At 47.3% G+C, this 144,179-nt stretch overlaps 2 protein-coding genes and 1 non-coding gene across 6 annotated transcripts; 1 reads left to right on the top strand and 2 right to left on the bottom strand.

Moving 5' to 3' along the window:
• Positions 1 to 35,620: 35,620 nt before the first annotated feature.
• Pgls (6-phosphogluconolactonase) lies at positions 35,621 to 94,533 on the bottom strand. 4 transcript variants are annotated; one of them, XM_075699697.1, is made up of 6 exons: positions 94,167 to 94,533; positions 93,878 to 94,078; positions 93,664 to 93,800; positions 92,683 to 92,823; positions 37,130 to 37,251; positions 35,621 to 35,666 (listed from the first exon to the last, which is right to left on the bottom strand). In XM_075699697.1, the coding sequence occupies exons 1-6, from the start codon at positions 94,291 to 94,293 to the stop codon at positions 35,636 to 35,638; spliced, it is 759 nt and encodes a 252-aa protein (XP_075555812.1). In that variant the 5' UTR covers positions 94,294 to 94,533; the 3' UTR covers positions 35,621 to 35,635. The 4 variants fall into 4 exon arrangements, with proteins under 4 accessions (XP_075555812.1, XP_075555828.1, XP_075555835.1 ...); XM_075699713.1 differs by lacking the exons at positions 35,621 to 35,666; positions 37,130 to 37,251 and adding an exon at positions 65,201 to 65,413 and having other exon boundaries at positions 94,167 to 94,502; XM_075699720.1 differs by lacking the exons at positions 35,621 to 35,666; positions 37,130 to 37,251 and adding an exon at positions 84,416 to 84,445 and having other exon boundaries at positions 94,167 to 94,511.
• A 17,318-nt stretch (positions 94,534 to 111,851) lies between these two features.
• TRNAT-CGU (transfer RNA threonine (anticodon CGU)) lies at positions 111,852 to 111,924 on the bottom strand. The gene has a single exon. It is a non-coding gene; the product is annotated as a tRNA-Thr (tRNA).
• A 25,107-nt stretch (positions 111,925 to 137,031) lies between these two features.
• Positions 137,032 to 142,486, top strand: LOC142572480 (uncharacterized). The gene is made up of 3 exons (XM_075681634.1): positions 137,032 to 137,118; positions 137,480 to 138,290; positions 141,823 to 142,486. The coding sequence occupies exons 1-3, from the start codon at positions 137,085 to 137,087 to the stop codon at positions 141,947 to 141,949; spliced, it is 972 nt and encodes a 323-aa protein (XP_075537749.1). The 5' UTR covers positions 137,032 to 137,084; the 3' UTR covers positions 141,950 to 142,486.
• The last annotated feature ends 1,693 nt before the right edge of the window (positions 142,487 to 144,179 follow it).

The following is a 144,179-nucleotide window of genomic DNA, read 5'->3' as shown; positions in this document are numbered from 1 at the left end:
GCCGCGTGTTGGATGTCACGTGATCTGCTGAGTTCTGGAGGTGCGGCACAGTGATGAGACTGTGAAGTGGCAGTATAGGAAACGGTCGCTTTGGGACAGGCTCGTACAGTGATCACGAAATGAAACGCGACAGTCGAAGCGCGCGGCCACCGGTACTTGCTGTCAGGATTGGGGGCTCAATCCCATCGCTCGTGATCCGCTGTCAAGATTGGAGTCCGGCATGAATTCGAAGGTAGCTGGCCCATGCCGTCGTCCAACTTATCCACGCTGAGGACGTTGATAAAGGGAAGGACTGCTTCTCATCGAGAACGAGGAATATGGGTTTATTTACAGTATTTACATGCAGTTCATCAGTCTAGCATGACTGCGAGAGAAAGTACGTCAGTCTAACACGACTGCTTGAGAGAGTGTCTCAGTCTAACATGACTGCTTAAGAAAGTGTGTCGAGCATCCGCACAACAGCAGTTTTTAAACACTCGGTCCTCCCGCGATACAAGGTGACGCGAACGTTCGTTTAGTCCCCGTAACCTAGCCGCCTCTCCGCGGGACGGTTTACACACACACATGCACACACACACGTGTTCACGGTCCGAAACCGACACCACACGAATTTCGTAGAACTCGGAGCCCGCCCGGGTAGCGCGCCCGGGTAGCAGATCAGGTCCGCGTTGTCGTGTTGCGCACAAAGTCTGCTTCGTCGAACTCCTTCAGTCACAACGGCGACGAGGCTAGAGCGTAACGGTGGCGGTTTCAGCACAAAGCCTGCTTCGTCAAACGCATCCTAGCTGAAGCGACGGAGAGTGGAGGACGTGCGTATTGTTCCTGACACAAAGTCGACTTAGTCACGCCGTGGCTAGAGGTTGGCGGCGGCATTCCAAGATGAGGTTGCCACCGCTGGCGTAAATGGCTGGCAAACTTGCACTGCAGCTGGCCGTTCTTAACATTGCATGCACCGCTCGTGGGCGCCCGTGGAAGCAATGCGTTGCTTTGGGGTATACCAGGTATGCCGCGACGGTGTGAGCGTTTTTTGAACAAAATTACTGCTTCTAGTCGCCGGCTAAAGGATCTGTGTTTATCCACCAATCCAACTGTCGCGACTGTCCGACTATCACATTTCTTTCCATGAGTACTCATCAGCCTGGTTACGCCCACTGCAGGGCAAAGGCCTCTCCCATACTTCTCCAACAACCCCGGTCATGTACTAATTGTGGCCATGCCATGCCTGGCCACAATTAGTGGCCAGGCATGGCCACTAATTAGTTGGAGAAGTACTGACACCTCTTTAATACTCCTCTCAAAATATTGCCATCTGTATTAAATACTTTTGCGAGTATTTTAGTATTACACAAATACTTCTTCAAGCCAGTATTTAATACCGCAACGTTAGTCGTGTACACTTTTTGGTGGTAATTTGTGTTCTCTCTTAATATACTTTTCAATCAACAGCCTGTAAACGAGCAAAGTTCAAGGTCACCGCAGTTAGTCGCCGGCTCACAACGGACACTTGAAGGGGCCGGCGGACCGTACGCATGGATGCTTTCGACGGCAAGTAGGCTCCGGTATTCATAGTAACCTGCAATATTCGGCATAACTGAATAAAACTGATGCCAGGTTCTCGAATTGCGCACTTCGATTCGGAATAGAAGTATTTAATTCGTGCTCGGCAATGCGAACATCCGCACTCCCCTATCTTAAGCTCATCTCTATCATTGGACAACCTCAGCGCTGTCATTTCCGTGAACATCTTACTGCCTTCTGTGCAGACCCAGGGCAGAAGCGCAGCTCTTATTTCCAGCTGTGGGATGATTTTTTTTTTTTACATATACAACTAGCTCCTTTTGCAGCGACAGCTGTTATCTGGACTTTAAATCTGTATTCAGCGCGTATAGGTTGTCGCCTAGCCTTTATTGTAGTTGTTACCTTATATTAATTGTCACCAGGAAGCAATTATACTGATGGATTGAAATAAACGAATGAAATAAAGAGGTTACAACAACCGTTGAGGAAAATGGGACACTCGCTTCCGAAAATCAAGCTGGACCAAGCGTTCGTGCTACAGCCTCACAACGCAGTTGTTGCGGTGCGCGCCACGGTGCATGGGGCAATCACAAACCAGCACAGAGGCGGAAAGGGTCACGGTGGTTACGCGATCGAAGCCGGCGTGCTCGCGAAGAAGGGCGCGGGGGAGCGAACATTGGTGGAGAAACACCGCGGTAACCGCCTCACTCGATGGCGGGCAACTCGACTGTGGCCGGAAGCGAGAGGGGTAAAAAAAAAAAGGAAAAGCTGTGGCCCTCCTGATATTACACCTGAGAGAGCTTTGTGCGAAAGCCCCTGTTTCACCGCTGAACCCTGAGACAACGTGCGTGACGCACTGTTCCGACCATCCCGATGATGACTACAGATGTTTTATTGCACAGCCACCTCAGCCTTGCAGCGTCGTTTTTCAGCTACTTCGACATCAGGCACTTCTTTGTTCGGTAGAACCGAAGCTTTAATACTGTTTATCCCTTTTCTTGTTTGGGTTCTACTGGCTATGTTACACACCGATTACAGTGGAGATATTGAAGTAGAAAGTACCTCGGCGACTTCATTTTTTATGTTCTTTAAGAAAATAATAATAAAAATACTTGCTCGTTTAACACTTTCCATAAGCTTTATCACCATCCATCCCTTCACGACGATTTCTTTCAGTCACCCCATGCCATCTTTCAATGACGTGATCATTCTTTCAAACACGTAAAGTGTCATTCATCCTCTCATGCCAACTCATTCATTTTTCGCACGATCATTCAGTGGAACAATTTTCCACAGAAACTGACCCAAAAAAATTCCAAGATTTACTTCGCTGTGATGGAAATGTGTAATATTTTGTTCATCGTTCTTTTGTTCACCCTTTCCTTTCGTATTATGCTTTATGCTTTCATTGCTGTGTTTTATTATTGCTCTATCATAAGAAGCCAACAAACATTGACACCAAGGACAACATAGGGGAAATTACTTGTGCTTAATAAATGAAATAAAGAGACGAAGAATTAATGGAAAATAAAGTGGATGAAAGGACAACTTGCCGCAGGTGGGAACCGAACCCACAACCTTCGCATTTCGCGTGCGATGCTCTACCAATTGAGCTGCCGCGGCGCTGTTTTCCCATCCACTTTCTTGGGTATTTATGTGGGTTCGGTTCCCACCTGCGGCAAGTTGTCCTTTCATCCACTTTATTTTCCATTAATTCTTCGTCTCTTTATTTCATTTATTAAGCACAAGTAATTTCCCCTATGTTGTCCTTGGTGTCAATGTTTGTTGGCTTCTTATATGACTAATAAAATCGGGACCCTCGGTTAACCCCCTTTCTTCTCGTTTATTATCGCTCTATGTATTGTTGTTGCTTTTTCTAATATGTACAGCATTATTAATGATTGTATCGCGCTCCCCCCCCCCCGTTTAATACCTTTCCAGTGAGGGCCTTTAGGAGTAACATGAATAAATAATAATAATAATAATAATAATAATAATAAACATCCTTCATTTATTTTCCGTGCCCAGGAACAACCATGAAGTCTAAGTGCTGACGCACGCATACATTAAAAAACAATATAAAAGAAGAAAGGCAGGGAAATGTAAGGAAAATAAGAAATAAAGAGAACATCCTCGAAAATAACAGTGTACATACCACAAAGCGCAGGACGAATGCAAAAAAACAAGGAGGAGAAGGGCAGTTGAACAATACGTGAAACTATGACACAACAACGCAAAGCCCGGAAAAGAATAATGACAGCGAGTTACGAGAAATATCAAGATCATGAAAATAAGCGTTACAAAGACTATTCTTTGGACGGTTGAGTGTTGGTGATGGCAGGAAGGAACATGGAAAGGTCTATGTTCTCTGGTAATCTTGCGCGGAATAGGAAACATGATCCAACTGAGCAGTTCGGGGAAGGTGAGAATACAGTGAAGGCTTAGGCGCCGACTACTGGGGCGCTGGAGCGCTCGATGCCCCGCGAAAAAATTTTTCCGGGGGGCTGTGCCACCCCCCCCCCCCCCCACGGAAATAAGCGATGGGGTCAGGAGACATCATGTTTTCTTTTCTACGATTTTGCACAAATTGATTTAAGAGCTACAGCTGCCTAAAAGTTGAAAGAACAGCACAGCCTTAAATTGTCATGGCTAGAAGATTTGTCTCGCACCAACAAAGAAGAATGACAACACCAAGATTTTTAGATGCAGTTCACCATCAGGGATTCCAAGTGGCAACTGCTGCTCTCCGAACGTCTACTGTTGTAAGTCTCTGTGCGGAATCAAATGAACGGCCACTTGATAAGTGCTGGGTTTCTTTCGTGCACATTCTCTTCTAAGACATCGAACCCTTCCCGAACACCCAATCCAACTCCTTATTCGAGACATCAACTATGAACTTACCATCAAAAATAAGGCCTTCAGAGAGTACCCATCACCCTTACGAATATAAATAAAATGTTTATAGCAAAATGAATGGGACTCTGAGCTCCATACTAAACTCCACAGCAGTAAACCTATCTTGAGCGAATGGTGGAGTGGCAGACATTGGGAACTGTTCTACGAGGTGGTCTTATGCCGTCCGGAAACTGGCCACACATACTTAACCCACAGTCACTTTTTAAGAAAGGTTGACCCACCGGTCTGTGAATAACGCTCGGACAGTTTATCATCGATACATTCCGGTCAGTTTTTCCCACGGTCTCTACCAGAAGTTCTCATTTCTCGCCTGCTTCTTCTTCGCCACTGTGGCGTGGCAGGCTGTTACGCAGCAGTTCCGGCGCTTATTCCTCTTCCGCTTCGGATTCGGAGAATATATGTCAACAAGAGCAATTGAATTTGAACTGAAACCTGCCGGCAACTGCCGGAATCAAAACCACCGCCGTACAAAAAGACTAGTGCGTCTTCGACATCCGGAATCAACGCGGCCATTAAAATTGCAGACTCGACAAGCGACGGCTGCATATTCCGTGAATGATCGACGTCACTCCTGCTCTGCTCACTGAAAGGTATACCAACGTTGTCACTAGAAGCGACTTGTAAGGCGGCTATGGGTAACGCCGGATGTTTTCGGCGAGGCCACCGGAGAAAGAGAAAGATTAGAATTTTCTCGAACTCGAAAGCCCACGCGCCCGCGAGCGCGTCCCACAGCACGGCCCAGGTCCTCCTCTCCCGGCGACCTTGTCAAAATTTAAGCTTGTCAAAATTGGTTTGGCTATCCCAGTCAGGTCATGCACATCTGAGAGATCGTTTCCATGCCTCCGTCGCGTCAAAACGTACCTGAGGCCAACAATGGGACAAGCGCGGTTAAATCCCATAGCAGTTCTCCATGGGCACAAAGAGCTCGCCCGAAAAATAAATCGCAGTGACATGGGGGCCGAGTTCATTCAGAGATACACTGTGCGTAAAAAACACATTCTCGATTGTGCGGCAGCCTGTCTATAAAAGGACAGTGAACTTCATCACAGTATTATGCGCCAGCTTTATTCAAGCTGCCCCAGCCCTCACCTTGATTCATCCCCTCCCATAATATCTGCCCCCCATTTTGCCGCTTCGTTACTACAACCTCTGCCATTCGAGTATTGTTGTTGTCTTTTTGTTTTGTATAGAGTTTGGTAGTTCGTTTACATTTTTGAAAAACGAAGAGTTTATTATCTGTCTTTAGTCTTTACATTGTTAGCTTATTGTACAAATGTTTGTACTGCCCAGTGTTACTTAGACACGAAGAGTTTAAAATATCGTTTTAGTTTTTAAATTGTCAGCTTATCGTGGAAATTTTTGTATTGTCCAGTGGTTCTTACAAACGAAGGGTTACTAATGAGTGTGTGCGACGTTATCCTGATACGCACTGTGCCCGCCTGCGCCACTGACATGCGCTGAGATAAGCGCTACGCTTTCATTCCCTTTACACAGGTCTCACAAAAGTCATGTGATCATTCTGGCTGTGTAAATATTTCACGCCGGTACATTTAAGAGGATCATTCTTGGTCATGATACGTCGAGCGAATGCATGCCTGTCCGACATGGTGTCAGAAGTAGCTACATCATAGCTGATTCGATGTAGCGCTGCAAGAGCTCCGCCAACGAGTGAACTATCAGCTGCTTTAACACGAGCAAGTCCTCCCGGTGACTCAAGCAACGCTTCAGAATGGCGGGAATGAAGCTTCCTAAGCCCTTCGACTTTCAGAACGCAGCGGATTGGCCCACCTGTATGGATAAATTCAACGACTACAGATTCGCATCCTGACTACACGAGGAACCAGAAGTTCAAACTAAGGACTTTCCTCTATATGTAATGGGCAGAAAGTCACGGGAGATTCTTCGATTCCTAAACGTAAATGGCCAAGAAATCAAGGACTTCAACCTCGTGAAGTCTAAATTTAAAGGAGTACTGACACAAAAATTTGAAGTCGAGATAACTTGTGAGATCGATTTAGTTGGTCACACACACACATCGTCTATAAAATATCAGCGGCGAATATCGCTTAGAACATATTTAAAATCAATTTTAAGGTACGTGCGCGCAGCCAACCGCAAAACAGAGCACCTCGCGACATCGACATCACCCGGGATTTTAAATAGCCAAGAAAACGCTACGTCATGTGGCTACGTCACGAATTTTCGTTGGCTGCCATGCGGGTTACGCGTGCTCTTCTCCTCTGTTGTTGCTTGGTCTAGCTGTTGTAGTGGGACGCTCTCCGTGTCGCTGCAACTGCAGTTTTTGTCGTGTCCGTCGGGATATTTCCCACACTATCAGCTTGACTGCGCTGCACTGACCACGCACCAATTGCGAGTACAGCACCATGCCGCGTACATACTGCTGCGTTGACTTCTGCGGAACATATTCAGGGTTGGGTATAACTATGCATTGTTTTCCCCACGATACCCTTCACTGGCAGAAGTGGACCGAGTTCGCGACTCCCACATGCAGGAAATCGTCGCCGCTGGACGACGAAAACGAGGACGACGACGACGATGATGGCGGGAACATGGCAAACCACGTGCAGGCGTAGCAGACGACTAGCAAAACGAAGCTCGCGTGCCGGCGCGCCGCACGCTGGCTGCGCGTCAGAGCATACGTCATGGCTTTTTGCGAACACGTGACCACTTTGTTTACACTCCCGTTTGGCCGTCTCGTTGCTCTCTGAAACCGAAACTTGGACTGGTCGCTACAAAAAAGACTGCAAATAATTACCTGTCGCGCTCTGAAGTAAATGAGGTCTCGTGCCGTGATTACTGGGTCATTAACTACTTATTAAAGCAGAAAAAACCACGTGGATTTTTTTGTGTCAGTACTCCTTTAAGGGCTATTTCGTCCACGCCAAGAACACTGTATACGAGAGTGCTCGCTTTAATCTACGCCGCCAACAACTGGGAGAAACAGTAGACCAGCTTGCAACCGAGCTTAACAGGCTAGCAGACCGATGCGAGTTCAAAGACATGAAGAAACGCCTAATAAGAGTGCGCTTCGTAGTATGACTACGGGACCAGGTTTTCTCGGAAGAACTACAGGCGGGTGCTAAGCTCACGATGAACACTGCTTTGGCAAAAGCGCGCACAAGCGAAACCGTAAAGAAACAGCAGGCCGAGCTTTAGAGCGTTTAGAGCACGAGGGAGCGATCCCAGAAGCTTGCGTCGCCGCAATAAAGCCCAAGAAAACCACTGGAAAGAGCACCGTCACACGCGGTCAGAAGCCGGCTTATCGTCAAAAGTACTGCAGTTTCTGCGCCGGACCATTTCATCCGAGAAGTAGTTGCCCAGCGCGACAAGAAGGATGCAGGTTTTGCCGAAAGTTGGGCCACTTCGAAAAGGCATGCCATAAAAAGAAGCAAGCAGACGGGAATTTTGAAGGCATTGTCAAACCTGAAAAATTTCTTGGCGCAGTCGGCACGGTCGAGCAAACGGCGAACGCACCATCTGAGCATTTCGTCACGGTACTGATAAACGGCCAGAAGCTCCGCATGAAAGTAGATACGGGAGCCGAAGTGACCAATTGTCGGCGACAATTTTCCTTTCCTTCCGCATTCTATGGACAAAGCAGGCGATCTTAAAGGCCCGAGCAATGCAAGCATCCGTACGATCGGAAAGTTTGACGCTGAAGTAGCTTGGAAAGACAACTGTTCACAGCAAACCATTTACGTCGGCAACAACTTGCGCACGCCCTTGTTGGGACTACCAGCTGTCGAAGCCCTTTAGGAATCGTTCGCTTCCTATAGACGAAGTAGAGGCTGCTGACGACATCGGAAGCAGGTACCCTGAGATGTTAGACAGTTTTATAATAGCGTGTGTCGTCTTACGTACGTTAAACGTAAGCACCTTTGCGGCAGGTTCCGGTGCGAGTCCTTTCAAGTATTTTAGTTTACCGCACGGAAACGCAAGCGTAAAGAAGCCGTTATAAAACAGAGCGCCGTCTGGTGCCTCGCGCTGCACATATCCAAGCCAAGACGATCCATCAGCAGCCATCCTGCTGTTGCTATGAGGACGCGTCTCATTAGGCTAACGGGCGCCAGAATCGCCGAACGATCTCAGAAAATGGACGCGCCATGCGCTCATAACTAACCTTTCAGGTGAGTTTAGAGAAAGCGAAAGCTTATTACAAAAGCTACTGGCCATCAACGCGAGTGAGAGCGTAGACATCACGAGAATTCACGCTGAAACGGGAGCCATAGATGCCGCCATGTTCGACATGGCTATTTCTTAGCGTCCGTAAACATTACGAACGTTAAACACGCAAAATAACGTGCGTTAGCATAGCGCACGTAAACCACAGAAATCCCATAACCTTAGGAGCATGCGCAGTAAGGACGACGTTATTTCTTTACGTACGTAATGCGTTTACGTTTAGTTGCCAACGCTATTCTAACACTGTCTATTCCAAGGCACAGGTTCCATATCTGGGGAACATACCATACGCCTCGTGCCGAATGCAACCCCGCACGCCCTGTCTACACCCCATCTACACGCCGACGAATTCCTATTCCTATGAAGGAAAAAGTCAAGGAAGAACTGGACAGGCTAGAACGAGAAGGAATGATACAAAAGGTCGAAGAACCGACAGAATGACGCGCTCCTATTGTTCCAGTAATAAAACCGTCTGGAGCGGTAAGAATCTGCGTTTACTTAGCTAAACCAGCTTTTCAGACGGTAGCGTCATCAGCTACCAACGGCAGAACAAGTTATGAGAAGCTTCCAGGAAGCCACGGTCTTTTCTAAACTGGACGCCAATTCTGGATTCTGCCAGACAAAGCTTTCCAAGGAGTGTCAAAAGCTCACCACTTTTATTACGCCCTATGGGCGGTACTGCTACCACAAGTTGCCGTTCGGGATAACGTCCGCACTAGAAATTTTTCAAAGGAAGTTCTCGCAGGTCGTGGAATAAGGCCTAGACGGCGCACTGAAATATACGGACGACATTCTGGTGTAAGGAAAGAATAAAGTGGAACACGACATCCGCCTTCGTAACGTGCTCGACCGACTGCATTACACAGGAGTAACCCTTAACAGGGCAAAATTTTGTTTCTCTGTTGAGGAGGTAGCATTCCTGAACATGATCTTCGTCGCCAGTGGTCTGCGCCCAGATCCTGAGAAAATCAGGTCCATCAAGGAGTTGCCCCGACCCCAAAACGTCGCTGAGGTTCGTTCTTTATTAGGCATCATGAACCACCTCGCAAGGTTTCTTTCTGATGCTGCGTCTACATTTGCGCCTCTACGCAGCCTCCTCAACAAAGACAGTGACTGGTCTTTGGGTACCCAACAAGAGGAAGCTTTTGAACAGATCAAGACAACTCTCAGCTCGAACAGATGCCTGGCAAAGTACAGCCCCAGGTACTCGAGAATCGTATCGGCGGACGCATCTTCGCAAGGAATTTGCGCCGTACTACTCCAGGATGAGCCACCTGGCGAAAGACGTCCAGTAGAATATGCCTCCAGATCGCTCACAAAAACAGAGCAGAGGTATTCACAGATCGAAAAGGAAGCGATGGCCTTGACCTGTGCAGCAGAACGCTTCGACGAATTTCTGAGATGCCTCATGTTTCTACATAGAGACAGACCACAAGCCTCCTTCCGCTGCTGGGCCGCGATCCTCTTGATTCTCTTCCACCAACAATCCAAAGGTTCAGAATGCGTCTTATGCGGTACTCGTCCACGCTTACACACGTCCCGGGTAAAACCATCACTACTGCGGACACACTTTCTCGGGCCAGAGTGATGAACATGGGACTGTCTATCGGAGAACTGTCTGAAGCTGACGTCTTGTCTCACGTGGACGGAGTCGTTCGATATGAGCTCTCAGATGGCATGCTTGACTGCATACACTCAGAGCAGGCAACGGACCCCGAATGCACATCGTTGCTCGAAGCTTGCATGCAAGGGTGACCCGCAAAGGACCGGCTACAGCAAGTTCTGAAACCATTCTGGGCGCATCGTGGCAACATCACGGTTTGCAAGCAGTTGCTTCTGAAGGACTCCACACTAGTAATTCCACGAGCGCTGCGGAAATAAATACTTCAGAGAGTCCACGAGGGGCATCAAGCATTGCCCGCTGCCGCGCGAACGCTAAAGAATCAGTCTGGTGGCCCGGAACCAGCCAGGAAATTGCAAGAACCGCAACCAACTGCCAAGCTTGTGCCGCAAAGCGTATCCAATATTCCGAACCGATGATCCTATATGAAACAACGGAGCTCCCATGAGAGAAAACTGGAATTGATTTATTCGAGATGAAAGGAGCTGGCTACTTCTCGTTGTCGATTGCCACTCCAAATACCCTGAGATGGCCCTGCTATATCGGGGAACATCGTCAGAGATGGTCATCCAGCACCTGAAAAGCATATTCGCCAGGCACGGGATCCCGAAAACGGAAATATCGGACAACGGACCACAGTTCATCTCATTTGCTTTCATTAATTTTCCAAGCAACTACGGCTTCAAGCATGCCACAACGAGCCCTCTTTATCCACAAGCTAACGCGGAATCTGAGTGCACGGTAGGGACTCTCAAAAGACTACTGAAAAAAGCGCAGGACCCCCTACATTGCCTTACTGAACTATAGAAACTCAACAGGCTCAACCAGCTATAGCCCAGCGCAACTGCCAATGAGCCGCCGCTTGCACTCACGAGTTCCATGCATGCCATCCGCGCTAAATCCGCGATTGTAAGCCTTTCTTGGAAAAAGCAGGATGAAAAATACAGACAGAAACAAAAGATGTATTTTCACAGACGTCATGCTGCGCGACCTTTTTCCTGTCTATCTACAGGCAACCAAGTATGGCTGAGAGACAGAAGCGCCGAGGGCACAGTCCTTCGTCGTTCCTTGACACCGAGTTCCTACTGGGTCCAGACTGCCGCGAGAACCGTATGCAGAAACAGACGCCATCTGTTCCTGCTCCCGAAACGGAGGAGAAACCAGTCCCCTACAGGCCGAACAGCGTCAACAAAGCAGCCAGCCAACGGACACGACCGACAACGAGGGCATCGTGGCTAAACAATCGTCCGACACCCAAGAGACACTTCCATCAAACGAAACTTCGAGACCAGAGCAAAGAACGACGCGACGTGGAAGCGTCGTGCGAGCTCCGAAAAGACTCGGTATCGATGACTAATTTGTAAAGTGGTTTCCTTTCTTGGCAGGCACACAGCGCTCGTAAAACGGGGAAGGTGTGACGTCATCCTGATGCGCACTGTGCGCGCCTGTGACACTGACACGCTCTGAGATAAGCGCTATGCTTTCATTTCCTTTACACAGGTCTCACAAAAGTCATGTGATCATTGTGGCTGGGTATATATTTCACGACGGTATATTAAGGAGGATCATTCTTGGTCATGATACGTCGAGTGCCTGTCCGACAGTTTGTAATATTTTAATTGTTAGCTTGTTGAGGAAATGTTCGTGTTGTGCAGTGCATTCTCTGACTTTGAGTAAGGCCGTTATAAATGTCTACCAAGAGTTTATACGCGTTTTTTCAAATTTTTTTTTTCAATTTATTTATTTAGCATCTTTAGAATCATCCAGCCTTTCCTTTTAGCATATTCACTCGGCTTTAGAAACAAAGAAAAGTGATGCTTACACATATTGGCTCTCCGCCTGTGTATATCTCTTGCTAAAAAGCATGAGGGGGTGGGTGGAGGGGGAGTTACATTTTTAACAAAACGTCGTGTTAGGCATTGAAGCACAAAAGTAACTGGAACGCCAATGTATTTCACCGCGAAGTTCAGGAATTAATATCTCGAAATTGGTGCCATCCTGAGAATTTGTTCCAAGTGGATCCGCGCCTTGCAAACTCCACGGCTAAAATTTGTAAATTGCAATATAGGCCATAAAGTGATTAGTTAAAAGCATAATTAGTGAGTTTTTGTTAATTACTCGATTATGCATTTCAATCGTTTGTGCAAGTAATTCTGCCTCTTCGAGTAGACCAGCTCATGACCTAGAATTGTACTATCTGCCACAGGCAACCTTTAAAAATTTTTGAAAGTGTTCGCTGAAGCACCGGGTATACCTGCATACTACCGCTCATCACAAGCGCTGACCTAACAGTATGTCCACTAAAATGTATTTTATTAAGAATATGCTCGTGTTCTTTATTTATTTATGTTTATGTAAGTACACACTGTGGACTGGAAGTTCAAGCAGGAAGGGCCCCATAATGGTAACATAAATACAAAAAATATATACGTAATCAATCCATGCCAAAAGAATAAAAAAAGACAAACTGCAAATGTTAATTTGTAGATGTAGTGAGTGCGCTGAGAGGTTCCAGGAAAGAATGAAAACTTAAATGTGTCTGTTCTTGCGAAATATGGAGTAGATGCGCGGCTTTGGTGGTGTCGGGTGCCTCAGGTTGTCAGTGGAGACAAGCAAGAAGAAGTATCACGTGCAAATTTGTTAGTTATAAAAGCATCAAAGCAAAGGAATTCCAGTCAACATTCTCTTCGTCGTACATCAAACGCTTGAATGCCATTAGATTTCACTAGTTCGCTAGGGAAGTCGATGAGAGAAAATTGGTTATGCATAAACGTAACCAGCCTTCTTCTCTTTTTTCTTCTTCGGCTTTTTAATATTGCTGCTTTTAGTTTTAGTGTGCAGATTAGTTGTGTGAAGAGGCTGCCGCTAACACTAGGCTCTGATGGTGCGAGGCATGTCCGGTGGATGACGAATCTGGCCTTGTCGAGCGGCCTCGTTGTTGACGTCATACAGCGTTGCAATGAGCATCGTCAGCCAGTTTGTCAGCAGCCTCGTTGCTACGAGCTCCCATGTGTGCGGGCACCCACTGGATTTCTATCCCACAGCCCCTATAGGCCAGAGCCAGGGCCCATAGCCTGCACAGGAGAGACACGAAAGAAGCCGGCGGAAGGAATCGAGAAAAAAAAAGGGGGGGGTGGGGCAGCAAAAACAAAGAAATGAAAGCTGCGGTTCTCCAAACAAAATTGTTTGCGCGCCACTGCCAATGTATTATGTGACTAATACTGCGCGAAAGAATGCTAACTTCGCCTAATAATGACGTCATGGTTTTCTTCTTCAACTGAGTGTATTTCATTTTCTTTTTGTTACGCGTCGGGGCAGAGGAGCAGGCGCCTCCGAAAGGCGCCTCACATCTCGTTACACGTAATTAATTTTCCTTTAATTGTGATGGCTACCCAAAAAAAAACGCTCGTGGATCCCGATGAACGCACGTTAAAGAACTCCAGGCGGTCAAAATTAATTCGGAGCCTTCCACTACGGCATGCCTCATAACCCCAGCGCTGCTTTGGGGACGTTGAACCCCGTGAATCAATCAAAATTGCGCTGGCTAAAGCTGTCCCAACTTCTCACTTTTAGCGAAACAACTGCGACATTGTTGCTATGACGGTGCAGTCGTTTCTCAATGATAACGCATACACGAGTTATTAACCACCGGCTTAAAACAAAGAGGTAGAGTAAAGATATTCCCAGTTTTGAATTACTTGCAGAATGAAGAAGCAATGTTATATTTGAATTCCCTTAGTACATTCCTTTCATTATTCGTGACCAATCAGTGGTCAATAAGAGATTATTGCCAAGCTTTCACGTCTCCAGCAGGATAATTTATATGGGACAACACTTGGTAAATACTGTAGTGACATGCGAATAGTATACAGACTATTTAACGAAGCTGGTACCAAGCTTCAAAAAGTACTACACTGTAAAGGAAAGAAAACAACAGAGCTCAGTGCTAGCAATATGCCTCAGGAAATCAAGGTGCTACCTGCAATTCCGCAAACGACATAATTATGTTAACTATATGGGCAAAAAAATGGCGCAGATCCAACACAGATGTTCGAATCTATGCGACGCAAACCTTTACTGAACCGGTTAATTAAATGATATACAACTAAATGTGATGCGCACACCATATAGTGCTTATTGTCATCACATGCGGCGCGTAACCTCACGCAATGTTTACTTTTATGCACCGCACAGGTGCATCCTGCCACAGCCTCAAACTGAAGCTAGCGTATGTATCTGCCAATAAATAATAACTTTAAATCTCACACAATGTTTGTGGTCATACATATTCGCCGCATTTCGATGGGTGCGAAATGCGAAAACACCCGTGTACTTAGATTTAGGTGCACGTTAAAGAACCACAGGTGGTCGAAATTTCCGGAGTCCCCCTCTACGGCGTGCCTCATAATCAGAAAGTGGTTTTGGCATGTAAAACCCCATAATTTAATTTTTTCCATACACATTCGCCTTTCGGTGTATTGCACTACACCGTTCACAAGATGCGCCGAAGTGCTGGCACCATTTCAGACGGATGCACATCGCGAGACATCGGCGTAGCGATGTCACGAAAACGAAGGCGATGTAAGATGCTTGTCGATGAAAGAATGGTGAGGAGAGGTGCATGCATGGAGAATTTAAACACACAGTCAAATATATTTAAGCTTTCTATAACGCTCGTCTCACCGTGGCACATGCCCATTGTGGGGGATTGGTCAGAATGGGCACGTACCCAGCAATACATGTCCAGCAGCCGAAGAACGGGTAGTCCAAATATTTTTTAAAAAATTAAATAAACACAAAGAAGCTGTTGAATATCATGCGCTGTGTCATAAAAATATATCTATGCTTTAGCTAAGAGGCGCCATCATATGTATAGTGCTCAACGATTTAGGCGCGATACCCGGAGCGCGTGGTAAGCTTTTGCGCCACCGGTGGGCGCTGGGGACAGCGAGCTCAGGCATGTTTGCATCACATAAAAGCGAGAGTCCTTTTTATACATTGCGAATGCATTCGGCCCCTCAGCGATCACCGAGCGCACACCGGGGGCCCTAAAAGCGCCAACCGCCATGGGCTCCGAGTATGGCGTTTCAATCGCTGAGCATGGTACATGTTTTATCTGGTTATTTATAGTTCCATGGGGCAGAACACAAGTGCGCTTCCTGGCACTACATTGTCGGTCAAGATTCTGTGGTATGCAGGCCACTTTGCTGTGTCTTATACTCGGCAGGACAGCCACGCGATAGGACGCATAACTCAGGATAATAGGCAGAAGGAAGCTTCCTTAAAAAAAATATTACAACATCGACAAACACTTCATGCAGCTGTTTGTAGTAAGCTAGAAGGAAGTCCAAGAAATGAGAAAATAAGATTACGTCATTAGGCGCTTGTGCGCATGGCCTGAAGCGCTCTCAAAGCAAGTCTTCAGGAAGCCCAGCCCGAATTTCTTTGATTATCGCTTGTTGCGCCGACCGCCTGACGCAACGCTGGGAATTGGTTTTAATCCAGGTACGCAAGCACGAGCGAAGCAGCTGCACCACGTGGTCACGTGTTTCTAAATGCGCTTTTCAAATATGAAAAAGAAAATTCTTTAGAATGAATACGTACAATTTTGAACAATAACCTCAAATAACTGGCTATAGCTATGCGCTTTGCAAAATTACATAGCACAAACTTAGTCGAGACGACTGCTAACAATTTGCTGTTCAGCATGTACGTATACGACGTGCCACTTTATTATTATTTTAAAGATTCGCACAGGTTAGGCAAGACACCCCTCTATAATAACGCACTTATGTAACAAAACAATGATGTCCAGGGTGCAAGAAACATCGTGGTGCTCACATATGATTCATGTGTGCAGGGTTTTCTGACATGATTAATTCCAAGCGCAACCACGCGCTTGGGCGCGCGCTTTAATGTCGTTTGAATCCAATCGCCAAGAGCGAAAGCCGCAGTTGCAGTGAATGTGATTAAATTCGGCAACTTGGGGCAAACCTCCACGGGAATGAGCTATTCCGTTGTCTCGAGATTAGCAATTGAAATTCGGAAGCGAGTATCCTTCCAAGAGAGGACACAAACTTTACGGAGAACAGCTCCAAAGCGTACACGTTTGCCTCGGGGGAATGGATATGCTAAATCTGAAGAGTCGGAAGCTCTGACCCTGAGTGAACTAAACCACACGTTATGTGGAAGAAGAAAAAAAAAGAGTTACGAATCTAACATCATCCTTGCATTTTGGCGCCATGCTTTAAGGCACTTGGAGCGGAAGACCTGCCTTTTCGCGATGGTGACACCTCGAGGGCTACGGAAGAATGAGAACGGGCAGAACATCCAGAACATGAGCGCCCATTGTAGGCAGCGCATATACTGCGAGGAGTAAAGAAGGCCGAACAAGCGTGCGTATGTGCGCGCTCGCTCGCACAGTAGACGGAATCGGCGCCAACAGCGCAAACCCTGTGCTGTTCGCAGACAAGGTCTTGTGTTTCACTGACTCTCGGCAGAACGCCGGGCGCGCGCAGCGACCAGCAGAATCGCTCGAGTCAGGATGGCCCGCTTTGCTGCTTCTCGCGAGTATCGCGAGCGCGTTCAACCGAGCCGGCAGCGAGGCGCCCCTGCGCCGCGCGGAAAGGCAGCCGAGGCGGCCGCCTTTTGTCGGGGAGCGCTCGTGCCCGAAAGAGCGACGCTTGGCTGCGGCGGCAGAGCCTTTTGTCCCGCGCCGCTGGGCCCGCCCGTCTTGTTTGCCGGCCGTCCTCTTTGTCTTGTGACGTCAGCAGTGGCCGCGCGCGGGGCTGCACCTGCAGCTGCATCCTGCTGAGTCGCCGCCTCTGCTCGCCGACAGTCTTCCGCTAGGCTGGGCTCCAACTCGGCCCTCTTCCCGGCGAAAAATGCGAGGACCAGAAAGCGGGATTCCGGCGACACTATGGAGATTGGGGTACCCGCATTTTTTGGACTCCCCCTAACGGATGACTTGGCATAGCGGCTTAGCCCTGCTCAGCAGGACCAAGCTAAACGCACGAGATGCACAAAAGTTTGACGATGAATTCCAGCGCACACCTTCGTTGGTAGTTGGTATTTGCCGAAGGACATGTTTACCGCTCAGACGACAAGCACAAGAACGTATGAACATGCGTAGGGCTTAGGCTGATATAGCCATGCAGAAGAGTCAGCAGTGACACTATTATTGTTACAGCACGACGACTCTAAAAACTCCGCAAGATAAAAACCATCACACCAGGAACAGCGCTGTCAGTAGTAGCATAGCGTTCAGCAAGCTCTCTTTTCCAGCTCTTCTAGCGGTAGTAGCAAGTTGATGGAAAGGATGATTCTCACGCGCCTGAAATGGTTTCTTGAGCATTACAATGTTTATCAAGACGCGATGACAGGCTTTCGACGCGGTCGTTCGTCGGTCAACAACGTCATTGATCCTGTGTCTTCCATTCAACAACAGAAATCATCTAAACGCCTCTGCGTAGGCGCTATTTTTAGATGTGATGGGGCGCTTACGACATTGTTTCTCACGAAGCCATCCTTGACGCGCTGCGGTCGTGGCTGCTGAAATCGAAGGCCGTACTTTTCGGTGGATTCAGACCTAATTGACCCAAAGGAGTTTCCTTGTATTCACCGAGATTGATAAAAAAAACTGTCCACTACACCAGCCATGGATTTCTACAAGGTGGCATTTCGAGCCCAGTTTTGTTAAACCTAGCTCTGATTGGGCTCGAGGAATCCCTGCCACAGTGGGTCACTCTGTCAATTTACGCAGATGACATTTGTATCTGAACTCGCCCGGAGTTTCCCGCAAGGTTACAAAAAGCTGCGACGCTAACGCATGCTTATCTTCAGAGACAAGGCATATCCGTCTCAACAGCAAAATGCGCAGTAGTCGCCTTCACGAGAAAAACGATGACTGGACACCCGGTGTCTATTAATGACCAGCCTGTGTTGTAAAATACAACCCATCGATTTTCAGGGACCATTCTCAACCGCGGCCTCTCCTGGAGCCCCCATGCGTCCTACCTAAGGAAGAGAGTCCTCTCGACGAGTCAATTTTTCAAAGCCTGGAAAAACATGTGGACGTCGGTGTGTTCTATGCTTCAACTGTGCAAAGCGCTCTTCGTGGGTTTCTTGCGGTACGGCACTCCGGTGCTGTCAAGCACCCGGAGGACAAATCTCAAACTGCTTGAGAGTATGAAAGCTAAAGCGCTTAGAACCTGTCTTGGGCTACCGCGATGCGCTTCAACAGCCGCAACCATTGTAACCGCCAGAGAACACTACATGAGTATGTATGTCGCCACAGACACGCTTATAAATCATATTCGACACCTTTAATTCCCGACTCCAGTCTCAACGCCTTGCTTCTCTCTCGGAAAATAGACCAGAGCCAACTTTGTCCGGAATTCTAGCCTCCAACAGATTTTCTCCTCCACCTGATTTCACACCTGAAGCACGATCACCTGATCCTTTGTGGTGTCTTCGGCAGCCACCAGTGCGGCTTTCCATTCCAGGAGTTGGAAAGAAGTCAGACTTGCCAATTTGTGCCCTGAATCAAGCCGCTCTACATCTACTGCATGATTCCTACTCCAATGAAGTTGACGTCAATCTGCAAGAAGTTCAAGATCAGACACGTCACAACATCGACAGGATGTGAACTTGCCGCCCACCGTAGCGCAGTGATATACGCGCAGCAACAGTCACCAAATTACTGGGCTATATTCTGTGGCTCAAATACAGCCCTGCAATCACTCTTACCTGCTCTGCGATGCAGCCTCCATGAACAAGTGGTAGCAGAGATACGATTACGCTACCATCAAGCGGTGGACAGAAGCCACGACATTGTTTTTCAGTGGCTACCTGGGGCGTGATCGTAAGCAGCGCCCGGCGGCTGACGACTCGGCGCGGCCTAGGCCAATCGCGTGAGGCGAAACTGAACGCAAACTGAACGCGCGATTCGAACAACGATTTCCGATCGCGGCCCTCGGCACTGCAACATTACTGACAATGGAAGTGCCGACAAAGTTGCCCGTACCCACCGTGGTTGCTCAGTGGCTAAGGTGTTGGGTTGCTGGTCGCGGGATCGAATTCCGGCCACGGCGGCCGCATTTCGATGGGGGCGAAAACACCCGTGTACTTAGATTTAGGTGCATGTTAAAGAACCCCAGGTGGTCGAAATTTCCGGAGTCCTTCACTACGGCGTGTGCCTCATAATCAGAAAGTAGTTTCGGCACGTAAAATGCCATAATTTTTTTTAAAGTAGCCCGTGAGGCACATGGTGAATATGGAAGCACCTCGATACCATTGTCAAGAATGGATGAAGCGCGGCACCTCAGCGGCCTTGCCCATATTATTTCTCGAAGAAAATGGAATAAACCGGAGTTCATCAACCAGCGCCTATATGTCATGGACCCACGTATGAGATTACAACTTTTATCCGGTTTTAACGGACGGAAAGAAAAGTTACTGTGCCGCCTGCGATTAGGAGCGTCTTTCACAAACGCCTACTCATTCTCAATTGGAATGGCGGACAGTGCCACTTGCAGCACATATCGTGTCCAAGAAACCACTAAACATCTCATCTGCGACTGCCCCGCATACGATGAAGAGTGTAGTGCGCTTCGGACAGCTTTGGGGCAGTTGGACGAGAGGCCTTGCACAGAGGAGATCTTGAGCCCGTGGCCTCGCGCGTCTGCTATGTGCAAGGCCACAAAGGCGCTGCTGCGTTTCTTGAAATGCACCAGCCTGTGTGACCACCTGTGACTGACTCAGCGATGAACGCTTGGGTGTGTAACAGTGGAAAGGGCGAACTTCTCTTTTCCTTCTCCTCCTTCAATCCCTTTTCCTCTTTCCTAGTGCAGGGTAGCCTACTGGGATCAGCCTGGTTAACCACCCTGCCTTTCCCTTACGACTTCTCTCTTTCTTTCTCTCTCTCTCTCGCTATGTTGCTTAAATTCACTGAACATTTTATCTTTATTACTTTTTTCGTTTTTACTTTTAACTTTAACAGTAATAATAAACGCCTTCAGCACTCGCGCAGTCCTGTGTCACTGCAAAGCATTGTTCTCAGCATATCGAAAGAAAGAAAATACCGGTTCTGTTCGGGTTCGGGTTCAACGCGCTCTCATTTCATTCCGGTTCAGTTACGGTTCGGAGAAATAAAATTTTACAATGGTTCACGAACCGGTTCGCAAACTGGTTCCACGCAGTCCATTTTATACTGCCTATGGCGATAAGCTGCATAGTACTATCGATTTGTCCGCATGGCGCGTGCGCAAGTTTCGTCAGGAGGAGGCAGAAATTTACGAATGAATTACAAAGATACGTGAGTATCATTTCCATAAACACATTAAAGGCAGAGATCATTAGTTATATTCCCTGCGTCATCGTAAGGAGCGCGTAGCTTCCACATTCGTAACTTTCTCAGCAGCAGAGTTAATTTTCGTTTTGCTCCAGGTTTTCACTACAGGACTGGTGGTGAGCGAACTGTAGCATGTGATATATGGTGTCGAAGACAGCGTAAATTCATGTTGCATTACATAAATTATAACTTGAAACTTTTAGTCTATATCAAAGAAAGAAGCCAGCATTTGACATTTCGCTCAGTTTGCTGATTCTTTAGAAGCAGGAGAGGACATTGATGTTTCTGAACGATGAACGAAGACGATTCTTACTGAACCATACGTCAATCTTTCTTGCGCATCTGCACGTGGCGCGTATACTCTCGCGCTAACTAAGCGCGGAAAAAGAAGTCAAAAGCACGCACTACATTGTGCCACACGAATAATTTTTACAACTCGAACAGCGTTGTACTCTGCATGGATAAGTACTAAACGAGCGTTGAACCATAGCACGTAACAAAAGCACATTTCGCGTGTCATGTTCCCAGCCGCGGTTACCGTTCACTGAAAAGGTGACGGCATCCCTTAGCGACCACAGAGTTATTGTCACAATAAGTGACGCAGCTGAACACGTTGCTATCCCTGCACGAAGATATCGTCTTTTCCACTCTCCATGTTTATCTAGTTTGAACACCAAGTTGACATAACGATCGAATTGGGGGCGTCACCAGAAATGCTGATTACGCGGAGCCCCTAGCTGAGACAACTTTTTGGCCGCGGAACACAACTGCCATAGCCGACATGAAAAGTGCAAGCGTCACTGCCGAGGTGGCCGTAGTGATAAGTACATACCCATCGTCTATTCGCATTCTCGCACACAACGCAACTCTATCGCTAGTCGAAATAATCTGCTAGTAGGGTGCCCCAACTGATGAAGTAGATATTCGAACAATCGTTGTCACTTTAATGCTTGACCCGTTTTGTGTCGAACCGGTAATCGTTATTATTTTTTGCTATTCCGGTTCGGTTCCGATTCGGGCCCATTTCAAAAATGTCGGTATGGGTTCGGGTTCAGTTCCGCCCAAAATTGCAATTTAGGTTTGGGTCGGTTCGACATGTTAATTGTGCCATGTTGGCACATGGCGGTAGTGATGAAGCAGCGGCATCTGGCTTTACCTCTGGTTGGGTACCCCGATTAGTGACGTAGATATTCGAAAAATCGTCGTCACCTTATATGCTTGAGCCGTTTCGTGCCGAACCTGTAACCGTTATAACAGCGACGCTGTATATGGCTAGCCAATTCATCCGTCCGTACGTCTGTCGCCTGTACACCGAAAACTCCTCCGGCGCAACCCGATGCGCATACGCGAAAAAAAACGAGAAAGAGAGGCGCGCGTTGGCTGCGCCAGTAGTGACGTCGTTACACTCCGTCGCAGCCCATAGAATAAAGAACCAGCTTTAGAGAAGGGAAACTATCTTCCACAGTGGTACGAAAGTAAGCAGCGGAAGCACATGGAGGAGAAGTAGATTTTAATGAAGAGAAAGGAGGAGAGGTCGGCCTGGAGAGCGTGTCTCGAGCCTGCTACTCCTCACTGGGGAAAGGGGAAGTGGGAACTACAAGGAAAGGTAGGTGGCAGGTGATTATGCTATTGCCACGTGGCAGTGACGGTGAAGAGGGCAGCAAAACTTTGATTAACGAAACTAGCGCTTTATTGGTCGAACTTGTGCCCTCAAAAGTATGCTACAGTCAAAGAACGATAACGGTGAATACACTCGGCGATCGTCGAACATCTGAAGAGCGGATCAAGCGCGTCGGCTTTTATACATCAGTCGTCGTATGTACCAGAGTAATCGCTGGGACCCGCGTGCCTTCCACGAAGTTCTACATTATTCGCGCCGCGCACACATGCAATCAGATTACACAAGGTTCGGTCACAGAGAGCGGATGGAACCATCGATAACATTCCAGAAACTTCTGATACATGCAGGCGCGTCCTGCGCTGTGCGATAACATTTGTTAGACGGTGAAACGTGTCGCCCGATAAAGACAAGTACACGTGTCACTATGGTATAATGAGACACTATATACACGTTGTCCAATATGCGGATGCGCACTGTAGACGCAATACACGCAAGAGTAATCTTGTCCACGCAAAAAGTAATCTTAATTGTCACAAAAAGTTATTGCGCAAACACATTTCGCACTGACTGCACGTCTCACAGGTTCTCGAGGCGATCGCGTAAACCAGTCTCACTTAGAAAGTTCAAAAGCGATATTATGGCACGTTGGGCACAGTCGGCACTCCTCCACGTGCCCAAAAGCTTTTCTTCCGAAAAGGGGCGTGAGTCCAAACAGTCAACAGTAGACTTGAGTGTTCTTCGTTCGGCCGCATATTGAGCGCACATGCAAAGTACGTGAGCTATTGTCTCGGGAGCGTCACAGACGCTACAGTCAGGGTCCTGTGCTTGTCCAATCTTGTGAAGGTATCGGTGGGTGTATGCCACATCCAGCCGTGATCGATGAATGAGTGTTTCCTCGCCTCTCCGCAAACTAAGTGTAAGCCGGAATTGTAAACCAGCGTCAAGTCTATGGAGGCGCTCTTGCCGATGTTCAGGGTTGTCCCAATGTCGCTCCATAGAAGTTTTGATGGGGATATGGAGCAAGGCGTTAATGTCATACCGGGAAAATGAATTTTTATAATGTTTCCGTCAGTGTGCGCCTTTTTTGCTTCCGCGTCAGCCTGTTCATTTCCAGCTATAACACAATGGCCAGGAATCCACTGCAGCACGATGGTATGCCGGAATGAGACGCCTCAGCAAGCAGAGAGATAATGTCATAAACCAGAGGACTATATGCGGTTCTGTCATTCATATAAATGCTGATGAGTTGCAGTGCTGGTTTTGAGTCACAGAACACTGACCACTTCTCGAGGCTTTGTTGCAGTATGCAGCGAATTGCTTCTCGAACTGCGGTCAACTCAGCTGCTGTAGACGACGTCCTGTGTCCTATCTTGAAACGTTGTGCGATTTTCATTCCTGGTACCGTGTAGGCCGCGGCGGAATAGGTCTGTGTCACAGAACCATTTGTAAAAACATGTTCGGAATATTCATACATGTAAGCAATGTATGACAACGCGAAATGCTTGAGCCCAGCAAGCGGCATTTTCGACTTCGTTGTTCCAGGGATTGATAGTTTCACCGTTGGCTTTGCCATCGCCCAGAGTGGAACCTCAAATCAAAATCAAAAATCTTTATTCAGCATTCTTCCGCGTATGACAAAAAGAATGCTGGAACAAGAGCAAAAAAGCTGCTACAAGCAGCTTGACGAGGCCCTTGCCCCTGTTTGACTGGCAGCGCGAAGGTTTTACACTCATTGTAAATACATATTGTTTACATATATGTGTTGCATCTCACAGAAAAAAGCAAGACAAATGTATTCGCGTACAATAGCATCCCACGTACAGGCCAACATGTCTGAAAACATATACAGGAAAAGGAAAAAAACGCATTTCTGGTCCAATTTAGACCATTTTCACTCAGGTCGTGCAGACAATAAAAAAAACATACAAAGGTAATACGAAAACAAGTGACCTGCAAAATAAGAGAAAACGTTTACATTACATTTTTCCCCTTTTTCCCTTTTTTTTTAAAGTTGAAGACCGTCGTTTGCCATTAAAAATTCTTTCCATTGCTTTCTAGTGATGGTCCTCGGGTCTATATGCCTCTTTTCAAGGCTATTTAGCGGGAATGGTACACGATATTGTAACCTGTTAAAACCATTATTGGTTCGGGAAAATGGCAAATCCCATATTTCTCTTTGCCTTACGCTGTACGGCAGCTGCAAGGATTTTTTGAGGCAGCTCATTCGAAGAAAATGCTCATTTGTGTGTTTTAAGCTGCTCTTGTATTTTAAGAACAGGTTAAATATGTATGCATGCCTGACAGAAAGGACATTAAGTGACTGAAACAAATCCCGCGTATGGGAATCGTATGGGGCATTTGCGATATGGCGAATAACTTTTTTTCTGTATTACAAGTAATTTGTGAATGTTTGTTCGAGATGTTATCCCCCAAACAAGGTTACAGTAGTTTATATGCGGGAGGAATAAGGCATTATATAGAAGAAGCTTGAGTTTCGGTGGAATCACCTGTTGCAATCTGCAAATCATTCCACATGCCCTCGCCAACGGGTATGTCATACGGCTTGAAGTCCGACGGCAATAAGTCTTGCTGCGACAACACAGCTTCTGAGTAGGCGGCGACAGGCCGTATGCTTGTGACGTTCGTGAGTGGATGATTCCTGTGTCTGGTCAGTAGCCTTAGATGCACTCACAATGGCTCATGTTGCAGATAAACTCATGCTGGGCACGCACGTGCTTCTGCAATAGTGCCCCAAGTAGACGCACATCGTGGTAGTCCTAGGCAAATTCTCAGTGCGCGAGCCTGAGCACTTTCAAGTGTGCGTACAGCAGTCGTACTAACCCGAGAAAGTACAGGCGCACTGTAGCGGAGGTAGCCAACACAAAGTGCCTGGTAGAGCTGCAGAAGAGATGATTTGGATGGCCCCCATGATTTTCCAGACATATGTCGAATTATCTGAGTAACACTGTCAAGCTTTTATCTTAATCCAGAGAGGTGTTTCAACCAAGATAAGTCACGGTCGATGATGACTACGAGAAACTTGCAGTGGGTTACCGAAGGTATAATCTTCCCATCAATCATAACGGGGTAGCAGGCCATTGACTTCCATGTAGATGCCATGGTTACACTTTTTCCGGTGAGAGCTGCAGTCCGCGACTGTTAAGGTATGTCGACGTTATTGACACCGCGCGCTGCAGCTTCGTTTGCCCTCAGTGCAAGCGCGTTAAGCTCGTGGTCCATATACAGATGTCATCTGCGTACACAGAGACTGAGTCTGTGCCTGCGTCCAATGACAACGACATTAAATAAAGTTGGGCTCAATACACCTCCTTGAGGCACTCCACAATAGACGGGGTGGTTCTTTGTTTTACCTTCTGGAGTTGTCATGAATATCGTTCTCTCTTGAAGATAGCTGGCGATCCACTGATGCATACGTCCACCGATGCCACATTCTTCTAGGGAATTTAAAATTGCATCATATAGAACGTTGTCAAAAGCACCCTTGATATCAAGAAAGACACCAGCCGTTAATCGACGACGACGTTTCCGATGTTCAACAGCTGTTACTAGGTCAATGGCGCTGTCGATTGACGACCTACCCTTTCGGAACCCTGTCATTGCGTCTGGATATAGATTACGCTTCTCCAAAAGCCACTCCAGGCCTGTATAAACCATGTGTTCCATGGTTTTACATATACAACTGACAAGTGCCACAGGTCTGTAGGAAAGCCTAGCGTGGGCTGTCTTGCCTGGTTTCAATAATGCCACGATTTTACTTGTCTTTCAGTGTGCAGGCTGTTAAGAACGGCCAGCTGCAGTGCAAGTTTTGCCGACCTGTTGCGACAGCAGCGGCAACTTTCCTGGAGCGTCGCCGCAAACCTCTAGCCACGGCGTGACTAAGTCGACTGTGTGTGAACAATACGTGCGTCCTCGACTCTCCGTCGCTGGAGCCGAGTTTGACGAAGTCGCCATTGTGACTAAACGGGCTCGGCGGACCAACTATTGTTACTGAGCCTGCGGGAACGTCTACTGAGACCCTTACCCAGGCGCCGACCAAGACGCCAGACAATGGGCAGCCGGCGGGTACGCTGCAGCTCGGGGAATAAATGCCCCTACGGTGCCTCGTCAACTCGCCTACGGTGCCTCGTCGTCTCCCCTACGGTGCCTCGTCTCCCCTACGGTGCCTCGTCAACTCGCCTACGGTGCTTGGACGGCCGTTTCCGTCACCTGGGTATCGAGGGAGGACCGAGTGTTTATAAACTGCTGTTGCGCGGCTGTTCAGGACACTCTCTCTCAAGCAGTCATGTTAGACTGATGTACTCTTGCCAAGCAGTCATGTTAGACTGATGTATTTTCTCAAGCAGTCATGTTAGACTGATATAAATACTCTAAATAAACCCATATTCCTCGTTCTCGATGAGAAGCAGTCCTTCCCTTCATCAACGTCCTCAGCGTGCATAAGTTGGACAACGGCATGGGTCAGCTACCTTCTAATTCATGCCCGACTCCAATCTTGACAACGGATCACGAGCGATGGGATTGAACCCCCAATCATAACAAGGCACAGTTCCAGAGGACCAAGAGAGATTGTATAAAGCCAGAAGCTCTTCCGTCGCTCAAGGGCCTAGATGGCGCAAGGTAGAATAGGCAATGCCATCTGGCCCAGGTGCACTTGAGTGTCTTGAAGAGGAAATCGCTGCACGTAGCTCTTGCAGCGTGAATGGGAGGTCGAAACGATCGTCCATTGTTGGAGGAGCACACCTGAGCACTGAAGCTACCGATGTAGATCCGGAGAGGTGTATGTAGAAATCTTCCGCGATTTTCTTCTCACTGCGCGTCTGGATGATAGCCAAAGCTCGGAAGGGACGTAGTTGTGGAGAATATGGTAGTGCTCGTACAACATGCCAAAATTCAGTGGCTATGGTGTTGGGCTGCTGAGCACAAAGTTGCGGTATCGAATCCCGGCCCCATAATTTTTTTAAGTATCTTTGAATTTTCTTTTGCACACGGCCTGACGTCTTCAAGTCTGATATCAATTTAGTTCGCCAGTATTTCCTCTCGGCGCGACGTCGGACTGCCCACAGCTCTTCATATATAACGTCAACGAATGTTTTTGAATTTGATGTTTCGATGGTGCCTGTTGTTGCGTGCATTGCTGTTGTTATGCGCTCTTCAATCTCTTTCGGTGAAATTATACAGTTGCAGGATTCCTCCAGCTTGTTCTGAAAAGCATCCCAGTCAGTGCGTCGCGTATGAGTACTTGGAAGTCTTGTAAACCATCTCAGTTGTACATAAACAGGTGGGTGATCACTGCCATACGTTTCAGAATCTGTGCACCAGGCAGCAGAAGACGAAAGGTATCGTGAAGCGATAGCTAAATCGAGTAGCCGTCACCATTATCAGGTGACTACGTCTCTTTCTTTTATTTTCATTTCAATAAAATAAAGAGACAGCTGCTGTACGTTGTGCCACGAAGAAATGTTGGTGAGGCGTCGTTCAGGATGTCAAGACCATTGCTGCTTGTGAAGTTAAGAAGTTGTCTTCCTCGAATATTTGTGATCCTACTACCCCAAAGATGGTGGTGTGCGTTGAAATCACAATAATATGAGGTCCTTGGCAGGAGTCAAGAACAAGTTTCAGGTGTCCAGAGTCAAATCTTCCCCTAGCAGAAATATAGCCACCGATGATCGAGATTATCCGGCGCTTTAGCTTCGGTGTTATACAGACGTACTCGTTGCTGTTATGCACCGGAACTTGGTTTAGCCAATACGTGAGATCACATCGCACACATAATAAAACTTTGCTAGGATTTCCACTTGTCTCAGACGCGAATTGTTCGTACCCAGAGAGTCTAAATGGCGATGTCATATTCGGCCCGCATATTACGATAACTGGAAATCGGAGCTTGAGCACTCTCTGTTTAAAATCTCCCAGGCGACCCCGTAGATCTCGTGCTTTCCACTGGAACATTACGGAACCGCTTATCCTTTCCTGTAGTCACAAGCCTGAAGTTGATGACGCCATGGCGTTTGCTAGCTTTTATACAGCAGCCAGCACTGGTTCTAGTGCGTCGAGAATTTGCACCGCAGCCTTGGCAACGGGCGTCTTAACTCCTATGAGCAGCATTCGCAAGGAACGAATCAACTGTGCAAGCATTGCCTTGATTTGTCCATCCGACGATGAAGGTTCATGTTCACGCTGGCGTTCCGGCTGCACTTCTGTACTCCAAGATGGCAGAAAATGCCATATAGTAGTGTCCTTGGTGTTCAGAAGAGTAGATGCGGTTAAAGGTGGCTGTGGCGTTTGAGGAATAGCAGGAGCGCGCGACTTTTCAGGGAGTACAGCTTGTCCTGTTGTCGATGCTGAGCTCATTCTGAGATTACGCGAGCGCCTCTGGCGGCGGTGGACCTTGGTAGCCGCTTCTCTGTGTGTAGATCGATCTCCTACCATTTTCCTTAGCACGGACATTTCAGTCTTTAATTTTGGACAGTTCTTTGACGTTGCCTCGTGCGGCCCATCGCAGTTAGGGCACTTCAAGTCAGAGCTAGCACATGTCAACTCATCGTGATCACCACCACAGCGGGGACATGTCATCTTGTTCACGCACACAGCACTTGCATGCCCGATTTTCTGGCATTTACGGCACTGCAAGGGCCTAGGAATGTATGGACGGACAGGATGTTTCACATAACCCACTTTTACATGTGTTGGTAAGGTCTCTCCCTCAAAAATTAGCTTTATGCACCTCGACCGTCCAAAACGGTGTATGTCTGTGATATGGACAGTTGAGGAGATTAGCGTTGGGAGATCGTCATTGTCAATATCTGTATCCACATCGTAGATAACACCGGCGGTGGTGCTGCCTCCATGTACGATGAATGAGCGGACAAGTATATTTCCTAGCTGAGTTACAGCTTTCAAAGTGCCGAGGATGGTTCGTGTAGTCACATCAACAGTAAGTATGTTTCTTCTGGGATTAATTCGGACCACTCTGATTTGCCCTGGAGCCAGCCTCTCGAGATAGGCAGTGAGAGTTTGCCTATTGAGGGAATTGAGGTTGCCTGTAGCAGAGACGGGGATGTAGGCGATTGTGTACGCTTGCTGTGAGGGCGGTTTATTGTAGTTAAGCTCACTCACGCTTGATTCCCTACGAAGTTTCCTCTTCAACCGACGATTTGTGACCTCGGTATACCCACAGCCATAATCCATGTTGTCGACGTCCGAGCAGCTCGATGACCTTGGCAGGGTCGCTTAAGGTGGTCGGGCTCAGCAGACCGACTTGCAGTTTGGAGGCTAGCCCTCAACCTTGGCGGCAGAGGGGGTGAAACGTCCGCCATTACTTTTAATATCGTGCCCGCCACGGGGGCGTCGGTACGCACAAATTTAACTGAAAAACCAAAGCGAAGCAGGATTAGCAGCTGATGAAGAACTCGTCTTCTTCGTCTTTTTTTTTTTGGAAGAAGCATATGCAACTTACGTAGGTGGACGCCAGATGGCGCTGCTCAAACAGGAAGCGGAAATGAAGTTTTTTTTAGAGCAAAATTTAATATGGGCCGCTTTTCGCCGGTAGCGTATACGCTGGTGCGCGCTCTGCTCGCCTGCTGGCTATTATTAGATACGGGACCGTTTCCTGAGCCTACTTCGAGTTCACCAGACCACATCGAATCGCACCACAGCTAATTAAGGAGCGCAGAAGCACGGATACCACATTCCTGAGGCGCGGCACGTGCAAACAAGTTGGCGGCCCCCACTTCGTGTGCCGCAGGTGGAGCTATTCACTGCTTGACTCTTCCCGAATGTGAAGCGAAAGCCTGACACTGTTGCGGGTAAAGTGGGTCCCGAAGCAAGACGGCGGCAATGCACCGTGAAAACCTGGCAGCGTCGCCCCCATCCATCTATTGTGACGGCGCATTGCAAGTCAGCAAGGCAAGACCGCAGGAAGAAGTAAGCCCTCACCGATTGGCCGAAAATGGCGTCACCTGAGCGGGCTCTCCCATTGGCCGAACGTGACGAGTCTTCGAGACACCGAAGGGCTTAAAAGACGCAGACCGGGAGCAGTCCTTGAGCATTCCTAGAGCATTCCTTGATTCTTCTCTTTCGAGCTTCTTGCCGCGGGCCGCAGCGTCCGAGGTGCTGCCGGCCCGTAATGACTTTAAGACTGTTAATTGACTCTCACTATAAAAAATGTAAATAAACCTCCCAAATTTTTCATCCCAAAGTCCTCCTCAACTCCTACACTATGCGGCAGTCCTCAGTGCCTTGGCTACCGCGCAGCTGGTGTGTTCTAATTGCCAGGAGACCAAAGATCCTGTACTGATGCCCACACAAACAAGTCACAAGTGAGTGAACAGAACGTGCGACTTTATTGGCAGAGGACAAGCAGTGTCTATTCTCGTGCAAGAGCAGAAATAAAATTTGCATGTCGAGATACGCTGGAATCATTGAATCGAGCTCATAAACGACTCACCGTTGCCGTCGCTCGTGGCGGTCTGGTAACGAGCGACAACCAGCAGCGCAAGCACGTTGGACAGCGTGTCCCACCTGTTTGCAGCGACAGTCGCCGTTAAAGATGAGCAACTTGCATCATCATCATCAGCAGCATTATCATCATCAGCCTGGTTACGCCCACTGCAGGGCAAATGCCTCTCCCATACTTCTCCAACTACCCCGGTCATGTACTAATAGTGGCCGTGTCGGCCCTGCAAACTTCTTAATCTCATCCGCCCACCTAACTTTCTGCCGCCCCCTGCTACGCTTCCCTTCCCTTGGAATCCAGTCCGTAACCCTTAATGACCATCGGTTATCTTCCCTCCTCACTATGTGTCCTGCCCATGCCCCCCCCCCCCATTTCTTTTTCTTGATTTCAACTAAGATGTCATTAACTCGCGTTTGTTCCCTAACCCAATCTGCTCTTTTCTTATCCCTTAACGTTAGACCCATCATTCTTCTTTGCATAGCTCGTTGCGTCGTCCCCAATTTAAGTAGAACCCTTTTCGTAAGCCTCCAGGTTTCTGCCCCGTACGTGAGTACTGGTAAGACACAGCTGTTATACACTTTTCTCTTGAGGGATAATGGCAACCTGCTGCTCATGATCTGAGAATGCCTGCCAAACGCACCCCAGCCCATTCTTATTCTTCTGATTATTTCAGTCTCATGATCCGGATCCGCAGTCACTACCTGTCCTAAGTAGATGTATTCCCTTACCACTTCCAGTGCCTCGCTGCCTATTGTAAACTGCTGTTCTCTTCCGAGACTGTTAAACATTACTTTAGTCTTCTGCAGATTAATTTTTAGACCCACCCTTCTGCTTTGCCTCTCCAGGTCTGTGAGCATGCATTGCAGTTGGTCCCCTGAGTTACTAAGCAAGGCAATATCATCATCGAACCACAAGTTACTAAGGTATTCTCCATTAACTCTTATTCCCAATTCTTCCCACTCCAGGTCTCTGAATACCTCCTGTAAACACGCTGTGAATAGCATTTGAGAGAACGTATCTTCCTGCCTGGCGCCTTTCTTTATTGGGATTTTGTTGCTTTCTTTATGGAGGACTACGGTGGCTGTGGAGCCGCTATATATGTCTTTCAGTATTTTTACATACGGCTCGTCTACACCCTGATTCCGTAATGCCTCCATGACTGCTGAGGCTTCGACTGAATCAAACGCTTTCTCGTAATCAATGAAAGCTATATATAAGGGTTGGTTATATTCCGCACATTTCTCTATCACCTGATTGATAGTGTGAATATGGTCTATTGTTAAGTAATTGTTAATTGTTAAGTAAATAAAAGACTATTGTTGGTCTTTACGGAATCCTGCCTGGTCCTTTGGTTGACGGAAGTCTAAGGTGTTCCTGATTCTATTTGCAATTACCTTAGTAAATAATTTGTAGGCAACGGACAGTAAGCTGATCGGTCTATAATTTTTCAAGTCTTTGGCGTCCCCTTTCTTATGGATTAGGATTATGTTAGTGTTCTTCCAAGATTCCGGTACGCTCGAAGTCATGAGGCATTGCGTAAACAGGGTGGCCAGTTTTTCTAGAACAACCTGGCCACCATCCTTCAACAAATCTGCTGTTACCTGATCCTCCCCAGCTGCCTTCCCCCTTTGCATAGCTCCCAAGGCTTTCTTTACATCTCCCAGCGTTATTTTGTGAGATTTCAAATTCCTCTAGAGTATCCTCTCTACCATTATCGTCGTGGGTGCCACTGGTACTGTATAAATCTCTATAGAACTCCTCAGCCACTTGAACGATCTCATCCATATTAGTAATGATATTGCCGGCTTTGTCTCTTAACGCATACATTTGATTCTTGCCTATTCCTAGTTTCTTCACTACTTTTAGGCTTCCTCCGTTCCTGAGAGCATGTTCAATTTTATCCATATTATACTTCCTTATGTCAGCTGTCTTATGCTTATTAACTTGGAAAGTTCTGCCAGTTTTATTCTAGCTGTAGGGTTAGAGGCTGTCATGCATTGGCGTTTCTTGATCAGATATTTCGTCTCCTGCGATAGCTTACTGGCATCCGGTCTAACGGAGTTACCACCGACTTCTATTGCAAATTCCTTAATGATGCCCATAAGATTGTCGTTCATATCTTCAACACTAAGGTCCTCTTCCTGAGCTAAAGCCGAATACCTGTTCTGTAGCTTGATCCGGAATTCCTCTATTTTCCCTTTTACCGCTAACTCATTGATCGGCTTCATATATTACCTGTTTCTTCCGTTCCCTCCTCAAGTCTAGGCTAATTCGAGTTCTTACCGTCCTATGGTCACTGCAGCGCACCTTGCTAAGAACGTCCACATCTTGTATGATGCCAGGGTTAGCGCAGAGTATGAAGTCGATTTCATTTCTAGACTCGCCATTCGGGCTCCTCCACGTCCACTTTCGGCTATTCCGCTTGCGGAACAAGGTACTCATTATCCGCATATTATTCTGTTCTGCAAACTCTACTAATAACTCTCCCCTGCTATTCCTAGAGCCTATGCCATATTCCCCCACTGACTTGCCTCCAGCCTGCTTCTTGCCTACCCTGGCATTGAAGTCGCCTTCGCAACTTGCATTGCGAAGCAATCGGGTGACGCATGCATCTGCTGCCGCAGCCAACACAGCGACGTGGACTACCCGGCATTTTAGCGTTCACTCATTTCCAACCTGCACGTTTCTTTTCTTTCGGGGGCCGCTAATGTGTGGCGCACACTTAGTGTCCCACTTTGTCTCAATATGGACAAGTCGGTTTCGTGGGCATCACCTACGGCAGCCACTTTTGCAGGCCTTAATTTCCTCCCATGCGGCTATCAAGTTCATACACGTCGGACCATGTAAGCACGTATGCTGGTCTCCGTTCTTGCCTAATCGCGGCCGAGAAAGGCGGCACAATTTGCAAATGGCTACATCAGGAAAGGACGAACGGGGAGCACGAATCACGGTGCGTGTAAATTGGAAGTTATGTCGCTGTGCAGATTGAAGGAGCAAATTATTACTTTGAGAGACTGCTTACCAATGCAACTGACCAGGCCACCACATCCGAGAAACATAATACGGCGACCTTAACCAAGATAGATAACAGCGAAATGAAACGGTAACCAATCACCGCATAAGGTTCAGACAATTAATTATACATTAGCAACGAACCATATGGCAACAGTGAGCATTCACGTACGCGAGTCTCTTTCGGCACATTCAGCCGCCTACCTGCAGGCACAGTGCTTTCTTTCGTCGCACGCGGTGGTCTGGTAATGAGCGACAACAGCAGTGCAAACAGATTGGACGGAGCGTCCCACTTGTTTGAACCGACAATTGCCGTTGAAGATGAGCAACTTCCATTGCGAAGCAATCGGGTGACGCAGGTATCTGCTGCCGCGACCAACACAGCGACATGGACTGCCCGCCATTTTAGCGTTATCTCCTTTCCAACCTGCGCGTTTCTTTTCTTTCGGGGCCACTAATGTGTGTCTAGCACTTGGTACCCCACTTTGTCTCAATATTAACTAATCAGATTCGTGGGCATCGCCTTTGGCAGCCACTTTTGCAGGCCTTTACACCCATGTGGCTATCAAATTCATACACTTCGGACCATTTAAGCACAGTGCTGGTCTCCGTTCTTACTATATCACGGCCGAGGAAGGCCATAAGCACAATTTGCCCATGGCTGCAGCAGGAAAGAACGAACAGGGAGCACCAGTTACGGTGCGTGTGTACTGGGAGTCTATTTCGCTGTGCGGACTGCAGGAGCAAATGCTTACCTCGAGATACTGCTTCCCAATGCAACTGACTAGGCCCCCAGATCCGAGAAACGTAACACGGCGACCACGACCAAGTGGGGCAGCGAAACCAGATTCTGTAATCAATCACTTCATTCTAGCTTGCGCAAAGACCCAGGCTATCGATGAAGAAGAGCAATCATCAACGAGACTAGGAATATGGGAAGGAGAAAGCTTGCATTCAAGAAAGAAGCCACTCTGCTCTGCAAGCACTGAAAGCTGAAAACGTTAAGAAAAGTAAAATGCTGCATAGCACATGGTTCATAGGTTAATGCAAGACAAGTGCCGATGCTGCATCAGCTATTTCAGGGGAGGAATTGCACATTGCAACGTACACTAGAAAATATTGCTACAGATATGTTATGCTACTAGACAGCAACTGGTATTACCAATGAGCGAAGAATCGGTTGACCTTTATGTTTGAATGTGGAAGAATTATCTCTACCAAGGATGGAAAATGAAAATGCTTGCATTCATAGAAAACAAAAATATACTCGCTACAAATGGAATTCGACATGGCCAGGAAGCTGATTAAGGGCAAACTGGCGGAACTCTTTTGGCCAGCGTCGCCCGTGCTTGGTCAGAGGTTGCAGGTGCATCTGAACACGAAGAATTTCTAGAAAATCCTTTTTAAGGCACCTGGATGAATCGGCCAATGTCCATGCTGGTGTAATGGTGGCTGAAGCTCTTTTCAGTCTTGACACAGTCCTCCATAGACTTGATATCTCATCCAAATACTTCTGCATCCGCCTCTTTGTTCGTGGGGTAAAAGCCTTGCAAATTCGGCTCCAGTCCCTTCCTGTTGGTGTAGATGGGGGCTCCTGTGATGACCAAGATGTGCTTGGCACAGACTCTGTTGGGGTAGAACAGTGACACATGAGATAAAGCACAGATTTGCCAAACTCTAATGTAGTGTTTTCTTTTATGTTCGAACCAATTATGCTGAACCATAGATATGAACAAACATTCCCACCTGCTACAAACAAATGACATGTATCTCAAGACTAGCAAGCCAATACAGCATATATCAAGCATATTTATTGCTGAACCAGGTGTTGTTTACATTGCAGTAGCAGCCACAGTCCACACAATGGCCTTGTTGTAGCAGGCAGCAGCTTCTCTTTAGTGCGTAGATTGTGTTGCCTTATACTGGTGCCATCCCCATTACTGCATGTCTGAAACAGAAATTTTGACTGCATCAGAAATTGAAAAAGCACGATTTTGCCATATGAAATGGAAAAACTTGTGACATATATATTCTAATGGTTTGTGACTACAGAACACATGCAACAGTACACTGTTTGTTCTACGTGCTTAAGCAGCATGTTAAATCAATAATGCTGGTCCATGAAATTGACATCTGCCTAACTGCAATGCATGTCAACTGCTTACGTATTATTAAGATCAGAAATTAGAACATTTCTGCACTCATTTATACACTAGGAGAGATCACACTGCTGTTTGCACAAGCAAACGCATGAAAGTCATGAAGCTATTACAACTGATGCATTTTTTTTCTACACGAACGTGATGCACCGCTTCACTACTGCAAGAATAAATGCCTTAAGGTAAACCAAAGTGAACAGCAAGTACATTTGGAACCAATAAGTACGAAATATGGGTGAATTATCGTGCTGCAACTGTTCAATACATTGAATTCTGTACTTTCACTTCATTCTACCAAAGGGTTATTCGGCTTTGTGGACGAAAAAAGTTGACGGCGGACTCGAAAAAAAAATACATATGTATACATATTGATAAGGCTACTCAGTCGCCTATGGCCACGACTACAATAAGATGAAAAATGTGACGCGCGTTCCGATATCGATCTCTCTTTCGTGGGTGTGTGTATAACGACGGCCTTGCAACTAAAGGTTTATTTAGGAAACAGCAACGGAGGGTCCTGACAGCCAAATATGTAATGCAGGATTAGAGAAGAATATTAGATAACGATTCAAGTAGCGATGTTAAACGACACGCTGTTATTGCAGTCGTCAGTCGCAGCATAATCCGGCTCCTTTTCGATGCAGACGTGTTCCGCATGGCTCACGACTGAGACCTTGCCTTTCGGGCTTATATCTCCGCTCGCAACGCGTCTTTTCACCCCAAGTTAAATAACGTGAGGTATCGAAGCGCAACAAACTGGTTTTCGCATAAAATAAGCATCCAGCTTAAGTGCACGAACGAGTGAATCCTTGCCTGCCGTGCAGGCGAACATACCGGTAAACATTTTAAATCCAGGCCAGAGGTCACGTGGAAAATCGATGATGCTGAACGCTATTTGCGTTTATAATAGCAAAAAACAACAAAGTTACTGATAAATAGTACAATATCTAATTAGCGATGACAACTTTGTACTCTTCTTTATGTAATAAAAATGCTTCGATAAATGTGGGAAGAAAGTTTGTAAGATAAAATTGCGCTTATTACGGCGCCTCTAGCGGAAGATACTGAACTTACGCAGGCATACTTCAAGTGGCTTTACTATGTTTGTTTTATTAGCAGCGGCGCACGGTTGATTTTTTCGCCCTCTGTGGCCATTCGTTAAACTTGAGAGTGTGCTACCCCTGAGCAGCCGAACGCGCTCGCAGCAGTTTCTCTCCGGCTCCAAAATGGAAATGCCACGCGTCATACGTACTCCTTAGGAGCAGGCAGCTTTCGATCAGCAACGCCGTGAGTAAAACCGGGAACGAGCTCGTCGTCGTGCCGATGCTGCAGCCTGGGCACAAGAACAGGCTCGTGCAGGAGCGCAAGCAGCAACTGCGTACCGAAGATAAGCCGTCGTTTAAGGAACCGTCGGGATTAATCCAGTAATAAACACCAGGGCCGAACGTTTCAGCTTCGCTGGCTAACCGTCTGTAAGGAGTGATTGGGCGGTGATTTTATTATTTGCAGTTCCGGTTCGGTTCGGGTTCGGGCACGTTTCAAGAATATCGATGCGGGTTCGAGTTAAGTTCCGCCCAAGATTGCGGTTCGGGTACGTTTTTCGGTTCGGGTTTGGCTCGGTTCGACACCCTGATTGTGCCATGCTTCCTTAGACTTGTGTGAGCGTTGGATTATGGCGGTAGTGGTAAAACAGCGGCATCTGGCTTTATCTCTGATAGGGGTTCTATAGTATAGACCGTTTTCGTAGAAGTTTATGCTTGACTGGTTGAGCGACGTGAAAATATCCGTTTACAAGAGAAACCATCTGGTGTAGTTTTAATGTAATCATTGTAACTTTATTTATTCTTGTTTGTTCATTTTGATGACAGCTTACCATATAGCATATATAGCATTATATGTATAGTGTAAGGCCTGTTTTGTGAATAAAGTTGAGGATTGTGCGGTATCTGTTATCGCGTACCCAGCGATCATGCGGCGCTGCTTATACGGGGTGTTTCACGTAACTTGAACCAAGGACTTTAACAAAAGTGGTTAGCCGCATCTCAGCGGAACCAGCGGCATATGGTTTGCCGTCACGTAGCGCTCCTTGGAGCTTTTTTTTTTTTGTATTCCGCTCAATAAGTTAACAAAAATATGCATTTTTTTAATATTCACTTTAGGACCCAGTGCGTTTCGTTGCGTTGTAGAGGGGATGATTCAGAAACATCCAATTCCTATTTGTGGCAACGTACATGTTGCGTGATTTTTTTCCGCCGTTTAAAGAAAGCTCGCGAAATGTGAAATAAAACCACGCGACTGCGCTCATGCGCTGCCGTATTGCAACGCTTTCAATCCCGCTTCGTGCGAGAGCCGTGCGCGCGGACCGTGGGGAAGTGAGCGGCGGCGGCTCTATGCATCGGCTTCACAGTGCGTCAGCATCTTTGGCGGTGGCACACGGAAAGGAAGCACCGTCGTCCCTGATAAGCGATAGGCTCGACGCACGGTTGAGGGTGTTACGATCCGATAGCGCACGAGTGTAGTGACGTGGTTTTACTTAATATTTCGCGGGATTTCCTTAAACACCGAAAAAAAATCGCCGCGCAGCATGTACGTTGCCACAAAAAATTGGATTGGTCGTTTCTGAACCCCCTCTACAACGCAGCGAAACGCACTTGGCCCTAAGGTGAATATTAAAAATTTTGCATTATTGATCTAAGATCAATTATGCGGAATAAAGAAAAATAGTATAAGGAACGCCGCACGACGACAAAAAAATATACCGTTGGTTTCATTCAGTTGCGGCTAACCACTGTTTTTTTTTTTAATCATTGGTTCAAGTTTCGTGCAACACCCTGCATAACAAAGGCCGGCTTGCGGAATGCGGAAGCGTTCTAGTTCTAAGGTTGAGCAAGGATCAGCTCAGACTGTTAAAGTATTCTCTCGAAACATTATATTCATTCATTCGGCTGAAACGGATTAGCTACTCGTGGAGGGAATGAAAGTCGAACTATATTTTTATTATTACAGGCAAAAATCTGCACGTCAGCATGGCATCACAAATGTCAAAGTATTTTCTCGTAGTTTGTCCTTTGTGATGCAATAAACGTTCTTGAAACTTGCTGGGTTGAGTCCTTGGTTCCATTGGAAAGCAATGTTATCCTTCATTACGGATAAACCGTTAACTGCACCCGAGTAGACGCTGTCAAAACACATGACGTCTAGACGAACTAACGAGGAAGCTTAAAGGGAAACTGAAGAGTCTGTCGAATTCAATAAGACGCTCATATACGGATGCGGGAACCTTATAAACGATGAAGGTAAAATTTTGGAGGGGATTTTTCACTTAGGAGCGACGCAATCGTCGGTTAAAATTGCGCTGTAGCTCCGCCCCCCGTCGAGCGCCGCGCGCTGCTGCTGACGCTGACGATGCGAGCGGAGACCGGAAACCGCGGCTTAGTGATGTCAACACTGGTGTTCCGCTCCTTCGCATTCTCCGCGACCGTGCCTGACCGGGCTTATTTCTGCAAGACAAGAAGCTTTCAGCTAAGTGGGAGGCTGCTGTGAAGCGAAACAACTTCAAGCGCTCAAGAACAAGTGTTGTGCTCTAACCACCTCCGTGACGATTACAACCGGAGTTTATCAATAATGCGTGCTTTGGTTTCTAAAAAAAAATAGTTAGCACGCTGAACGGAAGGTGCATGTTTATCGCCCACCCTTGACGCAGGTTTCATCGCTAAGCGCCGCGAATTTTCTATTCGCACGTGTGTTGTGAAACAGTCTGCATGCAGCTACCATAACGCAGTGCAAGCGTAAAGTTTGCATATGTTGGAAAGCCTGCTCACGCCAAGACGCTGCACTCCCACTTCTCTCGCACACATAAGAAACCGACCGTCTCACGTAGCCGACGGAATTCGCCGGTTACGAGTAGCGTGCGGATGGCGCGCTGATGAAGGTTCTATACTACACGTGCTACAACAGCCGGTAAACTTTTCCCGCGTTTAAACCGTCTGTGTAGACTGCCGACAGCTTTGGGGCAGCGCACAAATGCTGAAGATCGCATCACCGCTTACGTTCTACGAGGAGGCATGCAGGAACATAACACTAGAGTTGTTTGCCCGGAAACGTACTCACTGGAACGCTGAATGCAGCTTAGCAAAAAACATACTCGCCGAAGAACATTTCCAACACAAGGAGATGCTAACACCGCCTTCGTTCGCGTGGAAAGCAGTGCTTGCACCAGAATTTTTTGCTTCTTGGGGAGGCCGGCTCTTCGCAATCGGCTCGTACATGTAGTGTGTACAAGTATGTACGTACGTGTAGTATGTACAAGTATAAACACCTTACAAGTGATCTTGCACGCGACAGCGCTACAAGCCAGGCGATGGCTGTCGCGTTCACTCGTCGTCTGCAAGCCGAACTCCACGCGAGCGACGGCTTTGAGCGACGACTTCCCGGTATGAGGGCAGCAATATACGCGCCGAAACTAGCGTGACGCATGCTTTATCAATTTAAGTTGATGTATTTTACTGAAGAAGCAGCATAAAATATTTCTGAAGGTCTTGCACTAGGTTCTTATTCTTGCACGTGTAAAATTCAATAGTTTGGCGTTCTGTGCGACAAACAGTAGTATTTGAGTTATGTACATCCAGTTTCGGCTTCGCACAATTGGCTAGTCGCTCATAGCATTTCCGGGCGACGAGCGACGAGTTCTCGATTTCTAGAAACGAGCGATGGAGTGACAACACCGAGCGATTTGTTCAAGCGACGGCCCGTTTTGTCACTCGAAGCCGTCGCCCGTCACCGTCGCGCGCAAGATCGCTCTCGTAGAGTCTGGACTTAACGCCGAACTCCTCAGAGAAACGCAAGCTCTCGAAAATTTCCATGACCGTCTCAGCAAAACACCACCAAACTACTTTGCACCGTGCTTCGTGTGTAGCGGCAGCAGTCGGTCCGGACGAACACCATTGTTGACGTCACGAGGCGCCTGACCAATCACAGGCGGAAACGGGGCGCGCGAGCTGGGCGTGTCTGCTGCTGCACTTTTCGTCGAAATAAAATATGTTTGCGCTTTCTCTCGCTCAATTTCGATGCGATATTCGAATTCAGAGGGTTGAAAACCACGGCGTACTGCTCTTCACTCATTTTTTCTGCAAAAGCTTTCAGCTTCCCTTTAAGGCAGCATCGACACCTGCTTCTTTTTTTTTGCGTCTTGTCTGGCTTACCAAGCCTCCTTTTACGGAGAAAGTGGGGTTTTTCGCTGCTAGAGAAAGTTAATTTACTAGCACAGTTAAACTTGACATTAGACTTCACTGTGCCTTTAATTTGCTAGCATCTGCTACCGTTGGTGGAGCCGGAACACATTCTATGGTGGGGCAGTGCCAAAAGAAAAACTTGGAGGACGCTTAAGCTTCGCCTTTAAGAGTGGAGCGGCATATCATTCAAAGATACATGTCTGCTTCTCACGCTTCGCGGCAGCTGCAGCTTATGTAACTGCATTGTTTACCGGGTAACGCTGGCGGCGAACGCTATGCACGAAGACGAGCTTTCTGGCAGAAACGGGGCCTCTTGCGTGGGCCGATCCCGGAGCCCCCCCCCCCCCAGTGCACAGTCACGCCAAAAAAAAAGTACACCATTTTCAGACAAGGATTGTTTCCGTACAACATGATCGGCTTTCGTCCGGCCCTGTCAACGCAGGACGTCATTAAGCTCATCAAGTGTCAAATCATTGAGAACACCACAAAAGATATAAGAGGCATCTTAGGCCTAGACCTGGAGAAGGCCTTTGACAATGTGTCTCATGCTCACATTCTCAACTCCATCTCCGAGCTCAATTTGGGAGATGCCTTCCACAGATACATAAGGTTTTTCCTCAGGGATCGCAAGGCCACACTCAAAATCGGTGCCCCCAAGTCCGACAATTTCAGTTTGGGCCCCAGAGGCACACCACAAGGAGTGGTACGTAGTCTCACCACTGCTTTTTAACATTGCCATGAAGAAACTATCGCAAAGGCTCTCCAACATAGAATGGATCAATCATACGCTCTACCCTGATGACACCACAATTTGGTGCACCGAAGGAAGCGAAGGAGATGTTGCATTAGGCTTACAGGAGGCTGTAGATCAAACAGAGATGCACCTGGAAAATACGAGGCTTGGATGCTCCCCGAGCAAGTCAGCTCCTCCTCTACAGGCCAGTCAGGAGAGGTCCCAAACCTAGAGGCTGGAAACCGTTGTCTGAAACAGACATCAAACTCTACACTAAAAGTGGCTGTACCATCCCCAGAGAAGACACCATTCAGGTCCTGGGCATGTTCATCGAATCCAATGGCAGTAACAATACAACGCTAAACAAGCTCACAGCTAAGACTGAGAAAATGATCAAACAGTCTCGAATAGGCGTGGAAGCCTTCAGGAAGACAACCTCCTCAGGTTATTCCACGCCCTCCTCATGAGTCATATAGTTTATGTGGCAGCCATGCACAATTGGTATAACTCCGAAAAGAAAAAAATGAAATACGCTCATCAGAAAAAGTATAAAAAAAGTACCAGGCATTCCGTTACGGGTGAGCACGGACCTCCTTATACAACTAGGAGTGCGCAACACAATGGACGCGATAATCGAGGCCGAGGAGTCAGCCCAACTGGCCCGTCTATCCTGTACCCCGGCTGGAAAGAAGATGCTGGCGGTTCTTGGGATCAACCCTATCCTCATGGAGGAGTGGAAATATCAAATCTCAGAAGATCAAAGGAACAACATACGAGTCGCACCGCTTCCCCGTAATGTTCATCGTCAACACAACCTAGGTAGACGCAGGGCAAGAGCCCTCGCCCTTCTCAAGCATACCAAAGATCCCTACTTGTTATGTTTTGTCGACGCATCACAGTATGGACCATCATCTAACTTCGCCATCGCCCTCGTTGATCACAACGGACAAACAGTGAATGCGGCTTCCCTGAAGTGCTCAACACCAACCAGAGCGGAGCAGGTCGCAGTTACTATAGCACTCCTATATAACAGCAGATCACAAATCTTCACCGATTCGAGAACGGCGGTCAGGGCTTTCGCTTCAGGCTCCATCGCTGAGGAGGTTCACAAGATTCTCAAGAACAAGATAATCTCTCCGCACACCTTCATGTGGTTTCCGGCGCACCTCGACCTCCAGCTTGACTCATTTCCCTATCTCAATGACATCGCCCACTCCCAAGCGCGCGCACTAACCCACCGCGCGGGAGCAGGGTCGAGCTGAGATTCCGGGGTTCTCGTGTTTCGGGACACTCTCACTACTTTCAACGAAACCAGTAAACACTATCACCTGGGTAGGAGGACTTATCCTCCCCCTCATAGCAAACTGGCTAGACCTCTGGCGTCCACTTTACGCATGCTTCAGACTAAGTCCTATCCAAACCTAACCCCTTTCCATACAATCACTCCAGAGGCTTTCAGCTCTACTTGCCCCGACTGTGGGTCTGTTAGCAACCTCGAACACATGCTCTGGCGATGCCCCTCGTTACAGGTACCCAATCGCATCACGGAAGAAGAATGGACCTCTGCCATCCAGGGCTCAGAACTTTCACCGCAAACTTGGGCTATCAGAGAGCCCACGATGCGGCGGTTAGGCTCGGCCTAACAGTCCCCACGTGGGAGCGGCCCGTAGCCCTGCCCTAGGGCAAAGTTTCTCAGGGCCTTGTAAATAAAGTCCTCTCTTTCTCTCTCTCTCTGTCTGTCTGTCTGTTATTGTTTCGCAATTTTCATATTCTCCGCTTGGTCCCTCTCCTGAAGCAAGCCCCCACTTGAACTCACCTCATACCGCCCAATAGCGCTGGCCAGCTGTGTGGGAAAGATAATGGAAAAGATTATCCTTGCCCACTTGGAGTGGTACCTAGAACACTACAACGTGTTCCCAAATTGCATGGTAGGTTTTCGTCGAGATCGCTCATCAGTAGACAGTGTTGTTGATCTCGCTACGTATGTCCAGCATCAAAAGTCACGCAAAGTATTACCTGGAGCTTTGTTCTTGGATGTCAAGGGGGCATACGATAACGTATCTCACGAGGCTATCCTCGATGCTCTTGAGATGGCTGGCCTAGGTGGTCGATTTTTTCAATGGATTTCTCATTACCTTTTTATGAGATCGTTCTTTGTGTGTACCGGCGATGGTCAAACCGCACGACACTATACCTACCGAGGTGTGCCTCAAGGAAGTGTATTAAGCCTCACCCTGTTCAACCTCACACTCATTAGTCTCGTTGAACATCTGCCAGCAGCGATCAAGATATCAATGTACGCAAACGACATATGTATGTGGACTTCAGGTGTGACACGCCCTCAGATACGTGCAAGACTTCAAAAAGCTGCTGCTCTGACAGCTATATACCTCCGCAACCAAGGTCTTGAAATCTCGTCAGACTAGTGTGCACTGACGGCATTCACTCGAAAACCAATGACACCCTACACCATCTCAATAAATGGCCAGATAATTTCTTATGAGAAGACTCACAGATTTCTTGGCATAATCATTGATATAGATCTCTCATGGAGCCGGCACGTGACCTATTTCAAACAGCGCGCGCCTGACAGCAATCTCCCAGCTTTTCAAGTTCTGGGCGGAAAGACATGGGTCAGTTCCTGCAATGTTGGAATTGTACAGGGCTCTTTTTCTGGGCTTCTTGAGATGCAGTTTGCCCGTACTGACCAAAACTTGCCAGACAAATCTTCGTGCTCTACAGGCTATACAAGATCGGGCCCTCAGGGTTCGTCTTGGTTTGCCAAAATGCACATCGAGAGTGGCGACTATTGCAAATCGCCCTGGACCAACCCATACAGACACACATTGCAGTGGAAGTGTTGAGAGTGCACATTAGGCACTTTGCCCGTGCCCGTTCCCATCATCTGGCAACACTACCATCAGAAAGGCCGCAGGCATCATTTTGTGCTACGATTTCAGATTATTACACCCGCCTTCCATCAGGCTTCACCCCTGCAACTAAGCCATCGATTCCTCCAGGGTGTTTGGCTGGCTGAGAAACGGCAGAATATCACTGATAGCGTTGCGCACGCCAGAGGTATCCGCTTGCCCGACGCAAGCACCGGCGCTGCCTTCTCTTGTTCAATTCGATGGTTACTCGCACCGCGTGAGGAAACTTCAAGGCGCCACCTCACGTATTCTTTTTTGTAAATTAAAAAGACGCCGTTCTCATAACTTCTGATTGTGCGAAGAGGCATGGATCGTTATTACAATAGAAACGCAGCAGTGAAAAGCGGACAACGTTGCAGAAAGTTTGCTATGTTCAACCAATATTATTTCATATAAAAACGTTCCTTTAAAAAATGATGGCCCAAAACACAAATGACAACACCATCCGAGGACGATGCAAATACTATGAGCACGCGTTATGAACAAAAGATTTTGATGGCGCCAAACGACGCATCGAAGATCATCACATCGATGATCTCCTCCTTCTTTATCTGCTTTCCACAATTAATCCCGAATTCCCCGCATATCGCGTTTAGGTCCGTCCTGCGCAACTTCCTCCAATCCATGGCCACACTCTTTTGCCGACAAGTTTCTCAAGGAATCAAGTGTAGAAGCAAGGTATCCTTCAACAAGGCTTCCTACATCCTTGTTACTAGGAAGAACCACGTTAAGCCTGGCAACTCTCAAGGAGAAAAGGTCGTGCACTCACCATGCCGAAGTCGAAGCGCTGAGCAGACTATATCCCACCACTGCCATCCAATGTTGCGACTGGGGGTCCGAAGACGTGGAATTCACCACCCACTTTGCTCATGGAGCAGTAAGGAAACGTGAGGCTGGGTCCGATATTCAGGACGTTTGACAAACACGTATATATTTACATATGTACAAGAAAATGCAATGTAATACAGAAAAGTTCATGATGAAGTTGTAGCAGCCGATCACTCCCGCCGTCCGTTGCTCATTTTATACCTCGCGTGATCATTGTTCAGTCACATCCCCCAATCCGGCGTCACGAGACTGATGACTTCATGTCCCACCAATCCGGAGGTCGGTTGCCCCTTTCCCTAAAGAAAGAACTTGGTCGGAAACGCACGCACATCACTAGGCACAAACAGGGAAATGAGGGGAACGTATGCTGACTCCGATCGTATACTGACAAGTGATGGCCGCATCAGTGCCCTGACCGCGTCTGCGGCTTGGACATGCCAATTTGTGCGGCTGACAAGTGATGGTCGTATCATGTTAATTGCTCAAAGCTCTCCTGAACGAGGTACTCCCGCGCTGGTCATAAATCATCCGTTTTAAGAACCATTTTGACGAGGCCGTCGGCCCGGTCATCATAATCGCGCGAGCCGTGACTGGAGGTTCGTCGCGGGCCGAACGGTCAATCACAACAGCCCGTCCACCGCCAGGAAGAGGGCTCGAAAGGGGGCAGCTCATCGGTGCCCCTTGAAGAGGCCTTGGCCCCTCAGCAGGCGCAGCTCGGGCTCGAAGTCCCAGGCTCGGTGGGAGGATCACGTCCAATGGCCATCTTGGAGGAAGGGTTGGCTGCAGGCCGTAGGCTCGGAACTGGCATTTTAGCGATCAAATCCGCACAGCGTCCGAGCAGCGAGAAAGCAAGCACACAAACCCCCTCCGGGATATGCCAGGTAATCATACCCTCTCCCATAATTAATCCCGAGGTTAGAATCAGCGAGCGCCAGAAAGGCAGCCATAGAGGAGCGCCACGCGAAAACATTTAGAAGATTGCTTTCCTCCCACGAACTATTAAAATGTAAAGTAATAAGTTCCTCATAACTAACAAGAAATGACTCACATACTAATTACAAAGAGAAACAATAAAAACAAAAATAAATTTATACAAGCGCTCAATTTACAATTACTCTTTCTTAATGCGCGCTCGATTGCGTCGCCGACAGACAGCCTTTGGTCCACGCTGAGCACAAGAGGTGCGAGACCTAGATTGCCCTCTGCCGTCACCTGCCACTCCGTGTGCTCACGGCTTGCTGTCTCGTCCCTGACGGGGAGGCCGTAAACGCGGCAAGGATACCCATTCTCCCTTCGTCTTCGCTCTCGTGGCGCATTTCACCGGAGTGACTGTTCGACTGATCCGGTCCGAATCGCATGTCACCTAAGTTGAACATTTCAGCCGCACCTTCACTCGCAAAGACGCTCCCTCTCCTGTCATAATCTGCCTCTCGCGACGCCTCCGCTTTCTGACTCGCCACAATGAACCCTTCTCGGCTCTGCGCGCTGGCCTGTTGTCTCACACGCTGCGATGTCGCGACTATCGCGAGTTTTCTCTGCGCCGAACACTTAGCTCCTTTGATCCTGCGCCGCCTGAACCTAAATTTCGCTGCCAGGTGGTCACCGAATGTGCCGCTAGAATCCCCGAGCGTCGAGTTCCTGACTTGCTTGGCCACCATGGCATTCTCTTCTTTTGGTGATTCCGAAACGTCGCTCAAGTGTGGTGGTACGAGGAAGGTTCTCAGCGCCTCCTTTACACTGTTAGGGCTGCTGAAACAAGCCTCGTCCCCGCAAGGAAGCCTTTCGGAATCGCAACTGTCGCTTCTTCGCTCTCTATTCTCGGCAATACCAGAGAGTCACTCAAGTGCTGAGGCACGAGGAAGGTATCCTGACCCTCATAGGGTTGCTGGAACAAGCCTCGTCCCTGCAAGGAGTGCTCTCCGGGATGGCCGCTGGCTCGGATTCGGCGTACGACTGTATTGCGCCGTCACCGATGCTGGAGCCCTGAGCTATCTCCGCTCCGTTCTGCCGCGTCGGGTCTTTTCTCGGCTCGGCCGCCACCGTAGCTGGGTCTATCCTAGAGGATTACGGAAAGTCGCCCAAGTGCTCGGATACGAGGAAGGTCTCAGCGCCTCCCTAACATTCTCATGGCTACTGGAACAAGCCTCGTCCTCGCAAGGGACGCCCTCCAGAATGGTACCTCTTTTTAGATCGGCGACGGCCTCGCTTTGCTCACGCTCTGTCTCTGAGGGTTTCGCCACCTCGCACTTTTCATGCTCTTCATTCACTGGCACAACCTCAGTTTCTTCCCAAGTACAAACTTTGCATTAGTCACTTCGATTTTGTCTCTCGCTCTCCACAGAAATACCGAAATGGCGCAACAATGCCTGTTCAGCCAGATCGTACTTCTTGAAGTCGGCATCAGAAAGGCGAGCTAAGCAAAAGGACACGTTATAGGGAAGTACCCCCAACAACCCTATACACACCACATATAAAGTCGCGGCCCGGCTGTACCTCCGCACAAACATCCTCGAAAAAATCAAGAAAAACTTTGTAAGTGTTCGCCGTCCTCGAATACGTGCAGCCTAGACCGTGCCTGCAGCGCCCTGAGATGCCGGATTTCCCTGTTGTTAGGAACGGCCTGCAGGGGTACTGCTCTGCAAAATTACCTCAGCCCGCTGCAGGTGCTTCGATCGATCCGCGGTGGTGGCGCCCTTCAGAGAACCAGCGAGGACGACAGCGCTAACCGACCATGAACTTCCTTCGGAGAACTGGAGACTACGGCAGCAGGGCTGGCCACGTTTGGCGCCCCGTGTATTGTTGGTTGATTTACCGGGTCTTCATGGTCTCTCTGCAGCAAGAAGAGCTTCCCTAACAAAAGGGTGCTTTGCGGTATCTGGGCCCCAGGATTCGTCACAGTCTGCTGACACTCGTGGCGACTACAGGAGAAAGGCAGCTCTGGAATTTAGAGGCGCCGGCTGTGGTCAGACGTGACCACCTGGCTACGAGGACGCGCTCAACTCGGGTTCTGGGAATCCAAAGTGCGTACGTGTGTGTGTGTGAGCCCTCCTCCTCCAAAAAGGCGGGTCGACTACATTGACATTGAACGCTGCGAATCGGCGGTGAACTGCCGTTTTTCCCTCACCTAGGGATTTAGGGAGAATGGAGTGTTTATAAGCGGCGGTTTGTCGGCTGCTAGGTGCGCTCGTCTGCGTGCTCGTCAGTGTGCTCGTGATCGTACTCGTGAGCTGTGTGCTCGTGCTCGACCAGCAGTGTGCTGGGTGTGTTTGGAGCTTCGTGTTCGCATGCTGTATGCTTCGTCTTGCGTGCTCCATTTGGGAGTCACGCTAGACTGTGTAAATGTATCTCTTGTTTAAAATGTAATACTGTAAATAAATCCTGTATGCTTAAGTTCCTCTCTTCAACCCTTACAAATGGTGGCAGCGACGAGATCGTCCGACAACTCTTACACTGTCCATTTCCTCCATACTTATTCTGTGCTGTCGCTTTCGCTTATCCCTTTCGCGTTCTTCCTGCTCTCGCTTTCTCTGGTACTCTTGGCTTTCGCGTTCGCGTTCATCCCGCTCTCACTTTCTATGGTCCGGAATATCCTCCCAAGCCTTCACGATCTCCTCGTCATCTTTGCCGCTTGACTATCGCATCGATGATCTCCGCTTTCTTTATCTGCTTTCCACAATTAATCCCGAAATCCCCGCAAAACGCGTTTAGGTCCGTCCTGCGCAACTTCCTCCAATCCATGGCCACCTCTCTTTTGCCGACAAGTTTCTCAAGGAATCAAGTGTAGAAGCAAGGTATCCTTCAACAAGGCTTCCTACATCCTTGTTACTAGGAAGAACCACGTTAAGCCTGGCAACTCTCAAGGAGAAAAGGTCGTGCACTCACCATGCCGAAGTCGAAGCGCTGAGCAGACTATATCCCACCGCTGCCATCCAATGTTGCGACTGGGGGTCCGAAGACGTGGAATTCACCACCCACTTTGCTCATGGAGCAGTAAAAAAATGTGAGGCTGGGTCCGATATTCAGGACGTTTGACAAACACGTATATATTTACATATGTACAAGAATATGCAAAGTAATACAGAAAAGTTCATGATGAAGTTGTAGCAGCCGATCACTCCCGCCGTCCGTTGCTCATTTTATGCCTTGCGTGATCATTGTTCAGTCACTTCCCCCAACCTAGCGTCAGCAGATCGATGACATCATGTCCTACCAATCCGGAAGCCGGTTGCCCTTTCCCTAAAGAGGGAACTTTGTCCGAAACGCACACACATCACTGGGAACCAACAGGGAAAGGAGGAGAACGTATGCTGACTCCGATCGTATACTGACAGGTGATCGCCGTATCATCGCACTGACCGCGTCTGCGGCTTGGACATGCCAATTTGTGCGACTGACAAGTGATGGCCGTATCATGATAAATGCTCAAACCTCTCCTGAACGAGGTACTCCCGCGCTGATCATAAATCATCCGTTTTGAGAACCATTTTGACGAGGCCGTCGGCCCGTTCCCCATAATCGCGCGAGTTGTGACCGGAGGTTGTCGCTGGGCGAACGGCCGATCACAACAGACGTTGTGATCGACCCGCGGCGGAGGTGAAGCAGTCGTTAAGCACTCCCCATACGTGGGCCGATACCGAAGATAGTACAATGCCGGGCCGACCCCCGAGGAGGTGAAGCAGGCGTTAAGCACTCCCCATACCTGGGCCGATCCCGAAGATAGTGCAATGCCGGGCCGACCCGCAGAGGAGGTGAAGCAGGAGTTAAGCACTCCCCATACCTGGGCCGATCCCGAAGATAGTGCAATGCCGGGCCGACACGCGGCGTAGGCGAAGCAGGCGTTAAGCACTTCCCATACGTGGGCCGATCACGAAGATAGTGCAATGCCGGGCCGACCCGCAGAGGAGGTGAAGCAGGCGTTAAGCCCTCCCCATACCTGGGCCGATCCCGAAGATAGTGCAATGCCGGGCCGACCCGCAGAGGAGGTGAAGCAGGAGTTAAGCACTCCCCATACCTGGGCCGATCCCGAAGATAGTGCAATGCCGGGCCGACACGCGGCGTAGGCGAAGCAGGCGTTAAGCACTTCCCATACGTGGGCCGATCACGAAGATAGTGCAATGCCGGGCCGACCCGCAGAGGAGGTGAAGCAGGCGTTAAGCCCTCCCCATACCTGGGCCGATCACGAAGATAGTGCAATGCCGGGCCGACCCGCGGCGGAGGTGCAGTTTGCCATTAAGGGGCCCACATACATAGCTTTGCTGGTCATCCTTCTTCACAGAGTAAAAGGGCACTGAGTTTTTTTTTTTTTTGAAGCGCGAACGTCGCAATATAGCTGCCAAGAATAAAAAAATGTATTAGTTGATAAAATTTGAAGCCCCACGTAACGTTTCGTCATCTTGATGAAAACGCATAATTGCATTTTGCAAAACTTCTGTTTCACGGCACAAATTGCAAGACACGTGAGCTCTCTACAGCTAATCCAAGAGTCCACATGCCGGATAATGGCGGCCATGCAGCCACCATGCGTGTCGAGAATAGAGCCTATGGTGAAGTTTGTGTCAGCAGACCTGACCGATGGAGTGTCCACCGAAGCGTCATCACGCCACATGAAGACAGATTAAAGAATGAAAAATGATTGATATGGAGTTAGTGATTAATAACGTTACAATAGAGATTGGAAGAGGTTAATAATGACCAGTAATGACTAATAATGACTACTAATGACTTGTAACGCCTACTAATGGCTCCGAAATGATCAATATGTCTAACGACGGCTTTACAACGGCTGATCATAAACGACTAAACATGCTTACTAGTGAGCAGTAATGACTAATAATGACTGAAATGACTTGTAATGACTATGAAATGACCAGTATAACGAAAACCTGTAACGACTAAAATTGATTAGAAATGACTAAAATGTTTAGCAATAACCAGCAATGACTAATAATGGCTGAAATGACTTGTAATGACTACTGATGACTAGGATATGACCAACATGTCTAACGACGGCTTGTAATGACCACAATTGATTACAAATGACTAAAAATGCTTAGTAGTGAGCACTAATTACTAATAATGACTGAAATGACTTGTACTCACTAGTAATGACTAGGAAATGACTAATATGTCTTACGACAACTTGTAACGACTACAATTCATTAGAAATAACTGAATATGCTTAGTAATGACCAGTAACGTCTAATAATGACTGAAATGACTTGTAATGACTACTAATGACTACGATATGACAAACATGTCTAACGACGGCTTGTAATGACCACAACTGATTACAAATCACTAAAGATGCTTAGTAGTGAGCACTAATGACTAAAAGAAAGAAGAGAAAGAGAATAGGCAAAGAGAAAGAGGCGAATAATAAGAGGAGGAAGAGTAGGCTTTTGCCGTTCACCTGTTAAGAGAGATCTTAAGAGACCCTGTAATTTTTTTCCTTGTTAACACCATTGCAACACCATGTAGATTGGTGTATCAATGGAACCGAGGCAGCCGCGCCGCTCTAAGACGGACCTCAAACAGCAGCCGGAAAAGGGGTTTGTGTTTGAATTTCAGCATAACAAAATTGTTTTCTCGTACATTCAAATTACATTCTGACGCTGTCGTGCCTGTAGGTTGTGTGTAAGTCGTAATTTACGAATTTTACGACGCATTTTACTTCGAGAAGTTCAGTTAGTTCAGTAACGCCACTACGCGCCACGCGGAGGGCCTGCGTGGATCGGGATGATTTTCTCATATGGACATCGCCGCCAGCCTTGACACCGGATTTTCTGCGACACGGGGCCCTTAATTATGTCGCGTTAATAGAGAAATAAAAATAAATGATAAATACGTTACAGAAAGAAAGAGTAAAAAATGGCTGTGGCTTAGCTAAGGTTAAGCCCAGGATGCGAAGCATACTAGCCTTTATTTTAGTTGTTGAACCACTGTTTAGCCTGGTGAACTGCTATTGCTTGGCTATATTTGGTTCGGCTAGACGAAGAAACAACTCATGCGTTACTCTGCTTCGCCTTCAAGAGTGGAACGCGACAGCGTTCCCGTCGACCCGCCAAGGGGTGTAAGACAATGGGCTACGGCGCAGCGACTACGCGCCCCGCATTGGACGCGGTGAGCGTCGAGCAACGCAGCGTTCGGCGCGGCAACGAAATGTGCGCCTGAGCAAGCGACGCACGCCTGAGCCTTAGAAACAGCTCGTTTCTAAGGCAACACCGCATTCACTTGAGGCGCTTTTGTACCGCTTTGAAGCATCGTACTCGTGGATCAGTGGTAGCGTCTCCGTCTCACACTCCGGAGACCCTGGTTCGATTCCCACCCAGCCCATCTTGCAAGAGTTGAGCCAAAGCCACCTAGAAACAAGCGCAGCTGCTTATATACCGCCGCGACGCCGCGAGCGACGGCGCGAGTTGGAGCCCCGTTTCTCCTCTGTCGTGACGTCACGGTGTCACGTGGTCAGCCTTGAAGGCGACGCCGCGAGCGACGGCGCGAGTTGGAGCCCCGTTTCTCCTCTGTCGTGACGTCACGGTGTCACGTGGTCAGCCTTGAAGGCGACGCCGCGAGCGACGGCGCGAGTTGGAGCCCCGTTTCTCCTCTGTCGTGACGTCACGGTGTCACGTGGTATTGAAGGCGACACCGCCGCGCCTGAGGAGCTGGGTTGAGCTCTAGTAATATGCTTCGCATAAAACTGTTATCATCAGCGAACCCACGGACAGCCCCGGCAATTCAGCAGGCATTTATTTCTAAAAAAGAAAAAGGACTATAAATAATGATGGGCAATATACATATTTTGGTCCTGATTCCATTTCTCTTGATCCCATTGACTAACTAGAATGTTTCATTTTCGAGAATAGATTTCAGTTCCTGTCACACTTATATTGTTACGGAAGGATGAAAGGAGAGAGAGAGGAAGAAGAAGATCGCGAGACGCTGGCTGCTGCGTGTTGTTGGGGGTGTGAGGATTGGGAGGTCAATCCCATCGCTCGTAATCAGTTGTCAAGATTGGAGTCGGACATGAATTAGATGGTAGCTGGCCCATGCCGTCGTCCAACCTATCCACGCTGAGAACGTTGTTGAAGGGAAGGACTGCTTCTCATCGAGAACGAGGAATATGGGTTTATTTACAGTATCTACATCAGGACGTTGCAGTTCATCAGTCTAGTATGACTGCGAGAGAAAGTGCTTGAGCAGCCGCACAACAGCGGTTTATAAACACTCGGTCCTCCCTCGATCCCAAGCTGAGGGAAACGTTCGACCAGGCACCGTAGACGAGCCGCCTCTTTGCGCGAGGGATTACACGCACACACACTTCCGCACAGGTTCACGGTCCCCAACTGAGGTCAGACAGTCTTCGCAGTACTCGGGGCTGACGTCAGGAACGGTGCGTGGGAAGGGGCCTCGAACTACGTTCCCTCGGGGACTCCCTTGTTCACCGCAGACCGGGTCGGCGGTGTCGTGTTCAGGCACAAAGCCTGCTTCGTCGAACTCATCTTGGCTCCTGCGACGGAGATTCCAGGACGCGCGTATTGTTCTCCGTACACAGTCGACTTATTGACGCCGTGGCTAGAGGGTTGCGGTGGTGTTCCAGGAAAAGTTGACGCCGCTGTCGCAACTGGCTGGCAAAACTTGCACCTCAGCGGGCCGTTCTTAACAGTGGTCAGCAATCTTAGCTGTTCTGACTCATCCTGTATATATATTGTAAATATAGTTTTTATATACTCGCAACATCCCCGTAACATATTGGTGGAGGTGCTGGGTACCACGGCTGGAAACCGAACTCCGCAGTGGACGTCGCATCACCTTCCGCACCATGAATGACGGTGAGCACGCGGGATCACCGTCGTTGCCGCCTCCAACGTCACCGTCGCCAGCTATGTTGCTGTCACTATCGGTTGTCGTTGTGCAACCCAATGATCCTGGAACTTTCTGCGGGACCGATGGCGCCGACATTGAAGAGTGGGTGGCCATGTACGAACGCGTGAGTGGAATCAACAGATGGGACCCTAGGCTTATGCTAGCTAACCTGTTGTTCTACATAAGAGGCACGGCAAAGGTGTGGTACGAAAACCACGAAGAGGAGCTAACCAGCTGCGACCAATGCAAAGAGAAATTGACAGGGTTGTTTGGCAAACCAGCCGGCCGTAAAATTGCCGCAAAGCAGGAACTGGCCTACCGTGCCCAATCCCCCACGGAGTCCTATGTCTCGTATATCCAGGGCGTGCTGGCGCTTTGTCGTCAAGCCGATCACGACATGACAGAAGCTGAGAAGGCAGGGCATGTGCTCAAGGGAATTGTTTATGACGCCTTTAATCTGCTCATGTGCAAAAGCTGCTTTACAGTTGATGCTATCATCAAAGAGTGTCGACAATTCTAGCAGGACAAAAGCTGACGCGTCCTGCACCCATTCACCAGACTTCCAAAACTGCCGCAACGTCGACGTGTGAAGATCAGCCCGCACAGCAGCATACGTCGCCATCGGAGGACGTGGTGCGAATCGTTCGACGTAAACTGGACGCGATGGCGCCCGCACCTTTCTCTTCGCGTAGCCCTAATGCTACCCCTGTTTCAGTTCCCCTCGTGCAAGCCATCGTTCGACAGGAACTTCAATACTTTGGCCTACATTCTATCTGTGCGGTCACCAACCCCAGAGCCAACGAACGCCCTTTTACTATTTTCGCTACACCCCAACGCTTCTCTCCGCGTTATCGCAACCCGACTGAATGGAGAACCGCGGACGGCTAGCCGATATGTTTCACCTGTCGCCGCATTGGTCATGTCGCCAGATACTGTCGCAACTCGTCGCCCGCAAGACCTCGCACGCCGACCAATCTGAGCCGTTTTAATGGAAATGCCCGCAATGTTTCGCCCACCGCCGAGTCCAACAGCGCCGACAACTCTGCTCGGAACACGTCGTGGTACAGCCGCTCACCATCGCCGCGCGGACACCAGTGTCGTTCACCGCAGCCACGTCGCCTTTCGTCCCCTGTCGCGTTTGGCCGCGCCCTTTCGGAAAACTAAGAAATGCAGCACTCGGAGGTGGTGCTGCATTGCCTACTACCGCAGCAAATCTTCTGTCTGTGCCCACAAGGAGAAGTGTAATAGACATTAAAATAGACGGCGTACCTGTCCAAGCACTCGTCGACACTGGAGCCCACGTATCTGTGATGAGTGCTAGCCTACGTAGACGCTTAAAGAAGGTCCTCACCCCAGCATCTGCCCGAGTGCTTCGTGTGGCCGACGGCGGCGTGCTGGTTGTTCGTGGAATGTTATACTGCGCGTTTAAGTATAGCCGGCCGCCCTACTTCTGTTCTCTTTGCTGTGATCGACAACTGCCCTCACGATGTTATCCTTACGATTGGACTTTTTAATCCATTAATTCTGCTCTCATCGACTGCGCGACCGGCGTTCTTCAGTTGGAACTGCCTCAACTCGCCGATGCTCCGAGCACCGCCCCACCGCACTTGTGCTCGCTTCACGATGTGCGTCTGTCACCCGAGGCCATTACTTACGTCACTTTGATCGCCCAGCCACAGGTTCCTGACGGTGAATATGTGCTTCGTCCCATCATCGACGTGCTTTTGAACCAGAACGTTGCTGTTCCGCATACGTTGGTCACGGTTACTAGAGAGTTTTAGCCCAGCGGGTTTACGGCCAGCGGAGCGGAGCGGGCGAGCGGAGACACGACTGCGCATGCGCACAACGCTGAGGCGGCCAGCGGTTTTACGGAGCAGCGTTTACGCCCGCTGGAAAGCACTCCCCAGCGGAGGGTATACGCAGCGCGCGAGCGTGCGTAAGCGCGCGCGGGCGTGTATGGGAAATGCAAGATGGCAGCCGCGAACATGAACGCCGGCAGTTCTGCATCAACGACGGCGACTGCGGCGCTGACCCGTACATTAGTACTCAGTATATTATTAACAAATAATGTACTGAGAACATGTAATATATCTCTATTCAACATTTCTTGCATTATAAAAGCAAGCGTAATTCAAATTCAATTCTCAGTAACTCCTATTCGGACCACTAGGCGGGGAAGCAGAGCGCCCCGCTCTAACCCCGCTCTCTCCGCTCGAGCGGGTGAGTGATCCGGCGGGCTAAAATTCTTTTTTCGCGAGCCGCTCCGCTGGCGCAACGGTGGAGACCACGAGCGGAGCGAAACGTAAACCCGCTGAGCTAAAACTCTCTACTGACAACGACGTCATTCTACCTCTTCTGAATTTCAGCCTGTGCCCTCAAGTGATTCCGGCCATCATGTACTTGGCCAGCGTTTCTAGTGGTTCCGAATTTGACATTGAGAGTCTGAATGCCGAGAGTGGCTTATTAGCGTCAATTGCAGCTCACAGCTCTGGTTCCTTAACGGATGACTTCGCGAAAATGATTGCACCTGACCTCACCTCTGCACAGGCCACGGACATACGTCACCTGCTTGAATCGTACAGTGACATCTTTGATTTCAGCGACAGGCCTTTAGGCCAAACATCTGTCGTTCACCACCGTATAAACACTGGAGACACGAATCCTATTCGTCGGCGTCCCTATCGGGTATCGCATGCTGAACGTCGAGTCATCCAATCAGAAGTGGACAAAATGCTCCGCAAAGGGGTCATCGAGCCATCAGCCAGCCCTTGGGCTTCGCCTGTCGTTCTTGTGAAAAAGAAAGATGGTACCTGGCGTTTTTGCGTCGATTATCACCACTTAAACAAGATCACGCGCAAAGACGTCTACCCACTACCACGCATCGATAACGCCTTCGACTGCTTGCACGGAGCTAAATACTTCTCGTCAATCGATCTTCGATCCGGCTACTGGCAGGTTTCACTTGATGAAATGGACCACGAGAAGACGGCCTTCATCACGCCGGATGGCTTACATCAGTTCAAAGTCATGCCCTGGCCTATGCAATGCCCCTGCGACATTTGAACGCATGATGGACTCTCTTCTGCGAGGCTACAAATGGACCACCTGTCTTTGTTACCTTGACGACCGTTATTGTTTTTTCTCCCACGTTCGGCAGCCACCTTACCTGACTCGCTGCAGTTCTTGCAGTCTTCCGAAAAGCCGGCCTTCAACTGAACTCCACGAAGTGTCAATTCTGGAGGTCTTTTGCGTGCGTTCTGACGGGAAGTGTCAATTCGGGCGCCGTCAGATTACAGTGTTGGGACACCTCGTTGGCGCATCCGGAAGGCAGAGGGCAAGCTTGAAGACTCTTCTGATTAGGGCATTGATCTTGTGCTCCGACACGAGCCAGTTGTGCATAGCCCCTGAATAAGCGAAGTGACATAGCACGAAGGCGTGGATAATAGGGATCAGACTGTCCTCCCTGATTCCGCGGTACCTGTTGGCGATTCTCTGGAGGTGCAACCGAGGTGAAAAATAATTACTTAGTTCACGATTCACTAGTAAAAAAAAACATAATATAATAACAAGGAATGAATCACACGGAGTATTTTCAATGACATTGTGTAATTAACAAGACCACAGGGTTAAACAGTATTAAAGATTTTAAAGAAAAACAGAAAAGTAACTAACGCGACATTCCGAAGGAACGGTAAACATAATGACATAACGGTACTAAGCGACAATAAGTTGTAAAACATAGTGCAAGTACAAGAAAGCATGGTGCGACAACCGTAAAACCTCACATTTCTTTAGTCATGTAGTCAGTCAAGGCGTCACGGAAAGAATCGTAGTTGGACCGGCATCCTTTAATTATTAAAATTGTTTATGGCAAATGCGCATTTCTTTATGTGCACTGTACTGCTGCTACTGGGCGGGATGCGGGTCTCTGCGAGGTATTGCCATTTATCCCTGAATTATATTGAGAATTTATGTAGTTGCAAGAACTAAATGCAAATACAAATAATTTTACGGGCCCGGAGGGTTCACCATGTGTGATGATAAATAGGTATATGTCTGTTAATAGAAGTATAACCGACTGACGCATTTCCAGGCTTTTTCACATATTGTAATAATATTTCGCATTATATATATATATATATATATATATATATATATATATATATATATATATATATATATATATATATATAGAGAGAGAGAGAGAGAGAGAGAGAGAGGTCAGATCGGTTGCGGTTTGCCCCACCTCTCGAGAAACAGTTGATACGCCACTGAAAGGTGCCATTTGCGCATGCGACACATGCATGGTCGAGTGTTTCTGAACTCTACACAACGATACCCAAGTAATGCGAAAATTAATTCACGCATTAGAAAGCTGACATGCTTAATTTAGGGTACAACTGGTGTGGGTCCTACAATCTACTCTTGCAATCGTGCTCGCTCCCCATTCGTAATGGGCTCGCCATGATCAAAGGTGGTGCACGAGAATCGGCATCGCTGTTTGCTGCCCGAGTCTCTTCACACCCTTCCTGGACCCTACATGTCGATAGTGGCGGCGCCAGGAATAATTATGTCAGTGTACACCCACGACCAGTTCTTGCTGAAAGTGTATGCCTTGCCATTCGGCAAGAAAATAAATAAATAAATAAATTGTAATGATGAAGAAGAGCACAAGAACAAGGCCAGCCAGATCGTCTCTTCCATGCCTGCTGTGCAACCAGTGGGCCAGCCGGATCACCAGTGCTTAGCACGAGTGTGAGCCGTTCGGCAACCAGCTGTTCCTGCTCTGCGTGACCTGCCTTCTCGGTTACGAACAGACGCTACCATCTGAACTGTTCAGTACACCCATTGCAATTGGTGGAAGGTGCGGGGTATTCAAGAACATCTACACCCTGGAACTCCGGTCTCGGACTCTGCCTCCCGTCATGCCTGACTCTCCCCAGCCGACGTCGCCGCCACCCACCGTTGTCTGCTCTGGTGCTGTCCCGCAACGCCATCCAGCGGTTTTCAGCGGTAGGGATGAACATGGACGTCAATGACTGGTTGTCTACCTACGAACGGGTGAGCTTGCACAATCGATGGGGCGATACCGCCAAGTTAAATGCCGTCATATTCTACCTTACGGGATTGGCTCACCTGTGATTTAAAAATCACGAAGCCGACTTTCAGTCCTGGTCCGCGTTCAAGACCTGTTTCGATGCAGTTTTCGGTCGCCCCGCCGTCCACAAGTTGCGCGCCGAGCAGTGGTTACGAGAGCGAGCGCAACAACCCGGTGAAACATTCACCTGTTATAACGAAGAGGTTCTCGACCTATGCAAACGTGTGGATGCTTCTACTACCGAAAATGACAAATTGAAGCACATTTTGAAGGGCATCGCCGATGACATTTTCCAAATGTTGATCGCCAAGAGTTTGCGCACCGTAGCAGAGCTCATAAACTTGTGCCAAAGCTACGACGAGTTGAGGAGGCAGCGCGAGTTGACCAGGCGCCCTTCAGTGGCTGACAAGGCCCTCTCTTCCATGACAGCAGTCTCTGATCGCTCCCCCTTGCTCACACAAATCCAAGCTTTCGTGCGGGAGGAAGTTGCACGTCAGCTTTCTTTACTACCCTTCGCTGAGCTACCCCAACAGCAGCCGCTGCCGCAACAGCCTCCTACACAGCTTGCCCCTACGCTCCGGCGGGTTATTGAGGACCAAGTTGCTGAGGCTCTACCAATGCAGCATCAGCAGTACCCTGTCGCCGCGCCACTTACTTACGCATCCGTCGCCGCGCAGCCTCCTCGTCAACCACTCGTTGCGCTACATCCTCGGCCGCCACTTTCTGGGTTTTCTCTTCGCACAGCAAGCGCCCAGCAAGTTCAGCCTTCAGTAGCATGCACAGCTAGAGTTGTTATTCAGGGCATTCTCTACATTGTGGAGTTTGTGGCTCTGCAGTCTTGTTTTCACGACGTGATACTTGGGTGATACTTTCTTTCGAGAAATAACGCCGTCATCAATTGTGCACGTGCTGAAGTCGAATTATCGCCTCTGTCTGACGTGCCCCTCGTCGGCGCCATTTCTCTTCCCGCTAAGCTAGTTCTTCGAGAAGACATCGCCATACCGCCGTACTCGTCTGCCGCTGTTCCCGTCTTCTGTGGCGCTATCTCTGAAGGCGCTGTCCTCTTCACTCCTTCGGAACTCTTCATAACCCGCAAAGACGTTCCCCTCCCTTTCGCCACGCTTGACATTTCAGCCGGTTTCAGCGACATCGTTGTCTGCAATCCCCTTCCTACAGCCCTGACGGCTCTTTGCGGCGAAGCACTTGGCCATGTTCAGCCTATTGATGACATGTTTATAACCGACGTGCCGGATGCTTTGTATGCAGAGCTCACTGACTTCTGTGCACTTGCCACTTCTGCTCCGCCATCACCTGACTTATTCTCACCTTTCATTGCCGATGACCTTACTTCCGAGCAGCGCTTCCAGATTCTTCACCTGCTTGCCCAGTTCCGCTCTTCTTTTGATGTCGCTCAGCCTACTCTGGGTCGCTCGTCTACCGTCAGCTACAACGTCGACACTGGCTCCAACGCGCTATTGCGGCAGCGCCCGTACCGCGTATCCGCCAAGGAGTGTCAGGTGATCAGTGAGCACGTGGACGACATGCTTCAGCGCGGCGTCATTCGACCTTCCAATAGCCCGTGGGCATCACCGGTGGTTCTCGTCACAAAAAAAGATGGTTCCATTCGGTTCTGCGTCGATTATCGCCGCCCTAATAAGATAACGCGAAAAGACCTCTACCCTCTACTGCGCATTGACGACGCTCTACACAGCTTACAAGGCGCTAAATTCTTCTCTTCGTTGGATTTGCGCTCGGGCTACTGGCAGGTCCCGATGTCAGCAGTTGATCGCCCTAAAACTGCATTCATTACTCCAGATGGTTTGTACGAATTTAATGTGATGCCATTTGGCCTATGCAATGCGCCTGCTACCTTTGAACGAATGATGGACAATATCTTGCGCGGCCTAAAATGGAGCACGTGTTTGTGCTATCTCGACGACATCGTTGTGTTCGCCCCTGATTTCAGCACGCATCTTCTTCGCCTTAGGCAAGTGTTGACGTCCTTGACCAACGCAGGCCTGCAACTGAACCTGAAAAAGTGCCAGTTCGCCGCGCGCAAGCTCACGATTCTAGGTCACTTCGTATCACAAGACGGCATTTGCCCCGACCTATCAAAACTTCGCGCTGTGGCAGAGTTTCCGAAACCTAAGACACTCAAAGAACTCCGCGCCTTCATCAGCCTCTGTTCTTACTTCAGACGCTTTGTTCGCAATTTTGCCTCGATCATATCACCTCTGACACAACTCTTACGTGGAGCTAACGACATATCCTCCTGGTCTCCTGCATGCGACACCGCGTTCGTGACCTTACGCCGTCTCCTGACGTATCCGCCTATACTGCGACACTACGACCCCACCGCCCCAACTTAAGTGCATGCCGATGCCAGTGGTATTGGCCTTGGCGCTGTCCTTGCGCAGCGCAAGTCTGGCTACTCCGAGTACGTCGTTGCTTATGCCAGTCGTGCGCTGACCAAAGCGGAACGCAATTACAGCATCACAGGAAAAGAATGCCTGGCCATCGCTTGGGCACTCGGGAAGCTTCGCCCTTATTTATACGGCAGGCCTTTCAATGTGGTTATACTGACCATCACGCCCTTTGTTGGTTATCCTCCTTAAAAGACCCGTCTGGACGCCTTGCCCGCTGGGCTCTGCGCATTCAAGAATGCGACATACACGTCATATACCGCTCAGGTCGCAAGCACACTGACGCTGACGCTCTGTCCCGCTCTCCGCTGCCAGACGACACGGCCTCCCTCTCCGCCATTAAGGCGGTATCCTCGGTCGACATCGACACCTTCGCATCAGAACAGCGCAAGGATTCTTGGGTGGCCTCTCTTTTGGATCTCCTTTCTGGCTCGCCTGCATCTTCCATCTCCCGCTCCCTGCGTCGCCAGGCTGTCCATTTTGCTGTCCGGGATAACCTCTTGTATCGACGCAACTGCCAGCCCGATGGCCGCAAGTGGCTCCTGGTTATCCCTAGGATTTTGCGTTCCGACATGTGCGCGTCTTTCCATACTGACCCACAATGTGCACACGCAGGCGTTTTGAAGACGTATGAGCGCCTGCGGCAATGTTACTACTGGCGAGGAATGTTTACTTTTGTCCAAAAGTTTGTCCGCTCGTGCCCGCAATGCCAACGCCGCAAATCTCCGCCTCATCCGGCCCACGGTTTATTACAGCCGCTTCCGTGCCCTGCTCGTGCCTTCGACCGTGTGGGAATTGACCTGTACGGGCCGCTACCGCTAACACACGCTGGAAAACGATGGATTATTGTCGCAGTTGATCACCTTACACGCTATGCTGAAACCGCTGCTCTACCTGCAGCGAACGCCAGTGACGTTGCATCCTTTCTGCTCCATTGTTTCATTCTTCGTCATGGCCCACCTCGGGAGCTGCTGAGTGATAGAGGCCGTGTGTTTCTGTCACAGGTGGTTGGAGCTCTGCTTGCTCAATGCCGCATAGTTCACCGCACCACCACGGCGTACCATCCTCAAACTAACCGGCTTACAGAGCGTTTCCATCGCACCCTTGGTGATATGCTCGCAATGTACGTTTCATCGGAGCATACAAACTGGGAAATCATACTCCCATTTGTCACGTACGCAAATACGGCTACACAAAGTACTACAGGCTTTTCTCCATACTTTCTTCTCTACGATCGCGATCCTTCTCATACCATCGATACGGTTTTGCCTTATACACCAGACACGTCAGAGTGTGCTCCCGTTTCATCCGTCGCCCGATACGCCGAGGAATGTTGTCAATTAGCCCGAAAGTTCCCCTCTGCCGACCAACAACGACAGAAAGCCAATGGTGATGGCGACGCTACGAATCCGAACTTCGCTCCCGGCACACTTGTCTTGTTTTCCGTGCCTTTTACCACGCCTGGACTTTCGACAAAACTTCTCTCAAAGTATGATGGACCATACCGCATCGTCGAACGCACCTCTCCGGTCAACTATGTCATAGAGCCGCTTACATCGACATCCGATAAGCGCCGCCGTGGACGGGATGTTGTTTATGACCCACTCGTCTCCACGTCGTAAGTCGCCAGGATGGCTCCGCTTTTGCACCGGGGGTAATTGTAATGAAGAAGAGCACAAGAACAAGGTCAGTCAGATCGTCTCTTCCATGCTTGCTGTGCAACCAGTGGGCCAGCCGGATCGCCAGTGCTTAGCACGAGTGTGAGCCGTTCGGGCAACCAGCTGTTCCTGCTGTGCGTCACCTGCCCTCTCGGTTACGAACAGACGCTACCATCTGAACTGTTCAGTACACCCATTACAAAATAAATAAATATAAAAAATTATGAATTAGTGTGGCAAACATAGTTTGCGCGCAGCCGCCAATGCATATATTTATTTTTCAATTAAATTCGCAATGGTAAACAAAAATACACCTAAGGAGGAAGGAAGGAAAACAAGAGGTGAAATATGAACGCTCAGCAGATGTTCCGACTAGCTCGCTCTGCTCCGTCGAGGCGCGTTCGTGACGTGGCGTCGCAGCCAATGGGAATTCAGGTGCCGTTTCCGTGCTACGGAGGCTGACTTTTTCGCTCAATGGGCCATTTTATGCTTTCGCATCGAAAACAAAAAAAAAACGCTGGTTAGTTTGACATGAAATGACCAGTGGGGGTCTTACGGTCTAATTTTGCAATCGTGCTCACTCCCTATTCATAGTGGGCCCGTTTGTTTTGTAGACTGTTTGCGCACTAGTGTAAAGAAATGACCCCGCCTCCCCCTACTGGTGGTGTACCCGAGCAAGTATAATAATTCTGCGAAAAATTGTACACATGTAGACTCCGGATGAGCACAGGTTTGAGTTTGATGGATACCTACTATGGCTGAGTGAGCTCCCTTAAACGCGACCACTCCCGCTCGCATCGACAAACGTACTGCCGAACTATGCCTCGCTCAACGCCGAGAGGCGAAATTTAGCTTTGATTGCGTCATGCATGGCCGGACAACAGCGCAATCTACACAGGCGGAACATAATCGAGTAACGGCTTCTTTGCTATAGGCAACGATACCAAAGTAAGGCGCGTGGGTAGTACGGTTGCAAAGATGCAAGCTATAATAGAATAGCATGTTTTACGTCAAAAAATAAAACGAATGGGAGTGCAGACGCGAAGGAGTGTGAAACTTAACATTAACTGGCGACATTTAGACGGCGCCAGGTATGTTTTCCAGCCTGGTTGCGGAATGTATGACGGTGCTGAAAGATGTGAAATCATTTGATTTAGAAGGCATATTGTCCGTAACTTGCTTTTGCAATACCCGCCGTGGTTGCTCAGTGTCTATGGTGTTGGGCTGCTGAGCACGAGGTCGCAGGATCGAATCCCGGCCACGGTGGCCGCATTTCGATGGGGGCGAAAACATCCGTGTACTTAGATTTAGGTGCACGTTAAAGAACCCCAGGTGGTCGAAATTTCCGGAGTCCTCCACTACGGCGTGCCTCCTAGTCAGAAAGTGGTTCTGGCACGTAAACCCAATCATCTCTCTCATGCTTTTACAATACTTTTGCGTTATTTAGGAGGGAAGCGCTAGTGTTGCACCACAAATGTTGGATTAGTGTCTGGTGGCCATTCTGGCCCGCAAGACAAGTACCACAACCGTACATTTTCCTTTCAGACAGAAATAAAAGAAAGATTACAGGTAAAACTTTTATTGGAAGTCCAATATGCCCCATTCTGGGGCACAAACAACTCGTTGTTTGATTAAAGACAAAAGTGTCATGAAAAGGCATCATTTGGGCAGCTTGCTAGCGGCCGCGCTGTCTAAAAGCCAGACGACATCGCCTTTGGTGGGCTGAACCAGCGACGCTGGCAGGCGCGGCTCTCCTTCCTTTGCGTGAAGCACTTTCTGAAAATGGAAATTTGTATTAGTAGAAAGGAAACCACCCTAAATTAGTCAGTGTGCTAAAATGCCACCTAAGTCGAAGAGTCGTCGCTTCGTTCCCCCGCCCCCTTCCACTTTCTTCCCCTGCCTGTGAGAGCATGCGCTTTTCTTTTCCGTTGGCACGTTTCCTCACCTTCCCTCGGCCAAGTCCGAACACCGTCGTACCACAGAGTTACCATGAAAATGGCTGAAAGAACCAAAGCTATTCGCTTTAAAACCGACGCGCTTGACCTGCATTTCAGATTTCACCGAACGCCGACTATGCACGCTGCTATCGTTGTGCTTTGAGCGTGACTTGCTTTTTTTTTTTTTTCCAGGTCACAGGTTCACCCAATAAAGAGTGTGTCATGGCTTACAGTTTCTGTTACTGTGGCTTTCACCGTCACTAATACGTGGCATCTGTTGGAGGTGCGTCATCATTTATGTTTTGGACACACCCGCAAAGCCAAAAGCACAAGCCCGAACCGCAAAGGTCGGACCATCGAACAAGTCGCAGGCTACAAAACTTGCACCCGGAGCACGGAATAATACCCGAGCGGAGAAAAAAATCAAGATCAAGTCACCAGCCACGATGACAGCCCCAGCTCCATCAACGATCGTGCTTCAACAATCCAGGGAGCCACTTACTTCACGTGGAGTTTCATCGGAAACTCTCCTGCTCATGCCGACGCGCTTGACCTACACGTCAGATTTTGACGATCGCCGACTGTGCTCGCGGCTATGCACAGGTTTGCCCAATAAAGGGTTAGTTTTGTGACGCAGTATTTGTACTTCACCATTAGTACAATGTGACAATATTGCATTTGTGTCTCGTTTCAGTAGTGTCGTACGTTGTCACTGATGTCTGTGCCATTTCAATTCAGCTCCTGTTCTCTATAAATACTGCAAGGTTCCTATGCACTCTAGAAGGTCTTCATGCTCCATGTGTTTTGTGTCCAAACTATAAAATGTGGTTATTAGTTAAATAGAGAGTTCCTACATTCATAACTTGTAACCAACTGCCTCAGATTGCTTGTTTATTTTACCCCACCTGAAAACCCATGATGAAAGGCTTGGTTTTTAGAGCTGGATGACTTGGTTGATTAACAATCAAGTAACTTCTTAGTGATTCATACATGGTTTATCTTGCAACAAGGTTATTCAATTGAACCGTGCTAAAAAGATTTGCTTAGTGTGCCGCCCAAAAATGCTTCTGCGCATTTGAAAATATTTCGAAGAACAGTAGCTTGTAGAATTGGGTTGGTTGGTATATTGCTGAATTTGAAGAAAACAATGGTAACTACAGGATGGTGATGAAATGGTTACAGTGGTGACAGTGCCGTATTTTTATCCTCTCAACACTATCCTGTATTGAGCGGTTTGCTTCAAGTTCTCTTGAAGTAACTTGCCTTCCTCAGAAGTAAGGTAAGTAGTAAGTAAGTACAGTGATGACTGTTGTTCAGAAATAGCATACAATAGCAATAGCAAAATACATATATTAGGACCGTATGGCAGCGATCATGGAGAACGTAAAGAAACAAACGGTGCAGTTTTTTTAATGCGTAGTTGCGAAACATTTCCAAGCCGCATTTTATTAAAGTAAGCTTACCATGCAACGAACACAAGTCAACCTGCCCGACAAATCTTAAAACGCAAACATTATCAAAGATAAAATAGTGCAATAGATAGGGCAGAGCAAGACAAAACCACACAAGCACTCTCTATCCCGAGTAGTGCGCTGTTTTATTCCAGGCAATGCTACAATTAAAATTAAATTATGGGGCTTTACGTGCCAAAACCACTTTCTGATTATGAGGCACGCCGTAGTGGAGGACTCCGGAAATTTTGACCACCTGGGGTTCTTTAACGTGCACCTAAATCTAAGTACATGGGTGTGCAATGCTACACCACCTGCCTATTCTTACACACTGTTGAAACAAACACTATTCATAAAAGGCAGCCCCCCCGAATTTGCAGAAATGCCTGCGTTACAGTAACAACACACTAGCCAAACACAGGATCTTTTCTAAAAATAGTGACGTTTCGCAAACCACTGCAATGTCCTGTAGATACCTGCTTTGTGTAGGTACAACCCTGCTTAAAAATCCCTGTATTCCCCATAACTACTATATCCAATAACATCACATAACATTGGGGAAAAACAGGCTTTCATAATGATGTATGGGGTTTAACGTCACAAGGGCCAATAATGGCCAAAGAGCGCCAGGAAAGAGTACGAGGTATGTTATGATGCGTTCAATAGCGAATGACATACATGCAGTACCTTGGCTGTATAGTGGCCTAAAACATTGGCTGTAAAATGTGTAAAAAATGCTGTATCTTTATTAAAATTATGTCAAGTGAAGCAAGCTATGAACAAAATATATATGCTGTGAAGTGGTTGTGAGAATGAGATTTAAGAATATTCGGGTGGCAATAATACCTCATGCGGGTCCTTGTACGCAAGGGCAGGGAAGCACATGCTCTAACTACTGTAATGCCACAGCAGCCTCCCATAAGAGGCTGTCAAATGGTTCACTTGTGTGTATAACATGCAGTAAAGATACACCATTTAAAAAGGCTAAAACTGACTTGCTATCAAAAAGTGGCCCGATGCCAAGGAACATTGCTAGATGGAGTGGTATTTGCTGAGGGTATAGTAAATGGTAGTATTTTTTTTTTTGAGCTTCAATTTCACTACATTCCAATAAGACGTGTAGGACAGTCAATGTGTCATATTTACAACAGATAGGTTGGTCATCGCCGGTCAAGAGGCAAGAGTGTGTGCTACATGTGTGCCCTATTTTCAATCGACACATGATGACCTTGGTTTGTCGCGTTTTTATTATTGGTAGTGTTGTAATCGCGCCGCTGGCACGAGTTGTTGGGAACTCGGCGCTGACGCCCGTTGTTGCACCTGGGTCGCAAGCCCCAAGGGTAGCGTTGGCCTGGCGGCCTGGGGTACAACTGGAAGCATCCGAAGGTCCCGGCAAAGCATGAGTCGACTGGTAACAACAAAACAACTTGTTTATTCTAACATCGCAAAGAGTTGGCGGTCAGGTTGACCGAAGTAGAGAGACGGGAGTGCACTTTACTCAACAGAAGAAATCGGAGCCCTCCTTTGGCGTCCGGGGGCAGCTGCTTTTATACTCTCGCAGTTGAGGGCAAGAAGGAACCCCTCTATAGACGAGCACGTGACTGTGCCGCTCGGGCACAATGGGATAAGGTGACGCAGCCGTCGTGCCGGCGCCGTTCGGGCACAATGGGGAGGAGAAGGTGGCTCATACTGTCGTGTCGGCGCCGGTCGGGCACAATGGGGAGGAGAAGGTGGCTCACACTGACGTGTCGGCGCCGGTCGGGCACAATGGGGAGGAGAAGGTGGCTCATACTGTCGTGTCGGCGCCTGTCAGACCCCCTCGCTTCACAGTTGTTGGGAGCTCCTCTCCCCGGCTGCCGCGCTTCGACAAGCGTGGGCACCAATATGCACATACACTCACACACGCACATGAAGACACGTGGCATCGGAACATGCCTGGACGCGCTTGGCGGGGAGGCGTAGCGGCGGCGCCGAACGGGCCAAAATGTCTGCCGCTTTGTTGCAGCCGCGCCGGCTACACCGCGCGTCGTAGGCGAAACGTAACAGACCACCCCGCCGGGGGAAGGAGATCCCGATGGTCAGGGGTCTGCATCCGCGGTCCGGAGGGATGTCGCTCGATGATGCTCATAACCGAAGTCGGGCGTCCCTCGACGTTTCTTGAGCGCAGCGCACAGAGAAGGCCTCGTTCTCTCGTTCAGGTTCGCACGGGACACTGCAAAGTGACTTCGGGAGAGTTCACATTTTTGGTTGTCGTTCCCGGCAAGCGTTAGAACTACGCTGAAACTCAACCGCTCAGTCAGCAAGCACGGCACAACCCTCACTAAGCCCTGCCAGGCTCTTTCCCCTTTTATACCACTGCCTAGTTCCTTACAGTAGTCTAGCAGCACTCAGAACGCGTCCACAAATTGGAAAATTGCACTAGAAAGCACATCATCACTTTGAAACACTAAACAAAAGCAATATGTTAAAAATCCTGCCTCAGGAAGAAAAACATCAGTAACAAACAATTTTGAGGCTGATTCCTACGTTAGGGGCTTCGACTTAAGCCATCGGCGTTACCGTTGAGACTCCCCTTTTTGTAAGGCACCTCAAAGGAATATTGTTGCAAAGCGAGGCTCCAGCGCAGGAGGCGGCCATTTTTGGGAGAGATGGTCTGCAGCCATTGGAGAGGGCAGTGATCCGTCTCAATGATAAACCTCGAGCCGGCTAGATAGCATGACAATTTCTGAACGGCCCACACGAGACACGCACACTCTTTCTCGGTGGCGCTGTACGCCTGCTCACGACTGGTCTGCTTACGACTAGCATACAGGACGGGGTGTTCTACTTCTCCATTTTCCCGTTGGCACAGTACAACGCCCATGCCTCGCTCACTAGCATCGCACTGAACTACGAACCCTTTTGTGTAGTCTGGCGATCGTAGCACAGGCTGGCTTGTTAGTGCGCTCTTTAGGGCGCTAAAAGCTCTTTCCTTTGTCTCGTCCCAGACGACTGTTTGCGGCTCTGTCTTTCTTAGAGCATCCGTCAGGGGAGCCGCGATATCAGAGTACCTGGGGATGTACCTCTGATAGTAGCCGGCGACACCTAAGAACGACCGAATATCGGTCTTCGTGCGCGGTTGCGGGAAGTCTCGCACAGCGGCCACCTTTATTTCAGAGGGGCGGCGACGACCCTGACCAATCACGTGACCGAGGTAGACAACCTCGGCCTGTGCTAACTGGCACTTAGGAGCCTTGACTGTCAAGCCCGCTTCGCACAGGCGGGTTAATACTGCCCGCAAGTGTGCCATATGCTCAGACCAGGATGCGGAGAATATCGCTACGTCGTCTAAATACGGTAAAGCGAATTCTTGCTGTCCCCGCAACACTTTATCCATGAGGCTTGAAAAACAGTATGGCGCGTTCTTCAAACCAAAACTCAACACTTTAGGACGGAATGTTCCCATTGATGAAATGAACGCCGCATACCTACTAGCCTCTTCTGTAAGTGGAACCTGCCAATAACCCCCGACAAGATCTAGGGTGGAAATAAACTGAGCGTTACTAACTTTCTCAAGGCGCTCCTCGATGTTATGGATCGGATAAATTTGATCCTTAGTGATGGAATTAAGCCTGCGGTAGTCGACGCAAGGACGAGGTTCCTTGCCCGGTACCTCAACTAAAATCAAAGGGGAGGTGTAATCACTCTCACCTGCCTCAATAACACCGAGCTGTAGCATTTTCTTTACCTCAGCCTCCATAATATCGCTCTGGCGGGGTGACACCCGATACGCCTTGGATCGTACTGGCTCTGGGGAGGTAAGTTCTATATCATGAGTAAGGACAGAAGTCCTACCAGGCCTCTCAGAGAACAGACCTTGAAACTCTTGTAAGAGCTGGTGTAGTTTGGTTTTCTGCTCAGGCGACAGCGGTGCTTTACTGATAAGGTCACTAATGACTTGACCGGTGTCTTCCCTGTTCGTCACTGAGCCTAGTCCCGGAAGCTCGACCGGAAGCTCTTCAGGAACGTTTACCATCATGCACACTACTGCTTCCCTTTGTCTATAAGGTTTGAGCAGATTACAGTGGTAAACTTGCTGTGCTTTCCGCTTTCCTGGCAGACTCACCACGTAGTTAACGTCCGACAGTTTCTGAACAATTCGTGCTGGGCCCTCCCACTGCACGTCTAGTTTGTTGTTTAGCGATGTGCGCAATATCATGACCTCATCGCCCACCTCAAAACGACGGGCCCTGGCTGTCCGATCATAATAAACCTTGGCCCTCTGCTGGGCCTTTGCCATTGCTTCACCTGACAACTCCTGTGCCCTTCTTAAGCGTTCAAGGAGCTTAAGCACGTACTCCACCACGACTGGGTCGTCGCCCCTGCCTTCCCACGATTCTCGAAGCATGCGAAGCGGAGATCGCAGCGAGCGACCGTACACCAGTTCAGCTGGCGAAAACCCCGTAGCCGCATGCGGCGCGGTCCTTAATGCAAACATCGCCCCAGGCAGACACAGCTCCCAGTCAGTTTGATGTTCAAAACACAATGCTCTCAACACGCGCTTCATGACGGAGTGGAGCTTCTCAACGGAATTCGACTGTGGGTGGTACACTGAGCTGTGTAACAGCTTTACCCCACACCTTTCAACAAAAGTTGTCGTCAAAGCGCTAGTAAACACTGTGCCCTGATCTGATTGGATTTCCGCAGGAAAACCAACTCGCGCAAATATGGACAGTAGTGCATTGATTATCTCAACTGAGCTGAGTTCTTTAAGCGGCACTGCTTCAGGGAACTTTGTCGCTGGGCAGATCACAGTCAAAATGTGTCTGTACCCCGTGGCTGTTACCGGCAGAGGTCCCACTGTATCAATAACGAGCCGTCTAAAAGGCTCCGTAATGATAGGTACCAATCTCAACGGCGTCCTCGATTTGTCCCCTGGTTTGCCCACCCGCTGACAGGTGTCACATGTCCTCACGAAATGGTCTGCGTCCCGAAAACACCCTGGCCAATAGTACTCTTGCAAGAGACGGTCCTTAGTTTTCTTAACTCCTAGGTGTCCGGACCACGAACCCCCGTGCGACAAGCGCAACAGATCCTGACGATAGCATTGAGGCACGATCAGCTGATCGAACTCCACTCCTCTGCGGTCTAGATACTTCCGGTACAGGACTCCACCTCTTTCCACAAAGCGAGCATTTTTCTTGGCGATACCTTCCTTGACATTGCAGCGTATGTTTTCTAGGCTGCCATCCTTCTTTTGCTCGGCTATTAAAGCCGACCGGCTGACTTTTAGCAACCTATCAAGTCCGTCTGACGTAGGCGCGATGAGCAAATCTGCAGATAGCTCTTCTAACTTTCCCGTGTCGGGCATTTCCTCTCCAGTATCTGGCGCCTTCAACGCTACAGGCTCAATTTTATTCAGTTCGGGCATGCTCTGAATATCGGCTTGCTGCGCCTCTGACTCTTTTTCATTGTTTGATAACGTCGGCCCCGCAACCACCGCCTTTGCAGCGAGCTCCCGAACCTTCGATCTGGTTAAGGCCTGAACGCTAGCCTCACCAAACAAAAGCCCCTTCTCGCGCAGGAGGTGATCGGACCTGTTCGAAAATAGGTACGGGTACTGGGGAGGCAGCATAGATGACACTGCGGCCTCCGTCTCAAGCGCTCCGAAAGGTCCTTCAATAAGCACTTTTGCTACCGGCAGACACACGCTATGAGCTTCCACGGCTTGCTTGATCCATGCGCACTCGCCCGTGAACATATGGGGTTCTACGTAAGACGGGTGAACTACATCCATTGTAGCTGCGGAATCGCGAAGCACTCGGCACTCTTTCCCGTTCACGAGGAGGTCTCGCATGTAAGGCTCGAGAAGCTTCATGTTCTCGTCAGTGCTGCATATTGACAAAAACACAACTTTTGGTTTTGTTTCCGGACACTGCGCCGAAAAGTGACCCGGCTTCTGGCACGTATAACAAACGCGCGCTTGCCTCGTCTCGAACTGCTTTCTGCGTTCGGCTTCGGCTGCCGCCGTCTCCTTAGGTTCGGTCGCACTGCTTTCACTCGCATCCGCACTACGTGTGTTCCCCTTGGCTCTCATGGGTGTGAACTTTGGCCTCTCAAACTTGGAGCCAAATTCACCCTTTTGACCGTCCTTAGCTCCGCAAGCCCGACGCGTCACAAACTCCTCGGCTAGCTCGGCGGCTTTAGCCACTGTACTAACGTCTGGCCTATCCAAGACCCAGTACCGCACGTTCTCCGGTAACAGACTATAAAACTGTTCTAGCCCGAAACACTGCAGAACTTTATCGTGGTCACCAAACGCTTTCTCTTCTTTGAGCCACTCCTGCATGTTTGACATAAGCCTGTACGCAAACTCTGTATATGACTCACTTTTGCCTTTCTCATTTTCCCGAAACTTCCGACGGAAAGCCTCTGCTGACAGCCTGTACTTTTTTAGCAGACTCGATTTCACTTTGTCGAAATCCTCTGCCTCCTCTCTATCCAAGCGAGCGACTACGTCGGCCGCCTCGCCGGGTAACAAAGTGAGCAAGCGCTGTGGCCACGTTTCCCGAGAGAACCCCTGCTTCTCGCACGTTCGCTCAAAGTTAACCAGGAACAAACCAATGTCCTCTCCAAGCTTAAACGGCCGCATCAGGTCAGTCATTTTGAACAATATGCGTTCTCCTGCACCGTGTGCCTGACTTCCATTACGAGCGCGTTCCATCTCTACCTCGAGACGCTTCATTTCCAAAGCGTGTTCGCGCTCTTCTTTTTCTTTCTCTTCTTTACGTTCACGCTCTTCTTTCTCTTTCTGTTCTTTAAGTTCGCGCTCCTGTTTCTCTTTTTGCTCTTTAAGTTCGCGCTCCTGTCTTTTTGACCTCTCCTCAATAGTCTCAAGGCATTCCGACAGCTCGTCATCCTCAGCCTCTAACTCAAGAATAGCCTTTAGCAGTTCTGGTTTTCTGAGTTTGTCTGAGACATCCAGACCCAACTCTCTTGCAAGCTCCAGCAATTTCGGTTTGCGCAACGACTTCAAATCCATGGCTGCTCTGAATGCTGCTTTCTCTACTGCCTACTATTGTCTTGCCGCAAACTAACCCGGCAGCAACGACAACCACAATTACCAGCTCTGTTTCTGACACTAACAAAAGCCTGGCAAAGCTCAGAAGAAGAAAGTCCCGCACTCACCAAACCTCGCAGCCAAGAATTCAGCGCAGTCGTTCCGCTGCAGGCAACCAGTCATCACACAGGGCTCGTTGCACTGCTCCCGGATGGTCGTTGAGCTGCTCAGCATACAGTCAACTGCATATCTTCGCTGCTGGCCTCCGTTGTCGCGATCTCACCGCTGGCAGACAGTTGTTGTAATCGCGCCGCTGGCACGAGTTGTTGGGAACTCGGCGCTGACGCCCGTTGTTGCACCTGGGTCGCAAGCCCCAAGGGTAGCGTTGGCCTGGCGGCCTGGGGTACAACTGGAAGCATCCGAAGGTCCCGGCAAAGCATGAGTCGACTGGTAACAACAAAACAACTTGTTTATTCGAACATCGCAAAGAGTTGGCGGTCAGGTTGACCGAAGTAGAGAGACGGGAGTGCACTTTACTCAACAGAAGAAATCGGAGCCCTCCTTTGGCGTCCGGGGGCAGCTGCTTTTATACTATCGCAGTTGAGGGCAAGAAGGAACCCCTCTATAGACGAGCACGTGACTGTGCCGCTCGGGCACAATGGGATAAGGTGACACAGCCGTCGTGCCGGCGCCGTTCGGGCACAATGGGGAGGAGAAGGTGGCTCATACTGTCGTGTCGGCGCCGGTCGGGCACAATGGGGAGGAGAAGGTGGCTCACACTGTCGTGTCGGCGCCGGTCGGGCACAATGGGGAGGAGAAGGTGGCTCATACTGTCGTGTCGGCGCCTGTCAGACCCCCTCGCTTCACAGTTGTTGGGAGCTCCTCTCCCCGGCTGCCGCGCTTCGACAAGCGTGGGCACCAATATGCACATACACTCACACACGCACATGAAGACACGTGGCATCGGAACATGCCTGGACGCGCTTGGCGGGGAGGCGTAGCGGCGGCGCCGAACGGGCCAAAATGTCTGCCGCTTTGTTGCAGCCGCGCCGGCTAAACCGCGCGTCGTAGGCGAAACGTAACAGTAGCCAATTCCCTAGCTGTGGCTTAATAACATGAAGCTTATTACAGGTTTCAGAGTCCCATGAATGCTGCCAATAGCTTCTAAGCTTTTCTTCGCAAGAAGGGCTTCAAATCTATGGCAGGGACTGCTACAAACGGGCTAGTGTATTTTGTTACTATTGATGTGGTGGTTTCGTCAGCGAGCCCATTGCCCTCGATGCCTGTGTGCCCAGGGACCCAGCATATTGTGACATGCTGATTAAACATGTGGCACACAAGAGAGAATAAAGGTCATTTAGTACCGGATTTTTACTTTTATGAAATAAACTTAAGGATCTTAGAACACTTCAAGAGTCAGTGTATATGATGGCTTTGGTACCTTCGTATTCCTAATATGTTTGACAGCTGATAGTACTGCATATGCCTCAGCCGTAAAGATACTCATTTCATTGTGCAGAACACCGGATTCAGAAAAAGATGGTCCGAGTGCTGCATAAGGCACACCGGCATTCGAGTTTGATGCGACAGTGCAATACTCCGGGCATGTGTATTTCACCCAGAAGTGCATCTTAGTATGTGCTTATGGGGTACCCTTAGTAACCTGAATAAACAATATGTCACATTTTGTGAGCTGCCACTGCCACAGCGTTAACAGCTTGGCTGGAGGCATGAGACAATGTTCAAGAAGTGGTACACCTACTTTGCTGAGGCTCCGCACACGCATTGAGAAAGGCTCTCTCGTTGCAGGTCGATTGTGAAACAGTGTGGCACTCATCACGTCATTTATGAGTGTTCAAACTTGGCATTTACTTTTAGAAAATACATGAAGCTGTGGAATGTCCTTTGTAGATGGAGTGACCACTCGCTCGCCTCTACGAAGAGGCAAGCTTGGCTTGCCACAGGACTTGTCCTAGCAGCCCCTGTGGCCAAGCGCACGCCTAGATGGTGGACAGGATCCAGCCCCTTTAGGGCACTGGGCATAGCAGACTGATACACTAAAGCACCATAGTCTAATCGTGTACGTACAAGGCTCTTATAGAGGTTCATGAGGCATTCCCCATCACTACCCCACATGGTGTGTGACAAAATTTTAAGAGTGTTCATTGTTTTTAGGCATTTGTTAAGACACTTTATGTGTGGGATGAAAGTAAGCTTTGGGTCTAGTATAATGCCTAAAATTTTGTATTCAGCGCTTACAGGTATGCAGCGTCCATGCACTTCTACGTCAAGATCAGAGTTCAATCCTCGCTTTTATGTAAAAAGAATACAAGAGCTTCTGTTCAGGTTCAGCTTAAGGCCATTTTCACCTGCCCATTTAGACACTCTGTTGAGACCAAGCTGAACCTGTTGCTCACAGACTGCCAGGTTGCACAACCTAAATCCTATCTGTACGTCATCAATGTATACCGAATAAAACATACTGCATGGAATGGATAATTGCAAGGAGTTCATCTTTACAATGAAAAGTGTACAACTAAGTACTCCATCCAGTGGAACCTCACTTTCCTGGATAAAACATCTGGACAGAGCATTGCCAATTCTAACTCGAAATGTAGGGTTAGATAGACAGCTTTCTTTAACGCTCGGCATGCTCCTCCAAATATCCAACTAGGACAGGTCCCGCAACATTCTGAAGCACCACGTCGTGTCGTAGGCATTTTCCATGTCGAGGAATATGGACAAGAAAAACTGCTTATGAACAAAAGCGTTACAGATATTTGCCTCAATGCGTACCACATGGTCAGTTGTTGACCCTTCTCTAAAGCCACACTGATATGGATCCAGCATTTTGCTTGATTCGAGAAAATGTGGGAGACGGCCATTAATAATGTTTTCAAATAGCTTGCACAGGCAACTTGCGAGTGCTATTGGGCGATAGCTTGTCAGTAAAGAAGGGTCCTTTCTCCGCTTCAAAACCAGAACGACAATTGCTTCTTTCCATGTACATGGAAGGTACCCAACAGCCCATATTCCATTAAAGATTGTGAGTAGAGTCATGCGGGTGTCTATGTGGAGGTTTTTGACCATATTGTACATTAGTGTATCAGGTCCCAGAGCATAGCTCTCACAATTTTTTTTAGGCTCTCAACTCGGCAATAGTAAATGGGCCATTGTAGGGTTCGATCTGTCTGCACTTACAATCTAATGGCATGCGTTCTAATTGTTCTTTGTGTTTCAGGAATGACAGTGTATAATTCATGGAGCTGTAGATGTGCTCACAGTGCTCCCCAAGAGCATTAGCCTGGTCTTCCAACCTATTTCCATCTTTATTTACCAGAGGCAAAAGGTGGGATGACTGCCCTTTTAACGTTCTAAGTCCATTCCACACATTTGTTTCCTGTTTATAGGAATCAATTCCAGAGAAACTTCTCCCAACTGGCCCTCTTCGCTTGTCGTCGCATCCTTCGCCCCTGTGTTTAATCTGTTTAATTCGATTAGATTTTCCACATAAAGGTATCGACGAAGTCTACCCCATGCCTCATTTTGTCTCTTTTGTACATCTCTGCAGTCTTCATTCCACCAGGGAACACGTGTCTTACATGATTGGCCTTTTGTTTGTGAAATGAATTTTTCTGCTGCACCTACAATAAAAGCAGTAAAATATGCAACGACAGCATCTATGCTAAAATCGTGTGTAAAGTCCTGTGATAAGGAGGTGGATTCTTTAAAATTATCCCAATCGGCAGAGGCCAGCTTCCATTGAGGGGCATGCAGAGGAAAGTGACATTGCTTTATCAGGCTCAGTATTATAGGAAAATGGTCGCTCCCAGAAGGATTGGGGATAGCATTCCATACTATGACAGCAAAAAGTGTAGAAGATTCAAGCGATAAGTTGATAGTTGAGTAGCTATTGTGACGGAGATTGTAATAGGTTAGTTCTTTTTTATTAAAGAGACATGAGCCAGAGTTTATAAGAAAATTTTTTAGAGGGCGGCCTCTCTCGTCGCACCTGGAGTCTCCCCAAAGAGTGTTGTAAGCGTTGGAGTCTCCCCAAAGAGTGTTGTAAGCGTTGAAATTCCCAGTAAGTACACAGTGCTGTGGAAGCTGGTCAATGAGGCCATAGAAATCTTACCGAGTTTATAATTAGTACTGATATATGAAGAGCACACAGTAACCAGTCTATTAAAAAGAACTGCCTTTACTGATACTGCCTCCAGAGGCGTCTGTAGCAGTAAATGCTGAAAAGCTACAGACTCGTCTATAACTATTGCTACGCCACTGCATGACGCGTTAGCCTCATCACGGTCTTTGCGAAATATGGCACACTACTGTAGAAAGTGCTGTAGAAAGCCCTTTCCAGGCCCCGTCATGCAGAGTTTGTCTCTTTTGGTGCCATCCTGAGACTCGCGCCATTCCTTCAGCACTGGCTACACCATCTGCACAAGAGTTGTGTCCATCACCTTTAGCAAAGCGCTGGACACCCACTCTTGGGAGCAGCGTGTCTGGTGTTCGGAGCAGTGAGACCATTGAGGCCACTAGCCCGGAGGTGTAAAGTCTCTTCTTCTCGAACGGCGGTGCAGTAGAAGGGGTGGATGGACTCACCGTTGGCTCACTGTGTGTGGACAGGACATCCACTGAAGGCTATTGTGGTGCTGCCCCCCCGACACGCCACTTTAGCAAAGCTATTTTTCAACAAGTACGCACCTGCCTGCGTGCTTCCTGAAATTATATATTCTCTTTGATTTTCATTATGAAGATTTCTTTCTTTTCCGTGATGGGCAGGACCATGAGTAGGCAGCGAGCTCCACATCACATTTGACACAATGTAGGGTGTTTTCGCAAGATTCAGTTGGATGTTCATGCACATTGCATTAGCACGTGACAGTCGGCCGTGGCAGTTCTGTGAACTATGGCCAAATCTCTCGCATTTAAAGCATCTGAGAGGGTTGGAAATATATGGCTTGACCCGGTACATAGCTTGCTTCGATGGTCTCGGGCAACACACTTGAACCGAATGTGAGGATAAGGTGTTTGGTTTGAATTTCCTTGTTACCACGCCTAATTTTTATTCATTTTACATTTATGACATTCTGGTCACTCGAGCCTTCTATTAATTCGGTCTCAGTCAGTTCCATCAAGACGTCATCTGAGATGACACCACGGGTGGTGTCCATTGTGCGGTGCAGGGTTATAATGACTGGCACGTTTCCAAATGCTACTAGATTCTTTAGTTTCTCGTGGTGTTGCTTATAGCGGAGCTCCAAGAGGAGGTCACCGCTGGCAAACTTCATAGCTTTATAGACTGTGCCAATGGTCTATTTCATGCACTTTGCAATCAGAAAAGGAGAGATGATTCTCACTGTTCTTTCTAGTTTCTCACTATGGACTACACGGTAGCGTAAAAAGTTCTGTTAGTTTGCCAAAAAATTTGAATCCATACTTCTTCAGTGTGCCCCCTCTTCTGAGGGGCGATCAGGAAGCACAGAGAAAGATAAAGCCATAAGAATTTCTGTTTAGGCAGCAACGCCACCCACCCACCATGCAGCCCTACAAGGGGACATTGCTGTGAAACACAGAACACAGGACACAACTTGTGAAAGGCAGGCCTTGCAAGCGCCAGTTATACGACACTACTATAACCCAATATGATACAACCTAGTTTGATTATGTCACACAAGGTTAACCCTTGCTGCCCAGAAATTTGGAAGGGATAAGAAGTGAAAAACAGACAGGAACAATGGTAAAAAAAGAGAGAAAGATCAAGACTGAAGAGGAGGACCGGAAAAGGCGACTGCCGATTTCCTCCAGATAGGTCAGTCTGGAGGTGCTGTCTATGTGAAGTAGAGGCCAAAGAGGTGTGTTGCCTCCGCCGGGGGGCCTTAAGGGTGAGAACACCCGCCATCGGCTCAAACCCCAGGACCCCCTTTTTGCCCACAGTTACGCTACGCAAAGCTACACATGAGAGGGGCCAACGCTCGTGTGCTCAGGTACGTGGTGGTGCAACTCACCAAACACCCGCTGATGCAGATGCCCCTGCAGGGGGTTTTTATATGGGATCCTATATGTTTCATATTGGATTATTAGATATGGGAGTTATGAGGCATATGGATACTTCAATTGGGAATAACTATGAATAAGGAAAAAAAACTACATCGTACCTGGAAATAAAGACAAGCTTGTCTACCACCACAAATGTTTTATATTTCAAATCGATATACCTACAGAGACTTGGTGGTAAAACAGAAATTCTAATCTTAAAATAATTATTTTGATTCTTTTGTGGATGTCATTCCCATTCCCAAAGGAGAAGGCAGAAAATTAAAATATAAAATTTTTAAAAAGCATATTGAATAATTGGGACAGAGGTTTTAGGCAATGCCCAATATTGTTATTCATGTTTAAAAATTTATTTTCACTAATATTTATTTATTTTTTATTGTCTGGCCCTCAACAATGCTAATGCTCGTCCAGCCCTCTGGCCAAAAAGTTTGGAGACCCTGCATTATACCAGTGACACAAGTTGGCAGAGACCCAGGAAAGTGCATGAAGTATCCTAAGAATGATAATTGCATTAAAAAAACTACACATAAATCCTTTTGTAGTTACCATTACCAATACCTTTCAACATAAGCTGAATCACACAGAGTCCCCCCCCCATCATTTTTTCTTTTGCTTGCTGTATGCTTCATTTTGCTAATGCGCGGCTACAATATCAAGTCCTTATGCCACCTCTTAACCCTTACATTGTTGTTTTATGAATGTTAAACATATTGTGCACATACAGATTTTTTTTTCTTTTTCATACAACCTGTACAGAGGCATCGCAATTCCTTCCGTGACTATTATTAGTAAATGTTATCACATGCGAAAAATAGAAGGACCTAACCCGGATCTAAGAAAATGAGAGCCGCATCATGATACCTTTCTGGTTCCACTTATCATTCCATGTAGCTATTCAATATGTGAATCTATTTTTCACAACCATAAAGCTGATACTGCATATGTTAAAGGGCCACTAAAGGCAAATATTGTGAAGCTAAAGTGATGGATTGGTGCTCTAAAATTTTTAAGACGTGAATACTATCACGAACACAGCCTTAATAACTGAGAAATCGAGGTAAATGTAGGACATGATTAGGGACTCCCCCGGGACATTCAAGTACTTGCCCGATGACGAAAGCACTCCTCAGTTAAAGGAACCCTGAAACGATTTTGACGATTTTGCACAAACGTGCTGAGTCGTTTGGGTAGGTCCCTCTGATCATTAATTGATGGATTTAAGTGCACCACGTAAAGCCTGTAATTTATTATAAGGTTTTAAAGATGTACATCGCTACCGATCGCAGAAAGCCACTCGGCTGAATTTTCAGCTGCCCCTGACCATTTGACGCAAGTTGCCCTAATGACGCTAGTAGGGCGAGGTGTCCGATTGGCTGCCCAGGGCGCATCATCAAATAATTTTTTCAACTTTATGGTCAACAAATGTTGTTTGTAATAGGTGGAATGTTAGTTAATTTGTTTCTATAAAAAGCAAGTAACAGAAACAGAATGCACACGATCAAATTCTCACTACACTTAAGCACTTCCGGCATCCAGCATCGTCTGCTTGTGTTACAGCATGCTCTGTATTGATGGGAGCTCCGTGGTCAGTGTTGATCTCAATCTTTCTTTTTGCAAGCACAATGGTTTGCCCTTGTTATGTTGTGGGCCACAAACATAGCGACTGGCAATGTCAAGCTGCGACATCGCGTCCCTCTGCAAGGCGCCAGACGAGCGGAGTGGCTGCAGTGCATCGCACTATCACTATCCGATTGGCACCAGGATTTGCGCGTTTGCGGCCATCACTTTACGCCAGAAGATTACTACCACAGTAGTGTTTCGCATGTCTGGTATTCAGGTGAATGCAAGCGCAAGCAGACTGGGCCTGGCTGTTTGACCCTGCCGTTTCACGGGATGAGCAGAGGCGTAAACGTGAATGGTCTGCACGGTGCAGCCACCTGGTGGCACAGGGCTAAACATAGTAGCAGCAACGAAGCGTATTCTTTGCAGCTGGTGTAAATTTTTCACAGGAGTGTAATCGTGAACTGGTTTTTGTAAATGTTTAAAATGTTTTGCACCTGGTTAGAGCAATATTAGCTCTATCTTTGGCTGGTTAAGCTCTACGCCACCAGGTGGCTGGACCGTGCAGATTGAGCTAAAGCCCCTCAGTCTCCAAAAGTAATGCCAACCACTTCCCTCCTCCTCCGCTCCTCTGCCACAGCGACAGTGGTGCTGCCTATGCTGGCACTGCCGTAGCAGATGACGGCTAATGCGCTACCAGAGGAAATCCGCGGAAAAGTTCGTTCGAGCCCTGAAGAGCAGTCTTTGAGGCGAGGTTTTGCTTCGTCAGTTGGTGACTTGCCTTAATAATGTTGTGTTGGAAATGTGCAAAAAAAATAGAGAAAAGTACCATTATCTAAGATGCAAAGTGCCCGCATGTTGAGAGTTCGTGGTGCTAAAACATGATGCATGCACATGGTGTGGTCAAACACGCCCGCAATTACCTCAGTTTCAGGTTTTGACTGCAAGAAAGTATGTGTACGCGGTTTCGTAGGTTCATTTACATACCTGCAGGATACTTTTGTTCGGCGGCGTGTGAGATTCCAACTGTCTGGGGCCAGCAATGCTTAGCAACAGGGCTGCTTCTGTTCCGCGCCTTTTACAGATGTGTGTAGCTCATGCATGGGTTGTGGCGGTCATGAGCAACATTTTCACACGTAGACAGTATTGATAATTTCAATAATGTACCAGCCCATGAAATCATTATTTATTTATTTATTTATTTATTTATTTATTATAGGGCAAGTAATGGAATTTGATAGCAAGAACAAACTTGTTCGGACAACTGGACGGAGGTTCCGAAAACGTAACACTTTTGTTGAAGTGCTCATTTTGTATCTGTATACTACGTACGTCTGTATCCTTTTGCAGGGAAGCAGTGTTGCTTTAACTGGAACACTCAGGGCACACAAGACACAGAAAAAAACTTATTCTTGGGTTTTACGTGCCAAAACCACAATTTGATTATAGGTACGCCATAATGGAGGACTCCGAATTAATTTTCACCAGCTGGGGTTCTTTAACGTGCCCCAATGGATGGGACACTGGCATCTTTTCCTATCACCCCCATCTAAATGCGGCTGCCACAGCCGAGATTTGATCCCACGACCTCCCACGATCACTCAGTCTGCGCTTACTTTCGTCGCACTAGGCCAGCAATGGCAGTCGGAGTGTGCTGGAAAGAAAATATACAAAAGCGCGAAGCATGCTTCCACATGACACAGATTGGCCAATGGGAGAGCTGAGGAGGCTAGGGTGACAGGAGGAGTGGAGGAGGAAACACCGAGAAGAGAGGGGTGGCAGAAAGATGTAAGAATGGCACTACTTTTGGAAAATTGAGAGGCTTTAGACTGATTAGGCAGCTCACGTACGTCAATGCTAACGCTCTTTCATCAGCTTGAGTTTATGCTTCCACCCATCCATTGAAACGCACAGCTTGCCTGTGGTTACCGGAATACCGGACACGCTTGGCACTGCAAGAGAATGATCACAATGCACACTGCATCGATAGCTCTCGCTTGGGGTCGACTGCCAAGCAGCTGGCGGAGAGGTTGAAGAAGCTTTGCACACTCACTCCTAGACAATCGGAAGTAGACGGCATGATGTGCCATCATGATGCAGAGTCAGTGGAGGCAGAGCTTAGCCCCTATCACTCAGCGAACGAGTTGAGGAGAAAATGCATGGCTATGGAGGAGGGTAACTTGTGATCGTCCATAGCTCTCTTAATATGAGACACTTCAAAGAAAATGTGGTACGAATGCTTAACTTTAGCTGCATCCTACGCATCTACAATGCTTGTCCAAACCGTTTTAGGGGCCCTTTAAATTTTGTCACTAGTAGTCAACTACTCATTGCAAAAAACACCCTTGTATGGTATTATAAGACGAAACAAAATGCTACTTGCCTACCTCGATTTCGTTTTTAGAAAGAGAGAGAACTCATAGAAATTACCCTTGACAACGACACGAGTGGTCGAAAGGCTTCGTTTTCGCTCGACTCTGCACCACTTACACTTTCGCGTTTCAATAGTTTTGTTATTGCGTAGTGCTGCACTAGTTTTGCTCACTCGCGAAACTCACAAACTGCAAGCAGCAGAGAACTCCACTTCCATGCAATGTTGTAGGATGCCCGAACAGTCCCCGCCATTTGACCAAAAGCAGCTGCAGTGGCGAATCCACTGCTCTGTCTTGGCTCGGTACCGCTGTCTGTCGGGCGTCATTTTAGTCACCGACGGCAGCAAAGGGTGGTGACAGCGCATGCAACGTCACCACTCCCCTAGCTGCGTGATGGGAGAGTTGAATTTCAAAAGAGGTATTTGACCCTTCAGATGCAATTTTCTAGCAAACTAAGTATTTTCTTGGCACAAAAAAGGCATTGCAAGGCTCCTGGAATGGTAGTTAAACAATCCAGGTCAACTTAGTATTTGCCTTTGGTGTCCCTTTAAGTTTCTCTGTGGCCTATGCCCATGTGTCAAAGCCTCCGTGGGCATCAGGGTGTGTTTCCTTTAGAAACGTAAACACTAAAAGTTTTGTTTACTCAGTGTCAAGCCCCTAACTTCCCGATTCCGAGGCAAACACAACTGACTGAGCCACAATGGCGTGGATAGCTGCACGTGCTAAGAGCAATTGCCCTATCACAGGGATGGAAGCAGCCAAGGAAGCGTTGGAGCAGCTCTGGGAGCAGCAAATTTGGCACATTAGAGCAGGCTTGGAGCAGGCATTGTTTGTTTTAGAGCAGAAGATGCACGTTTTGGATCATGCTAGGTAAGGTTCAATATGGGTGAAATACAGACAAATCAAGAAAATATGTTTTTAAGGCGAAAACCTTCAGTGGCTCGTTGCAATGGCTCATACCTAAAGAAAAGGCGACGTGTAGTTAAGTGGTACAAAAAATATCATCAGCAGCAATGGCTCATACCCCCGTAAGCAAGCAAAAAATGCAGTGGCACGTACCCCCTGAAGGCAGAGGCTACAAGCACTCAGCAAAGTGAAGCGAGCAGTGCATACAAGCATTGAAATCGCCCATACAACACACAGAACAGCACACGTTTCAATAAAGAACAATCTCAAAACAAGCGTCCGAACTATCAATAAAGCAGTACATACCCCCTTCGGGAGTACGCTGTAACCAAGGATGCTCGCCAAGTGAAAAACAAGTTGAGACGTGCAAAGCGGCCGGATCAAGGCATGCTGCTTTCCTCTGCCGAGAGGATGCAACGTAAAGTCAAAGAGAAACATAGTTGGCGTGAATCTAACCCAACTATATGAGCGCGCAAAACCACAGCTAAGCGTCAAAAACGAGGCAAAGCCGAACTGCGAAAGCCGCAACGCAACGATGCAAGACGGCAAGGTAGAGAGCAGGCCGAAGCTCGCAGACAGCGGCTTGCCACACATTTACTGCACACTGCGGCTCGTTATGTCTTGCAAGAAGCCTGACTCCTCCAATCGTATAACTTAATGCATTACCAAGTGTGCAGCAGGTTTTCACCTTCACGCATTACAGGGGTGTAACATGCTGCTGAATTTTTTATTTGACTTTGTAAAACAATTAGTTCTGTGGGAGCCTCAAGGTGGAAGAAAGTTCACTAAAGGAAAAAAGCATGATACACACGACAAAGGAAACCGATTAGCGTACCTTGCAATCCACTATTAAGTTACATACCGGAAGTGCCAACTAAATGTGGCCAAGAAAAGAAAAATAACCAATGGATTTTTGAGAACAGCACCATTGTATGTTGACAGGCTTTTGTTAATGCTAGTCAAGAGATTTTTATTTGTTGTGCACAAACTAATATTTAGTTTAATTACTTAACATTAATTACCTCATTAAATGGATAAGGATATTGGATAATGCAAATCCTAGGTTGCTTTAAACTCGGCTATTGCTCATGTTTCAACATCGACCGCAACTTTTTCAATGACATCTCATCAATTAGGTAAGTTATAAACTTAGCTAATTAGGCATAGTCATGCACAATTAACAAGAAATATTGACTTTGACAACCACGAACAACACCCATGAACAAGCAGTGAATGCCATTCGCATAATTCCCTCAGTTATTTTTTTTTATTCTTGGTGGCATTCGGTTGGCATTGCAGAGTAGCACAGAATAAATGTGAAGTTAATTTGTTGGCCAATGCATGTTTGCTAGTATTCCACATAACTTGGCAAGAAGAAAGGAAACTTGACATTTATGAAAATAATACAGAGAAAAACAGTGTTCAGTGGCTTTCCAATCAGCGCCGCCGACCAATATTTTGGTCAAGCTCGATTATTAGGACTGCCCCAAAAGTCAATGTAAAATGGCGACTGATATTTAGAATGCGAAACAATGGTTGCCTAAAATTTTCGGACTCGATCTGCACAAGTCGCATTGTAAAAAATCATTGCTGTGAACTCGATTTGTGCCGTTCTCATATCCTCCAACCCTTTACGAATGCCATTAGGCTGCTACGGTAGACTAAAACTGAAACTTCATATCCACAGTTTGCATTTTGAAGCCACAAGACTGATTTTGCCTGGCGAAGTTGTGCAGAATGCAGAGTACCCGCAGTGCAAATTGAAGTGATGGTTACGGTTGGCATTGGATATTTCTGCTCAAGAGGTTTCACACGCACATGCGAAATATACTTTAACGTTACACACACGGTGTTCACCATTAGTCAACACAGATTTACCAATAGGGCGTGCAAGCGAGCTTAAAGTGTATAACGACAGACCTTACGAGTTCTTCATTCAACTGGGAGTGCGGCTTTTTTTCCCAACTACCCCATAAAAAAAGTGCCAGTTCAAATAATCTTTAGCTGGTCTACATATTACGTAAATGCGTAAGGCATTAAAACATTCGAACTATCAGACAGTTTGGGATATCATCGGCCTTAGTGAGGTTAGAAGAACTGGTGAGGCTTATACGTTGCTGAATAACAGCCATGTCCTCTGCTATAGAGGTCTGCCAGATAAGAAGGAATACAGAGTAGGATTCTTAATCCATCAGGACGTAGCGGGCAAAATTGACTAATTCTACAGCATTAATGAGAGGGTAGCCGTAGTCGTAACCAAACTTAATAAGAAGTATAGATTAAAGGTAGTACAAGCCTACGCTCCACATCCAGCCACGACGATGAGGAAGTAGGTCAGCTTTATGAAGATGTTGAATTATCGATCAGAAAAGTGCAAACTCTATATACAGAAGTAATGGGCGACTTCAATGCAAAAGTGGGGAAAAAGCAGGCAGGTGAACAGGCAATTGGCAACTACAGCGCTGATTCTAGGTACGCTAGAGGAGAGATGCTGGTAGAATTCGCAGAAAGCAATAAGCTTCGAATAATGAACACCTTCTTTACGAAGCGTAGCAACAGGAAGTGGACCTGGAAAAGCCCTAATGGTGAAACAAGAAATGAAATTTATTTCATACTTTCTGCCAATTCCAGCATAGTGCAGGATGTAGAAGTGATAGGTAGGGTAAAGTGCAGTGATCGTAGGCTAGCGAGGGCTAGGATTCACCTCAATTTAAAGAGAGAAAGAGTAAAATTGTTCAAGAAGAAACAATCAAACTAGAGGCAGTAAGGGTAAAAGCAGACAAATTCAGGCTGGTACTTGCAAACGAATAGTATGCAGCCTTAGAACAGAGAGATGAAGATGACATGGAGGGAATGAATGAAACTGTAACTAGGCTCGCTTCAGAGGCAGCAATTGGAGTGGGAGGCAAGGCACCAAGGCAACCAGCAGGCAAGTTCTCCCAAATAAAGGAATGATAAAGAATGAAAGTGTCCAACTCGAGAGATAAGGTAGAATTCACGGAACTGTCAAAACTGATCAACAAGGCGAAAATAAGTGATATTCGAAATTATAACGCGAGAAACACTGAGGAAGCCGTAAAAAATGGTCGCAGCGTGAAATCAGTGAGAAGCAAACTTGTCATAGGACAAACCAAATGTATGCACTGAAAGATAAGCAGGGTAAGATCATCAGCAATCTCGAAGGTATAATAAATGAAGCGGAAGAATTCTATACTGACCTGTACAGTACCCAGAGGACTCAGGAGAACTCCATTCGAGACAATAATGAACAGGATACAGAAACTCCTCCTATAACTAGAGATGAGGTCAGAAGGGCCTTGCAAGACATGAAATGGGGAAAAGTGGCAGAAGATGGAATAACGGTCGATTTAACCAAAGATGGAGGAGACATAATGCTTGAAAAACTTGCAGCTCTCTATACGAAATGTCTAGGTCCCAGAAAACTGAAAGAATGCAAACATTATACTAATCCACAAAAAGGGAGACATTAAAGAACAGAAAAATTATAGGCCTATTAGCTTACTCCCAGTATTATATAAAATATTTACCAAAATAATCTCCAATAGGATAAGGGCAACACTGAACTTTAATCAACCAAGGGAACAGGCGAGCTTCAGGAAAGGATCCTGTACAATGGATCACATCCATGTCATTAATCAGGTTATTGAGAAATCTGCAGAGTACAATAGGCCTCTCTATATGGCTTTCATAGATTACGAAAAAACATTTGATTCACTAGAGATACCAGCAGCCATAGAGGCATTGCGTAATCAAGGAGTACAGACCGCTTACGTAAATACCTTCGAAAATATCTACAGAGATTCCACAGCCACCTTAATTCTACACAAGTAGGAACATACATATAAAGAAAGGAGTCAGACAATGAGACACAATCTCTCCAATGCTATTCACTGCGTGCTTGGAAGTATTCAAGCTATTAAACTGGGAAAGTTTAGGAGTAAGGATTGACAGCGAATACCTCGGCAACCTTCGGTTTGCCGATGACATTGTTCTATTCAGCAACACTGCAGACGAGTTACAACAAATTATCGAGAACTTTAACAGAGAGAGTTTAAGAGTGGGGCTGAAGATTAATATGCAGAAGACAAAGATAATGATGTATAACCTGGCAAGGGAACAAGAATTTGGGATCGCCAGTCAGCCTCTAGAGTATGTTTACCTAGGTGAACTAATCACAGGGAACCCTGACCATGAGAAGGAAATTCACAGAAGAATAAAAATGGGTTGGATCGCATATGGCAGACATTGTGAGCTCCTGACTGGAAGCTTAAGGCTCAACCAGACGTACGCGTTCCAATGCGCCCGCACGCGCCGCACCACGCCTGGGCGCGTACGGCGTCAGGCGCGGAGGCTGTTTCGCGTGTCGGCGCGCGGCGGCGTGGAGACCTACAACCGCTAGAATTTTTGCGCCCACGCCGGAAGCTGCCGCTCGCGTCAGTAGCATGACACACCTCACATGACCACGGCAAGCCAACGTCACTTCCGGAACGACTCTTCGCGCGACGTTCAGGCAAGCTTGCGGGAAACATGGCGGCGGTCCCGGCTGCCCGCTTCGAATTGAATTTGGCGTTGCTTTTGTAAAATGCACTTCGTTCGTAGCAAATGACTGTGTAAACGGCTTTCGCTTAGTCTCAGGCCGCTTCGACGACAGAGTATTATGGATAACCTCGTGGTGTTTTCGAGATCGCTTCTCGTTTCGAACGAGTCGAAGCCTAACGAAAGAAACGTTCGAGATGTCAACGCCACCTGTCGCTAATGGCGCGAAATAGCCGCAACAACGGCATATGGCCTCTGAGATTCGAAGATATCGCCGGTCAACTAAAATTGTAGAAAACGTGCGCTGCTTAGCGTACGCTATATTATAGCGTATAGCGTACGCTGTAGTTGCTGACGCTAAACTAAAGCTGTCTAATATGTAACACATTGCTTAACGAGGCCGTTAAGCGAAGGCTAGACTGCCTTGAACATGGCAAGCTAGCAACACTGCGCCGCCGCGATGAGACGCGCGGCTACGCGCGGCAACTCGTGCATCATTTGGGTGCGCGCCCTCTTCCTCCGTCGGGCGCCACGCGACGTCGAGTCAGCGCGGCGTGTGCGGACGCATTGGAACGCGTACGTCTGGTTGAGCCTTTACCGTTATCATTGGAAAGGAAAATATACAATCAGTGCATTTTACTGGTGCTGACATATGGGGCAGAGACTTGGAGACTGACAAAGAAGCTTGAGAAAAAGTTACAGACCATGCATAGAGCGATAAAACGAAGTATGCTAGGCATAACTTCAAAAAAAACAGAAAGAGCGGTTTGAATCAGAGAGCAAACGGGTATAGACGATATTCTAATAGACATTAAGAGAAAAAAATGGAGCTGGGCAGGTCATGTAATGCGCAGCTTAGATAACCATTGGACCATTAGGGTGACAGAATGGGTACCAAGATAAGGGTAGCACAGTAGAGGACAACAGAAGACTAGGTGGTGCGACGAAATTAGGAAATTTGTGTGTGCTAGTTGGAATCGGCTGGCGCAGAACAGGGGTAATTGGAGATCGCTGGAAGAGGCCTTCGTCTTGCAGTGGACATAAAATAGGCTCATTATGATGATGATGATGATGATGATGATGATGATGATGAACACATTGTATAGCACACAGTATTTTCCTTTTCCAGCATAACACATAAGTTTGTCTTTTAGGGCTGTGGCTGTGTGATTGCCACTGAACAGGTACACCCCACAAAATTTAGCAACTTCATTCAAAGTTAGTGTTTGGCACAAGTTGGTACAATTGGCACAGCATCATACATCATACAGCCATGGCCAACATTGCTGTGGCATTAACTGCTTTGTCGAGTAAATGATTTATGGATGTCAAAGGTTTTTAAGAACATAACATAAACTTGGAAATAGTGCGGCAGCACTTTTGCAACCATGGTCTCAAACTTTTTGGTAATAAGTGCAGCTTCAGTGAGCCAGCACTTGCCAACATTTTGTGCCCATGTTGGGAGTGTCATGTTCTGCCCTTTACGCGACCGAATTTTTTTTCTTTTAAAGACATCTTTCTTCACAAGAACCAGCATTTGCAAATTCTTGAACCACACTCTGCCCATGATCTGGTTATATTGCACCATGCAGCACCACCAAAAAACTGCAGTTCTGTGCTAAATATCACATAGCAAGAAGGAAGGTATCAAGAGACTTGCCATCTTGCTGACTCTAGTTAAAAAGCCTAGAAGGTTTCCATAATCTTGTGCAGTACTGAATCGCAGTATTTGTTCACTGCTTTCAGAACTGAATTGTAAGTAACCAGCAGTTTGGCTTCTCAAGCACAGGTCTTCCACACAAAACAATAACAGTGCTTGATCCAAGCATGGCTACCAGCAAATATTTCTTCTTGGTGCCATCAAAAATTTCATTTGCTTCGCAATAGGTTCTGACTTTACAAGGTAGGACCTTTGTCTTCATCAAACTCTAGCAGCCTGTCGCTCATGATTGTCCACGGGTCTGCTGCATTGTCTAGGCCTGGAAGTGAATCTTCCTCAAATGGAGTTTTCTTCACCACTGTAACCAGGTAAAGTCGCATAGCCATTCTGCTAGCAGAGCTAGCAGGCACTGACCAGCAAAACACAGATATTGATTGCACGCACATAATGCTACAGGAAAAAAAAAAGGCAGAGGCGGAGTAAGAAAAGTGAGTGAAACATGCACAGAAAGGTAGCCGCAAGCAGATGACAGTAGTTTGCAGAAGTCAGTGTTTTCTCATCATCTTTCTCTTTTGTTTTTTGACCACTGGCGCACCAATTATAGAACTTTTGACAAATTGACTTCTTCAGGCACTTCATCTACAACTGTGCATGCCAAAATAACACCTCAACATCAGAATTACTAACGAAAATAATTACATTTAAAATGTGTTTCGTAAACACTAGAACACTCCTAATTCAACTAAGGCTGGAAAATTAATAAATATGCACAAATTGCATGGCACAAAAGAGTTGGAACACATTTTTGGTGTTTGGCCAATGCACTAGTGTGTAGCCACGTAGCAGGTACTCTTTTGTTCCTTGCACGTGATAGGAATGCGCCAAGCAAATTTCTCAAGCAGTTTGGCATTTTCAACGTACACTGCATGGGAAATATATGATGGCATTTCTACAGTTTAAATATTTTTTATAGATAAGGTGTATGGATGCAACAAATCACCCCTAAATATTCAAGTTCATAGTTGATTCTGCTGTGGCTTGTTTTCAATGACACTGAAGGTACAAGAAACATGCTACAACTATATTTCAATACACAAAATAATTGGCATTTAAAGGGGTTAAGAGAATAAGTTTTTGTAGTACTACATGCAGCTGTTTACTTTGACAAAGACAAGTACAATTGTAAAAGGGTTCCAAAGACATCTCTTGTTCACCTGTTGTTGGTCACTCTTATAATACCTGCAACATACCGATATCATGTGAAGTAATACCGCTACATCAAGGTATACATTCGGTCAATAGAAAGCATGTGTGGGCTGCGTTTACATCACTCATCCTACTGGATACATGGCATGTGATTGGCAACTAAAGAAAGAAGAATTCAGAAGTAGTGCAACAGCCATTTTTGCTCCATAACAACAAATGAAATTAGATTTCAATACCCAATGTCTCTTTCTGATCTAAATGTTGACAAGCAAATGAGAGAAGGAAGCAACTCACAACTACAGTGTCGGCCTTTTCTGCACCAGCAATTGGAAATACAACCAGCTTTGCAGAATTGATCACTGGAAAAGTCAAAGTCACTCTGCATGGAGGAGGCTTTGGAGAATCTGTGATGTCAGCCACCCATTTGGTTTTCTCCTAGAAAAAAAAAATGTAGGCATTCAATTATTGATTAAAGTAAAAGCTTCAACAAGCCTTTAAGCAAAACAATATTCCATATTGCTATGGCATTACAATATGATATTAGGAACTTTTAATTTTTAAAAAATAAACATATTTCTTTAAAAATAAATTATGGGATTGTACGTGCTAAAACCATGATCCGATTATGAGGCACACTGTAGAGGGGGACTCCGGAAATTCGGGCCACCTGGGGTTCTTTAATGTGCACCAAAATATAAGTACACGGGTGCTTTCACATTTTGCCCCCATCGAAATTCAGCCGCTGTGGCCGGGATACACATTTTTTGAAAGTATATAGATCTGACCCCATAGAATACACTCAAATTTTATATGAGAAAGCACACATACATACTACAGAGGAATCTTTGAATATTTGATGTTTAATGGCGCAGGGGCCAGGTATGACCAAAGAGCGCCAAGAGGAATCTTTATGAATTAGCCAATCAACTAGATGGGAAGGGGGGGGGGGGGGGTAAAAATACAGCTTTAAGCACCGAGCGCTTTTTTGAGGCCAGGCAAAATGATGCGAGTGTCATCACGTACTATATCATACACCTACCTACGCTAGCTTTGGAAACTCATAATTATCAAATGCAGCCGAAATCACTTGGGCGCAGAAATTAAAGTTTTAAATACCTCGGGGCGCCGAGCACAGAATTCGAATTCAATGAAGGCAATACGTGCAAACCCCAATTTACAGCATCATACACGAAGTTAAGAAATTTTACCTTTAGAGAAAAGAAAGTCTACAACTGCGACGAAAACAGCTTTCTATGGAAAAATACAGCCACCCACCTCAAGCAACTTGTGCCCAGGGAACAGGGAACAAGTATGCCCATCTGGGCCCATTCCCAACAGCAGCAAGTCAAACTCAGGGACACTCTTAAAGTATACTTTCAACTTTTCGGAGTAGTCTTTGGCCGCCTCAGGGGCTGTAAAAATAGCAAAGAGCAATTACAACAACGGACAAAACTAGAGACGACTGAGCGGATTGAACTGACGGCCTCACGCGGCAGCGATGTGTTGACGATCACAAATTGTTCCCTTTTCAAACACAGCTTTGGCACAAGCTGTGCGTTGTAGCTGCCGAAAGTGTTCTCGGTATTTTCAAGCGGAACAAGCCTCTCGTCGCAAAAGAAAAACCGCCATTTCTGCCAATCCGTCTTGACACCTGGAAGTACTTGCGTGAGCATGCCAGCCATGCTCCCACCTGAAAAATAGAAATGACACATGGACTGCACAATTAACACGGTCCGCGCGCGCTGCTTACGAGTTTATTGAAACTGGGTGACACTTACCGGAGACACCGACTTTAAGGAATTCATTTCCTGACGAAACGAAAGTATCAGCAACCTGTTGAATCAAAACTTTGAGACGGCAAAGCAGATCTGCTTTGTCTGTCGCTACAGTAACTTTTAGCGTCATGAGGATCGGCGCCTTACGTTTACGGCTGTCAGCGATTAATATTTAAAAAAGAACGACATACAAGGAAGAACGCCCCTAGCAACTTCTATCACGCCGAGGTCAACAAGGAAACGGACAGATCGCCAAGGCAGACCGGCGGACGACAAACCGGGCACACCGACATGTGGTCATGTGGTTGCCACAGAAACACGCACAGAAACAATAAAAACGGTCAGCGTGATTTGCTGTTGCCAGATGACTGAATGCATATCTCCAAATTTAACCTACGTCCCGAAACTACACTAGTGGCGCGAGCAAGAGGGAGGGACAATGCGCCGGCTGAAGCAAATGCCAGTAGCCGCCGTCGATGGCGCTGCTGTGCTTTTTTCTAGCTGCTGGCGCGCGGTCGAACCGGCTCAGGCACGCTCTGCGGCTGTTTGCTCCGTGTGTTTTCCGAGCCGTGTTACGTTCAACGTGGCCATGCTTGTGAAAAACACTGGATGATTTGAAAAAAGAAGGCGTATCCCTGCATCTACTGCAGCACAGGAGGTTCGATGCCAAAAAGAAAGACGGACACCCATTTATACGCTCCGGGCTGCCACAGCGATTATCAGGGCGCTCCGAAAGCGTCATTGTTCGCCGCACCAACGGAAAATGAACTTGGGAAGAAATGGGAGAGCGCAATCTGCGAACAGCAGACAAGCAACTCACTGAATCTTCAGCGGTATTTCATTAAAACTTCTTTCTGGGCGAGTTGGTGCATACTTGACATAAGAATTCCGTGCTTGTGTCTCGTCCTTGTTACTTTGTGGTTGCATGTGTTTGCGTTGTTACAATTTTTTATGTTCAGTGGTATGTGAGCGCCACTTTGAGCCTCGATACATTTGGAGGGATTACGTCCGCATCATCAATAGCACCGAAGTGCGACTTCCACGTGGGAAGCTGTCGCTGGCGCCTGGCGCGGTGCCTACCCTTCTGGCCGACTGTACGTCCTACCTTTCTGTCGCACCTGTTGAAGAGAGGCCAGCCGTAGAAAGTGCACCGATGGTAAGCACGAAGCCACGTAAGAGCGCACGGACCGCACAAAATGAAGAAAGAGCGGGAGATTGTCAGCTCCGCCAACCACTTCGCGAGATCCTGGTCGAGACTGCGTAAGATGAAAACGGACAGTTTGCGGAGAATGAACCATTCGCAATTAGCTCGCTCCAAGTAGTGAATGTTGCCTCAAGCTCTGGTGCCACTTTAACTGTGGCAACGACTCAACCGTAGTTTTCGCGACAACGTAGGTACAAAAGCAAGAAAGGCTCGAGATATTGCATGAGAAAGTTCTGCATTTCAGTGGGCATGAAGACGAAGTGTCTGCTCAACTGTACTTTAGAGTTGGGCTGTGCCAAGACATAGTTGTACGCTCCCTTGCCGCTGCGAACCATTTGCTACAAGACGCTGAGAGCCGCATCATCTGCTAAAGAATAATGCCTGAAAGTGACTTTCATGACCTTTCACGTGTTTTAACTCGAGGTTGCAGCCTGCTGCTGTGGTATTTGGGACTCCAGCATCCAGTGACAGCCGCCTAATTTTCTATATCGCTGGTTGTGGCGAGAAAGTGCATTTTAAAGACAGGTTGTGAAGCCTGCCTGAACTTACTACTGATCACAAAATGGGCAGCAGGAAATTTCAGGCTTGCAGAGTTTGCCATATGAAAGACAATGGTGGTTTGTCATATCCTGCCTCCCCTATATACAAGTTTATGATCAACTTGGACAAAGACTTCATAGTTTGTTTTAGTCTTCTTGAGTTGCACGCAGACAGTGTTTTAGATGTTTTAGCTAGGTGCTGTTAAAGCCAGGCTGCAGCATCAACTTGGCTGCCCTGATCACTTCGAATCCATCACAGCAGAACTCACTGCTTTCTATATCACAACCAGGCTACATTTCTTAACAAAAAGCGTGAAGAAGTGTAATGAAAGAAGACGCCCTGCAGGCATCAAAATATATTAAGCTCAGTTGATGTTCCTAGAACTCCATGCTACAAAGTGTTTTTTGGTCATGTGTTTTAACAGTAATAGTTACTTATAATGGGATTTGATGCTCGGTGTCTAAAGGTACACTTTAGGGTTCCATTATAGCTGTGCTATTTTCATTGTGAATAATTAAAAAAATACTAACCTGGATTTCTTTCGAGCGTCACTCTGACAGTATGTGCTGAAGATGCGGCGGATTTCTTAAGAGCTAAAATTTCGGGAAAAATTGTGAGTTTGTATGTGCGCAATTGCATAGTCAAAAATGAATTCATTCCGGGATTTAATGTGTAAAACACACTAAGATCTAATTATTAGGCACGCAGTAAAGAGGGGGGGGGGGGGGAGGGACACATGAATAATTTTGACCAACTGGGGTTTTATAACCGGCAACACGGACATGTTTGCATTTTCCTGCTATGAAAATGCAGCCAACGAGTCCATTATTTAATCCTACGCCCTCGGGGTTAGCAGCGCAACGCCGAAGTCGCTACGCACTTTCCTGTCATTTGCGATAAGCAGGCGATTTAAATGGAGTGGTAAATATAGCTCCATAGAAGCAAGGCAGGCCCAGATATACTGGCTTTCGAGCAGTAGATGAGCAACAAGAAGCTCCGTGAATTACCAGCAGGCACATGCGATACGACGAGCGCAATGAAAGCGCCGGACTGTGCGAGAATACGCTAGCAGACGACATTGTCGATACTATGGTCTCGATGTGGCCTTCAAAATCTTCCTTTACACTATACTTTGTTAAATACAATCCTGTTCTGTTATAAAGAAAGAACCATGTCCGTAAAGAACCCTTAATAACACGGACCGCCTCAAAAGCAACGAATATGAGAGCAGCCGGTCTGCTAGAAAAGGTCGCAGTGGCGACACCTGGTGGCGTCAACGGAAAGAGGCACGCGCGCCCCTTACCGGTCGTGTCACTAGGACATTATTCTAGTACACTATAGCTTACAGTAACGCTCTCAAGTGAGTCTAAGAGAACAGTAGTTCAACGACGTGAACACGAAAGCGGAAAGGGGAACCGTCAATGCATTCGACACATCTGAAACTGATGTGTTAAGCGTGTAGAAATGTATGCATTGTTTTTTGTACTGAATATGATTGCGAATTAGCTGAGAAAATGAAAGCCTCACATCAAAAGTTTGCACTAAGCCTCGGCATCGTTGACGTCATAATTTTCGCGATAGTTTTTACACGATTCGAGTATACTAGTTTTCATGCAGCAGCAACGCAATTTCTATTATTAAAAATATTCCATGGAAACTTGTTTCGTGCACGAAAATCTTGACGAGAGGACATGAAAAGACGGCCGTATAATTAAATGCTTGTCTGTCTTTTGGGACTAAGCGCCAGTTTTAATGAAAGGGGAAAACTGACATCCACCTGCATTGTAGCACGAAGCTACAAGGAAACCCATATGGGTTTCTCAGAAAGAAAGCCTTGCAGTTGAAAAATTTGTTCTGGTCCGGGACTCGAATCCTGGACAAACACCCTTCCGGGTCGGTCGCTCTGCCATCTGAGCTAACCAGGAGGCTAGCCGATGGCATAGCGAGGGCGAATTAATCGATGACTCGAGGCACTGGGAGACTGAATATGGCAGATCAGTTCTGCAGAAGCCCGCAAGGTCGAGGAAAGTACATGAAAGGGAAAAATTGGCAACCACCCGAATTGTAGCACGAAGCTACAAAGGAAGCCGGTATGGGTTTCTGGGAAAGAAAGCCTGCGCAGTTGAAAAATTCGTCCTCGTTCGGGACTCGGAACACAAAGGGGGCCGGTCTTGTTGAAAAACCTACGGCGCGCGCTTTAAACCTTGCGCGTTACCAAACACTTTGATCTTTAACAAAGCATCTTTGGTTAACCACTCGTGTAGCTGCGCATACCAGTAATAAGGCGAAGCGCAAAAATTTTAAATGGCGGTCGCATGCACGAGTAGGATCACGCGTGTAAAGAAAGTACGTGGCCTGATGAGGAAACAATGGTCTAATTGCAGAACGCTCCGCAATTTTTCGAATCTGCTAACTGCCGGTAATGGGAATATCGTCCGTTGACTGCACTTGCGGCTGCGCGATGACGTCAGCGAAAAGGCAAAAACATTTTTGCGCTAGTTCGAGAGAAATGTGAACACAGTAAAGTTCCTACATAATTGCAACATTTCGCGACCAGCACCTATATAGGAACAAAAGGGAAACCTTCGTACTTGTGCTCAAAGCGAGTCGGTCGCGAGCGAGGACTGTTGGCGTGTTACATTTACTTCACAATGCATGGTAGGCCCCGTTTAATTCCATGACGTAGCGCGAGCCGCAGCCCCGCAAGAACTTCCGTTAAGTTTTCGAAAAATAAGGCCCGAAATCACGGACCTTTTTAACAGCACAGCTGTTTAAGCTTGAGTTCCAGCCATGCCCGGCGACCGTTCAAAACTCTCTCATACGTGGATCAATCCCGAAGATAGTGCAATGCCGGGCTGACCCACGGTGGAGATGAAGCAGGCGTTAAGCACTCCCCATACGTGGGCCGATCCGGAAGATAGTGCAATACCGTCTCGACCCACGGTGGAGTGCAGTTCGCCAGTAAGGGGCCCACATTCACAGATTTGCTGGTCAGGAGGATTCACAGTGGAAGGGCACTAAATTTTTTTCCCCCGCCAGCCGGTCTGGCACTCTTCGCAGCAGTCCCGTGGTTCCAGGGCGAAAGAAACAAATGAGGCGGCAGGGTGTCTACCAACCGGGGAAACGGGGAAAACCGGGAATTCTCAGGGATTTTGAATAGTCTAGAAATATTCAGCGAAAACTCCGGTAATTTATGCTTCTATCAGGGAAAATTAGCTGTAGTTTTATTGAAAGGGAACGAAAGTCGCGCTAATGCGCGCTCGATTAACAGGAATCGTAACGAATAGACTTTGACGCCATGTCGTAGGCCGGAGGAGTTGGCAGCGTACAGTCGACGACCGATTTTTGGGACATGCCCGATAATTCGGATAGCTTCGCGGCACCACAACGTACACCGTAGAGTCAATGTACAAGAGCGTCTGAAATTTCGGACGCAGGAACCTTTCACCGTCAGATTTTCCGGACTTTGTGTCGTGACCGCAGGTCCGAAACGGCTATAATGAAAGCCTCCACTGCCGCCATTTTGATTATCTCGCCCCCTCGAGCCGGTGCTCTCGCACGCAGATCCGCTGGCAGCCATAGCCACCACCGCGGCAACGCTAGGCCTAGCTGCTTCGCCGTTTTTTTCAATAATTCAATTCACCGCTGTCAGCTATGGCATCGACTCCGCCTTTGTAATCCTCGCGATTGGCTTCGAAGCCCGGATAGCACGGCGCGTTGCATAATACCAATTCCCGAAAGTCAACTTCGCCTCAATACAGCAACGCATACGCGATGTAGTGCGGCGAAGCTTGACAAGCGTGTGAAGGGGCAATTGTCACGGGATACACTGCTAGTATGTATCCCTTAATTATACACGCGTGCACTCGCCGTATCCTGTCAGAGTACGAGCACCAATATGCCTAATAAGTGTACTGGCAGGCCTTCAGCGCTTCTTCGCACGTGCCTGTTGCGATTTGAGACGTTAAGGGCAGTAAAGGCATGCATTCATTCTTCCGGACTGCCCGATTTTTCGGACGTTTTCGCGGCTCCTAGGGAGTCCGGAAAATCGGATGTTGACTGTAGAACAGACCGAGAGGGTGCTTCAAATGCTCATAGGGGCGAACGCGCGGCGGAAGGAGGGCGAGAACACAAAGGGTCGACGCATTGAGAAATGAACAGAAAAGGAAGTGCGCCGCCGCTTCTTTGAAGGAGCTTGAGCCCAATAAAGAAAGTGTTGGCTGACGCCGAGATGCAGGTCTCCCTCATACAAACCAAAATAAAGTCTTTAAAGCAGTGAAACTCAACAGTGAGGCGTTGTGCGCGGGTTGAGAGTATGCTAGGACAGTTGAGTTGACTTTCCAGCTGCTGAGAGAGAATGTGACAAAGTTCGGGCCTCATACCAGTGAGCTTGCTATCAGTTGATAGAAATTTCATTTCATTTTTTTTATTACCTTAAAGACCCACGAGGGGTATTACATAAGGGGTGGGAACATATATTTTGGTGAGCAAGTGTTAACACAACGAAACATGAATGGTAACATTATTGACAAAGTTGGATGAGCACGTGATGGTTGCGATGTCGTTGGGTAGGTCGTTCCAGTCTACTGCAGTACGGGAAAAAAATGATGCGGCAAAGGTGGTAGTTCGGGCACGAGGTCGGGAAACTTGAAAAGGATGACGAGTGCGATGAGATATGCGGGCTGGAGGGACGATCTAGGGTGTGCGGCCTAGTGAACTATGGAAAAAATTTATGAAACAAGCAAAGGCTGGCAATGCGGCGACGAAGTGATAAGGGCAATAAGTCGGATTCAGCTTTCAACGCTGACACACTGATGTCGTAAGAATATGATGAATGGATGAATCTGGATGCTCTGTTTTGGACTGATTCGAGTGCATTTATAAGGTAAGCTTGGTGCGGGTTCCAAATGGGTGAGGCATATTCTAATTTTGGTCTGACAAGGGATTTGTACGCTAATAACTTCACATGTTTAGGGGCTTGGCGGAGATGACGTTTTAAAAATCCAGGTGTTTTATTAGCGGATGAAATGATGTTCGTAACGTGTGTGCTCCAGGACAAGTCGCCACACAAGGTAGTGCCTAAGTACTTGTATGATAGAACCGGTTGTACAGGGACGTTAGCTATGACGCATGGGAAATGAAGTGGGTTGCGGCGACGCGTGAAGGACAAGATTTTACATTTTTGAGGGTTAAGTTCCATTAACCAATTGGCACACCATTCCTGAACGCGGTTAAGGTCGTCTTGAAGAGATGTTTGGTCAGAAGCGTTATTAACCTTGCGATAAATTAAACAATCATCGGCGAACATGCGAATATTACTAGAGACATGCGTTGGTAAATCGTTAATATAAATTAAAAACAGAAGCGAACCGAGGACAGACCCTTGCGGGACACCTGACGTTACTGGGAAAAGGATTGGAGTTGTGGTTGTTAACGGTGACTTACTGTGAGTGGTTAGTCAGGAATTCTTCTATCCATTTAAAGATAGAGAGGAGGTTCAAATGTGAAAGTTTTAGTAGTAAGCGTTTGTGAGGAACCTTGTCGAACGATTTTGCATAGTCCAGAAAAATAGCATCGGTCTGTGGGTCAGAGTCAAGATCAGCATGCAAATCATGAATAAAAATGGCCAGCTGTGTTTCGCATGAGAAGCCTTTTCGAAAACCGTGTTGCGCACGATAAAAAAATTGTGACAATCGAGGAAGCTCATGACATTGGAGAAGATGACGTGTTCCATGAGTTTGCAGGGTACGCTGGTAAGGGAAATTGGACGGTAGTTAAGCGGTGATTTTTTTACTCGATTTGGAGACTGGAACGACCTTACCGCTTTTCCACTCGCGTGGTAGTTGACCTGATAACAGTGACTGAAAAAAGTAAGCATAAAAATTGCGCACAAATATTCTTTTATTTGTTATTTTTCAAAAGCTTTGAGTTAATATTGTCAATACCGGATGAAGATGAAATTTTCATGGTTTCAATTAGGGACGAAATGCCAGATGACGTGAAGACAACTTGTGGCATAGCATAATTTATCGCTGAGGGTGGTGCTGAAAATGATGGCGGTATTTCAGTTTCTTTCGTAAATACAGATGAGAAGGCAGAGTTAAACACAGTAGCGCACTCAGCATCAGTGAAAACTGTGCCTGACCCCTCTGTGAGCTCATATTCGTGAATATTTTCATCTGTATGCATCTCTTTTTATGTGTATTTGAAGATGTTATACTCGATTCGCGACGGGCTTTACCATTCTTCTTCGAATATATTTTATTCGCTGTGCATTTTACTCACCTGCTCCTTAATTCTGTTTTCTTTTTGAATAAAATAAACACTACTCCTTAGCATTCAAACTAGATTAAGTAGTTTTTTAATTTTTTAATATGCGTAATAAAACAAACATAAGACAAAGTTTGACGTAATAGTTCAGAAATCCGAAAGGTGGAGTGAAGTAATTAAGGGAAAATCAGACATCCACCCGTTCGTAGCAAACGCTGTAAAGGAAATCCATACGGGTTCCTCGAAAGAAAAGCCTCGCAGTTTAAGAAGTATTCGCCCTACTGCGGGACTCGAACCTGGGACCACCGCCTTTCCGGGGCACCCGTTCTACCATCTGAGCTAACCAGGCGGCTAGCAGATGGCAGGGGGAAGTCGAATTTGTCAACAACTCGAAGCAAAGGACGTTCTTCAAATGCGAGGCTTTTATGTCGAGGAACCCGTTTGGGTTTCCATTGTAGATGCATTTGCTACGAACGGGTGGATGTCTGATTTTCCCTTTATTAATGACTTCTCTCGACCTTGAGGGTTTCCGCAGAACTATTACGTCAAACTCTTGCCTCTCAGAAAAACAGAACCACAAACGTAAAGGGGGATGACGCAAAAGAAAAAGGCTTTTACTATGCTGAAGAAAGCACTAACGAGTCAGCCAGTGTTGAACGCGCCCGACTACGCTAAGCCATTCATTCTTTAGTGTGATGCCAGCGACACGGGTATGGGGGTGGTGCTTTGTCAAGAAAGAGATGACGAAAACGAACACCCCGTATTGTAGAAAGCTTTCAATTCGTGAGGAAGCATACAGTGCATCAGAAAAGGAATGCGCCTGCGTAGTATGGGCAGTGCAGAAGCTAACTTGCTATATATATCGCTGGTTCAACGTTCACCATAGAGACTGACCACTGTCCCCTCACATGGCTTCAGTCCATGTCTACAAAAACGGCCGTCTTTTGCACTGGAGCTTGGCTCTTCAACAGTACACCTTCAACATTCGCTACAAGAAGGGTAAACTTAACGGCAATGCCGACGGTCTGAGTCGTTGCCCCTAGAGTAGCGAAAGCATCATGCTCACTCTGGTTTCCGGGACATTTTTACGTTTGTATTTCTTTTCATACGTTTTTTTATTATTGCGAAGTTGTAGTTGATTGTTAGCTGATTTTAGTAACCACATTTTAACGCTCACATTTAACAATGGCAACAAACTAAGCTCTCACTGTGTTAAGAAAAGTGCTTTCTTGGCACCACTAGAGATAGTAAAAGACGGCAACAACATGGAATGTGTCTCTAATATATTTTTGCTGCAGCATCGCCTATATCAGTGTGTCCACGTCACTCTGCACAAAAACCAGTGCAATATGCACAACATGAAGATCCGACTTCATTCAATCACCACACAGACCAGGTTTCACCAGCAATTACAAGTACTATTACACGGCAGAGCGAAATGACTGCACTGACAACACTGGATGATGTCAGCCAAAAATTATGTCACTCAGGGCTATTTTTCATACATATGGTTGCTGCTAAAGAGAGAAAAGGCCTCTTCTCTGAGCTACTTTCAGTAAAAAGAACAAAATATCGCAAATAATTTTTCCCCCCTATATTGCATACTGAGCCTCCCAAACTGCTGATGCATTCACAAGGTGCAGAAAGTGCATGGGTTTCTTACTGGGACAACAAATGGTGGAGGGACCTTTGATTACACTAACCATAAACATTTGCACGTGGAATGAAGTGCAGAAATGATGAAATCCATCTGACCTGCCCTCTTTTTTACTTGTCATGAAGCCTTGGTATGTGCACATGATGCACTACAACTTCCTTAAACGAGAACTGCAGTACAAAATTACATTAAATTATGCACACAAATAATTCGTCCTCAACAGAGTCGAGAGTGCTAAATCAAGATTTGTGATGCCGAAGTTCAACTGTACATCATGCTACATGTAGCTTCCACTATTCTTGGAAATCTGCTGCACCTCTTCATCATGATGAAAAATGAGCAGTCAAATTGCTGCAGAATTAAGCCGTGCAGAGAGTAGAAGCCACCACAACAGTTACAAATGTTCTTGTACATATTGCAACCCTTTTCACTTTTTCCACAAATGCACATCAAAGCAAACTGTCACAACTTTGCGACTGTCCTGATCTCCACAAATATTTGATAGTTGCACACACAATTGCCGTTAAGTAGATTTTTGCTTCTATCTCCTGCATATCATTGCATGAGAACCAGCAGAGAAATGATTAATCTAAAAATATAGTCAATGATTTAACTTGAGCTACCCGCCGTGGTTGCTCAGTGGCTATGGTGTTGGGCTGCAGAGCGCGAGGTCGCGGGATCGAATCCCGGCCACGGCGGCCGCATTTAGATGGGGGCGAAATGCGAAAACACCCGTGTACTTAGATTTAGGTGCACGTTAAAGAACTCCAGGTGGTCGAAATTTCCGGAGTCCTTCACTACGGCGTGCCTTATAATCAGGAAGTGGTTTTGGCACGTAAAACCCCGTATTTTAATTTTTCAATGATATGATGTTAGATACCAGCTCGCGCTTCGGAAGATAACTGCGTGACTTAGTAAAGACTGCGGAAAACGAAAGGTCAATTCTGGGCGCAAGTTTGGGTTGATTCTTTTTTTGTAGAGGACGGGATGATTGCTACACAGTTTCTTTTACAGTTAGATGATTCGTCAAAACATAACGTTTAGGACCAATGTACAAGGTTTTATAGCGTATGAAGTATGCAAGTGATTTAGATTAAGCGAAAGCCCAAAGGGCCTTCCGTGCTTTCTGTATAAGTGAAATTGAGTATAGCAGGAAGCTCCTACGTGCTTCTAACCTCTTCACATGATCACCTAGCTAAAATCTATCTATCTATCTATCTATCTATCTATCTATCTATCTATCTATCTATCTATCTATCTATCTATCTATCTATCTATCTATCTATCTATCTATCTATCTATCTATCTATCTATCTATCTATCTATCTATCTATCTAATCTACGATACATACGCCGAAATGTTTGCCTTAGTGAATCGCACGGCGCGCCACGTGTTGTGTGGCGAGCTGCTGTCGCCAACCTGTCCCGCGGAAGGACTTCCTGGATGATGCGTCACGGCAGTGCAGGAAGTGGCCGTCTTGGCAGCAGCGGGCTGTGACAGCCGCGCACCGATTCGCCCACTGTCACGCTTCACCGGAGCAAGCGAAGCGCCGCAGGAGCAGCGCCGGCCACAGATCAGCGCCGCACAACCGAACCGATCGGAAAGGCGCCGGACAGACGACCGGTGCTCCTGGCGCCTGATTCGCCGCCGCTCGTTTTACGCGCTCCAGGTGAGTGGGAGCCCTTCTTGATTGATGTCTTATGCACGCCATGCGTGCCGGACGAAAGCGCAAACCTCAGCGATAGTCTCACGTAAGCGCAATAACTATAGGGTTTTATATAACTTAAGTAACTAACGGGAATTATAAACCATTCAAGTTCGCGGGAATTCTTTAAAATGATAAGATAATATCTTATACAACGACAACAGTGGTGGCGAAACGGCAGTCATTGATGTGACAAGATTGAAACGTAATTGGGAACCGCGAAAGGCGTCGAAATTACCGAGGTCTTTCACGGTCTCGTGCAAGTGCAACAAAGCGAATGAACTACGGCTGCATGTCTCGAAGAACGTAAATAATTTATTTATCAGCGGTGATAAAGTGTCCACGAAAATGAAAAGAGACGCTAAATCAGTTTAGACTGGTGGCATAGTTTTTCGAGGCTTTATTTTCGTTCATTCAGAGGGTAAATGCTTGATGACTGGAAAGAACGGAGCCCAAACTTTCCTCTTCTTGAATTTCGAGCCGGAACCTCGGCGCCGGTAAGTCGCTGTTATGTCACGGACTTAGACGTATCTTTCTCGTATTTTGGGCCGCTTTGGCCCTGAAAATGTTCCCGAAACTTGCCAGATGGAGTATGTGGTTCTCTTTGGACGTAGTGCAGTACGGCAACGTCGGAGTAGACGCCGTCCGTGACGTTACGGCGCGGCGGTAACTTCAGGGCGGCGTCGCCACTCGTTTATTGCACGTTTTCTGGCACCCGCCGAGCCTCGAGAGTTTTGCCATTTCAGAAGGGCAACCATAACCGTGATCGGGTCGGCTTTGACGAAATTCGCCTGCGAGGCTCTGAACGGAGGCCCTCTGAAAACCCAACCACTTGTTTTCTCTCTCGCGAGTGTTTCCCAATTATGTGTTTATTCATTCAGTCGAATTTCATTGTTAATTGCGACGCCAACGCCGCAATTAGGGGTCAATATGTAGGAGCCGCTGTACGATGTATACCACGCATGAAAGAAAACACCTGACGGAATGAAGTTGCCACTGAGGTATACATGTCCACATTATGTGGTTAATCAGACGCCCGATACGTATACCTCTATATATGACATTATAAATGAAGTCTCCGTGTTAATTTGGTCGGTTAATATTTTAATTATTTAGGTTACTTATGTGGTTAACTAATTACGAGAGAGGCACTCGAGCTTGCGACGAAGCAAACAGAAATAAACGAAGTTTCTATAGATAAAACATACATTACAGCACATGAAATTATATAACTTAACGAATTGGCACACTCGAGCCCGTTATTAAACGTAGACTACTGCCTTTCATTCAAAACTCCGTTCTCTGCCCGTCTAGCGAAGCACTGGTCGCGATTTGTTTCTAGGATTCCGGAGTAATGGGGCTCCGCACAAGAATCAACAAAGAATATGACGTAAAGAAATGACGCAGCGCTATAAAGGTGGCAACGCTTAGAAAACAACAACAACAACAACAACAACAACAACAACAACAACAACAACAATAATAATAATAATAATAATAATAATAATAATAATAATAATAATAATAATAATAATAATAATAATAATAATAATAATAAAAGTCGTTTATCTTTGGGCATAAATTGGGGGGAAGCGAGTTAGAACTTATTAGATATAATCAGCCACATTAATTTGCATCATGCCGCGTTGCTATCAAAAAACGTTAATTCCACATCTCACTTGATATAGCTTCTATTTTTAACTGCTATAAGTGGAGAGCATTACATTCAAGTTCGCTCCTCGGAGCAGTAAGTTCGACATGCTATAGCTTTTAATGGTGGATGTGGTCCAATAATTTACTGACAGAAAACCACAGGAAAGACGAAGTCGAGGTAAGTTTCACGCTCACAACATACAGCAAAAGCTGAACTTCGGAAGCCGAGTTCACGCGCCTTGCCACGTCGCTCCGTGGACGTCCTAGCCGCCATTTCAAGAAGGGGGAAAAGAGGAGATGATGAATGCCTTGTACATACAGGGGCGACGAGTCAGAAATGCGGCTGCTCGTTTCGTCGCACACGTTTAATATCACGACGGCATTATGGATACAGATTTATCATAGAAAGGTGATGCCTAACATCAGATTCCAATAATACAGCACTATCGAGTCACTTAATTACCGCAATATCCTCGCACTGTGCGACGCAGCATAGTCGACGATGTTTTCGAAAGTCGCATACATTGCTGTCTGATACACTGTGGCCGCCGGATTATCGCGAATTTCTTCATCAGTTGTCAGAATTTCTGTCACGCCGTTTCCGAGCGTCAATCTTCTTTATATCCAGGATTCTCAACTATTTTTCCCCACAGACATGTTTAATATTCAAACAGATAATTATAAATGTTGTGATGCGTGCAACTTGGTTTTTATATGATATACTCAGTATTGCATGCTGTGGAACGCGACATAGTTCAGCACTCCCGGACTCCTCAGATTTAAGTAGACTCGTTTTTGTCGAGCTCAAGTCTATATATGCAGTACACGTGCACATAAGGCTTTGACCATGCATCTGTGAACATATGGAACCTTGCTCACAGCTGTATGGCCAAAGTCTTATGATTTTTCCTCTTTGAGGCGGTCGAACTTTTTGAATACGACGTTTTCTTTGGAGAGCTCAGATCGATTTGGGGGGGGGGAGGGGTCGTGGGATCTGGGTATCTAACCACTTTCGTCTCGTAAATTAGACGATTTGAGGCTTTGTAGTGCACGTAGGTAAACGAAAAGGGCGTCAAAATGAAGCTTGAAACGAAAAAGACGCAGCAAGTCAGCGTAGAGCTATGTATGGAGCAACAACAATTAGAGAGTTTTATCGTGTCCGGAATTCCGGTATACGCTATCGCGTTTACGTAATACCGGGTTAGCGGACGCTGGTAGCGACATCTTGTGTCGTTTCGTCTGAACACAATTCGTCAAATTTTGGGGTTTTACGTGCCAAAACTACGATTTGATTATGAGGCACGCCGTAGGGGGGGGGGGTGAATCGGGATTGATTTTGACCACCAGGGAATCTTTAAAGGGACTGACAACCAATTTTCATGGTACACATATTTTAGTGCAATGGAAATTTGCAGTGGAACAATTTTTGGTAGAATTTTTCAATCTGCAGTGAGGATGTAGAAATTCACTGGAAGCGTGCTGAAAACAGTGATATGTGGGCGTGATAACGATTATACGCCGGTATTAGTAGGAGGCAGACAAGTGCGGCTGTAGCTGGCAGAAAGTATGAATTTGTTTATCAAGCCGATGTTCCTACGATCCATGTTTTACGAAATGTCAGATTATTTCCCCCATAATAGTTACGGGATCTCGTGGTTTCCTGTCTAACTTATTTGGTCATTAACCAGTCAGGAGCGTTTTCTAGCGAAGCCAAGTTCTCGAACGCGAACCAATGCTTTTACACGTGATACGCAGTTCAGCGCGTTCCTGTAGGCATGCGTGTGCTAATATTGCAGTGCTAGCACCCATTTACGGCACAAGTAGTCAATGGTACTTTGTATCTCACAGGGAGACCACACAACTCTGAGTACTTACTCGCAAACTCGCGCGCGTACGACAGCATGTGCGCCGCCATGCATCGTGGGACGCGAGCGCCGCTCGTTAGCGCAGACTTTCTTTACTTTGTAATACGCATGGATAAAACTGCAAGCGTCTAAAATATATGAACTGCAATTTCAAGCAATAAGTATGCTGTACTTAACCGCAGCCGACTTACGTACAGTAAGTAATCTTATATACTACATCCTTTCCTCCTATTCCAAGGAAATAAAGCTGATTGATTGATTGATTGATTGATTGATTGATTGATTGATTGATTGATTGATTGATTGATTGATTGATTGATTGATTGATTGATTGATTGATTGAAGTGCCAAGATTTCACCGCCAGGCCGCGCCACTTTCCTTTTAGGTTTTTGATATTTTCTTTGCCAATATAAAATTATAATTCCTACTTAAATCGCGAACAACGTGCTGTGTTCTATCACTGTAAATCATAGCCATTTCATTTCTATCACCATCTCACAACACATTCCGGCCAGTTGTCAGTCCCTTTAACGTGCCCCCAATGTACGGGACGCGGGCGTTTTTGCGTTTCGCCCCCGTCGAAATGCGTCCACCGCGGCTGGGATTTGATCTCGTGTCCGCGTGAATAGCAGCGTAACATCATAGCCGCTAAGCCACCGCGGCGGGTCCACAATGCCTTGTAGACACGTTTTCGTGTTCCTTGAGTGTTTTTGTCGAAAAGCATGTAAAAAGATGACCTGTTCACGATTACGCTGCTGCTGAACATTTACACCAGCAGTGAAGCAGAATACACTGGGTAACTGCAATAATAGCTGCGTTTGCCTGGTTGAGCTCTGCACCACCAATACGGTCGCTCACGTTTATGCCTCCAGTAGTCCGCAAACGATGCGGGATTACCGGACACGCTAAGATTCTCTACTGTACAATTAGTGGGGGGAAAATGGCCGAAATGAAACACATACTCTCGTTAAAGCTGCGCGCGCCTAAAACCGGAAGAGTAGCTTTACTCAACGAGAAATGCGGGCCAATCCCGCAGATAGTGCTATATTTAAAAAGAAAGAAAGCAACAAAAAGTAAAGGTTAAGTAAAGGGCTCCATGTAAGGTGGTACTAAATCATAGTAACGTGGTGTAGGTGAAGTCAAGGCGACTCAACAGCTGTTGACATCGAAGAAAGACAAGGTCTTCGCTGGGAGCCTCTCATCCCTCCCGAATAATAAACAGGGGAAAACAGGGAACAACTAACCATATGGTACACTAATGCGCTTCAGAAGATCTTGTCTTTCTTCGGTGTCAACCGCTTTTCACCCGCCTTTCTATATAAAAATAATTGATTCAGACATAGTTGGTCCATCGTGTTTATTTACTTTATCATCATCATCATCATCATCATCATCATATTATTATTATTATTATTATTATTATTGTTATTATTATTATTATTATTATTATTAGTAGTAGTAGTAGTAGTAGTAGTAGTAGTAGTAGTAGTAGTAGTATTTGCAGACTGTCGAGATAATTCAGTTCTACACCGTTCCGCAAGTTGTACTTAACAATCTGTCTTCCTCAACTCGAACATACGCACCGGTTGTCTGGAATGGCATTACTAGATCCAACAGTGACATCGGGTCCAGAAAACGTTTCTAAGCATATATCATCACCGCGTGAGCCACCGTGGTTGCTTAATGGCTTTGGTGTTGCTCTGCTAAGCACGAGGTCGCGGGATTAAATCCCCGCCACGGCGGCCCCATTTCGATGGAGGCGAAATGGAAAAACTCGCGTGTATTTATATTTGGGTACACGTTAAAGATCCCCAGGTGGTCAAAATCAATCCGGAGTCCCCCACAACGACGTGCCTCATAATCAGATCGTGGTTTTGGTTCGTAAAACACCATAATTTTTTAAAAATAATCACCGCTTTGCTGACACGTCGCCTTCTTCTAGCACCGTTGGAATATTGTCATTGGCCTTACTTCGCTTCCGACATAATCGCGCTGAACTTCTGTTTCTTTTCAAACTCCTTCACGGTGTCCTCACCTGCTCCGAACTCCTGAGTTTTATCACATTTGTATTCCGCGCAAGATCACCAGAGAGCATAGACCTTTCCATGTTTTTGCCTGTCATCACCAACACTCAACCGTCCACAGAATGGTCTTTATAAAGGTTACTTTCATGATCTTCATATTTTTTATAACTCACTGTCATTGTTCCTTTCCGAGCTTTGCGTTGTTGTGTCATAGTTTCACATATTGTTCGACTGCCCTTCTCCCCCTTTTTCTTTTGTATTCAGCTTGCGCCTTGCTGTATGCACCCTCTTCTTTTCAGGATTGTTCTTCTTATTCATAGTTTTTTTTTTCTTTTAATGTACGCATGCGCCAGCACACAGGCCTCATGGGTTGTTCCTGGGCACGGCAAATAAATAAAAAAAATTAAATAAATAATAATAATAATAATAATAATAATAATAATAATAATAATAATAATAATAATAATAATAATAATAATAATAATAATAATAATAATAATAATTATTGTTGTTGTTGTTGTTGTTGTTGTTGTTGTTCGAAACTCGAATTTAGGCGCTGTCGTTGTCTTTGCAAATTTTATATAACAGTGATCGCTGCACGAACGAGAAGAAAATAGGGTTAACCGGGGGGCCCGATTTCTTTATTCATCATATATTGAGAAGCCAAGAAGCAAGGACACCAAGGAAAACATGGGGGAAATTACTTGTACTTATTAATTGAAATAAAGAAATGATAAATTAATGGCAATGAAAGTGGATGAAAAAACTTGCCGCAGGTGGGGAACGATCCCACGTCTTCGCATTACGCGTGCAATGCTCTAACCAATTGAGCTACCGCGGCGCCGTTTCCCTATCCACTGCAACCACTTTTCACGTGTTGGAGCTAGCATGACACGTAACTATATCTAAAAAGAGCGCCGAAGATGTACTTCTTGTCGATGAAAAGGGCGATGTTGTCTCGAACACTGCTGATGCCTTTGCAGACCATTTCGGTTCTGTATTTGGTTCTGTATATGCTTCTACCTCATGTAACCTTCCCTCTCGGTCTGGTACGGTGTGCACGCTATCACTTAATGACGACCTTGTTTTCAAGTGTATCAAGCGACTCCGACCTTCCCTTTCTTGTGGTGCTGATGGTATCCGTCCCGCATTGCTTAAGACTTACGGAAGCACACTTGTCCCTGTTCCTAGAAGCATCTTCAACAGTTCCCTATAATCTAGTACGTAAAGTAGCACGGGTAGTACGCGTACACAAATCGGGTGCTAGAAGTGCAGTTACTAACTACCGGCATATATCTATCCTCTGCGATACGTCAAAAGTGTTTACATCTGTATTGCATTCCTTGGTTTCTGTTACTGCTATATAAGAACATTTTAAGGGATGAACAGCATGGCTTTGTAGCGGGGTGCTCCACAACGAAGTTGGTCACACTTATGGCCCGTGCTTCCAATATGGTACATAATAAGGGTCAATTAGAAGCTCTTTACTTTGACCTAAGTAAAGCGTTTGATGTACTTTGCCATGACTCCTTATTAAAAAACTCACGCAGATGGACATACCTTCTTCCATCACTGCCCTGGTATCCAAAAACAAGAAAGGGGCTGACAGATGGAATAGCACACTGTGGTATAAAGTTCGTAAACAGGGATAAGATGCCTCAGAAAGGCTGGCCAATGTTTCGATAGGAGGACCTATCTTCGTCAAAGGCCTTTGACGAAGATAGGTCCTCCTATCGAAACATTGGCCAGCCTTTCTGAGGCACCTTATCCCTGTTTACGAACTTTATATCACAGTGTGCCCTGGTATCAAGTTACCTAAGCAATTGATCGTGTTTCGTTGTCATAGCATGGCATCATTGCATAGCACAGCAAGAGTGTCATAGCATCATTTCTCCGTATTTAACGATCATTTATAAGCTTTCCCTTGAAACAGGCCTCATTCCCCAAGATTGGAAAACGGCAAGCGTGACACCCGTTTTTAATTCGGGCGATAGAAAACTCAGAGAAAACTATAGGCCGATTTCACTAACGTCAATATGTTGCAAAATATTCGAACACATTTTATATAGTAACATATCTGCATTCCTTGACTGAAACGCTTTTTTTACACCTTCCCAGCACGGATTCCGAAAAGGTTATTCCTGCAACACACAACTAATAGAATTCCAGCACTTCTTATCTAAAACCATTTATAACAGTAGCCAGGTAGATGCGGTATTTATTGATTTTCAAAAAGCTTTCGATATTTTGTCCCATAAGCTCCTAGATGTAAAGCTTGCTGCATTAAATATAAACGAAAACGTTCAAAATTGGATACGAAACTACCTAAACGGAAGAACCGAGTCTGTCGTCCTAAATAACGCTGCATCTTCACCAATAACTGTTTCTTTGGGCGTTCCTCAGGAAAGCGTACTGGGCCCCTTGTTATTTTTAATCTACATATATGACATTGTCGAACTAATTACATCACCCATAAAACTATTTGCTGATGACTGTGTGATTTACAGAGAAATTACCACTGAAGATGACATAGATACATTGCAAACAGATTTAGATAAGGTAGCGATCTGGTGTAAAAATGGAACATGAATTTAAATATAAAAAAGTGCAGTAGCATAAGCTTTTCCAGAAAATTATCCAAATTTTAGCACCGATATAACATCAATGGCACGCTTATCCACATACAGTCGGAATATAAGTATTTAGGAGTCTATTTTACCGAATCACTCACTTGGCATAAACAGATTGACACTGTCATAGCAAAAGCTAGTAGGATGTTACATTTTATTCGCAGAAATTTTAAACAGGCAACACGCGAAGTTAAAGAAACTTTATACTTCTTACATGTTAGAACAATACTTGATTATGCTTGTGTAATATGGGATCCCTATCAAGATTACCTCATTAATAGACTGGAAAAACTACAGAACCAAGCAGTAAGGTTTGTTTGCAATAATTACAGCCCGTACTTTAGCGTTTCCGAAATGAAGGCCACTTTAGGATGGGATCTACTACATATGCGTAGGCAGAAGTTAAGGCTTAAACTATTGCACCGAATATATAATAATCAGACAGGTATTAATCGCTATAACTATCTCCTGGAACCAGATTATATATCGACTCGCTGTGATAACAACAAAAAGATCTCAGCCTATAACTGCAGAATAAACACATTTTACTACTCTTTTTTCCCCAAATCAATTAGACAGTGGAACAGCTTATCAAATGATATAGTAAATGTGTCAAATAACGAAATATTCTATTCAATGCTGTGACGGCGCTCTTGTAAAACAAATGTATGTGTTATATATCTTGAAACCTGCTTGTTTCACGTTGCTTGTATGCCTTTCTCTAACAGCTATTGTAGTGCTTCTGTTCGTGAGTATATCTGTCCAAAAGCTTTTCTGTATCACTGGTTATATTTTGTTCCCCCCTACGTAATGCCTTTATGGCGATGTAGGTACTCCGTAAATAAATAAATAAAATTAATAGACAGAGTTCTATTCTGTGACATGACTAGCGGAGTTCCTCAAGGATGGCCGTCCTCGACTGCATGTCCCTTCTCTTGGCACCAATTCTGTAACCCTAATGGCCCGCCGGTTATCTAACCTACGCATTACATTACCTGCCCAGCTCCATTTCTTTCTCTTAATGTCAATTAGAATATCGGCTATCCCTGTTTGCCCTCTGATCCACACCGCTCTCTTTCTGTTTCTTAACGTTACGCCTAAAATTCTTAGTTCCATCGCTCCTTGCGCGGTCCTTAACTTGTTTTCGAGCTCCTTTGTAAGTCTCCACGTTTCTGCCTCATATGTTAGCACCGGTAGAATGCATTGATTGTACACCTTTCTTTTCAATGATAATGGTAAGCTTCCAGTCAGGATCTGACAATGTCAGCCGAATGCGCTCAAACCCATTTTTATTCTTCGGTAAATTTCCTTCTCATGATCATGCAGGGTCCCCTGTGAGTAATTGACTTAGGTAGGCGTACTCCTTCGCAGACCCTAGAGGCTGGCTGGCGATACTGAACTCTTGTTCCATTGCCCGGCTATTGATCATTATCTTTGTCTTCTGCACATTAATCTTCAACACCACTCTTATACTCTCTGTGTTAAGGTCCGGAGTCATTTGTTGTAACTCGTCCCCAGGGTTAGTGAACAGGACAATGTCATCTGCAAATCGAAGGTTGCTGAGATATTCGCCGTTGATCCTTACTCCTAAGCCTTCTCAATTTGATAGCTTCAATAATTCTTCCAAGCACGCAGTGAATAGCATTGGAGAGATTGTGTCTCTTTGTCTGACCCCTTTCTTTATAGGTATCTTCCTACTTTTCTTGTGGAGAATTAAGGTAGCTCGTTAAACTCTGTAGATGCTTTCCAAGGTATTTGCGCAAACGCCCTGTACTCCTTGATTACGTAAAGCCTCTATGACTGCTGGTATCTCGACTGAATCAAATGCCTTTGCGTAATCTATGAAAGCTATATAGAGAGGCTGATTGTACTCTGCGGATGTCTCGTTTACCTGATTGATGACATGGATGTGATCCATTGTAGAGTATCCCTACCTAAAACCAGCCTGTTCCCTTGGTTCACTAAAGTCCAGTGTCACCCTTATCCTATTGGAGGTTATCTTGGTGAATATTTTATATAATACTGGAAATAAGCTAATGGCCCGCGCCTATAATTTTTCAATGCTTTAACGTCTCCCTTTTTTGTAGATTGGTATAATGTTGGAATTTTCCCAGTTCTCTGGGACCCTTCAAGTCGATAGACAGTTCGTATAAAGGGCCACCAGTTTTTCAAGCATTATGTCTCCTCCATCTTTGATTAAATCGACTGGTATTCCATCTTCTCCTGCTGCTTTCCCCCGTTTCCTGTCTTGCGCCCTTCTAACTTCATCACTAGTTATAGAAGGAGCCTCTGTAACCAGTTTATTAGTACTTCGAATGGAGGTATCATGGCTGCTTTGGGTACTGTTCACTTCAGTATAGAATTCTTCCGCTGCTTTTACTATAATTTCTATATTGCTGATGATAATACCCTACTCATCTTTCTGTGCGTACATCTTGGTTTGTCCTGTGCCAAGTTTTCTTCTCACTGATTTCATGCTGCGTCCATTTTTTACTGTTTCCTCAGTGTTTCTCAGGTTATAATTTCGAATATCCCTTATTTTCTCCTTGTTGATCAGTTTTGACAGTTCCACGAATTGCATCTGATCTCTTGAGTTGGACACTTTCATTCTTTGTCGTTTCTTTATTAGGTATTTTGTTACTTGGAAGAGCTTACCCACTGGTTGCCTTGGTGCCTTACCTCCCACTTCAATTGCTGCTTCTGAAGCCATCCTAGTTTCGGTTTCATTAATTGCCTCTATGTCATCTTCACCTCTCTGTTCTAAGGCTGCATATTTGTTTGCAAGTGTCAAGCAGAATTGGTCTGCTTTCACCCTTACAGCGTCTAGATTGGCCTGTTTCTTCTTGACCAATTTGACTATTTCTGTCTTCAAATTTAGGTGGATCCTAGCCCTCACTAACCTATAATCACTGCACTTTACCCTACCTATCACTTCTACACCCTTCACTATGCTGGGATAGGCAGAAAGTATGAAATCAATTTCATTTCTTGTTTTACCATTAGGGCTTTTCGAGGCCCACTTTTTGTTCCAACGCTTCCTGAAGAAGGTGTTTATTATTCGCAGTTTATTCCTTTCCACGAATTCTACCAACATCTCTCCTCGAGTGTTCCTAGAATACATGCCGTAGTTGCCAATTGCTTGTTCAGCAGCCTGCTTTTTTCCCACTTTTGCATTGAAGTCGCCCATAAGACAGTATACTGAGTTTGCACTTTTTGCACCGCTAATTCACCATCTTCATAAAACTGTTCTATTTCTTCATCGTCGTGACTGGAGATTGGAGCGTAGGTTTGTACTACCTTTATTCTATACCTCCTATTCAGATTTATTACGACTACTGCTGCCCTCTCATTAATGCTGTAGAATTCGTCAATGTTGCCCGCTATGTCCTTATGGATTAGGAATCCTACTCCGAACTGCTTCTTATCTGGTAGTCCTCTATTGCATAAGGCGTGCCCATTTGTCAGCACTGTATAAGCCTCACCAGTTCTTCGAACCTCACCAAGACCAATGATATCCCAAACAATGCCTGATAGTTCCTCAAAGAGACCTGCTAGGATAGCTTCACTCGAGAGAGTTCGAGTGTTAAACGTTGCAATGGTCAATTTCCATTCGCGGCCTGTGGAATCCAGAGATTCTCAGCACCCTCTGCTCCGTCACAGGCCTGACCGCCGCCTTGGTAAGGTGCTCCGCAGCTACTGGGGACTAAGGGCCATTGGTTAATCTAATGAGTCATTTGGGAGGGAGTGGCCGAATACTGCACCAGGGAGACCAATTCCTGTTCTGGTGAGGGAGTGTCCATTGTTGAAGCTTAGTGGGTCTTCCTCATTTGGTTGTACCTGACTTAGTATAGCCCCACTTGCTCTCGGTGTTTTTGCCGGTGTCAGGCGCGACTCCAAGCCTCGAGATGTAGTGTACTGGAGGAGGTGAATTCGAGTTTCCCACCTTCAGATTAAAAAACAAACGCGAGGATTCGAACTTCTGACTATGGCAACAAAGCTAGCTCAGACAGATAACCCTGCGGGCTGTCAGGCCACCTTATGTCGGAGAATTCCAGCCCAGAGGATCCTACATGCCTGAAAACATGCTTGTATTATCCGCGATATACGGGTTTTGCTGATCGCGGCAGGTGGCACAACACAGTATTTCTTTATGCAAAAAAGAGGTGAGGCGTGCTGACAGGACACAAGAGTATAGAAGTGGACAACACGAACGCCACAACACTTATATACTCTTGCGTCCTGTCTGCACGCCTCACCTCTTTTTTGCATAATGAATCCTTACCAACTAGCTCAGCTTTCTGTCGTTCTAAAATAGTATTTCTCAATGGTTCTAACATCGTGGTTCCGGAATTTCCCCTACGCATGCGCCATGAACGCTGCTATACACGATATATTTTCGGCGACATTGAACAGTACTTAAAACGAGTGTGGAAAACAAAAAGAGAAAAAAAAATAACTTTCAGCGCTTATCGGGAATTCACGAGTCGCGTATGCACGTAGGTACACCCATCAACTTACGGTCGCGTCTGCCTGCCTCTGGCATCGGAGAAGTGCTTTCAGAATGAGACGGAACTGATATGTCCCGTCCTTTGCGCCGCCGAAGGCCGAGACTTCGGGTGTGAGAAGGGTCCACTGGCAGAAACTTTCGCTCTAAGGGCAAAGAGTAAGTGAGACTGGCCGCCAGAACAATATCGATCTGAGCCGTGCGTAAACTAGGCGACCTTACAAGCGGCCTAGCACTGTGCTTAGAGAGCGCTTAAACGATGCCTCCTTTAAGCTACAGCGAACGCGTCTGCGATCAGCTTCGCGTGGGAAAGCAACTCACGCCCCTCGTGTCGCTGCAGTTGCAATACTTGCAATACAGCAGTGGAGAACACAAACTCGTGATCTACGGGAACACAAAACCATGAAATGCTGTTAGCTCCCGTTGTCGGCGACCTTCAAGTGACCTTCAGCCAAAAGCCAGAGCCGTTATCCGGGCACTCAAACGAGAACATCCTGCCAAGTTGATAGAACAAAACGAGATACCCCTCCCCCCTTTGTACAGGACCGCATTACATACGCTAGTCACCCCGAAAGAAGTTCTAAAAGATAATGTTTCCGAGTTCTTCCTGATGTTTGTTCACAATATCACTTAAGCTGTAACTTCTAGTACGCTGAAGTTTTATTTGTCATTTCCCATAGGGGCGGGGGGGGGGGGCGACGTTCAAAAGGTAGATACAAGGCACCGTGCACTTCAGTTCTTGTAAAGCCCCTCCATACGAAGTGGCGGTGGCGCGTGGATGGAGGGGCTTTTGCTGGGGGGTTTGCTGCGGATGCTGCCCAGTTTCTGTGTGGCGTGGTGCCGGACGCGTCTGGAATCGCTTGTAGCGACCGTGCGTCACTTTGTTGTCCCCGCCGTGGGGGTCATTGCCCCTGCTCTGTCTTGGAACCAAAGCGGCTGCCCGACTGGGGCGCCACCACTGCCACTCGGCAAACCAGCTTTTACTTATGAATACTTACTTTTACTTATGAATAAAGCCAGTAGGCTCTCCTTTCTCAAGCTGTCAAAACGTACGTGTATTCCTTGCTTTCGCTAAACCGAGCTCCCACACGCTGTTTTGCTTTCGATGTGCGACGCTCGCCGAGCTGCGGAGTGGCGTGGCGGTGGAAGCGTCTGATGCGCTGCTTTGCCTTCATGGTGGAAGGAAAAAAGTTAGAAGAGAGCATTACGTCACGCAGCCAGCCTTGGCAAGCGAACGCCCCGCAGGGGCGTCTGCGCAAGCAGGCGTTTGGTGTGTTGCGACACCACGGACCCGAGCACACGAGGGTTGGACCCTCCCGCGTGTAGCCGTGCGCGGCTTAGCCGTGTCTGGGGAAAAGGGGATCCTGGAGGTTGAGCCGATGCGGGGTGTTTGGACCTTTAAGGCCCCCCGGCGGAGGCAACACGCCTCTTTGGCCTCTGCTTCGCATAGACGGCACCCCCGGACTGACCCACCCGGGGGAAATCGGTAGTTGCCCTTTCCTGTCTCTCTCTCCCTCCAATCTTCGTCTTTCTCTTACTTTTCATCTTTCCTGTCTTCTCCTAGCTTCCGCTTGCTTCCAATTTTTCCAGGCAGCAAGGGTTAACCCTGTGTGAATAGCCAACCTAGGTTATTTCATATTTGGTTATAGCGGTAATGTACAGCTGGCGTTTGCAGGCCGTGTTTCACACGCCCTGCAGCGTCCCCTTGTAGGACTCCACGGTGGGTGGCTGGCGTTACTGCCGAAATATCACATCTATTTATGGATAGCTCCTTTCCTCGACTCCCTGATCGCCCTCCGAAAAGAGGGCGCACCGATGAAGTCTTTCAGTTTTTCGGACGCCAAGTCCACAACTTCCCACGTTTCCATGTTATTCATTCTGCAAAACCAGATAAACCAATAAGAACTATCTCACCCTTCCTTGTTTCCAAGTCATTGACCGAAGTCTTTGGTCCTGGTTATAAGGCATCGAGGATGGCAAGCGGTGATCTTCTCTTGGAGCTCCGCGATCAAAAGCAATATGAAAAACTGTCAAAACTAGAGTCATTTGGGGAAACCCAAATAATTATAAGCCCGCACCGCACGATGAACACCACCCGTGGTGTGGTCTCTGACGATGACTTGATGGAGCTTACTGAGGCTGAACTCTTGGAGGGCTTCAGTGACCAGAATGTTATCAATGTTAAACGAATTAAGATGAGGAGAGACGGAAAAGAAATCAAGACGAAACACCTGATACTCACTTTCGGCTCAAGTGTCCTTCCCGAGTCCATCGAGGCCGGTTATATCAAACTTCGTGTTCGGCCATACGTTCCCAATCCTCTCAGATGCTTTAAGTGCCAACGTTTCGGCCACAGTTCACAGAACTGTCGAGGCCGGCTCACTTGTGCCAAGTGCAGTGACAAAGAACATTCCTCCGAAACATGCCAGAACACTCCACATTGTGTCAACTGCGATGGCGAGCATGCCGCATACTCGCGGTCCTGCCCGTCCTGGAAGAGAGAAAAAGAGATTGTGACAATCAAAGTCAAAGAAAACGTATCTTTCAAGGAGGCATGGAGGCGGGTGTCATACCTGTCTAAGAGCAGCTTTGCCGATGTGGCGCGTAAGGGGGCAGCGCCACAACGGCCTCCGGCGACTGACCGATCCACACCCAGTGAGTTGGCAGTTACGCCTTCTGCCCCCGCGGCGGTTGCAGCTAGCGCTGCTCCGTTAACCGAGGAGAAGGGACCATCGACACCGAAGGTGGGCGTAGCCGAGGCTGCCTCATCTTCCCAGGTCCCTTCGAGCGCTGGCAACAGCCGGCGCAGCCAAATCCCGCAGGGTGCCCCATCGACCTCCGGGCTGGTGGGCGCAGGGGTCTTGCCCTCCAAGGCGGGACTCCTCCTGAAAACCTCTCGCTCGCAAGAGCACGTGTCCGGCGCCTCACAAGAGGCAATGGACACAACACCTGTCCTCAAGGTGCACCAAGCGCCTAAGGAGCGGCGAGGCTCGCTCGAACGCTCCAGAAAGGGCAAAACTCCCGTTACAGGGCCTCGAAAGGGCTCTGTAATTTAATCACTGTAGTTTCTATAATCATTACTTCTGTTTCTGTACACACAGCACCTATTAACTCCCAATATGGATACACAAATAATTCAATGGAACGTCAGAGGTCTCCTCAGAAACCTCGATGATGTGCAGGAACTTATACAAAAACACAATCCAAAAGTGCTGTGTTTACAGGAAACACACTTAAAATCTATACACACAAACTTTCTCCGAAAGTATGTTACGTTTCGCAAAGACCGCGAGGATACTGTCGTATCATCTGGCGGTGTAGCCATTATTGCTGACAGAAGTGTAGCGTGTCAACATTTAAAGCTCCAAACGGCCCTTGAGGCAGTGGTCGTTCGAGCCGTACTTTCAAATAAACTCATAACCATCTGCTCCTTGTATATACCACCACATTATCACCTTCACAGACGAGACATAGAATCGTTAATAGATGAGCTCCCGGAGCCCTATTTGATTCTTGGTGATTTTAATGCACACAGTAGTTTGTGGGGCGATTCACGCTGTGATGCGCGAGGTCGCGTGATTGAACAGCTGCTTTTTTCATCTGGAGCATGTCTCTTGAATACAAAGGAGCCTACATATTTTAACCTGGCTAACAAGTCATATTCTGCCATAGATCTTCGCATTTTATCGCCGACACTTTTACCTTATTTTAAATGGAGTGTGCTTAACAACCCGTATGGAAGTGACCACTTTCCAATAATCATAAGTACGACGGAACAAGATCAACTTCTCCCCCAGGTCCCCCTGTGGAAGGTTGAATCAGCAGATTGGGAACGGTACCGAGCTCTTACTAACATGACGTGGACTGAGATGTCCGTTATAAGCATAGATGATGCTGTCAGATATTTTACAGCTTTTATACTTGATGCCGCCTCTAAGTGTATTACTCAAACGAGCGGCACTGGTTCTAAGCGGCGTGTTCCCTGGTGGAACGATGCATGTAGGCAAGCGCGGAGGATCCAGAACAAAGCATGGGCGCTGCTTCGCGATTCGCCAACAGCAGAAAACCTGGAAAACTTTAAGCATGTCAAATCCCAGGCAAGGAGAACGCGCCGACAAGCAAGACGAGAGAGCTGGGCAAAGTTTATATCAAGCATCAAGTCGTATACAGATGAGAGAAAAGTCTGGAATAGAGTGAAGAAAGTAAATGGGCAACAAACGTATTCCTTACCTCTAGTAAATAGCCACGGAGAAAGCCTTGAAGACCAAGCCAACCTTCTCGGTGCACATTTTGAATACATATCGAGCTCTTCACACTACTCCGAAACCTTCCTAAAGTACAAAACACAAATAGAACAGCAAAAATTAGAAAGAACATCTGCTAAAAGTGCGACGTACAACGATCCATTCTGTATAGCAGAACTGCAGGCAGCACTGAACTGTTGTAATACATCCGCCCCAGGTTCAGACCGCATAATATATGAGATTTTAAAACAACTACCATCCGAAACACAGAAAACCCTTCTTTACCTATACAACGTGATATGGTCTTCCCGCGAGATCCCCTCTGTTTGGAAGGAATCTATTGTAATTCCAATTCTGAAGCACGGGAAGGATCCTTCCTCTGTATCAAGTTACCGACCTATAGCGCTAACAAGTTGCCTCTGCAAAGTATTCGAAAAAATGATTAACTGTCGTCTACTACATATCCTCGAATCAAATAAATTCCTCGACCCATACCAGTGCGGGTTTCGCGAGGGTCGATCCACCAGTGACCATCTCATATGTATCGAGGCACGTATCCGTGAAGCTTTTGTCCATAAGCAGTTTTTCTCATATGTATTCCTTGATATGGAGAAAGCTTATGATACTACGTGGCGGTTCGGGATATTGAGAGACCTCTCACACTTAGGTATACACGGAAATATGTTCAATGTTATCGAAAGCTATCTGTCAAATCGGACATTCCGTGTTCGAGTGGGCAATGTTTTGTCACGGAAATTTGTACAGGAAACAGGAGTGCCGCAGGGCGGTGTGCTCAGCTGCACGCTCTTTATAGTAAAAATGAATTCTCTTCGTCTACACATACCACGTAACATCTTCTATTCAACATATGTTGACGATGTGCAGATTGGTTTTCAATCAAGTTCTCTCGCAATCTGTGAACGACAGATCCAGCTTGGCCTTAACAAGGTCTCCAAATGGGCTGATGAGAACGGGTTCAGACTGAACCCTCAAAAAAGCACATGTGTCGTTTTCTCGAGAAAAAGAGGCCTGCACGCTGATCCTGAAATTGTATTGCATGGTGAGCGTCTGCCTGTAAACAAGGAACATAAATTTTTAGGCATAATTTTAGACGCGAAACTAACCTTTGTACAGCACATAAAATATCTTAAAAACAAGTGCATGAAAACAATGAATATCTTAAAGGTTCTCTCACGCACAACCTGGGGCAGTGATAGAAAATGTCTCATGAACTTGTACAAAATCCTCATACGCACACGACTAGACTATGGAGCCATAGTCTACCAGTCTGCTACTCCAACTGCTCTAAAGATGCTAGACCCTGTCCACCACTTAGGAATTCGCCTGTCCACAGGTGCCTTTAGAACAAGCCCAGTGGAAAGTCTGTACGTTGAATCGGATGAATGGTCACTTCAACTGCAGAGAACATACTCGTCTTTCATGTATTTTCTTAGAGTTAACGGAAACAGTCAGCACCCCGCGTATTACACTATAAACGATTTGTCCAGTTGTCAACTTTTTCGAAACCGGCCCACAGTGGCAAAGCCTTTCTCACTTCGTGTCCGAGACATAGCTGAAGAAACAAGGGTTCCCCTGCTTGAATACCACCTTATGTCCCCAGCTATACGGCCCCCACCGTGGCAGTGGCAACCAATAGAGTGTGATACATCCTTCATAACTGTTACAAAGCGCGCTCCTCTCGCGCATTTACGAATGTACTTCCTGGAATTACAACACAAATACTCCTGTCCTGAATTCTTCACAGACGCATCAAAGTGTAATTCTGGCTTATCTTACGCAGCAGTCGGTCCATCCTTTTCGGATACCGGTGTTCTGCACACGAGCGCAAGTATCTTTACAGCAGAGGCCGACGCCATATTGGCTGCCGTTAAACACATTAAAGAATTGAATATCCCAAAGGCAGTTATATATACAGACTCTTTGAGCGTCGTAAACGCATTGAAAACTGTGAAGAAATGTCAAAATCCTATAATTGTATCTCACTATTCAGCATTATGCACCACCTATGCGTCCAGGCAGCATATCGTAGTATGCTGGGTGCCGGGGCACCGCGAGATTGAAGGAAACGTGTTGGCTGACCAGCTAGCCACATCCGTCCACGCGAACGCTGACACTTCCACGACTGTCCCTGTAGTGGAGCTTAAGCCCTCCATAAGGAAAACGCTCAGGGCTTTCTGGCAGCGGTTGTGGGATAAAGAAACAGAAAATAAACTGCATGTCATCAAGCCATATCTTGGCAACTGGCCGCCGGTATCCAAGAACCGCCGCACGGAAGTAATACTTTGCAGACTTAGAATAGGACACACATACAGCACACACGCATACCTCTTGTCAGGTGGTGATCCACCCATGTGTGATAAGTGTGGTGAGCCACTTACCGTGCTTCACATCCTGATGCAATGCAGAGAATTAGATGCAAATAGAAAAAAGCATTTTCCATTACCTCACCGGCAACAAACGCCACTTCATCCCCAAATGATTATAGGTATGGAACCTCTCTTTAAACATCAATCACTGTTTCAATTTTTAAAAGCTGTACATAGTTTTCATATTATAGCCCCAGGAAACCCGTAGCACAGCCTCTTAACAGAGGTTTCTGCTGCGGTAGCTGCATTGAAAGAAAGCACCTGCCTCCCAGCCTTTGGGCTCAAAGGCTTTAAGGAGACATATGTGCTATTTCCATATTCATGCATTTTAGCCCCATGATCACTTATCACTCCTACTATACCCAGAGAGCACTCCACGTATCACTGTCATAATTTTATACTTACATATCATTTTATGCTTCTACGATAGCGATTAATTTTAGGCCACTTTACAGCCATGCTACACCCCATCATCTTGACTCACCAATCAGCGCTTAACACATCATTACCAGTCATGGCGCTCTTTGGCCACACCTGGCCCTTGCGCCACTAAACAACACACATCCATCCATTGGCAAGCGAACGCTCCGTGAAGCCAGCCCTTTGCTCAGTGGCGGCCCAACACGTCACTTCTTGCGTCGAGATCACGGAGCAAGAATCGAGATTTGCTGAGACGTTTGGTCGCGCTTCCTTCAGGTGCTTTTTTTTTCTAGCTGGGCAGTGCGCTCGGTCTCCCTGGCGTCTTTTGCTGCCTGTCGTGCCTCCTTCAGCAACTTCTAGCTGGGCAGCATCCACATGGACTAATGCGCAGTATGGCATACAGCGCTGGATTAAGGGAGGGGGCTAAGGGGGCTGCAGCCCAGGGCCTCACCTCGGACAGTAGAAGAAGGGGGCCCATTTATTCTAACCTGCTTAGTATATGGAACCAGGGGCATCAGAACTTCGAGCGACATGTATGAAGCGAGAAAACCAGAACGAGCAGACGGGGCCCCCCGCCTAATGTAACAGCATGCGTTTAGCCTGATCATTTAGGGAGAGCTTGTCGAGCTGCAAAAGCAGGAATCCCCCACCACCCCGGCTGGGCCCTCTCCCTTACGAAGCCAAGTGCGTTTGCTTGGAAGAGTTTTCGTGGTTTCCTGTCATACCATCTGTCCAGTGCTGTCTGGAGAGGAGGGGCAAGGGGGAAACACCTAAAACATGTAATGTGGGATGAGGACCTAAATCTCCCTTGCCCCTCGTCACCACCACGCCACCCTCCACCTCTCAAATAGTTTCGGCGCTGTCCTTCTCATAGAAAGGATGTGCTGCAGTACCCAACAGTGCCTCCCATTCGACTTTTCTTTACCGTGATGGTAATTTGGGCGGGGGAGGATGAGTCCGATAGCAGATGATGATGAGTCTGATGGCAGAGTCTAGGCAGGAAAGGAAAGAAGACGTCACACGTGCTTTTGTCCGCGTGCCGTGGGGCATGGAATGTTCACTGTTTGGGCTAGGGCTGTGGAAGAGTGAAGGGGGAAGTTGGAGAGCTGTACACAAAGCCTGTTTCCAGGGCCCATTCCTGCCTAGTGGCTGCGCACCCTCGCGCGCGCTCGACGGAAAAAAGTAGGTCAGACTGGCCGCAGAACTTTCGAGACAGAAGTAGAAAAAGATGACTGAGAGGCAACGGAGGGCGCGTAACTTCGCCCGCCGCTAGGAGTCGCCCTCTCCACTTCGTTCTCGCGCTCAGCGTCGACGGGGCGAAAGAAAAATCGAGAACCTCCCAGAACAAACGAAAAATTGCTCCTAGCAAATAGGAAGACGAGGCCGGAGCGCGAGAAGGAGTGAGTTTGTACAGAGGAGGAAATATGTACAAGGAACTCTATGCGTATGTGAACGCCTGCTTTGACGCTAGTAACAGACAGACACGGCGCGCTTCTATAAAAGGAAGTTGATCGCGGGCTGTGTAATTCAAGATATGCAAATCTTCGTTGTTCATCTCTTGTTTGTTCTTCTTGTGATATTTAGCGTGCTTATAAAGAACTGTATTTTTGTTGTTTTTGATAGTGCCACGTTTATTTGGTGTCGTCCTTGCTTGGGGGGGGGGGGTCTTACCTATAACGAAAATATTTTCAAATAATGTTTTGTAATTACACTTGGTAATTTTCATCTGTATTCTAGTGCATTTTTATGGTGTTTGTATTGCCTTAAGTATTGTATATCTATTTGCATATTTATAGAGTAACGTGTATAACGATTACTGCAGTCTGATGCTTGAATTTTAAAAATGTTTTAGATGCAACCATGCGTCTGTTCACGGGATTAAACTTAGTGATGCAAACAAAGCCTAGCTTCAGAAGGATCGACATCTGAGCTGTGTTGTCTTTTCTACGTTCTTGTTCGTCTTGAGTGCACTAAACTTTTCCTTAAAGCCTAGCTTTTGCTGAAAACAGAATGCAGATTAATCATAAAGTGAACATATGTGTTGGTCCTTACAACAGCACGCGTTTCAAGCAAGTTTTGTTTTCTTCCTTATAATAATAACAATAATAATAATCCCGTTGATCGCACTTCGTTCTTTTTAATTTGGTGGAATTAAAATGAAACATGGCATATTTCCAGTAGCGTAACAGACGACAGGGGGGGGGGGGTCAGTATAGGGAAAGGGGGCCTGCATGCACATTAGCCCAGGGCCCCCATGTTTCTTAATCCGGCCCTGATGGCATATGGCGTGGTGTGGTGCGGTGCGGTGTGGTGCGGTGTGCCGTTGCGAACATTCACTACACCCATTTTAAGGTTGTGGCAAGTATCATCTCCAACCAATCTGCTTTCCAGTTTGCCATTTCATGCTTACATCTACTCTCGATTACGGGAGAGACAGGAGTTTTTTTAGAGATCTGCGATGAGGTTTATTGTCGTTCACAACGGTGTGGAACGCTAGATAAATCAAAGCACTACAAGGGCTGTCCGTAGCACGGGGCTCACTCGCGATCACGGCACGGTCCTTCGTCTTCCTCTTCAGACGGCACATACGCAGGGGCGCGTCTGCTTCATTACAATGCCTCGGGTGCGAAGCGTAGCCATCCTGGCGACTCAGGGCGCGGAAAAGATGAGCGGTTCGTAATACGGTTTCAGGCGGTTGACATGTACTGTCTCCCGCCCACGACGACGCAGGTCTGGTGACACGGTGAGCGGCTCGACGATGTAGTTCACCGGTGAAGTGGCCTCGATGATACGGTACGGACCGTGATAACGGGCCAGGAGTTTGGAAGAAAGGCCAGAAATGTGGGCTGGTATCCAAAGCCACACAAGCGAACCAGGAGCAAAGTTGTGCGGTGGTTGATGATCACGGTCATGTCTTGTCTTTTGACGTTCTTGAGTTTCACTAGTCAGGGTACGTGCCAGCTGACGGCAATCTTCAGCATATTTGGCGACTTCGGAAAGCGGAGTATACTCTGTAGCGTCAGGTTGGTACGGCAGTATGGTGTCCAAAGGGCATGAAGGCTCACTGCCATACACAAGGAAAAAGGGGGAAAAGCCGGTGGTCGCTTGCGTCGCTGTGTTGTACGCGAACGTAACAAAGGGAAGTACGGTGTCCCAGTTGGAGTGGTCGGATGAAATGTACATCCGCAACATGTCGCCAAGTGTGCTATTGAACCACTCAGTCAGACCATTGGTATGGGGATGGTACGCGGTCGATTTGCGGTGAATTATCCTGCACTCAGCGAGGAGGGCTTGGACGCCCTCCGACAGGAAGACACGGTCTCTATCACTCAGTAGTTCTCGGGGAGCACCGTGGCGAAGAACAAAATTGCGAAGAATGAAAAAACCAACGTCACGGGCGGTCGCTGCTGGCAGAGCTGCAGTCTCAGCGTAGCGAGTAAGGTGATCTACGCCGACAATAATCCACCGATTTCCACGCCCGCTGCATGGAAACGGGCCGTAGAGGTCGATGCCGACGCGGTCGAACGGACGAGACGGGCATGGTAGCGGCTGCAATGGTCCTGTGAAACGCTGGGTAGGTGTCTTGCCTTGTTGGCATGTAGTGCAAGACTGAATGAACTTTTGCACAAAGTTGTACATGCCTCTCCAATAATAACGCTGACGCAACCTTGTGTAAGTTTTGAGGACGCCGGCATGGGCGCTTAGGCGATCAGAGTGAAAAGACGTGCAGAAGTCAGAGCGCATATGACGAGGTATAGCGAGGAGCCATTTGCGTCCGTCGGGCATGTAGTTGCGACGATAAAGAATGTTGTCCCGCACGGAAAAGTGGGTTGCTTGGCGACGCAGTGCTCGTGTCGAAGGGACGTCAGACGGAGCGGCAAGGTAGTCAAGTAACTTTGCAAGGGTTGGGTCCTGCGCTGCTCTGTGAGCATGTCAGTGATGGTGAACGGTGACAGGTTGGACGAGGAAGCTGACAAAGACGCCAAATCAGGCGTCAGTGGAGAGCGAGAGAGCGCATCAGCGTCGGAGTGCTTGCGACCGGAGCGGTACATGACGCGGATGTCGTACTCTTGCAAGCGAAGCGCCCAACGTCCCAAGCGTCCAGTCGGGTCTTTCAAGGAAGAAAGCCAACAAAGGGCATGTTGGTCAGTAACAACGGCGAAAGAACGGCCGTAAAGGTATGGGCGAAACTTGCTTAGTGCCCAGATGATCGCTAGGCACTCCTTTTCTGTGACGGAGTAATTTAATTCTGCTTTCTTTAGAGTACGGCTCGCATAAGCGACGAAGTATTCATCATAGCCAGCTTTCCGTTGCGCTAAGACCGCGCCAAGGCCAACTCCGCTGGCGTCAGTATGGACTTCCGTGGGAGCATCAGGGTCGTAGTGGCGAAGAATCGGTGGTGAGGTCAACAAGTGGCGTAACTGCCGAAACGCTGCATCACATTCAGGTGACCACGCTGCTATGCCGTTACTGGCGGAAAGTAAACTTGTCAAAGGTGCCATGATGGATGCGAAATTGCGTACGAAGCGACGAAAATAGGAACATAATCCAATAAAACTTCTGAGGGTTTTGATAGACGTGGGCGTTGGAAAGTCGGCAACGGCGCGGAGCTTGTCTAGGTCCGGGAGGACGCCGTCTTTTGAGATAACGTGACCCAATATGGTTAGTTTTCTTGCAGCAAAATGGCACTTCTTGAGGTTAAGTTGAAGGCCGGCAGATGCGAGACAGGTCAGAATGTCATGCAGGCGAGCGAGGTGCGTCAGAAAATCGGTTGAGAAAACGACGATGTCGCCTAGGTAACATAAACAGGTCTTCCATTTGTGACCGCGAAGGATGGTGTCGATCATACGCTCAAAAGTAGCAGGCGCGTTGCACAACCCGAAGGGCATGACGTTAAACTCGTAGAGGCCATTGGGTGTAACGAATGCGGTTTTCGGACGGTCAGGCTCGGCCATTGGAACTTGCCAGTACCCGGAGCGCAGATCCAAAGAACTGAAGTATTCTGCGCCTTGTAAACAATCGAGAGCGTCATCGATTCGAGGCAGTGGATAAACGTCTTTTCTCGTTATCTTGTTTAGGCGTCTGTAGTCGACACAAAAGCGAATGGAGCCATCTTTTTTCCTCACCAATACGACAGGTGAAGACCAAGGACTTTGAGAGGGACGGATGACTCTACGTTTGAGCATGTCGTCCACTTGCTCCGTGATGAGTCGGCGCTCTTCGGCGGAGACACGATACGGGCGCTGTCGCAAGGGGGAGTGGGAACCGGTTTCGATGGTGTGAGAAACACCGGTGGCACGGCCCAGTGACGTCTGATTACAGTCGGAGGAGTTGACAAACTGGTGAAGGAGAGCGAGAAGTTGGCGGCGATGAGGTGGGGAAAGAGCAGGGTCGATGGCGTTGTCAAAAACCACTGAAGGTGATGAGCCGGACACCGAAGCGATGGCGTCAACATGACGGAGGGAGTCGGTAGGAACATCGAGGTCGTCGACGTAGTCGACCGCCTGGAAGTATCCTACGGTCTCTCCACGCAGTAGGCTGATCGGGTACTGGTAGTACTTGGTGACCAGCATCACAGTTGACCCAGATGTTACAATAAGCACGGCAAACGGAAGAACAATGCCCTTGCGTTGAGCAAACACATCGGACGGCGTGAACACCACAGTGGCGTCAGATGTGGCATCAGACGACAAGACAACAGCCATCGACGACTCAGGAAGTATGGTTGTGTCGGCATCAACAGTGAGTTTGTCGGCAAAGTGAGGAGAGCTGGTCGGCAGTGATTCACATAGTGGTAAAAGCGACACTTCTGCACGCGAACAGTCAATGACAGCATGATGACGTGACAGGAAATCCCAACCAAGGATGAGGTCGTGAGAGCAAGATGATAGCACGAAACACTCGATAATGTACAGAACGTCGTTGATGACGACACGGGCCGTGCATACAGCTGAAGGGTGAATTCGCTGCGCGCTGGCAGTGGCGAGCACCAGGCCAGAGCGAACTGTAGTCACTTTTCGTAGCTTGCGGCAAAGGCTCTCGTGAATGACGGAAACGGCTGCTCCGGTATCGACTAGTGCGACTGCGGGTACTCCCTCTACAAAAACGCTAATAACATTTTGCGGCGAAGATTGAGGTCTTGAGAACGTCGATGTATTTGCAGTTCTTGCCTCAGGAACTGCAGCAGTCAGTTTCCCTCTTCAGTGGGAGCTCGACGACGCAGGGGCGAAATCGAACGCCGACGAGGGGAAGGAGAGCGCCGAGTTTCCGACCGGCGATCAGTGGCGAGACGTCGCGGTGAAAATGGAGGTGGGGCGGCGTATTGTGGCGCGTAGCCGGGCGTGTCAAAGCTGGTACGCTCAGTTGGGGCGCGGGGGCGACAGAAGCGCGCTACATGACCAGCAATGCCGCAGGCGAAGCAGATAGGCCGGTTGTCTTGAGTGCGCCACGTCTCGGTGGGACGCAGAAACTGTGGTGACGGTCGGGCAACTGGAAATGAAGCCGGATGCATGGGCGATGAAAAGGAAGCTGTCTGCGCAGGTGGCCGCGCAACCACGGCTGCATAACTGAGCGGCAGCGACGTAGGGTGAGTGGCAAAGGTGGTATGGGCCAGCGGCACACTCACAGGATTGGGTAGGGGTGTTGTAGGAGCTGCAGGAAGCGCTTCAGATATCTGAGTTCGGATGGCTTGCTGCAGCGTTGGAGGTAAAGCTGCCGTAGGTGCGTCGTTGTGAGGGAGCAGCGAGAGCTGCCTGGCCACCTCTTCACGAATAAAATCTTTAATATGCTGCGAGAGGGTCGAGTTGGTTATTTCGGTAGAAACCGCGATGCTCGAGACGGAATCGGCGTGCTGAATGTTCTGGCGGGCGATGGAACGTTGGCGGCGCAGCTCGTCAAAGCTCTGGCAGAGGTTAATGAGGACTGATACACTAGTTGGGCTTTTGGCCAGCAACATCTGGAATGCGCTGTCCTCGATGCCCTTGAGGATGTGTTTAATCTTGTCACCCTCTGACATGCTGGGATTTACCCGCTTGCACAAATCGAGAACATCCTCGATGTAGCTGGGGAATGTCTCTCCAGGCGCGCTGGCGCGCCTGGAGAGACATTCTCCAGCTACTGGAGTGCGCGCTGGCGTAGACGCTGTTCAGCGCGTAGCTCACGCACAGCTGGGCGATCAAAGACTTCAGCAAACAGAGTCTTAAACGCGGCCCAGCTCGTAAAGTCTGATTCGTGGTTAAAAAACCAAAGTTTGGCTACGTCGGCTAGGTAGAAAGGCACGTGGGTCAGCTTAGACTGGTCATCCCATCTGTTATGGGCACTTACACGTTCGTACGATGACAGCCAGTCTTCCACGTCGTGTTCGGCGGTCCCACTGAAAATGGGTGGGTCGCGTTGACGAGGGACGCCGGCGCAGATGACAGTGGCAGCCGGGGGTGCAGGCAACGAGGTGGCGGGATCAGGCATTGTGCTGGGCGATCTTGTTGGCAGGGTTCGAGTGCGGAGCTCCAGGACAAGGCGAAGGATCTCAGCAACCTCCACCAAATGCGATGAGGTTTATTGTCGTTCACAACGGTGTGGAACGCTAGATAAATCAAAGCATTGCAAGGGCTGTCCGTAGCACGGGGCTCGCTCGCGATCACGGCACGGCCCTTCGTCTTCCTCTTCAGACGGCACATACGCAGGGGCGCGTCTGCTTCATTACAAGATCATACACAATTTTTTAGATATCGCCTGTTGCAGATAGCCATAATTATGTGCTCTATCTCACAAGTCGTTCGCAGTACTGCCGAAGTTACTAGGCGTACACAGGTTATATCCCTGCGCAGAGGAACGTAGTTCCAGGCGTAACTGTCTGATTATTGGCCGGATTGGAGAGTTTAATTTTGCTTGGTACATAATACGTTACAGCAATACGTGACATGTTAGGACCTTTCCGCATGCATGTAGTGTACCGTGAATTATTGTGGCAGTGAGCAGACGACGCGGCGCGGATGAACACATCTCGAGGGGCATTCGTCCTTCCTGTTGGCTAAAGAGTCTTACGGAGTCTTCCACATTGCTGCAAGCCATTGCACTGGATTTCTCAGAGGCTGAAATTCTGTGCGCGACAAATCTAAATGCATAATCGACTCATTAACAAAACTAATGAATTAATTTTTAATTAATTATTCTAGGGCACATATTGCCATTAGCAAATTGTACGCGCTGAGTTCGCAAGTGCCTCGAGCGGCCAGTCGTGCGGCAATTTTGCGTGCATTTGAGGGCTTCGTTCACGCTCGGAAAAACATATTTATGAAATACGCATTGAGCAACAGAAAGCTGTATCGGGAGTTTTCATGTCGCTCTACAATTTTCTCATTGGCACTTCTCATATAATTATAATATTTAAAAAGTTGATTCATTAAGACTAATTATCTAATGAGGTGGAATGAAAAAAATTTTGTGAGTATCTCCGAGCGACGGTAAATAATTCTTTGTTCTGTCCAGCTACGTCATATTTTAGAACTGTGGCTAAAATTAGCTAGGACACCATATGCCGTTCACACATGCCGTTCACACAGTTTTGACATGTTTCTTTGTAGAAAAATTGGCGTTCTCATTTTTCTTGCGGAAAGTGTGCGATTTTCAACGACTTTCCTAAATTATTTGAGAGCCCAAATGAAAACTTCCTTCCAAGAGCATCATAGATTGCCTTTATTTTCTCTTTAAAATGCAACAATATTGTTTCATGTCAGTTCGGCTATGGCCCAACGGAAGCATTTCTTTTTTACCTACGTCATGATTTAAATGATAACATTGCACAGGTCGATTTCGAGGCAAATGCTAGGCATCTTCAGAATGTTGTCGCCGCCTTGCATTGACGTTGACAAGGTCATTCATATTGGTGGACCACCAGAACAGTGAGAAAGTGCGCCGGGACCACCAGCGCAGGAATGAGGGTACGAATGAAATAAAAATAAAGATCGTCCGCGCTTCCTGGCTCATCCCTGCGTGCTGGTTGTGAAGATGGAGTACCAACTCGCCGAAACTTACGCCTTTTAGAAAAGGTGCATTCCTACATACTTTATTGTCATCAGCAGGCACGTACGCAGAATTTTTTTTGGGGGGTGGGGGGTGGGGGGGCAACCCAAGGCAACTTTTCTGTGCTAATGGGGGGGGGGGGGCTACCTTTACTAGTGTAAATGTGTATATTGCCCACTGTTCGCCATAAAAACGCGTAAAGTCGCACAAGAGAAACTAAATAAGGTGTATGTCACATGTGTACGCCTGTGAGGTAGACCATCTCCTTTGCTTGACAAACAAATAACTACATCAAATGGACTCGCGCAGGAAATAAGCGCAGGAAGAACACTGCCAAGAACAAGTAAACAGGCGAAAGTGTAAAATACAGATTTCTAGTAGCGTTTTTTTTTAATTAGCTCTAAAGAAATACAGAGAAATATATATTTGCGTAACAATCGCACTTCTTTTGGATCCCTAGTTTATTGCTCTGCCAAGTGCCAAAACCGACTCGTATTGTTACTTGGGAAGTTGCGTAACGATGCGTGGCTGCCAGATCCGTACAACCACGTAGAGAGCAGGACGCTGCGGTTCTAGACGTATTGCGCCCACCGCGGAAGGTTAGAAAAACACACACATAAGCATAGCTGAGAAGTGGCTACGTCAGGCGGTTAGACTGATAACTGTAGAAGCGTCATTCAAAACACATGGAATCCTTCTCCACTTCTGGCGGAGTTTTCTCTACTTCCTTTTTAAATAAAGATATGTTGATCCATAAATAGTTTCACAAGCAAATGGTAAATTTGTTAATTTTAGTTTTTCCTTCCTGTTTGATTGTTGCTTCGGCTCTCTCCCTTAGTGGATCGCTTAATTTCTCAACTCCTTGCGACTTTTGTTTCCAGTTGCCAACTTTGCATGAAAAGTTCTGTACGATTAGGGAAAAACCAGACGAGGTAATGGGTGACATTCACATTCCTTATGGGTTTAACGGTTATTGCAGGGTTTGATCATGGACGCTGTTTCGCGTGATTTTATGTTCCACCTTATCTGACCTTTATCACAGGTACATGGTTCCGAGGATATGCCAGGGTCGCGGCGAGCCGTCACTCGAGGAAATAATGAAACAAAAGGAAAAGTTTATTTATTTATTTATTTATTTATTTATTTATTTATTTATTTATATACCTTCAGGGCCCGTGGGCATTACAGAAGGAAGTGGAATGCATGAAAAACAAGTGTATTAAAACAGAAATGCGGCAATACAGAAAACAAGAACAGAAACAACAGTTAACTATGTTGCAGCAAAATGCAGATTATTGAAAATAAACAATAACTTCAAAAGGACATTTTAACAAGTCACAGTGTCGGTAACTGCGGCATTTGAGGGGAGCAGGCGGTTCCAATGGTTACTTGTCTTCGGAATGAATGAACAAAAATACGAGTTAGTTCGAGAAAACGGGACGCCTACTTTATGAAGATGATCTCTACGGGATGAAATGTATTCTGGCTCTGATTGGACTTACTTAAGATGGCGATGATGATAAATTTCGTGAAAGAGTGATGACCGAGACACTTTCCTTCGTAAGGAAAGAAGAGAAAGGTTCAAAGTAGCGTTCATTGTGGACACGCTAGATAGACGAAAGTATTTGTGAAATATGAATCTTGCGATGCGATTTTGCACCGATTCAAAAGTTTGAATGAAACACTCAAGACCGGGAGCTCACACCGAGCATGCATATTCCAGTTTTGGGCGTACGAGCTATTTATAGAGTAAAAGTTTTAATGAGGATGGTGCCATAGAGAAATTGCGCCTTAAGCAACCAAGCATGCGACTGCCATTGTTGGCAACGCAACTGGCATTGTGTCCGGCCGCAACTCGTTCCACGAGCATACCGACCAGCTGACTACAAATTGAATTCTTTTCCTGGTCCCTGGATCAGCCTAAACAAAGAAGGTTGAACTTACAAAGCAATAGCGACGCGCGTGACCGTTGCAATATATGGTGAGAACTAAACGCATCTCGAGTTAAACGCGCGGACATTGAATCGATGAGAAGGTGGCCTTCACACTCCAGGAGATGCCGATAACTGCCGCCATCCAAAAGGAGTGTAAGAGGCAGCAAAATGTTGACCGCCGAATAGTTGTCAAGTCTCAAGATTATTTTGGCGGCGCTTTAGGAATGTGTGTGACGAGTGGTGGCGCGGGTAGGAGGGGGGGTACGCCGCTTAACTTCGGTGGGGGGGGGGGGGGGGGGGGCTGAGTACGTGCCTGGTCATCAGTATTGTGGAGGCTGTCAAATGGGGCTCCAACATAGTGCCATGGCTTCAAGTGCAAGCTACAAGCATATATTACACAGAATTCATTGTTACACGCGGCAACGCTAATCTTGGCTTGCATGCACGTGCAAGCCGTCTGTACGAATATGTACTTGTTTGTGCAAGATAGCCTCAGCGTAAGCTCGCAGCGCGTTTACAACATTTTCGTAATGCGGCTCCCAAGGGGGTCACATTCAAATCGCATATACGCCATGTGCGGCTGCCGACAGCGAGTGAGTCGGTCCGACAAAAAGCCGGTGGACTGTCGCCAACACCCCGAGAAAAAGGCACCGCAAACGATCTTGACAGATCAAAGTGTCTACAAACCGCGCCTGTGACCATAAATTACCTACTCTGCGCCTCGCACGTCAACTCTGAAGTCCACCTATGCACGTCATAAGAGGCCTTGGGCGCCAGATAACGCGCCACCTCCTGTGCCCGTGCTATACGATCAGACAGCATGCGTGCATAAAGTACCTCGGAGTGTAAGAGCTTGTAGCCATGAAGCAAGTAACCCTACTTCTTATATTCATCGGTAAGACAAAATTCGTGAGCTAATAAGGCGACAAGCGTGGCGATAGACGGTAAAACACCATCGATGAGTGCACGTCGTTTCTCAGGGGACACGACGAGAACGAAGGGCGAGGAATGTGGTGCTTCGCTGGCGTACTTTCCCGCAAAAGGCGAAGCCAACAGACTATAACTTCCTGGTGTCGCAGTGAGAGTGCCGTTGCGTTCTTTAGAGTTGGCCTTTCTTGTCTCGTAATTTTGACGACGTACACTCCAATGTGCACACAAGCCTGCGTCAGCACTCTTTTTAACCCGTATGCGTAACAGTACTTGTCTCATAGCATATTAACTGAGCGGGCGTATGCCTACCGTTTCCATTTTTTCAGGTACCTGGTCAAGCGGAGGCCAAGCGGGCTCGGCACCTACACGTCCAGCAAAAGTCACTGCGAGCACGAGGGAGGAAGTTGCTTCACTCAGTCGTAGCACTGAATTTACAACTGGCGCGCAAACGTCTAGCAGTGTTTCCAACGAACGAGCAGCTAACGCATCTCTTCGCAACAGCGCATCGGGTGGAGATTCGTCGTCTACCACAGCAAGGCAGCAGAGAGGCGATTTCAATGCGGCATCCCCCTTGTCGTTTGCACGGTCACCCACGGTGAATGCGTCTGGAACGACGCACACGACCTCAGGTCGCGCTGGCCGCACGCCACTGTACGAGCGAGGCGAGCAGTCTAGCCACCCGTCGAATTTATCAAGGACGACTGCAGCGCAAAGTGCAAAGGTTCCAACGCTCATCACCCACTACAGTACGAAGTCGGCAACTTCCTCGGAACTAACGCGATGGCCTGAAGACGTGACCGTCCCGTTAGCGTCTTCAAGTATGACCCTGTCTCGCTCGAGCGAGGTGTTCAATAATACAAACACAACATCTACGAAGTTCCCGAATGTGCCCACGGCCGGGCATGAGGTCAGCTTAGAGAACAGCTCAACTTCGCTCATGTCCAACGAATTTGGAACGAATAAGACCGACTCGTTTACCACTAACGTACTGACATCGACGAAAGACGCAGCAACGTCGACCTCGGCTGACGCACCTCGAAGCCACAGAAACAAGGGAGCTATATTCGCCACTGTCATCGGCGCAGCTGTGTTGCTCATGGGCATCGTTGTCATGGGTTTATGGTTCTACAACGTCCGGTAAGCTCGGCTACGTCTTCTCACTCGAAAAGTCCTCACGTTTTGAAAAAAATGGTTTTGTTACAGTTATTCGGGGATGATTGAAACGAAAACTTTTAAAACGCGTTAATAACTTTTAAAAAAGCAGATCCAACGCATATGTTGGAATTTATATGTGAAGCGAAGCTTTCGTGAAGCGTTTAATTAAATGTTACGAGACAGTTGATCTTCTGCAGCGCGTTTTGCGGCAGAGCGATTATATTCCTGCCCGGCAAGACGTCCCTACCACGCGACCCACTTGATCCGCGGATTACTACAGCTCTAGGACCGGCGCAGTTGTCATTACATCCAGGATCTAGCCCTCTTTAATCGTCCAGAAAGTGACCGAGCAGACGCGCCAAACCCCGTGCTGCGAAAGAAGGCATAAAATGTTTCGCCGTAATTAAGGAATTGCGCGTTTGTAAGCGCGTATTTGTTGCAGTGAGGATAGGTACAGTTTGTTTTTTCACAGTTCAATTCCGTAGAGCCCCATCGGTGCATCTAAAAGGGGTTCTTACAGAAGGCTACGTGTCTCAGCTATCATGCAAGAAGTTAAAAAATCCAAGACATTCTATGCTAATTAAACCGATTGCATGTCGTTAGCAGCAACCTGAAGAAGCGTCTCGTATATTTTGTGTTCTCCCTAACTGATTAATTCGTAATGATTAACTAACTAACTATTCCTTCCTGGTTGCTGTTCGCGATGCGCGGCCCACTGTGGTGCTGGCTCACTCAAGTACTGCAAGTTCCGCTGCGCGCTTCCTAATTGATCAAGTAGCGACCTTGCGTTCGATTGAGAAAACATTTTATCGTGTCCTTTCCACCCAGTTCTTTATGATCCACATGCAACACGCGTTTAGAGGCCTGACGTCTAGTGCAAGCCCTCGAAACCATATGACCATGCGCCACCGTACCGTTTGCTACGCGCATGCCCAGTTCTTCGAATCTCCCTATAAAAATGTGCCGTTTTTTCACATAAGACTTTCTCTCTTGTCACTCCGCGCTTTCCGAACCATACCGGAGCGTTTTCATGTTTTAAACAAAAGGAACCTGTCAACAACGAGCATGCATGTACCCGATTTTGTGACTCCGACAATAGCATTTATTGTGCCACAATCGCCACAATCGTAGTTCTGTAATTCAATTACGAAAAAAGAAATATAACGCAACATGTTTTTGCACATTGCATATGTGTATGTCAATGCACTCAATTCCTGAAATTTTAAAAGAATCTAGAATGGTCTTTCAAAAGAAGTTAGTGCCAGGCACAAACCGAGGGGGAGGGCAGGCTCCCCCCCCCTCCCCGCCCACGCCATCACTCCTCACACACATTCCTAAACCGCCGACAAATCAATCTATCGGCGGTCAACATTTTGCTGCCTTTTACAGCGAAAGCTGTGTATGACTAACCTCCATAGCTTTTCGGCGTCCGTCAACAGAAAGAATCATCATGTGGGCCGATCCTGGTGATACCCTGCGGACTCGGGAACCTGTAAAGCGCCCTTCGGGATCTTTGGAATCGGCCCACGTATATGGGGAGTGCTTGACGCCTGCTTCACCTCCGCCGCGGGTCGGCCCAGCATTGCACTATACCGTCGGGATCGGACCCCGTATGGGGAGTGCTTCAAGCCAGCTTTACCTCCGCCGGGGGTCGGCCCAGCACTGCATTATCTTCGGAATCGGCTCACGTATGGGGAGCGCTTAACGCCTGCTTGACCTCTGCCGTGGGTCGGCCCGGCATTGCACTATCTTCGGGATCGGCCCACGTACGGGGAGTGCTTAACGCCTGTTTCACCTCCGCCGTGGGTAGGCCCGGCGTTGCACGGGGTCGGCCCACGTATGGGGAGCGCTTAACGCCTGTTTCACCTCTTCCACGGATCGGCCCGGCATTGCACTATCTCCGGGATCGGCCCACATATGGGGAGTTCTTTGCTTACCACAACGACACGAAAATTTCCTTGGATGGTAGAGGTATACAGCTTCGCTGTAAAAAATAAAACGGTCACATTAATCTGGCTTTGGTCCGAAGCAAGTTTCTGAAAATATAGTTTGGCGCGCACTCTTTCGATGCTGTGCAAGCAAAGCTGGGATTTTGAAACATTCTATGCCCATTACATTGCTTTTGGCATTTCGTGCGTGGTCAGAGCGGCGCTTCGGCCGCGTCATCAAGGCGCTTTTGTTATCAATGTGATCAGTCGGCCTTGAGAGACCGATAATAAGTGCGGCGTAGAAATGAAAAGGATAGCTGCGAAGCCGCGAAAGCTGCTGTGGGTGCTCCTTCCGTACCATTATCAAGGTGATGCGCTCTTTCTCCGGGTTTGCGACAGGCATTGCAGTTGCTTTCAATCAGCTTACTTAAGGGCGCTGCTTTGTGGGTGGGAGGATGCTGGTGGGAGCGCACTCACGTAGTATTTTTCATACTTCATGAGGTTTCTTTGCCAGTCGGAAAAAATTGGACGCAATTAGTACGTTGCTGAAAACACCGCAGCTTGGCTGTCATTTTGGGGTGCCTACACATGCCCCATTCACACTTTGAAAATTAGGACAGTACTGCTCGAGTTAGATCATTATTTTAATTATTGAATTAAATCTCAGTAACGAAAGAATTACTGGCGGCTACTCCACATTAGTGGAAACAATAATATATGCACTAGGTTTTCTTCGAGTAACGCAACTGCTCTTCTTTAAGTCTTGGTTCATGATAGTTGGGTAACACTGTGTAATTCACTCAGTAACCGAAATGAGGCCAAGCCGAATTCACTCGAAATCAGAATCAACAGCAGTCATGCGCAGCAGCGCTTATGCACGGACTCACAGAAAAAGAGAGAGAGAGAGGCTGCAGTTTCACCAGAAAGGCGAAGCAGTTTTAGTGATAGTCAAGTATGCGACAATTACATGAAGGAACATTACACCACCGAGAGGGCTCAGGCTGTTAAATTGAACTGACTCCTACTATGAGGTCTTGCATATACTCATATAACGCCATCACTTCAGCGCTCAATTCTTGGAGGTCTCGAGGTCATACGAAGTGCAAGAAATGTATGTATGTATGTATGTATGTATGTATGTATGTGGTTCGGAAAGCTGGTCGCCCCCCCCTCGGAAAAAATGAAAAAACCCCGCATATATATATATATATATATATATATATATATATATATATATATATATATATATATATATATATATATATATATATATATGCTTCCAAGAGTCACTAGAATTTGACTTCCTCTCTCAAATGCAAAAAAATTCATTGAAATTGGTCCAGGGGTTATCTCAGAAAAGCGGTCTTGCGTTTTGCATGTATTTGAATAGGCCGCATCGAAGTTGGGCCTGAGCTAAATCTTCCTCTTAAACACTGGTCACTGGGAACTTTCGCTGGGTAAAGAAAAAAATAAAGGCGGGGGCGGGGGGCGGTAATCCAATGAGCCAGTCGCGCAACCAAATATGTAATCAGTTGCTCTCTATTCTAACCACCCTGGTATGAAAACCAATCCTGTTCTTTTCCCAGGTGGAAGCTAAACCGAGACCGTCCCCTTCTGAGGCATGCTGCAGCTCCGGACACTACACCGATCCCTTTCAGCATCGTCTACTACCAGAACTATGGCACCCAGAGTGCGGTACTGCGCCGAAATTGACGTGCGTGCAGGCGAACAGGACCGGTGAACGCACACTCTTAAGAAGCCTCCCAACCACTGCCCGAAGTTGCGATGCATGCAGTTGCAAGCATTGTGCTCTACGAACTCTTCCCTTTTCTTGGCATGCAGGATGATCGTCTTGTCTCGCCGGGGCCCAAAAAGTGAAAAGGTATACTGGCAGTCGCCTTACCTGTCGCGGTAGCTCAGTGGCCATGGCCTTGCGCTGCTGAGTACGATGGTTCGATTCCGAGCCCACATTGCGTTGGGGGCGTAATGCAAGAACGCTCGTGCACAGTGCAGCAGGTGCACGTTACCAGATGGTCAAAATTAATTCGGAGCCACCACTATGGCGCGCCTCGTGATCAGATCGTCGTTTAATTTGGCACGTAAAACCACCCATATCTTTTTTTATTCACTGTAGCCTTTCTTTGGGCAATACTGCACAGAAGTCACATGAACAGTACTAAAATTTACAGTAGATAGCTTCCATGAGTGCTTTCATCCTGGCTGCCAATAAAGTACCATAACAATTCTTCAGCTGTTGTTTTTGAGAATAGCAGGCAAACTTCATGGGCACAAGTACGCACAAGTACAGCCAAATAGCACTAAACGCGTGCGAAGTCCAAAAGGCAAAAACAATTTCACACACAATACTATTCCAGTGAGATATGCAATAAGTGTTATTAAAACCAAAAAAAGAAAAAAAAACTCCATTCCACCCTGTGGAAGTGGATGTACAGCGAAGCTGTTGCTGACGTTAGACGATGTTAGACAAGCACAAACGCCACTAGCGACACGCGCTCACGCATGTGTGCGCAAATGCAGCGCACACGTGCGCCCTCCGCAAAGCGCAGAAACCTTATTGAACGAATTGCGTCTTTCAAAGTAAATATATATAGCGTCAGAAAATTCGTAAAGTACGACTTACAAGCTGCCGACATGATAGCTTCGGATTATAATTTGAATATACGAGAAAACATATTTCTTTTACGCGGAAACTCAAAAGACAAAGCCCTTTTCCAGCTACTATTTGAGGTCTGTCTCAGTGGCCACGGCCGCTAGGTGGTAGTACTGTCTTTTTCGAGTGTTTGCCATAATTATGGCCATAATGTCGATTACGGTCGCAGCACACGCTGTGCGGCATGTGCAACGGCCAGAGTGCCCACGCATCAGAGAGATATGTGTGCACATGTATGTCACGCGCGCACGCAGCCGTGCTGAAGTGCAGCATAAATCCTCATTCTTGTAGGCCCTCCGCCAAGTGCAAGTGCTATTGAACTGACTGAATTTCTGAAAGTAAATTGCGTCGAAAAATTCGTAATGTACGACTTACACACAAGCTGCACACATGATAGTTTCAAATTATTATTTGTAATTCGAATTTACGAGAAAACATTATTACGTTACGTGGGAACTCGAAGATAAAGCCCTTTTCCAGATGCTGTTTGAGGTCTGTATGAGTAGCTGTGGTGGCTAGGTGGCAGCACTGTGTTCGGGTGAGCATAGAACGAGCCCATGGAATATCCCAAGCAACTAGAGGCTAACAGCGTCGCCGTAAAAAAAAAAGGCTCCTAAAAGTGAACTTTGCTAGTGTTTACTGTACCATCTGTTGCAGTGCTGCAAAGGTTCTAGAAAGGTGGGTACCTGTATGCAAACCAGAACTGCGGAGTGGCAACTGCGGAGTTAGAATTATCCTGGAATCATTCCACATTCTCAAATGCCCGGAATGGAATAGAATTATGGCACCGATGGGGCATATGGCATGGAAATGACCCGCCATGGTGGCTTAGCGGTGGCCGCATTTCGATGGGAGTGAAATGCATGAACGTCCGTGCCCCATGCATCGGGGGCACGTTAAAGAACCTCAAGTGGTCAAAATCAATCCCGAGTCCTCCACTACGGCGTGCCTTATATTCAGATCGTGGTTTCGGCATGTAAAACCCGTTTTTAAGCATGAAATGCTCGACCTTGAGCCAAAAGCCAGAGCCGTTATCCGAGCACTCAAATGAGAACATCCCGGCAAGTTGCGAGAACAAAACGAGATCCCACCACCGGGGGCGGATTATCCAGGGTTCAAAGGGTTCAAATGAACCGGGCCCTCTGGGCTTCGGGGGCACCCCGAGAGCTTGGCCGCCGAGCTGAACATGATGCTTCCTTGCACTCTGATGTCGGCAAGAAAGGACCAATATTTGAAGCCAGAAGGGTTCAGTTAACGGAACAATGCATATGC

The sequence above is a fragment of the Dermacentor variabilis genome, chromosome 1 (genome assembly GCF_050947875.1).
Source record: "Dermacentor variabilis isolate Ectoservices chromosome 1, ASM5094787v1, whole genome shotgun sequence".
Classification (NCBI taxonomy): Eukaryota; Metazoa; Arthropoda; class Arachnida; order Ixodida; family Ixodidae; genus Dermacentor; species Dermacentor variabilis.
Note: the sequence above shows the minus strand (reverse complement) of the source record. Positions and strands in the feature narration are given on the sequence as shown.

Bases quoted from the DNA above. Each gene is read 5' to 3' on its own strand.
- Pgls (XM_075699697.1), bottom strand. From the start codon at position 94,293: ATGACGCTAAAAGTTACTGTAGCGACAGACAAAGCAGATCTGCTTTGC. The intron at 93,801-93,877 runs GTGAGGCCGTCA...CTATTTTTACAG, and splicing joins CGTCAACACATCGCTGCCGC to CCCCTGAGGCGGCCAAAGAC. The intron at 35,667-37,129 runs GTACGTATGACG...TTTCTGTTTCAG, and splicing joins AAGCTGCCTGCTCCTAAGGA to ACATGCAGTAATGGGGATGG.
- LOC142572480 (XM_075681634.1), top strand. From the start codon at position 137,085: ATGAAGCAAGTAACCCTACTTCTTATATTCATCG. The intron at 137,119-137,479 runs GTAAGACAAAAT...CCATTTTTTCAG, and splicing joins CCTACTTCTTATATTCATCG to GTACCTGGTCAAGCGGAGGC. The intron at 138,291-141,822 runs GTAAGCTCGGCT...TTCTTTTCCCAG, and splicing joins TTATGGTTCTACAACGTCCG to GTGGAAGCTAAACCGAGACC.